The sequence below is a fragment of the Sceloporus occidentalis genome, unplaced genomic scaffold (assembly GCF_023333645.1).
Source record: "Sceloporus occidentalis isolate IW3139 unplaced genomic scaffold, rSceOcc1.0.p SCAF_1, whole genome shotgun sequence".
Lineage (NCBI taxonomy): Eukaryota > Metazoa > Chordata > Lepidosauria > Squamata > Phrynosomatidae > Sceloporus > Sceloporus occidentalis.
In genome coordinates, this window is record NW_028316981.1 from 47,395,378 (window position 1) to 47,539,556 (window position 144,179).

The window sequence follows — 144,179 nt, forward strand, 5'->3', positions numbered from 1 at the left end:
CTTGATCCCCTGGAGAGATCCAACTACCGGCCAGTTTCTCTTCTTCCGTTTTTGGGCAAGGTGTTCAAGAGGGCGCTTGAAAACCAACTCCAAGCAGTAGTAGATGAAATTGATTATCTTAATCCATTTCAAACTGGCTTCAGGTCAAGATACGGAGTGGAAACTGCCTTGGTTGCCTTGGTCAATGATCTCAGTCTGAGCATCAACAGGGGAAGTGTAACCCTGTTGGTGCTCTTGGACCTCTCAGCAGCCTTCGATACCATCAACCATGGTATCCTTCTAGAACTCCTGAGAGAGTTAGAAATCAGCAGTCCTGCATTGCAACGGTTCCAGTCCTACTTCTCGGGCAGATTCCAGATGGTGTCACTTGGGGACAGTTATTCGTCCAAGAGGGAGCTCAAGTCGGGCGTCCCTCAGGGTGCAATTCTGTCCCCAATGCTATTTAACATTTACATGAAGCCGTTGGGTGAGATCATCCAGAGACATGGGGCAGGGTGTTATCAATATGCTGATGACACTCAAATTTGTTTCTCTATGTCTCTGACTGCTTTAGTGGCAAAGGAAGGCATCTCCCCTCTGAATGATTGTCTGAGGTCAGTAATGGATTGGATGAGGGAAAATAGACTTAAATTGAATCCAAATAAAACGGAGGTACTCGCTATAGGAAACCCTGCACTAGGTATGGAGATTTGTTCACCAGTCCTGGACTTCCCCTAAAGGACTGTGTCTGCAGCTTGGGGGTACTTCTGGATTCCTCGCTTCAGCTGTCTTCCCAGGTTGATGCGATGGCTAAGAGTGCCTGTTGTACATTCACTGGTAACCTCTCATTTTGATTTCTGTAATGGGGCAATTTCTACATGGGGCAACCCTTGTGCCATGTTCGGAAGCTGCAACTGATTCAGAATATGGCAGCCAGGTTGATCGTAGGTAAAGCTAAATTTGACCCTATTACACCTATATTGAAATCTCTTCATTGGTTGCCTATTAGCTTCCGGGCTCAGTACAAGGTGTTCGTTATTACCTATAAAGCCCTACATGGCTTGGGTCCACCATACTTGAGCATACTTGAGGGAATGTCTCCTCCCACACAATCCTTCCCATGTACTCAGATCCTCTGGGAGGAACCTACTCCAGCCAAAGAAAACCAGGCTGGTGGTGACTTCTCAGAGGACCTTTTCAGCTGCTGCTCCTAAAATATGGAATGACCTGCCAGAAGAGATCCACCATATTACATCTTTGGAGGCGATAAAGACAGATCTCTTTCCTGACTAAACTCCAGCTGAATTTACCAAATTGATCCTGTCACTTTTTCACCACCTCCCCTGATGGTCTCTTGGAATAATTCAACCTGTCTCGATCATTACTTACAAAATGTGTAACTAAGCACACTGTACTGGGGATATTGTATTGTGTCTTGATCTTTATGTGTAATTTTAGCAGAAGGAGGGAGAGTTAAGGGAATTAGCGAAATTTTATTATTGTCTGTAGATCTGTTTTATTGGACTGTTGTTACTCACCTAGATCCTGGAAGGGAGAGGCAGGATATAAATAATAAATATTGTATCATCATCATCATCATCATCATCATCATCATCATCTTGTCCTTTGTTTCAGCTAGCAGTTTTGGGCATTGTAACAGAGCAGTGGTTTAAGTGTTGAACTAAGACTCCAGGAAACCAGGCTTCGAATCCCCATTACCTAAAGGAACACACTGAGTCACCTTGGTCACACTCTCTCAGCCTAAGAGGAACACAGTGGCAAACCTACTCTGAAAAAATCTTGCCAAGTGAGCCAGTGTAATGTAGTAGTTTGAGCACTGGACTGACTCTGGAGACGAGGGTTCAAATTCCTGCTTGGCCATGGAAACCCACTTGGTCACCTTGGGCAAGTCACACTTTCAGCCTCAGAAGAAGGCAAAAGGTAAACCCACCTTTGAACACTTCTTGCCAAGAAAAACCTGTGATAGTTTCACCTCAGGGTCACCATACATTGAAAATGACTTGAAGGCCCACAACAACAACAAACCCTGTGATAGGTTCACCATAGGGTTGTGTTAAGTTGGATGTAACTTAAAAGCATGCAACAACAGCAAGCAATGAAAACTGAAACTACTTTCCCTTTCTGATTGCAAGGAATTTGTATATAACTAAACCTAATGGATTCAAATCATGCATTGGAATTTTTTCCTAAAGAGCTCATGTCTCCCTAAGAATAAGCTTGTTGAACCCTAGGGGATTATAGACCTGATTGATATGAGACTTTACCTCGTTCTACTCATGATACTGTTCTCAAAAGGAGAACAAGGTGATGGTACTGTAGAGGGGGAGGCAACCAGGTGTCAGCCCTCTTCTGGGTGTGACCCAGTATGGTCCATACACCCTGCACCTCCCTAGCAACGTCACTGGGATAGAAAGAAAATGTGGTGTAGTTGTTTGAGTGCTGGACTATGACTTTGTGAGACCAGGTTCAAATACTCCCTCAGCCATGGAAACCCTACTGGGTGATCTTGGGCAGGTTACATTCTCTTAGCCTCAGAGAAAGACAAAGGCAAATCCCCTCTGAACAAATACTGCCAAGAGACACCCAAGATAGTTTCACTTCAGTGTTGCCATAAGTTGGAAATGTCTTGAGGGCACACAACAATCGAAAAAGAAATGGGCAAAACCACTTCTGAGTATTCCTTGCCTTTAAAAACCCTATGGATCACATGGGGTCTCCACAAGTCAGTGGGTCACTTGAAGAGACATACACACACAGCTGTATATTAGAATGCTAATGTAACTCCTCCTAGTTTCTATGGGGCCAACTGACTATATCAAACACAATCACATTTTAAGTCTTAATACATTTTTAGCAACAATGTACCACTAATATATTAAACTTAACACAAGTATCCTATCCCTAAGGTTCTATGTATCCACTGAGGTGCCAGTGTGGGACCTGATTGTGGGACTCTTCTGCCTGTATTGCTCAAAAGTGTTGCAACATTGAAATGCAATCTTAAAGCCCTAATTTAAAAAAAAAACATGCACACACAAAGGAGGTACAACGGCAAAATAGAAATTACACTGCAAAAAATGTGTCCTTTTGTTCCCTCATAAATTCACAAAATTAAAATCCTACTACTTTATGTAATGGCCTACTCTTGAGCCCCAGCAACTGTAGCTCTTCTCTGTCTCTCCATTCGAATGCTCTCAGGCAAGTACAAGGGTTTGATGAAAAGTTGTCAGCCTGACCAAGAAGGGAATGACCTAGAGTCATGAAAATTACATGCTCTTCCACATATTCACCTTGAAGTGCAATGCACTTGGCACATAATTTCTCAAGCTCTTAAAAAAAAATTCTCATGTCTGGTCACTGAAATACTGCTCTGTGGCTACTGTCATCTCTGAATCGTTAAAAATTGCCTTCCTTTCAAACTCTCTTTAAGGTTTGGAAACAGATGGAGCAAGATCTGAACATGAACTTATACACTATCTGAAATTTCACAATAGGTTTGGGAAGATACCTGGGCCCCTGACCCTATGCACTTAGGAATAGTATTGAAGTGGGGAAGCATGGCAAGATTAAGTGAGTAGAAGACTTCTGTGGAGATGAAGTAAAAGTAACCTTAGGCCTGAAAGAAGGTCCCGCCACACTGACCTTTGAGTCTTGAATTTCTGCAGCCATGGAGAACCTATGTTCAAGGATGGTTCCTTGGCCTGTGGATCATATTGATACAATCGTGGGCTGGAACAGACAGCTCTAAAGGGGCAGCTTGATGCCTCCCCTTTGAGCACCAGATTGGGGCTGCAGCAACTGCATACCATGCCCCCATGTTTGAATGTTTGAAAGAGGGTGGCTTTTCTGTTGCAGCACCACTTTTTTGGCGCTCCTGCAGTGTGTGGCACATAAACACCGCACTGCGGGAGTGCTGCAATACTGCCTGCCATCTGGTCAGGTGGGCAGCATGATGCTGGCTTGGAGAGGGCATCAGGGCATGCATCATCTAAACACCACGCCCATACACCACCCCCAAGCCAGTGTATTGTGCTGGTCTATTTTGCCCCTATGTTTCATCAACAGTGATGAATCATTCAAAAAATGGTCTCTAGATTGCTCAAAATGCTGCAAAATCAGCTTGGAGGTATCCACTTCATTTCCTTTCTGGTCAGCATTCAAACATTTTGGCACTCACTCAGCTGACAGCTTTTGTACAGCCAAATACTTATGAATTATGAGTCCAATGCATTCTTATGATTTTTCTAGTGTCTCAGCAGTTATTTTAGCTGAGATGTGCTGGCCTGTCAAAATCAGGTCATGAACATGTTGAACAATTTTAGGAGTTGCCACTGTTGAGACCTCGGTGCATGTTCGATCTCAAAATCTCCATGATGGAAATTGGCCCACCACTTCTTCACAGATGGGTATCACATGTGCTTGTCACTCAATGTTTGCTCCATATACTCACAGATTTCCTTTTGTAGTTTTCTTCTGAAGGAACAGGAGCATGTGGAAATTTTTCAAACAGCATTTGAAAATTTCCACACTTTTCACTGACATAGTTCTATCGATGATCTGAAAACATTTAGAAATTAGAGCAAATTGACAGTTTACACTCTTTCAAGCTACAGTAACAAAAATATGCTCAGATTTTGGGAAATGTCCAAACACTTTCCAGCATCCCCTCATGCATTAACGGAGCAGATAGAAATATTCAGTCCCAGGAAAGAAAGGGATGGACTTTCTTTGTGGTGTATTGTTATTCTATACACATAGAAATTTGTTTTGTTTTTCTTTTCTTTTTTAATTTTTTTCTGTTATTATTTATTTTGTTTTTCAAGGGGGGAATTCAAAAAAGGTATCCCTAGCTACCCATAGTTTGAAGAAGTACAATTATTATACTACAGCATTCACACTTTGTTAATCCATCTCACTCGTGCTCTTGCTGTCTCCCTCATTCTTCTTTTGATTAACAGCTACACTGGAAATATGTGATCATTTCAGTGCTAAAGAGAAAACCTGCACTTTTCCATTGTACAAGTGTTGATGCAAAGGTATTTATTGGCCACTGTAATCCACTCTGTAATTCTCCTACCTAAATGCTATATATTGTTACTATGGGATTTCACAAAGACCAAGTCATGAAGGATGCTGATAAAACAAAGGGATTCAGGTTCAGGTTAAGAAGAACATCAGTTCTTGCTAGAATTCTATTCTATGGTGAAATTAAATATTTTTTGTCTCTGAATTGTTTTACAAAAAGACACAGGAAGGGTCTTACACAGTGCCCTTGGGACAGCAGGCCAATGTGTAGTACTTCACTTACTTCAACTTGTGGTAAGCTTGTGCCACATTTAAGTACTCATCTAGATATTTTGCTGAATGGAGCTTTCCTTAAAAGTCCTGCTTCGATGTACTGATTCCATGCCTCTGATTCCAATTTAGTGCATGATCAGTGTGATTTCACATCCTGCATAAGATCCCTTGATTTGTCGTATACAGTCAATTAATTATAAGTTGATCTCATGTATAAGTCAATGGCAGGTTTTGGTACCAGAATTAAGGGGTTTGATATGACCCATGAGTAAGTTAAAGGTAACACTTACAGGAATGCAACAGAGGCTGTAAAGGATGAAGCAAAGGAAAATGATGTCAAAGAACTTACAAAATTTAATCAGATATAACTGTTTGTGCACAACCTAAAAGCTGGATGGATGAGGAAGGGAACTATGGTAAATTGTGGCTGTGCAATGTGTGGGGGAGGTGACCAGGCACAGGAAGGGCTAACAAAATGCATACATGTGAAAAAGGATGAAAAGATAAAGCAAAGGAAATGGTGGGTGCATTAGCAATGAGTATAGCCTTTAATGTTGTGCTAATTTTGCCCAGGAAAGCTGATAAATATGCATAAATGCCTTATGCAAAACTTGTAATACCCGATTCTTCTTGTTACTCCTTTGAAGGAAAGTGCCAAAAGAGCTGCCAATATGCTCATTTTCCCACCCAAGTTTCTTGTGGCAAAGAGAGTACAGGGGATTGGTGTTTCTTTTAGCTCCTTCTGGGATGGACTGAGTTCTCATCTTTCACCACTCTTTTCAGAAAAGGGGATGGTTCCTTTTCTGATAAGCATTAAAGTGCAACATCCATGGATAAGTTGACCCAGGTTTTGGGGATCCACTTTTTTTGCTGAAATTTATAGACTTATGCATGACTTATACAATACATACAGTATTTTTTTCCCTTGGAGTTAAAGAGTTTAGCATTTCTCTCCTAACATGTTTGAACTTCCACGAAATGTTGACTGTTGAATTCAGCCTCTAGCAAGCATAAGGCTGTCTACCTAACCTTCAGGCAGCAAAGAAACTTGAGTTTCTATTGTCTCCTTTAGAACAAATGCCAAGTGTAATTATATAGGAAGATCATCAGTAATGGGTATGTTCACTGATTAGCTAAGACTGTCTCCAAAGAAATATATTCTGTACCATGTCAGCATTCCAAAGATTTCATTATAGCATCTCCAGCCACAACACATATTCCCCAGACTCAGAATGCCATGGGTTGCAAGAAAAGCACATTTAATTAAAATTAATGAAATCTGACAGATTGGAATGACCTCAGTTGTAAAGATATTCTTTACTCCATTTAGAAATGGAACATTTGGGATATCATTAATAATGGGGCGGTCTGAACAGCAGCAGCAAAGTAAAATGGAATAATAATTGGTGCAATTTGTAAAGCAGTGACAATTTAATTATTGGCAGTTTTACTCGGACTGAAGGAAGCAGAGAAAAGAAGGCTTCAGTTTAATACCACATTTCGTAGATACATTACTACACCAGAGGAGTCACACTTCCCATGAGTGTGTCAGGGAAGGGCTGCACCTTTGGGGTTTGATTCATCACTCCTTTGGTTTGATTTATTTTCAGATATAAATGTTGGTTATTCTGTTACTGACCCTGCTAGAACAAGAAATAGACAACAAGCATAAATCCAGAGCAAGAAGTTAAATTAACCCGTGGCTTGTATTTATTAATATATTTTAATATAGTAATAAATATTAACTATTCAGCAATTCACTGTTCAGAATGTTGCTTCTGACTGATTAGGTACATTTTCACATGGGGGAAAAGTGTTCAGGAATTGTATTTATACCACCATATCTTGCTCAATTGGGGGAAAGATTTCCACACAACGTCACCCTCCTTTTATTCTTGAAATGTCATTGAAGCATTGTACTAGTGGAATAAGCCATTAACGCTTTAAAAGCATGAATAGCTTGGCGAATGTGATTCGTGTGCACATTTTCAGAACTCCTGAAAACCAAGTATGATCCATGGCGATATAAAGACATTTCACCACTCCATTTGGATATTCCCCTGGAGTGCAGTTTGGCTGAAATGCTTCCTGTGTCACACGGGAAGGTTTAGTAAGCAACTGGTTTTTAACCCCTTCTCTTTTACAACAAAATGTCTTTTGAAAGTCATGAATTCCAGCAAAAAAATTAACATAGGTTAACATTTTGTTTTGTGTGTGTGTGTGTGTGTTTGTTTGTTTTTTCAGAATAGAGGCCATTATTATTATTTATTTAAGTAATTTTTTAAAATGACAAACCTGTTGTTTAGCAAATGCAAAAGGCTGTCAACGTGTGGAAAGCAAATGCACTATTTTCTGTTCTTGAATCATTAATGAGGTGTTATTGTGTTCTGTGTGTGAAAGGTACATTTTTGAAATTGCTTTTATATCATTCTTGCCAATTCTAATATACTAATGCTATAATAACATTTACACACACACCCCACTTGAAAATCTTCTAGGTCAAATCTCACAAGATCAAGAAAACAGGAACATACATCACACCTAGGGTCTTAAGGAAAGGAAAGCCCCCCCTCCATCCCAACTGCCACTGCTCTGGCTGCAGAAGGAGGGAAAAAGAGGCAGTAACCCCCACTGCCACCCCCTTAATTAGGTTGCCTTAATTGGATTTTAAACCTAGGGACAGAAAACTAATTTTTTTGGTTGTTCTTTTACTTGTGAAGTACCAGGTACAGTGATGGTGGCTATTTACATGAATGATACTGAAGATGATAGTGGTGTTCCTGGCAAGAAGAAGTAGTTGTTGCCAAAAATAATCCTAAAACATAATCTGCAGTTTATTCAGCCTCATGTTTTTCCCCAAGGCATTTACAGCGTGGGGCATCCCTTCACCCTGGCTCTCTAAACTCAAGTTTATATCTTTTTCCTTTATCTGTATTTGAATCCTGTTCCAAATTACTGTCCCTAAATATCTTGCCTTTTTCTCCATTTATGCTGTGATTACACCAAGAGAGAGAGAGGTTTCCTTATTAGTGAAGTTCTACACCTCTGTTTTAGTACAGTGGGCCCTTGATATCTGCTGGGGTTTGGTTCCAAGGCCTCCTGTGGATATCAAAAACTGTGGATGCTCAAGTCCCATTGAACACAATGGTTTAGCAAAATTGTGTTCTTTAAGTAGCCCTGGTGGTGCAGTGGTTAAATGCCTGTACTGCAGCCATTCACTCAAAACCACAAGGTTGCGAGTTCAAGACCAGCAAAAGGGCCCAAGCTCGACTCAGGCTTGCATCCTTCCGAGGTCACTAAAATGAGTACCCAGACTGTTGGGGGCAAATTAGCTTACTTGCTAATTAGCTTACTTGCTGTTCACCGCTATGATATTTGGAATAGCGGTATATAAATAAAACAAATTATTAATTATTATTATTAAAATGGCAAAATCAAAGTTTGCTTTTTGGGATAGATAGATAGATAGATAGATAGATAGATAGATAGATAGATAGATAGATATTTCAAGTTCTGGATGGTTGAATCTATAGATAAGGAATCTGTAGATACAGAAAGCCAACTTTTTATTCATTGTGATAGTTCTCAATTAAGAATCTTCTTTTAAAAGTGTTTTTACAACTCCTTGAATGGCCAGAATGGTAAAATAAAATAAAACCAAACTCAAGTGACTCCACCACCTAAGTTCAGAAGGTTTCATAATTAAGGGAAGAACTTTGAATTTAAAAAATGCAGACTTCTAGTGTTTAAATAGCAATTTTTATGTGCATACTGTAGCTGCTGGTATGGACCTTAGTCTACACTACACTATGAGATAGGAACTGATGTTCAGTCTGTTTTTATTATGACAAATTAAGAGGTTACCAGAGACACTAAGGAACAGATACAGGGATGATAAATCCACTCCATTTGGAGGGAAGAAAAATATATGGACCTAAGCAAGCCATTTTATAATTTTTGATCTATCTAACATCAGAACAGTGCAGAGGTCCACCGATTTGAAATGTGTTGAATGAAAGAAGTGAACTTAACAATTTATACATCGCTTGCCAATGGTATATATGGCTATGCCATAATTTGGGATCCTTCCATAATAGGGTCAGAGGCTGGAGGTTTCCATGTCTACGGGGGAGGTGAATCTGTCCTGGATTTTAGTCTGAACTTTAAAGGAGATTTCTAAGGTGACAGGTGAATAGCTCCTTTACCATTCAGTTTAAAGCCCTGAGTGAATTCCTCACCCCACTGACATGGGATCTGCCACCAGCTGCTGCTCAATGCTTCTCCAAAACCATCCTTAAGTCATTTTGAGAAACAATAAAACATTCATCACAAACCAACCATCTGCAATGTCCTTGTCTTGATCAAAATAGGGAATTTCAAATTACATCTTCCATATCTACAGTGACAAATATAACATAGTTTTATAAGATATGTCATTTACAATATAAGTAATATTACCCATTTTAAAGTCTTTTATTGTATTCCAAATATGTGAGTGATGGCTGAGGACTGTGTTATGATTAGAAATAGATGAATCACTCATAACATTTTCTCCCAACATTAGCAAAAAGGGAGGGGGAGAAGAGTAATTCATAATCTCTATGTTCAAAATGTTTTACATTCACTTTCTAGGCAGAGGTGAATTCTTAGATGTGTGAAACTCAGACAAGGGGCTTGGTGGCAAATAAAATTAATTCTGCATTTGTGTTTTATAGTAGAACATTTGAGATTAAAATATTTGATATAGTTTTACCTCTATACATTTAAACAACCATTTAAACCAGAAATGGCAAATCATTTTCTTCCCCCTGCTCAACATGTTTCTGATCATTTTTACAGATATCAGACATTATCACTTTTCAGTCTTTTGATAAAGAGAAAGTCAAGTGATTTTATCATCTGTCAGACATGGATTGCAGTATAGTATCTTTTTTGTCCTTGCAACTTTATTCGTGACACATTCAAAATGAGAATATTGACATTTATCACCAAAGCCACTTGGCTTTCACCTTCTGGAGTATTTAAATGTACTGTATATATACAGTATAATTTGTGTTATCTCCTCACAACCAGATTTACCATTAGTCAGAATAAGGCAGATGCCTCAAGGGAAAGGTTTATTTATTTATATTTATATTTTAAGGATTTATATCCCACCTTTCTCCCAGAATGGGATTCAAGGGGGATTCAAGATGCCAGGGAAAGCTGTGGTAGATCTCCAGTCTTCTTCCTGACCACCATCAGAGCATATTGTCTTTTGCTGAATGCAGAGGTTCATGTGTCACACTTGATCTGCTCCTATAAGCTAGCATGCTTATTAACTAGCACATCCCTATAAAGTAGCATGTGTTAGAATAATATTCATTTATCAATCCAATCATCTTCCATATGTAAAATGGGAGTGGAGGCTATCTTGAAAACCTCAATTAACAAAATATCTGGACTATCCCTATACTATTCTTTCAGATCATCTGTGTTCAGACTCTGGAATGAAAAGCTTAGTCTTTCTGGCCTATCTGGATACAACAAATGTCTGGATTTTTCTCTTTCCTGCCTTCCAGTGAACCCCATATGTTAATCTGTTAGACAGAAGGGGCTCTTTAAACAAATATAGTGGAGCACTATGGTTCCACTTTAATTGTCATAGTTCCATCCCATGGAGCCCTGAGTGGGCCATTTAGAAATCTCAGCCAGTGACCTCTAGCACCTCGCTAGACTATAAACCCCAAGACTGCAAAGGATGTAGCTGTGGAATCATAATGCCATAATACTGCAGTGTGAAAGGATCCCTGGTATCACTAGTTCTACTTCTCATAGAGGAAAGCCTTGATAGAAAGGTTACAGGGTGGGCAGCTTCCTATAACAGCTAGACAGGAGAAGTTGTGAAAGCTGAGTCTGTCAGGAAGATTGTCACTGGGATTCTGGCACTTCTGCGGTTGTACTTGTTCTGCTGAAGAGATGGCCAGAACAGCTAACTGAGAAAAATAACAATGCTCAAATAAAAATTATGAGGTGGACAATCCCCTGGGCAGTGTGTGTGTTGGCTGATGAGGTATTCATATATAACAGATGTACCTCTAGAGAGCCAATGACTAAACATTCACTTCTATGTTGCCACATTGCAAATTCCTGAGTCTGCTATGATTCTTCCAGTAGACAGTAGACAACCACAATAAGACCCACTATGATCTTTAATTCATCTGAAATATGACCTACAAGAAAACTTGATGCAAAATGGGTTGCCATATAAAAGTCCCACCAACATAGTTTTTTTTTTACATATTATTTCTGTATCTCTTCAGTACAGTAACAATCTGCTTGTCTCTCTCTGCTTTGGGTTCTGCTGAGAAGTGTAGGAACTGCATAATTACACTGATTATATAATTTAGCAACATCAACCATTGTCCTTTTTCCTAGGTAACATGGGGATGTGATTTCAGGACAAATGTCTTCATTAGCCAAGCAACAAAGCAGTGTATTTTCTTCCTGTTGCTTAATGTAACAGGAATCTTTTAACCAAATGTGTAGTTCTTCTGGTATTCCATAATGCATTGGCAATAGAAGTCCAATTTTATCATTTCCAAATCAGGCAGTTTCAACTTGTAGCCACTCTGTGCTAACTGGGATGGATTAGATCAAGGCTGATTCTCACAATAGGTACAGAGGCCACTGCCTCACACAGCACATTTTTAGATGTCATCAAAAGGCAGCAAACTGCTAGCTATTTAATATCTTATTATTGTATGCTTACTGCCAAGGAGGTGAGAGGAACTTTGTGATATGTTGCCTCATATGCCAAAATAACTCACTTACTATTTCCCTTGACTCAAGTGGGGAGAAATGTTTTCTTTTGTTTCATTTTGTTTTCAGGCTAGCTGACATTCCCATGGTGCAAGCTTGCCTGATTCATACAGAGCTTTCCAAAGTTACTTGTTCTGACCACAACTCACAGAATCCTCCAGCCAGCATGGCCACTGGCCTTTCCAAGTTCTGATTCAGGACTGTAAGAAAAATGGTCATTACTTTCTCCAAAGATTCATGGTATCATAAAGCAAAGTATGCACCCATTACATGTGCCCTGAGTTCTCAGCAGATGTAAAGATATATAGCATTGAGTACAAAAGGTCAGAACAAAGCACTAAAGTGGGATACATTATAATAACATCAAAGTTCTGAAGCTGGAAACTGATGGGCCATGTATCACTTAAATCTCCCTGATGTTCTAGGACATGTAAGGAACAGATAGATAAAAATCAAAGGCAGTGCAGTCAAAAAGATTTTTCACATCAAACCCTACCAAAGCTGATAGTAATCTGAAAGGTGACCAATTCCTTTGAAGGCAAATTATACTGTTTAAATGCAGACAAGTAGCTATTCATGCTTTGTGGCAATGATATATTTCTTACTAACAACCTGAGCAGTGAATAAAAAAATGCTGCTTCAAAAGATGCTGGTATCAATTTGGAACTGTTCTATATATTGTGGGCAAGGAATCTGCAGTGGCTTAGTGGTTAAGACACCAACTCTGATGATTGGAAAATCAGAAGGTTGGCAGTTTGAGGCCTGAGTGCCGCATGATGAGGTGAGCTCCTGTCACTAGTCCCAGCTCCTGCCAACCAAGCAGTTCAAAATCATGCAAATGCAAGTAGATAAATAGTAACAGATTGGAAGTAACAGTGTTCATTGCAGTCATGCTGGCCACGTGATCACTGAACTTATCTATGGACAATGCTGACTCTTCAGTTTAGTAACAGAGATGCACACCACCCCCTATAGTTGGTTACAACTAGACATTCATGTCAAGGGACTACCCTTACCTTTACCTTTTAAGGAATCTGCACCCACACATTCTTTTATCATGTGTTTCTGCTGAAACTATCCCTGAAGTTAAACTGCTTTGAAATATTTATCAGTGAAAACTTAATTGGTCTTCTCAAGTCCCATAAATTCATTGGGTCTTGCTAATAAGGAAATATATATAGGATTGCAAATCAATAATGGCCATGTATACAATTGAAAAAGGGTACTGAAAAGGCATTTGAACAAAATAATCAAGGGCAGCCTCTTCCAATCTGGTTTGCTTCTGGTGAACCAGAGTACAACTTCTGTAATTGCTCAGATGGAGGAAATAGCACTTGTAGTCCAACAGCCCTAGAAAAACCTCAGGTTGGCAAAGCCTGATCAAATTTGGGTTTGGAGCATTTTCTCAACAAAGAAAGGCTGCAGCATCAGGGGCTGCTGAGTTTAGAAAAATTATGATGTGATAGTGAAGAATCACAAAAGCATAGCAATATATAACGCTATGAATGGTGATGAATGATGAACTTTCCCCCCTGTTTTCATTATAGTTTTTGGACTCAGGTTTATCTAATGAAGGTTATAAATCATAGTTTCAAGACTGACATAGTGAAACATATCTTAACTGAATATATAACTAATATTAAATTCATTGTCACAAAATTTATAATGGCCAGTAACATATTTGGCTCTTTGTTTGTTTGACATTTATTTATTTAATCTTGGTGGACCACACAGACAATATCTATAGTTGTATTTTAATGCAAAGTTTCTCCTTAGATTCGTGCAGTATTCCTGGGCAATTACATGTAAACCTCTTTTCTGTGCAAAATACACACAATCTTCATTAATTAAGAAATAACAATTTTTCTGTTCCGATCAAATAATCGTCAAAATATTTTAAAATGAAATAGCCTAGCCCTTGTAAATGTGATATTTGTGCAAGGAACAAGAACAACAATGTGTGTATGTGCCCTCAAGCTGTTTGTCAAATTATGGTCACACCATAAATATCATAGTTTTCTTAGGCAAGAAATACTCAGAGATGGTTTTGCCAGTTTCTTCCTCTGAAATATAGCTTTCTCCGTCAATGATCTCCGTCTGGGCATTGACAGGGGAGAAGTGACCCTGTTAGTGCTGTTAGACATCTCAGCGGCCTTCAATACCATCGACCATGGTATCCTTCTGGAACTCCTGGGAGAGTTGGGTATCGGGGGCACTGCGCTCCAGTGGTTCTGATCCTACCTCTCAGGAAGGTTCCAGTCGGTGTAGGCTGGGGGGTAGTTGCTCCCGTAAAAGGGAGATGACATCTGGCGTCCCTCAAGGCGCCATTCTATCCCCCATGCTATTTAACATTTACATGAAGCCGCTGGGACAGATCATCCGGAAGCATGGAGCACGGTGTTATCAGTACGCTGATGACACCCAGATCTAGCTCTCCATGTCTCCGACTGATACAGTGACTAAGGATGGCACCTCCCCTCTGGATGCCTGCCTAAGGTCAGTAATGGGCTGGGTGAGGGAAAACAAACTCAAGCTTAATCCAGAGAAAACAGAGGTACTTGTGATAGGTACCCCAAGCCCAGGCAGGGAAGTTTGCCATCCTATCCTGGACGGGGTTACTCTTCCCCTAAAGGATAAAGTTCGCAGTTTGGGGGTACTCCTGGACTCATCACTACAATTATCACCTCAAGTAGATGCAATGGCCAGGAGTGCCTGGTACCAGCTTCGGCTGATACGCCAACTTGTCTGGACAGAAAGGACCTTGAAACTATAGCACACGCACTGGTAACTTCTCGCTTGGATTTCTGCAATGCGCTCTACATGGGGCTACCTTTGTACCAAGTTCGGAAGCTACAACTAGTACAGAATGCCGCAGCCAGATTGATCACAGGCACCCCTAGACAGGACCATATAACACCCATTCTAAAATCTCTCCACTGGCTACCTATCAGCTTCTGGGTGCAATACAAAGTGTTGGTCGTTACCTATAAAGCCTTACATGGCTTGGGCCCGAGTTACTTAAGGGAGTGCCTCTCCCTACACAATCCGCCCCGCACCCTCAGAACAACGGGGAAACTTTTGCTTGATTGCCCCAGTGTAAAATTAACAACAACTCACCGGAGGGCTTACTCCTTGACAGCCCCTACTCTCTGGAATGCACTTCCAGAGACGATCCGACGCAGCCCCATGAAAGAAACTTTTAAGAGGGTATTAAAAATTCACCTCTTTCAAGCAGCCTTCCCTTCTGATTCAGTTTAGAGGATGTAGCCTCTCACACATAATCTGTAGGTTTTAACCATACGTATCCGCCCTAGGTTTTTAACCGATGTGCTTGTATGTGTCTAATTTTGATTGTAATATTTTATTATTCTGTACTGTGACAGGTGTCACACAACTTTGCCTAACTGTAAACCACTTTGATCTGTAAGGAAAGGCGGTATATAAATTAAACTTTTATATATTTATTATTATTATTATTATTATTATTATTATTCATCTTGTTGCTGTTGTCTGCCTTCAAGTCATTTCTGACTTATGGCAACCTTAAGATAAACCTATTATGGGGTTTTCCTGACAAGATTTGTTCAGATGAGGTTTGCCATGGCCTTCCCCTGAGCCTGAGAGCATGTGACACTGGGGAATTTGGCCTGGTCTCCAGAGTTGCAGTCCAACACTCAAACTACTATGCCATTCCATAGCCTGTAGCACTTGGTACGCGTCAGCCTTCCAAGTACTAACCAAGGCTGACCCTGCTTAGCATCTAAGATCAGATGGATCTGGTGCCTTTAGGGTATTTAGGCCTTAACCCTTAGTTACACTTGAATTATTGCTACCATCAGTCTGGTACACTTTGATATACAAACCAACCATTAGTTACTGGTTAGAAATTTAATTTTTTTATATAAATCCAGGTCATTTAATATCACATATAGTGAAATGAAACTTAATTGACAGAGGAACTTTGTAAACTTTACTTGGGCGCGTTACAGACCGCCCCTTTGGGGCGGCCTGTAGGCGCTCCTCTCCCTGCCGGATCGGGGCCTCAGCTGCCAGAACGGCAGCTTCTGTAGCTCTGATTTGCTGCTTTCCAGGCCACTTCCCCGCGGCCTGGAAAGGGGTGTCCTTCGGGCTTCATACCCCAAGGACACCCAGTGGCAGCGGGGAGGAGGAGAAAGGGGCTGCTCGGCCCCTTTCTCCCTTGTGTCGCTGGTGCAGCCGTCTAAAGGCTGCGCCAGTGACGCAAATCGCAGAAGGAGCTCCCTTTCGGTGCTCTAAGTGCCCTTGCGTGACGAAAGACATCACATCCGTGCTGCCCCATTTGGAGGCGGAACATTTGTGGCATCGTAATGGTGCCCCCGTGTGGAATGGGCACCGCCATTTTGGATGCGCCGAGTGCGTATTAGGGTTGGGAGGTGTCCGGAAAGGACACCCCTTTCTAACCCTAGTACGCGCTCCTCGTGTACTAGGATGCCTGTCTGTAACGGGCCTTGGTAACCTTGGATTTTCAGAACAAGATGAAGAAATCTTAGGTCCTGTACACACTGGCCATTAAGGATGGCATGGGGGTGGAGTCGGAGCCTAGCGTCCTCACAACGCAAGCCCAGCCCTGCCCCTGAGGGTGCTCTGATGCTGCACGTCGCTCCACACAGCGCATGGTGTCATGGCACTTCTCTGGTGCTGGTCCATACAACGCAGTTCCGAATGAGTGCCATATAGCTGCACCAGTGCAGCTATGACACCCTTTCAAGAGAGCAAAAAGGAGTTGCTTTTTTGTGGCTCCTTTTGGCGCCCTCAAAAGGCTGGATTGGGGCTGTGGCATGAGGTTGCCGTGGCCCTGATCTGGCTAGGAAATGGGCAGCATCCTGTCCATTTCATGTGGCCAGACTCTCAGTTTAAACAAACACTGTGAGATCTGATTGGTCAAACAGATATAGGATTCATGAAATCAGCTAACCTTTTAGAATTCAATTAGCCTTTTCTGTGACCTTCCTTTCCTGTTTTACTTCTCTCAAACTTGGACTTCAAAAAGACCTTCATGTAGGCTTATCTGAACACACTGCCTCTTGCTGATGCCTCTTGCTGACTAGAAGCACATTATAATGGAATTCCTTCTAATGAAAGAGGTCTTTGTGACCTCAGATCCATTGAAGATTTGGCACTCGTGATGCTTTGGTGTTCTTTATTTTTGGTCAAACAAAAATACCGAACAAATATATTGCGACCATTGTGGAGGTCATGTACCTCATGCATGGCCTTTGGCAATTTTTGCTATTCGCTCTAGGTGGCAGCAGTTTTTTGGGTATAGTTCTGCATCAGGAAATATCTTGCTTTCTGGAGATAAATAGTATGGAAATTTGTATGTCACAGATATGTAATAGCAATTAACCTAAACTGGAAGGTGCCCCAAAAGGCAGGATTTAATCACAACAAATACATACAAAGAAATGTATGGTTGCCAACTCATTTCACTAGGAAAGTCCATGGCCTGTTACAGACTGCCAAAATAAAGCTGCTTCGGGTTTCTTTGGAGGTATGCTATTTAAATGATGCATGGGTCCTAAGAATCCAGAAGCTGCACCAAAAGCTTCACTCCGATGCTTAAGAATGGAGTGTGGCTTTGGTGTGACCTCCGGACTCTTAGGACCCATGCATCATTTAAATAGCATACCTCCAAAGAGACCCAAAGCAGCTTTATTTTGGCAGTCTGTAACAGGCCAAAATTAAACTGCATTTTTGTCCTGAGTGTCCCACCATACAAATTAATGCATCCAAGAAATGGTAGACATAGAGAGAATTGCCTTGTTGCACTTTCTCAACTACCATGTGTGAAAAAGAGCTGGAATGTGTTCCCTAGCAGTGCCATCTTTATTGTCATCCCTACCAGGAGACGTATCTGCAGCAGTAATATATGAATACATCAACTATACACATTTTAGAAAAGGGCATAATTAGCCCTATGTGCTTTCGTTACTTAGCCATGTTACAGACAGGCCCCTTGAGGTGCCTTCATTACGCGCGAGGGGCGGCGCTTCCTGACGTGCCTTGCCCCTCGCGCGTAATGAGTGCGTCAAAATGGCAGCACCCTATACAGATGGGCACTGCCATTTTGACGTCGCGGACGTGCAGCGTCTGGACGTCACGCACCGGAAGTGGTGCTGCGAGTGCGCGCCTCGCACTTTGCGGCGGCTCTTCTGGGGCCCAGGAAGAAGTGCCATTTTGGCGCTTCTTTGTTGCTGCACCCGGGAACCACACGATTTGGCTGCTGCGGTTCCCGGATGCAGCAAATGGCAGCGGTGCGAGACCGCCCATTTTGGGAGGTCTGTAATGTGCCATAGTCTCTGGATTGTTCCAACATTACATGAAGCACACTCTGAAAGGCATCCATCGGTATCAAATGGTACAAAATGCAGTGGCAGATATTCTGACTGAAGCCAATATTCAGGTGGCACATGTGATTCTATCTTCAGTGATTTCCAGACCCTTTCTGGGTTGAAATCAAAGGACAAGTCATAACGTTTGAATCCATAAATGGCTTTGGATCAGAAGAGTTAAGGGAACATTTCCTCTTACATGATCCTATAAGTGTTTTAAGGATACCTGATATGGCTAGAATTACTTCTGTCTGGGATTTAAAAAAGGGGGAAAAAACCACTAAGTAGCAGCTGTACTGATCCCAGGCACTTTCCCAACAGTGCTCTCATGAAAGAAAAATGGTCTAGGAAAATGCTGTTGTTAGAGATACTCCCATCCTGACACCCAGAATGGATTCTGAACAAGAGAACTTTGACACTGTGAAATAAATATTCCAAAAAAGGAAGTTAATAATACCACAAGCTGTTACAGATGAAGCTTTTGTCACAATGTAGCCCTACTCCATTTTTTAAATTTTGCAGGGACATCTCTCGTCTTTTTATACCATTTCCCCCATCTTTTTGCAGAAAAATTCTTAAAGAAGAATGAGTGAAAAACAGAAGCAAAGTACCATCTGCTTGCTAGATTAAGAAGCATATTTTCCAGCATTTCACAAATGAAAGTAGGGACACCTTCATAAATTTGTCAGGCATGTGGTTGAGCAATGTGAGGGTGTGACTGAAGAGCTGTGGTCAAGTGCAGAAGTTACTAATGAGGAAGTACACATAAAAATGTTGTATTTCAAACAGGGAACCCTCTGGATTTGTGTACTAAATTTATGAAGAGGAACTCTAAACCAATAAATATTATGTCTGTGTGTACACACTATGATGATACATATTATATTATATACTAATATAAAAAAAAGCAACCACAACCTGCTCAGAAGGCACTTAGCAGTGTCAAACTGGATTATTTCTGCAGTGTGGACGCAGCCTCAGACTCATGATCACTCCATGTGTTCTATGTCCACACCCACCCTAACTGTTCAACATATATATCTGTTTCTCCAGAAAGATCTTTTGATCACCTGGACAGCCTTTCATTCCAGCCTATATCACCAAACAGGTGACATGATAGGCACGTTTCAGTATTTGAAGGGATGTCAGACTGAGGATGGAACAAGCTTGTTTTCTGCTGGCCCAGAGACTAGGACTTACCAAATGTCTGAACTGTTACTCCTGCTACTGTGTCACTGCCTCCCCTTTCCTCATAGTTCAGTCAGCTTTTAGGATAAGGCAACAGGACATAGAGAGACTGCCAGCCTCACCCACTTCTAACTGGATGTTAGAACATGCTCTCAGAGACTGTGTCTCATTGATTGATTGATTGATTGACTACTCACCCTAAGGAAAACATCCAGTAGTTTTAATATTTCTATTGGGGAGAACTCACACTGGAATTCTAAATCTGTGATTTTGGCAGGACAGGCAGGTGACCTAGAACAAATTTGCAATTCTAGGACACTTGCAGGACATGGAGAAGGCATGTGTTTGGAGATACCCTTCAAGTAGCACTCACTACATTTGACAAAATACATTTTAGCTGCTGCTCAATGATCTTTTGTGGAAGAGAAGAGAAGTGAATAGCAATGAAGAGAAAGAAAGAAGGGGCATCATAGATTCTGATAGTTAATAACTAGAATAGCCTCCATTTTCCATCATCTCATTACAGAATATCTCTCAGCCTAGGGCCCTGACTGACTGTCAATGTAAAGGTCATCACCCAATCTGCTCACTACAGAATTACAGGTCAATTGCTAAGTAAACATTACAGGCTTGCAGAAAAATGTGCAGGGTTTAGATTGTCTATTGCCGAACAGATTTCCAAATAAAGGAAAAGCTGTCAATGAAAATTACTGCCTAGAGAATCTTCATACTACAAATACTGAGGGGCAAATGAGCAAAGAGTGGGTGCTATTTTGAATACTGCCTTCCCTGAGCAAGATGTTAAGTAGATAAATTCTCCATGATGTTACCCAAAAAGGTGTGGGGATTTGGGGCTCCCACCAACTGTGTCAGTGTCTCCTTAAATGTTGGAGAAATTACTTGGCTCATGGAGGATTTGCAAGAGGCCGGGTAACTTGAGGATTATTTTTACCTTTTTATGCCAGTACTAACTGTGAGAAGACTCCAGGTTTGGTGAATAAAAGAAGGTTTTTTATTTTAGGAAATATGCAAGAATGCTGCCAAACATATAATAGCAATTCAGACATACACACCATTCAGAGCTAACCAAAACAGAGGTATGGAAACTGGATAGCAGAGGGTACGGTTGTAGAGGTGAAATATTTACTTGTCCTGGAGACCATGGAAAGCAGATTGTGGTTCAAGCAGCATCTAAGAGCAACACAGTGAGTGGAAGAGGCTCTCCATGCACATTATAATAAAATAATAATAATAAAAATTTTATTTATGTTTCCCTGCCTCTCCCATTGGATCGAAGCGGGGTTACAGACCAGATAAAATCCAACATATGCATAGAAATCTTTAAACAAGTTACTAACATTAAAATCTCAACATATCAATAACAATTATCAGTTAAATTACCAGTTAACAATATAATCAGGGAATAGAGCAACATCTCTTTCAGGGAACATGTCAGTCAGTATTTTATATCATATTGTGGTAAGCTTTGTGGAAAAGCTCAGTTTTAATTGCTTTCTTGAATGCCTGTAGTGAGGTTGCCAGGCGGATGTCCTCAGGAAGGCTATTCCACAAACTCGGAGCCCTTATAGAAAAGGCTCTTTGCGAAGTGGAGGCATATTTGGGATTCCTTGTTTCCAATAAATTTGTACCCGATGATCTAAGGGTGCGGGGCAGATTATAAAGGGAGAGGCGGTCCCTTAAGTAACTCGGGCCCAAGCCATGTAGGGCTTTATAGGTAATAACCAACACCTTGTATTGTGCTCGGAAGCTAATAGGGAGCCAGTGAAGATCTTTCAATATAGGTGTTATATGGTCAAACTTTGAAGAGCCGGTGACCAGTTTGGCTGCCATATTCTGTACTAATTGAAGCTTCCGAACTTGGTATAAGGGTAGCCCCATGTAGAGCGCATTACAGAAGTCTAGACGAGAGGTTACCAGAGCATGTATCACTGTTTCAAGATCCCTTGTCCACTTCATCGGTATTTACAAACTCAAAGTGATCCAGTTTAATAGGGGCCACGGAAGCTCTGAATGCTTCTCCTATTGCTTCTGTTATAATACTGGATTCGAGATCATCCCTTTTCCAAGAGATTTTGTCTGCGAAGAAGTTGTTAAAATCGTCACAGCAGGCTTTAGTTGGTAATAGTATAGGGTTCAGGGCATTAGGTAGCTGGGTCAGCTCTCTGACCACCCTGAACAGTTCTGCTGGATAAGACTCTGCAGACACAATGCGTGCAGCATAGAATGAATTCTTAGCTGCACCCACTGCCACTCCATAGGCCTTCAAGAGGCTCTGATGAAGTGACTTGTTGGATTTGAGGAGGCTAGGTTTGAGATTAATATTTATATCTGATTTCTAGCCTCAAAGGGTACTTGATGATATCTTGCAGTGTAACAAAGACCTGATGGTGTTCTTGGGGAATCAACAATGGGATTCTGGAATGACTGATGGTTTTATTTCAGATTAACAAAAACATTGATTGGATTTAGGACAACTCCAAAATGAGTGGATAGGAAAGTTGGCTGGGAACATGGCTGGGGTAGGTAGGAAGTGTTGTCTTATTCACCTTTATCTTTTGCTTTATTGCTACAGAATATGCAGAAACTTGGAGAGAGGACAGAGTGATTAGCACATCTACTTAAACTTTACATACATACTACCTAGGTCCTCCACATGTCTTTTGGTCAACATTCTTTGCCCATGGGACACTTCTTAATGTTTCAAACATCATTGCAGCTTCTTAAGAACATGTTTGACCCTAGATATTAAAATATGAAGATCCCATGTCCAGAGTAAGATGTGCTAACAGGAAAGGGCTGTTTTTTCTACATTCTAAGGGGCTATACAGATGGGCAGCACACAACCACCCCTTTTTGCCCCAGATCGGTGCCACAGCAACAGCACGCAGTGGCACTGGTCTACTCCCTGGAGAGAGAAAAAAGTAGCCACCCCAAGTGTCTCCCTGGAAGGGGCAACATAGGCTCGCTGGCATGCCATAATAATGCCCCTTCCACACTGTGCCACAGTGGTGTTATCATGGCATGCACCGTGTAAATGAGCATATGCCAAAATGGCACCCTGATGGTGGGGTCACAGCGTTGAGCGTCCAGATGCTATGCCATGACTCCACTCACAGGATGGTGCTTTTCACCAGTCAGTACAGGGCCTCCGTCCTATGGGGTAAAATACCCAGGTGACTATTTTGTATCTACTGGAGGGTAAAGGACAAACTTCCTTCCACATCTAATCAAGTATATAGAAATTAAAAACACAGATGGGTAAGAAGTCAGAAAGGAGGGCTGACTGAATCACTTTCCATACTGAAATCTGTTTTACTAATTAAAGCATAAATCGCCCTCAGCAAAGCCCTTGATAATTATACTTTGTGTTCCTTTTGTCAAGAGCCTACTTTGATTAAAGCTCTGGAATCAGCTCTGCTCTAAACAAAGACATGCCTTCCACAGTTCACTGAGCTGCTGTTTCCTTCTTGTCAGCAAACAAGAGCATGACTATGCCAATGATTTATCGGAAGTTGGGATTAGACTCTTACTGGATCACTGAGTACATCTGGAATGGACTAATGAGCCCAGGCTTCACAAGCTGAGAAATTGTGGAGGGTTCAAAAATATTTTAGACATGATTCACAGACCCAAAAAGCTTTATTTACTGATATGCTAGTTATAAAGAGCTCAATTAAATCACCTAGAAAGAGGAGGTAACAAAAATCTCACACAGTTAGGAATACCAATGTTGTCTGAAGCCAGTATCTCCTCCACATTACAGAGGTTGGAAATAACCATTCATAATTTTGGTTGCTTCTCTCAGGCATATTTATGTTGCAGGCTCTGTTAAACAGCACTGAGTATCTTTTATCCCTTCCTTCTGGCAGCTGAGGGAATCAATTTGGGTTTAACCATTCCCTGTATAAACTAAGTTTACAGCTATGGAGTACTTAAGACTTTATTTGCAACACTTAAATGAGCAATGTTCCTGAATGAAGGGAAGATCACTCACTAAACTGAAAGGCTTCAGTTTACCCTGGCAAAGGTACATTTTAAATGTTGGTACTTTTTTTTCCCTGAGGGTGAAAAACACCAACATATGAAGAATACTTAAGTGATTTCTGCCCAGCAGAGTGAGCTCAATGCACCTACCTAGTCTTTCTGCCTCTGATGAGAAGTATTTCAATTTCAAATATAATAATTTTAGGCGTAGATAGATAGATAGATAGATAGATAGATAGATAGATATAGTGGTGGCTCGAGTGGTTGAGACACTGACTCTGTTGATTGCAAGATCGGCAGGTTGGCAGTTCAAGGCCGGGTGCCGCATCGTGGGGTGAGCTCCTATCACTAGTTCCAGCTTCTGCCACCCTATCAGTTCAAAAGTATACAAATGCAAGTAGATAAATAGGTACCACTCTGGTGGAAAGTGTTCTGTGCAATCATATGGTCACATGATCACAGAGTAGTCTCTGAGAACGCTGGCTCTTTGGCTCAGTAACGGAGATGAGTGGCATCATGGTTTGAGCATTGGACTCTGGAGACCAGGGTGTGCATCTCCACTTGTCCATGGAAACCCACTGGGTGAGCTTGGGGAAGTCACATGCTCTCAGCCTCAGGGGAAGGCTAGGGCAAATCTCCTCTGAACAGATCTTGCCAAGAAAACCCCATGATAGCTTCGGATCACCATAAGCTAGAAACAACTTGAAGGCTCACAACAATATATGAGCATAATCATGTTTTGTGCAATTCATTGCTAAGGATGGAAACAACTTTTACATGTATTCATTCCCAGAATAAAAAATGGATTTACTAAGAGTTAGAAATCCCCATCAGGAGAATAATAGACCGGTAAGAAGTGTTTACAATTTTCTTCTGATATTCAAAGTGCTGCAAATGAATTATTCTGTGGAGAAAATCTCTTGCCTTTTGGGCAAGAAATTGTTTTTTCCACACAGAAAATAGTTTTTTGTACACCAAAACACTCTTCCCCCCCCCCCACGGTTTTTGAATATGCAGATATACTGTGGAGGAATACAGCGTGCCCGCGTCATACGCGGGCGCGCTTTACGTGGACTTGAGCTTACGCGCTCAAGCCACAGGGCACGCGTGGGGCAGAAGGGGTGGCGCGTCCCATTCAATTGAATGGGCGCGCGCACTCGTTGCGCCCTGCACGCCGCCACACTGCTGCGCCGCCGTGCATGAGCCCCATTGTTTCCAATGGGGCTTGAGCATAGGCGGAATTCGCCTTACGCAGAGGGATCCGGAACGGATCCCCGCGTAAGGCAAGGGCCGACTGTATTTGGTTTCTCTCACAGCAGTAAAAAAAAACAAACCTACATTAATTACTTGTTCCTGCTCATGAGTATGAAATAGTTGAGGATATAAATTCCCATTTTTGGCCCTCTCTGTGATTATGTATCTCCTGCTTGTACATGCATTTAAACAGGGACACTGGTGGTTTTTGTATCATTTGGCAATGAATCCACCCTGATGTTTGAACTTTAAAGGAGCTATCCATGGTTGTGAACATCTTTGGAAGTTAGGGTTCAGAACTTTCCATAGCTCCTTGAAGTATGGTTAAACCTGATATGGATTCACTGCCCCATAAAACAAAAGTCACTAACCATCTTTTCTCTCCCTTTCCCACTTGCCCACAGAGCAAGGTAGGCCAGATGACATCAAGGATATGGTTTCATCTACTGACATCCTGGCTTGAGTAGAAGGTAAAACTTGGATTGGTTGTGCTTTATGGTCCTTTCAAACTCTATGATTCTATCATTCTTCTACCTAGTGCTTGAAAAAGAGACCCATCTTCATCATATTATCCCATTAGAAGAAGGCAGGGAAATCAAAGCACTGTCAGTTCACACTTCCAAATGTTGGCTTATAGCAAAGCTGGCTTCACCACTCTACCTCTGCCTCCATCTCTGCCTCCTTCACCACCACTACATTGAAGTGGGAGGAAAAGCAACATCAGGAGACCCCACTGTATCTATGAGGGAATTTTAAGAGTAGAGAGACACTACCTTAAATGGAGTAGAAATTAGTCCTTTACCTCATCTACAGTGCTTTTAGAGGAGCCCATGAAACCCATCCCATAGTATAAGGACAACCTGTAATTCTAACTGGTACTTTGCTAGCTGTACAAGAATAACATGTTCTAATATCCAGGCTTCTGGTTTTCTGAACAGATTGGCTATTGAGGGATTGTTGGGCAAGGCAAGGGGAGTAGTTTACTTAGAAACTGTATTTCTGGTGCTGATCCAATAAGGAGAGAGAAAGAAAGAAAACAGAGGTTTATGCTCTGATGTTCTTCTTGCAAGAGCATGAAATGTCATAATGCCACATAGCACTATGAATTAGTGGGTGAGAGGTCTATAGTCTTGGTATGACAGTTTAGCCAATGTACACATCAAAGGACTGAATCATTAAATTGGTATGTTCCTAAACTTTGCATCGTATTTTTGAAGCAAATATCGTTCAATTGGAAAGCAGTCTAGTGTGGGTTTACACAGTACTATTAATTTTAAAAATAGCTTTTCAAAACATTCACAACATACCATATGATAGAGATGGCTGCATTTTAATACATCATTCAGATTACTGTGTTTCACAGCAATGAGTTATGCAGACACACAGAAAGTTGTTTGCTCAATACAGGATGTTCCATGGAGCCACTGAAAGAAAAGCAAGGCTTTGAGCTCTTAGTGGCTCAGGATTATCATCGCACCAGAACTGTGGGGACAGCAGTTTCGGCAAAGCCAAAGAAACACCAGAGTCGACATGTCTTGAAATTCCCCAGGGGTTTAGCTATGGGGGAGGTGCAATATGAGGGCAAATAAGCATTTTCTAACTTTTAGTTTGTTCAGTGAACTTTTCCCCCCCTTCAGTCCCCAAATTTCAAGTATCACTGTAACTTAAAACTTCAATGGATCATTTGGAAATAGAGTTCAGGCATCCAAAGGAGAGGGTAGGTTATGTTACCAAAGGAATGCAAAACAAAAACAAACAAACAAAAAAGCTTGAACAAAAGTAAGTGTTCTAGGTGATGCTAGCAACAAAAGGAAAATGTCATTGTGGGGGAAGAATTCATATTTGAGGGGCAATGATTTCATTTTCCCCTTCTTCAGCAGAGACGCTGAGATTAGCAACAATGCTAAGGACCCTTCCCACAGTGGAGACAAAAGGCTGAGGCATGTTTAATTTGGCACATTTGAGAAATGAACCTAGTAGGGTTTTGTGGAGAAAGAGGAAGGTCCAAAATACAGTCCAGAGCAGAACCAGTGCTAATGGTAGAGCATGAAGTTTACATGCAGCCAATTCCAGGATAAATCCCTGGCTTCTCCAGATTTTTTAAAAAGTGCCAAGGAGCAATCAGTGTGAAATACCCTTCTCTGGAATGTGGAGAAATCCTAACAATCAGAATAGAAAACATAGAGCTTGATAGTTACATATTCTGATGTGGCATAAGAAATTTCTGATTTTATTTAACTATTTATTTGAAAAATTGTATCTGACCCTTTGAGGTGTTTATGAAACAGTCAGGACAGCTACCAACAATTGAAATCATGAAATACCATAACATTTCACCTGAGCTTGTATTTTTTTTAAAGATATACCAGTAAGTGCAATATTATGAAGCAGAATAATAACACCAGATGGACCAGTAGCCTATGCACATTTTCTTCCATTTGATGTGTTTACTTCATGCATATAGCTTTTTCAAAAAAGGTTAGGAGAGAGTACTAGCATCCCCCCCCCCTTTTCTCCCCTGGCAAGTAGCCTACAGTAACAAATCTAGAAAGGGATATTTTTAAAACGATCAGTTGGCAAATTTAAGGCAGAAAAGGATTTGTCATTTGGACACTCTTATTCCATAAAGTACCACAATGGCATACAGTACCAGACAAAAAACAAACAAAGAAAGAGAGAGAGAGAGAGACTAAGAATGAAGCTGATAACAACGGGAAGGCTCAATCTCCTGTTCAATCCTGTAGTGATGTTAGTTCAAAACATGCTAATCATTTATTCCTTTTTCAGTTCCAGAGCTACAACTACTGTAAATAGTATTGCAACAGTAACTTGGGTCGAGGCCACATGGGACAGAATACTCCAGTAGCAGCCCAGAGCATTCTGGTCCTGCAGTTACTTTAATACCACCCCCCCCCCATTACCTGGGGTCCTCCATTGTGATGGTGGGTACCTTTCACACACATGTCCCAATGTGCCACTGCTGCCTCCATTGGGGGTTGCTCATTCTGAGATCAGAATGAGGCACCCAGCATCAATCATATGACTGGATGCCTATTCTGAGCAAAGAGCAAATGACTTACCATGGTGGTGGCAGCACAGTGGGATGTCTTGTAAATCACCCCCAGTGTCACAACAAAAATGGTGAGTTTTCAAAAAACATTTTAAGGGGGAAATATGGTGGGTTTGGTGCTGAACTGGCTGGATGTCATCCATACAGTTCACACTAGAACCTGGATTAGACAATGCATTGTCCACGCTCTTTGCCTTGGGGACCAAGAGAGGGACATTTTATTTGGTCTGTGCAGACAGGGCCATAATAAAAGATAGCTTCACTCATTTCCAAACGGAACTATAACTTGTATTTAATATCTCATCTTATTAAATGGAAAAGTATCAAATGCTGATTAATGCCGCATATCTCTCAAGTGCACCAGAGATAAGAAAAATATCCCAGGGAAATGCAGGGCTCCCAATAAACTGCCTTCCCCAACACAATAATCAGTTCAGAACTCTAACATGAGTTCTTACCACCAACAGCATTAAAACTACTGGTTGTTTTCCCCAGGGTGATTTATCAATCAGAAGTGTGTGGTAGCAAAATCTTTCTTTCAGGGAGATGCATCTCAACACTTGGAGGGCCATACAATTTTTACCTATAAATTTTATTTAAATAAAATAAGTAAGTAAGAGCAAAGAGGAAGGGCAGACATCTAATGTTGCTATGCATAGAAGTGAGGGAGAACAAGTCCTATCACATTCTGTAAATCCAGGGTCTTGTCTTTATTAGAAACCTGAGCAAGAGATGTCTCGTGAAATAAGGTGTTTTTGTTTTTACAAAAAACACAACTCTAATTGGCAATAGTGTCTATAAAATTGAGTATTATGTCTCAGTAAGTAATGAAGAGGCAGTTTCCGTAGGAACTGCTGTTTTTTATTGACTGCTTGGAGGAAATGGGCCCATAAAACTGCAGACCACAATCCCTAGGCAGTTCTAACTTAACACACAGCATGTATTTGTTTCACTTGTCTACTCATAAAACAACAACTACAAATATTGGCTGCAACCCCCACACATGGGGTGCTTAAATCCCATCATGTTCAATGGAAGCTTTTTGATTGGGTTGCATGCATTACTTCTCTTTGATAATGACACTGATTCAATGTTGACCTTTAATAGATCATTCAGGGCCTCACCAATACAGTGCCGGTACTTTGTTAGTACAGTACTAGTATTTTTGTTAGCCGCCTTGGCAGTCTTTGGGAAAGCTGGAGTATAAATATTTTGAAACAATAACACTTTCAATAATTTTTTTAAAGATCAGCCTAAAACCTGAAACTTATTTAGTGTCCCTGAGCGAAAACAGGTATCTGGACAGTGAGAAAGGGGGGGGGGGGGAGGATTTGCCCCCCCTTTCTTGTCTCCTGAAACTTTCCAAAATATTGCAAGGAAAGGGGGCATTTTAATTTCATGACACGCCTTTCTCTGAGCCTCATGTCTATATTAGACATTAGACAAAAACCATTATTATACCAAAATATGACCTGAATAATATTTCAGATGAATTCAATGATAATGTAAGAAACAGATTTGAACTATTGACTATAATCAACCAGGAACCTAATGAACTGTGGATAGAAGTCAAAGACATAATTAAGGACAAATGCAAGAAAACTCTAACAGTGGTCAAAAAGAAAGATAAGAAACAATGGATAACAGAAGAAACAATTTATTCAATAAAAGAAAGAAGAAAAGCAAAAGCAAAGGGAGATAGGAACAAAACCAGAAGTATGAACACAACTGTGCAAGTTCTGATGCACAGGAATAAGGAAAATTACTACAATGACGAATGCAGAAAAATAGAGCACAACAATAAAAAGGGAAGAACAAGTGATCTCTACCAAAAAAATCTGAGAAATTAAAGCCAAGTTCAAACCAAGGGCAGGGATGCTCTATGGGGGGAAAAAGAACATATCCTATCACCTTACTGCATCCTGTCACCTTACTTGTTTAACTTGTATGCTGAAAACATCATAAGAAAAGCAGAATTAGAATCAGAAAAAGGAGGAGTGAAGATAGGAGGAAGCAACATTAACAACCTAAGATATGCAGATGACACCATAATTAGCAGAAGACATTCAGGAATTGAAACAGTTAATAAGGAAGGTCAACGATGAAAGTGCAAAAGCTGGTCTGATGCTGAACATAAAGAAAACAAAAATAATGACCACAGAAGAAATACAGAAATTCAATCTAGACAACGAGGAAATTGAAATAGTTAAAGAATTCCCATATCTAGCATCAAACATTGACCAGAATGGAGACTGCAAGAAATAAGAAGAAGACTAGGAATGGGAAGAACAGCTATGAAAGAACTGGACAAGATACTTAAAACAAAGATATATAACTAAGCACTAAAGACAGAATAGTTCAGGTCATTGTATACCCAGTTACCATGTACATATGTGAGAATAGACACTAAAGGAAGCAGACAGAAAGAAAATCAGCTCATTTGAGGTGTGGTGCTGGAGAAGAGTATTTAGGATATTGTGGACAGCCAAGAAGACAAAGAAGCTTATCGCAGGGGGCTTCAGGAACGCAAATGGCACGGGATGAAAGGGGACATGATGAGAACAGAATGGGGAAAGGACACATTTTACCACACACTGGAACACTGCCGATACCGCCAGAAGTCCCCGTTCCATTCCCCATCTGTGCCAGAGAGGCTGATTTTCAGGAACTGTTCTAAACATGAGTCAACAGTGTGATGTGGTAGCTAAAAAGGCAAATGTGATTCTAGGCTGCATCAATAGAAGTATAGTGTCTAGATCAAGGGAAGTAATAGAGCCACTCTATTCTGCCTTGGTCAAGCCGCAACTTGAATACTGTGTCCAGTTCTGGGCACCACAATTTAAAAAAGATGCTGAGAAGCTGAAGCATGTCCAGAGAAGGGTCACCAAAATGGTGAAGCATCTGGAAAACATGCCCTACGAGAAGAGACTTCGGGACCTAGGTATGTTTAGCCTGGAAAAGAGAAGAGTAATAGGTGATATGATAGCCCTGTTTAAATATTTGAAAGAATGTCATATTGAAGATGGAGCAGACTTGTTTTCTGCTGCTCCATAGATCAGGACCAGGAACAGTGGATCCAAGCTGCAAAAAAAGAGATTCCACCTCAACATTAGGAGGAACTTTCTGAAAGTAAGAGCTGTTTGACAGTGGAACAAACTCCCTCGGAGTGTAGTGGAGTCTCCTTCTTTGGAGGTCTTTAAACAAAGGTTGGATGGTCATTTGTTGGGGGTGCTTTGATGAGTTCCTGCATGGCAGGTGGTTGGACTGGATGGCCTTTGTGGTCTCTTCCAAATCTATGATTCTATGATTCTATGATAACCTGAAGGACATGGTAAGGAGGTCACATCCTATCAGGCCCAAACAGATCCTTTGGAAGACTGATCCTTGTAAAAGTCATTAATTTTATTTTTAGTATAAGACTTTTTTTTCTTTTTACTTCCAGGAATTGTACCATACAAATACCACCTGCTATTTGTTTCTTTTTAAACTAATCATGTAATTGCTTATTCCATGAATTGCTAATTGTATGAATAATGTTGCATCTTATTTGGCCTGAAGCCACTCTATCAGATCCTTCCTTTATCCTCCCCCCCCCCCCAAATGTCTTCAAGGTCAGTTCCATGGGTCCTAAAACCACTGAGCACTGTTTAAAACTGTTTTGTTTTTAAATTTTATTTTAATACTGTAATCCTAGATATATCTACTCAAAAGAAATTAACCCTAATTTCAGTAGAGTTCATTTCTGAGTAAACAGACATAGAATTATAATCTAAAACTTGTATTTGCTTTAATTGACCTCACTGATGTTTAATGAGTAACTCTCCAGGGTTGTTGGAATGCAGCTCCCATCATTCTTAGCCAACACAGCTAATGAGGAGAGACAATAAGAGCAGCATACATTTTCCAGCTCTGATTTACACATTGATATACTTCTCCATACAAGACTGTTCACCCATCTTCCTGAAATGTGTAAAATATAGTCTTCTTTTTGGATTGCCTCATTTTGTTGACAACGTGCTATGTACCAAATCACTCAAGGCCTCAGTATTATGAGGCATGATGTTATAGCCAAGGAAGGGATCACTCATTTTGTAGATATTTTTATGGGAAGTGTGACATGTGCCCTGGCTTGAGTGTCATTTCTGAAAGTACCCTTAGGAAATCAGGGAAGCTTATTATATCCCCTGGGATCAGACATTGGTTGGAGAAAGGATAATGAGATACATTGGCTCCTCTGGCCCAGTAAAACTGCCTACATGTTGTTAACAGTTTCACAGAGTCCCTCCAGTACTTCAGTCTTGGAGTACAGGGGCACCCTGGAGGCTCAGTTGCCCTAAGAATGTGTCACAGAATAGCATCTTGTGCCTGTCCTCTGAGTACCTCCACACTAAAATTGGTTAAATCTTAACACTGATACCTGTATTATTCAACAAGATCAGCAACAACCTCTACAAGAAAAAAACCCTTATACTGGCAAGAACAGTGTGAGTTCCAAATGCTGCCCAGCCAGCCTTTTCTTTCAGAAGGATGTGATGCAATAATCCCTCCAACCTCTTGCCAGTTCAGATTGAGTGCTTCTCTAAGCATTGCTGAACTAAGAGGGGATATTTTTTTACAGTGACAGGACTAAAGAGTTATGGTGTCCTAAATCAAATTAGCAGACAGTCTCTGAGTGGGAGCCTCTGTAAGATTAATGGGCTGCCATTTTCCCCGGTATTTTTTTACAAGACTAACAACAAGGTAATGAACAAGTTCAACATTAAGCTAAAGGGATGAACAGAGATAAATCTTGAAGGTGAAATGCAGGGCTCACTGAAGTCTATAAGAATCTTGTTACTGATACCACTAGAACTAGGATTTCACTCCAACCATTTCCACAGGTTTTTTTTAAAAAAGCAGACTTCAGGCAAAACCCTTGGCACAGGAAACAGTATGACAAACCCAGGATTAAATCATTAACAGTAAATCCTAGACAGCAATGGAAAAACTAAGAAAGATCTTGCTTCCAGTCACAAATATTCAAGTCAATAAAATGATGGGAATGCATGTTTGATCAGATTTGGGTTGTTTCTCACTTTGAAATACCTCCTGCAAATGAGATTTACATTTAGGTATTTTTACTTATCCTAAATTCATGACATCCAAGCTGATATTGGATGCTAAGGAGGGTTAGCCCTGTTTTTTACTTTGATAGGAGACCATCAACTCATACCAGGTGCTGTAGACTATATCTCAGAGGAAGGAAATGGCAAACCCATTTCCTTCCTCTGTATTCCTTGCCTAAGAAAACCTTATGAAGGTCATGGATTTGTCATATGCTGACAGATGACTTGAAGGCAGACACACATGGATGGCGTGGGGTAGAGTGCCAAGTTTTTCCCCCCAGACTGGTGCCCTCCCAAATTGCAGGACATGCTCCATGCTGGAAGTTAAAACAAATTCAAAACACCTGTGTTGGATTACTAAAATATTTACACAGCACCAAGGAAAAAGAGCCCAGTCTATGATGTCTCCATAGGAGCATATGCCCCATAACTATATAGGTCCTGAAATATGGAAGATGATAATAAAAGTACAGATGTTTCTGCCGCTACAGGTTCTCACCCACGATCTCACACACTCCAAATCCCTGTTAGTTAATGCAGCTTTACATTTTTGAGCTGATCACTGTAATTATAGCTGTGTAAAAGCATGAATCAGTTTTAACATGATTATAGTGGTGTCATTCCCACTTGACCAGCTCTGTCAATGCTCCTATTATAGACACTGTTTTTCTTACAACTTGTGGTTTTTAATGGTCGCTCAGATCTGGCAGCTAGAAATGTAGTTTTAATTCTACATCCCTTTAAACTTCATTACTCTATCTCTTTTTTCCCTTTCTTTTGTATGGAGAACAGGAGAAAAATTATACATTTGTGCTCTTATTGGGCCTTCAACATAAATGAACTTCAGAGCATTATGTCCAGTGCTTATGGTTTTAAGGGGAAAGTGTTTTATTCTTAACATAGATTAGTTTAGTAACCACTGCAAAACTTAGAGGATGAAGCCACTTTCTTCTAAACCTGTAATTGTTCTCTTGATCTTACAAGCAAGCACTTAAGCAAGAAAGATTTAGTGAGAGACTGGAATATTTGTCTTCTGAAATACCACAGCATGTAAACACCATTTGTTCTTATGTCTGAAGAAGCAAAGAAGCTCTAGGTAACACCGAATCTGCTTACATTTCCAACAGTGGTGCTTTTCTTTTCAGAGATGCTGATTAATATTTATTGCCAGAGCAAATAGCAGTTTAAGTAGTGATACTTATGTAATGCATCATCATCATCATTATTTTTTAAAAAAAGAATTCCTGCCATCAGCTAACAATAAGCTGGAACATATGAATAATTGAAGCAATATGACAAAGTTTAGAAGGGAATGGTTGGAACATTATAATACCAATTTAAGTATAACATCTTTATCACTAAGGAGAAAAGCTGGTCAAGCAAAAAATAGGTCCATGCATTTTATCATTTTTTATTTTTGTTTTTCCTTTTTACTGGGTGAGGAAATGACCAGGTCCTTGCAAGTCAGTCTGATTGCAACATTTGATTATAGGTGGAGTTCCTTTAGTCAGATTGGGCCTATTTATGGGTTCTGACTTGTTTGTATCTCAGTTGTTGAAATTTCTAATGTCTCCTCAAAGGCATTTTTTGGTGAATCACTGTTATTTGTTCCTGGAAAAGCTATGCATGATGGGGAAACCCATCTAGTTCAAATGTAAATTTATTTTTGTTTTCCCTTACAGAACTATGACGTTCCCCTTATGCCTCTGGAATGAACCAGATTAGAATTTCCCCATGACTTGACTATGATCAGTTCAGGTTGCCATGTATTTAAAACATGTTTCCACATGAGGTTTGTAGCTGAACATGTCACAGTTACTTTGATGATGGTGGCCTAGGAAATATGCTGAGATTTGAGTGGGGATGCACTGTCTATTTCGGTCAATAACTTGATACCACTGTTCAGACCTGTGACTTGTGTGCAGTGAGTGTTCATTTTGCCCTGTTTAAATATTTGAAGGGATGTCATATTGAGGAGGGAGCAAGCTTGTTTTCTGCTGCTCCAGAGACTAGGACCTGGAGCAATGGATGCAAGCTGCAGGAAAAGAGATTCCACCTCAACATTAGGAGGAACTTCCTGACAGTAAGGGCTGTTCGACAGTGGAACAAACTCCCTCGGAGTGTTGTGGAGTCTCCCTCCTTGGAGGTCTTCAAACGGAGGCTGGATGGCTATCTGTCGGGGATGCTTTGATTGTGATTTCCTGCATGGCAGGGGGTTGGACTGGATGGCCCTTGCGGTCTCTTCCAACTCTATGATTCTATGATTCTATGCCCAAAAGGGCTTCCCATTTATTACTGTTGATGGTCCCTGTGTCAGTGGAGCCATGAATCCACTCAAGGTTTTAATCTAGCCTTTGTCCAGCACCATGGATAGTTCCTTCAAAACTATTCAAAGCCTAGAATGCATTCACTGCCTCACTGACACAGTAGCCACAAGCCTCCATGGCATCTGAGATTTAAGCCATTAATAATTAGATAGTCAGGGCTGGAAATTTTTGTATTGAAGCCAGTGTGGTGTAGTAGTTGGAGCATTGGATTATGACTCTGGAGACCATGGCTTGAATCTCGGCTTAGCCATGTAAACCCACTGGGTGACCTTGGACAAGTGACACTCTCCCAGACTCATAGGATGGCAATGACAAACTCCCTCTGAAGAAACTTGCCAAGGAACCCCCATGATAAATTCAATTTAAGGTCTCCATATGTTGGAAATGACTTGAAGGCACACAACAACAACGTTTTGTGACCACTGTGCATTTGAAATCTTTACATGTAAATAGTGTATAAATACAAACAAATAGATAATGTACTTCAGTTGGCCACTCCTGTGGGCAAAATTCTGGGCACATCAACATCACAGGCTACTCTACTGATATTATTTGTTATTATATATCATTATTCAAATATTAGTAAACTTTTCAAATATTAGTAAATCAGCATGAGCATAACCATGAAACATCCTAAGATAAAAACCTGAAAATGTTATTTTTTTAGGGCCACAGTTGTTTGGGAGATGCTGAGAATTGTAGTCCAAAACATTAACAGTTCTGTGTAATGTATTTGAGTTCTTACTGTATATAATAACTGTCCCTTCAGATACAAAATGCATCGGGGGGCAGAAACATGTATACGGTGGTAGCACAGGAGAAATGGTGGTGGAGGAAGTTAATAAGGCTGAAGAGGAACTGAAGATCCATCCACACTGCATAATTATAGTGTTACTATTCCACTTTAACTGTCATCTTCCATCTTAAAGAATGCTGGTTTGGCGGTTTATGGAGGCGCTGGAGAACTCTGGCTAAAAATTCTAAATGCTCCTCCCTAAACTGCAAATCTCATGATTCCATAGTATAGAAGTTAAAGTAGAATATTAGTCCTATAAATCTGTAGTGTGAATGGGCCCCAGGACATGATCATTTGACAGGCAATGTATAAAGGCCGTGATGAGTCTAGAAACAGCAACCAGAAGCATACGACATTAGTCCCTTCCCAGCCTCAACCCATATTCCCATACACAGCTCTAAAATCTACAGATAAATGTGTTTTCCAGTTTGACCTTGTTTCTTGAGTAAGACCTGCCAGTGTAGATAGAGATAATGTTCCAGTTCCCTTATAAGTAAGGAAACCAAATATGGACTTTTAAAAGATGAATTATCTTCACAACCACCACATACATATTTAATGCTGAAATTACAGAATCTATTTTTTACTCAGTGGCTTAGGAGTTTCTAATGGAGGAGGGAGAAAAATGCCAGGTTGCATTTTCACAAAATCTCTCTCTAACATATCGCTTTTCTACCAAGAGTATAATTATCAATTAGTAACCAGAGCTAAACTGACATATGAAAGAGTCACCCTTTGCTTTATTGGCAATCAATGCAGGAACTGATATCTAGATTTAATTGTGAGCTTTTTCATTTCATAGCCTTCTTCCAGCCATGACTCAAATACATTTTAATTTATTTTAGAGATTGCAAGATTAGATTATCTCTACAGAATATTGACTGCTGTCAACACTTCATGGTATTTCTATTGCTTTTTCCAAAAGAGTAGATGGAGGAAGATGCAGCAAGAAAAAAACAACCCACAGTTTCCTTTGGGCCCTAGTGACTTGTCACAGTTACTTTGATGATGGTGGCCAAGAAAATATACTGAGATTTGAATGGCTGGGGATGCACTGTCTATTTCAGGCAATAAAATCACCCAATGTGAAACACACATACTGTAGTTTTATATTGTTTTAATAGGCCGTGGGGGGGGGGGGGGGATAGCAAAGCCCTTCTTCTTCTCCCAGATAAAATTCTCTGTTCCCCACTATGAATTTTCCTGTCATCCCCAAATTTCTTGCATTGCAAAGAATGAGACATTGAAAATTGTTTAAACCTGGAATTCTTTTATTTCCTGTGCTCACAATCCCTTGGTAACTCTGTAGTCCACTTTTCTATGAAGGCCTAAAATGTATAGTCAGACCTTTGTATCTGCAGGGAATCTGTTCTGTCCCCTCCCATGGATATGGAAAAAAAATGGGACCTCAAATCCTATTGTCCCTAATGGCGGTGTTATGTGTGCACAGCGGCTAACAAGGCTGCATGCAAGAACTGCCATTGGAGACGAGTCTTGCTGTCCACAGATTCTTAAATCTGCAGTTGGCAAGCCCATGGATAGTGAGACCCCACTGTATTTCTAAGCACTCCACCAAACGTCTTCAGTTAACTTCAATTCTAGAAGTTTGGCTGAAGTAACCTATAGCAACGTTTACCATGGCAATTCATTTTAAGCAACTATAAAAGGATGTGAAGGAGACACAAAGTCTCGCCTTTTTCTTGTCAGAATAAAAACAAATTTCTGTTTAGTTAAAACAACACTGCTAATTCCAGGTTTTTACTACCGATTTACCAGCTTGCACTCTTTTCTTTACTGTCCTTTTCCATCATGGCAAGTTTCTGTAAACTTCTACTAACCTATGAATCCTTCAGGAAGCAACAGATTTGCAAAACACACAGGAAATAGGTGATCTCCCTGCTGCACACTTTCCAATAATTAAGTCTGCTTTTTCCCTTCATCAGCCTGTCATGTTCATTCCTACACTATGACCACTACAGAGATTTAATCTGTGTTTAGTCAGAAAAGTGACTTGCTCTCTTCATAGCAAGCAGACAGGCATGACATAGGCTTATTAATCAGAGGCAGACAGAGAAAATGTTTTTTGGATTTTTGCCCAGCTTGAACATCTCAGTGTCTTCTGTGACAATGTTCTTTTTCAAACTTGGGTTTACTTTACCCTCATTTTTAGTACAAATGATTTCATTACCAAGCTTGTTTGCTGCTCAAATCCCATTTCAAAGTATAATTCAGTCACCTCTGACTACTCCTCGTTGTTTCCCAACTTTGTTAATTTTCCAGGCATCTCCTTTTATTTTTAGACAAGAATTTTAAATTTACTCAGAGACAGTAATATGTCTCAGAAGGAGACATTGTTTACTCACCAAACTATAATGTGGGGCAGGATGAGTTTAGAGAAACTTTAGCAGATGCACATCCTGCAAAATCCTATCAATTTAAATCTGCAAAATATGCAACAGTTCCTTAGACTATTTTGAACGGTCCAAAAAATTTACAAAACAACTGAAGGTACCTTTTGAGAGTCTGCCCTGAAACGCATCATAAAACACAATTGTAATCTTCCATTATCCACAGGGTACTGAAATTAATACCAGGTGTAGATATCTATAAATGTGCATGAACACAACTAGGATGTGAATAAACATGTCACAGAGATATATCCATCAGACAATGAACTTGCCTGGCCTGTATTTGTACACAAAGTAGTAAATCAATTCAGAAAATATTTCTAAGGATATAACTGTTCTGTATGTGGTAATCGGTTATTCCCAAACATTTGAAATATAGTTTGTTGGATCATAGAATTGTCCCTATTTGGATGGATCCAAAGGTTGTCATGTTTGCATGGAAACTGTGGATATCATATGAAAACCTTTGACATTGACATCACATGATGAGCCATAGATGTAGTCCACAAAGTGAAAAGAAGCACTGGTGCCACATTGCAGAAGTAAAGCAGTTTGACATTGCTTTAACTGACATTGCTCAATGCTATGGAATTCTGGGATCTGCAATTTGATAGGGCTCAGAGCTCTGTCAGGGAAGGCTAAATACTTCACAAAACTACAAATCTTAGAATTCCATAGCATTGAAAGTGGATTTCAAACCACTTTATTTATGATGTATGGAAACATCCATGGTTGCCTCTGTTGCCACCATCACCATGTGCAATTCAATTTACAAAGAAAAACTTTGGACTTTATCACATGGGGAAACACAGGGGTTTAAACAGCGATTTTCCATTAAAAATTGGGCAACCACAATTAACATTCCCGTGAATGATTTGCTGCTGTTTATTGCCTGTTTATTCCTGGGATAATGGCTCTTTAATTGCGATATGTGTGAAAACGTTAATCGCGACTGTGTGATTTTCAGGGGGAAATCGCTGTTTAAACCCCCAATTTTCCCCATGTGATAAAGTCCTTTGTTTTCCCACATCACATGCCTGACAGGCATATGAAGCCAGAAATTGAACTTGGGAGTAACTTGGAAAACTGACTGATGACTGACTTGTTTTAAATAGCTTTGCATTACTTTTCAGTCATGTTATCATGGCAATTTACAAAAATGAAACACCTGGTAAAAACTGAAATAGGCTTCTATATCACAGGTTGACATTTGGGCAAAGCATGCTGGGACAAGAAGACAAATATTCCAAACAGAAGAAATCACACAGATTTTTCTTGATTTGGCTATGAAATGTGCACAACTTAGTTTTATTTGCAACAACAATTGCATTTAACAAGAAATACACACAACATGATTATAAACAATCATTTAATGGTTTGTATCATGTTCACTGTATATCACTGACATTCAGTCCATAGTCTTGTGGATGTGGGACCACAAAAACAGGTTGCAGCAACTATCTGATGATTGTGTGTGGCTCCAGGCACCACCTAAATCTCAGACTTGGTTTTGGCACAGGCACTGCTTTGAGTGATTGGATTGTTTAACCTATGCTGGGGAAAAGACAATGGGAATGTGATTTTATTCATTTTAATGGATGTATATTTGTCTATATTTGATACAACCCCCTACGATATCTTTCTCGATAGGTTTTCTGGGTTGGAGATTATAGGTGTTGATTTCAGGGGGTCCACTCTGACTTGGAGAGCCAGTTCTGGGCAGTGCTGGATTCTGCTATTGCTCTGTCCCATTTTATTTCTGCTGTGATGGTCCTATCCCTATGTCCTTCAATATTTAAATGATGCCTCAGAATGAAGTCTTTTGGAGATTTGAAGTGAGATATTGTAAGTATGCTGATACAGCTCTGTCTCTCATTTAGCAATATCTCTCCATCATAGCTGATTCAGAGGAAGTAATGGCTGTGCTGAATGCGACTGGATGACAGCCAATGAAACAAAGTATAATCCAAACAAAATGGTTATGTATAGGGTAATTCATCCAACTGGAAAGAGGTTTAATCTATTCTAGAAGGGATTGGATTCTCCAAATATCCTCTATTTTTCAAAACTATAGCTGACTAGATGTTCACTTCTGGTTTTGAAAGAAGAACACCAGAACTCTGCATCAAGATGCATGGCCCTAAGTCATGCTTTAGAGAAGAATCACCACTCCTTATTCTTCTAGGAAAAAAGTTTAGTGGAGATGGTGGTCATGGAGGGAACCATTGGCTGTAGGTGGAAGTGCATGTGGCTAATAGGTGATCTGATATCCACCCCTACTTTAAAGGACCAGGGCTATGATTTGCAGATTCTGCATAACTTTGGCCTGGTACAGACCACCAGTTTGCGGGGCATGGAGCCAATTCTAGGGTTCTGGAGCGCAACAGCATCTGCATGCTCTGAAACCCTAGAACATATGGACAGTGCCATCTTTACGTGGCACCTTCCATACTGGGCGTGCATGCATGAGCTCTGGGTGCCGTGCTTTCATCCTGGTTCTGTATTCTTTTTGGTCCAGAGGGATGCCACGCAGTTTGAGTGCTGTGGCATTCTTCCGGAGGAAAACTGGGCGCCTCCAGCCCACCCCTTTGAGGTGGTTTGGAGAGCCCCATAGAATCCTTTCCAGTACTTAATCTGATGCTCCACAGGCAGGGCTTGTTTGGTTTTATCATGGATTCTCCAGTGTAAGGGGAATTCCACGTATGCTTGCACCCCATTGAAAACAATGTGGAGTGTGCTTGCAGTGCTCATGCTATATGTTTTATTGATGTATGGCTTCAGCGTAAGCTGGAAGCCACATATAGTGCACCCATGTAAATATCCATACCCTGCTAACCTGCAAGCTAAGACTATCATGAAACATTACATGTTTGGCTCCTGGGAGCTGCAGTCCAACAACATCTGGAGAGCCACACAGTTTCCACTCTTTAGTATAGTTTATGCCACTTCTACTACATTCAGTGGGATGTATTCCCAGGTAAGAGAGTTTGGAATAGCAGCCTAACTGAAATCAGTAAGGTTTTATTTTCAGTGCAATACATAGCACAGTCTGCTTTATTTTTACTTGAAAGTAAGTCCAACAACATTCAGCTGGAATTAATTCAGCGTAAATGCACTGAAGATTGCAGCCTGAAAAACAAACATGCACCTTTCAAGAAGTGACAACTTATTTTTACATTTTTGAATGAAAAAACTACCAAAACCACAAAATTATTTTCTTTTCCCCACCCCCACATCGCCATGTGAACGGTTTTTGAGTAAGACATAGCTATATTAAATGGAACTCTGTTAAAAAGGGAAATGGCAGATTTGGTTTGGAGTCTTCTCATACAAACAGAAATAATATGCAGGCTACAGATGGAGAAAATAAGTTCTGTATTGGACTCTGGCCCACTTTTAAAACTCCTCAAAAACCATGTTTTGACTCCTGGTTGAACAGAGAGCCTTCTTTGGACTGAATTTCCCATTTCCTTAATGTATGTGTAAGATTTCTTGCTGGGTTCAAGGCTATTGCAGAAAGTGAGAACATAAAACAAACTTGAGACCCACTTAGACATTTCCTGTCTTACAAGAGTCATTGCAGAAAATCTTTTAACAGAAAAGGTGGGGGGGTTTTGTATGTGTGTGTGTGTGTGGGGGTATTATTGAAGAAAAAGGAATTCTTAATTATCGTGAAAGTTTACAAAAAAAGCCCAATTAAAAATTATCTGGTGCGTGGGAATCATGCAGACTTCCAGATGTATTTGGACTACAATTCCCAGTATTTCTCTCTCTATTGGCTATGCTGGCTATGGCAGCTGGAAGCTGCAGTTCAACAATATCTCAAGGGCTACACAGTTCCCACCCTTGTTTTATAGCCTGATGCTTCTTAATACTCCTGACCTATATTGGCTATTCACCTTTGACTATTGCCTTAGCTACTTATGACTCCTCAGATTATGAATGTGTATCCTCACTAACCTTGAGTGGTAATTCATGATCCATGTATCCAAGACACTCCAAAAGAAGGAGTACATCATCTCATCTCTTGTGTGTTTCCATAGTTCGTGTCCTGAAGAGGAGACATAGGTTGCCTCTACAGTCTCTGAAATTCCCAGATTTTGCTCTTGTAATTTCTGGATTTATTTTGGAGCTCCATATGACCTTCTCTTTAACCTCAAATATTTTGTGTGAGCTCTTGCAGTGCCAGAGACTTTTTGTTCTCACTCCCCAGGTCACCATATTTTTAACCCAGTAGTATGCAAAATGTAACAGAGTGGTTATTGGCTGTCCCTTTCTGCTGCTACTTTGTTAAGAGCAGAGTTTCCTTTGTTTGTAGAGATTCTCTCTATGTCCCCAAACAATGGTTTTCAGGCATTCTGGATTCTTGCAGTGTTAACACAGATGAAGAAGGTTCTCCTCTTTAAACCACTGCCATCCATGTGCAGAGGACATTGGAAATATGCTAGCAAACTTCCCCTACTTGTATATTTAGTCTATTTGGATAGTATAACACTGAACAGAGCTACTGTATACATACTTTCATTCAGATTCAGTTACAACTCCCGCCAACCCTGACTAAATTTACAGTGCCTACACTTGATTGCCAAAAGTTAGTATATAAAATTAAAAACACAAGTGCAGTACAGGAAATGATTATCCCAAGAATATCTGTTTCAGCGGTAGAGAGAGAACCATTGCACAGTGGTTTGAGAATATAACTCTTCAGCACTGGGTTTAAATCCCCGCTGGGCCATGGAAACCCACTGATGACTTTGGGCAAGTCACACTCTCTCAGCCTCAGGAGGGCAAATGCAAACCCCTCTGAACACATCTTGCCTACAAAACCCCATGATAGGGTTGCCATAAGTCAGAACCTATTTACACACCATCAATATCTGAGGGTCTCAGTGAAGCATACAATTTGGAAGTATTTAAAACAAAAATAATAATTTTAAAAGAATAAATAATTAAACCACTAAACAATTAAAAAAAGCAGTTTAAACAATTTAAAATTGTTGAAGACTGTTTTTAAGTGGCATTCCTCCCTTTCCCACCTATGTATATGTATTTGCTAATAGAAAAGTAAAACTTTATCCTATGGAATCCTGGGATATGTAATTTGGCGTGGTATGCCAGAAAGCTTTGGTGTCTCACAAAATTACAAATCCCAGGATTCTGTACGATAGTCTCATGGTAGATAAAGTGGGGCCAAACTAGTTTATTTCCGCCATGTAGATACACCCTGAGTGTGTGTGACTTGCCCAAGATCACCAGGTGGGTTTCCATGTCTGAGTAGAGATTTAAACACTGGTCTCCGTGGTCTTAGTCCAGTGCTTAAACCACAACATCATGCTGGCTTTTGGCATTATTATTATTATTATTATTATGCTCTGACCCCCAAAGTTCCTCTGAACCAACCTTGGCCACAAAGAAGTTAAGATCTAGGCCTCAAAATTATTTCTATGAATTCCACAGAGGTGGCAAAGATACATGTTAGCGATTGAGGGGGGTGTTTAATTCAGTGCATATTAATGGTGATTTTATATTTTTGCATTTGTACATTTTTGGATCACTTGCTTGTTACCTGTATCCTGTCTTAAATGTATTAGACCCCTAGAGTGGGAAGAGACCACAACGGCCATCCAGTCCAACCCCCTGCCAGGAAGGAAGATAATAATGTTATTGCATTGTATTCTCTGAAGATGCCAGCCACAGCTGCTGGCAAAACATCAGGAATAAACTCTTCCAGAACATGGCCACATAGTCCAAAAAAAATGACAAAAACACTATGGATGCCAGCTGTGAAAACCTTCAACTTCATTCTGCTATTTCAGTTGATCACTTTGTATTTTGACTTCATTAGACTGAATCATGATGGCTAATAGTTTTTACCTGTAAACAAACGGGTGTGTGTGGGGGGGGGAACATGCCAAGAAAAACCCAGGATAGGGTTGCCTTAGGGGTGTGTGTGTGTGTGTGTGTGTGTGTGTGTGTGTGTGTGTGTGACTTAATGCATGTGTGTGCACATATACAACACCAATCTCTAGGATGGCATTAAGTGCTGGTGAGAGAATTGAATTGTTTCATTGAGTGATCCCAGTGACCCTTTCAGTCCAGCCCTGACAGAGGGACTGAGATCAGACTTTATTTTGTAGTTTCAAGAGCTAAGAATAACTTTGGGTTCCCCCCCCTCCCATCTCACTCATTTCCTCTTTGTGTGAATGAACTGTCTGCCTCCCTGGAGCTCCTTTCCCTGCCATCCTTTAAAAGGGGTGGAAAAAACTGATGCACAAGGAGTCAGAGCAGCAGAGAGCCCAGCCTCTGCCTGGCTCCTGCATTAGGAAGCAGATGTGCCACAGCTGGAAGGAGGCGTGCCCTCCATTCACACCCCTCCGACCTTGAAGAGAATGCCTCGCTTCCTATTGGCTGTAAAAGTTTGACTCTATCGCCTGATTGGCCGGAGGGCTTTGAGAGGGAGTCCTGGACTCTGATTAAAGGGACTTCATTTGCAAGGCTGGCATTCAAAGAGGAGAAGGAGGCGTTGTTTGCAGATACTGTCATCCCTTTGCCAACAGAGAAGCCTCTCTGCCAGCCTTGCCCCAAGTGGCAGCCGTCACCAGGCCACTTTTAAACCCCTGGCAGGCTGGAAAAAGACCAGCTGGAGAATGGATCTGAGTTCAGGCATTCAAAAGGTGAGCCTCCCCCTTCCTTTTCCCCTTCCTTTTCTTTCTTTTTGAGAAGCAATGTTGCAGGTAGGTCCAAAACACACTTTAACTGGCCTGGCTCAGTGCTAAGCAATGCTGGGAACTGGACTTTGTGGTGGCACCAGAGCTCTCTGATAGAGAAGGCTGAATAATGTCCCACAAAACTGCCACTTTCCATGAGTCCCTAGCACTGAGCCAGGGCAGTTCAAGAGGTCTCCAACTGAGTTATTTCTGGAGTGTGTTTTGGACCTGTCCCTTGTGTCTTTGTGCCTTCCAGTTCCTCTGGAAAATGAAGATTGCAGTCCCTTGTCTCAGAGGTGTGGGTCACTGTTGTTATTATTATTAGCCCTCCTTATCCACAGGTTTTTTTAATCCACGGATTCAAGCATCCACAGATTGAAAGTATTCCCCAAAAAATTATGAATTCCAAATAGCAAACCTTGGTTTTCCATTTCATATAAGGGACACCCTTTTGCTCTGCCATTATATTTAATGGGACTTGAGCACCCATGGGTTTTGTTGTCCATGGAGGATCCTGGAACCAAACCCCAGTGGATAATAACGACTTGCTGTACTCAGAAAAAGCATAAATTCCAAATAGCAAACCTTGATTTTCCATTTTATATGAAACACCATTTTGTTATGCCTTTGGATTGAATGACGGGACTTGAGCATCCACGGATTTTGTTATCCGCAGAAGATCCTGGAACCAGACCCCAGCAGATAACAAGGACCCACTGTATTATTATTATTATGCATCAGTACAGCTGGGAGAGAGGCAGAACAGGGGCTAAAATATTATTTTATTGCATTTCCCAACATTTTTCATCATTGGCTTTGTTGGACAGGGCTGCTGAGAACTGTAGTTTAGCAACATCTGGAGGGCCACACAAGTCCTGCCTCAATATGGATATATGCTCATAACTCTGGGGTAAAACTAATTGTGCTCAGTGAGAATTATTTCTGAGTAATGCATCCACAGGATGACATTTTTAAGTGCTGGTGGGATAGATGAATGGCTTCATTGATCGAGCCTTTCAGTTAGCAAATGTTTGCTTGTCGCTGATGGGATATGGAGAACTCTGTTGGAACTTGTTGTACTACTGGCTTGGTTTTTAATCTTGGAAATGAATGGCACACATTATACAGGCCGAGTCTCCCTTATCCAGAATTCCAAAAACTGAAATAGTAAAAAAACAAAACCCTTGGACAAAATTGCTGAAAATGTTGTATGAAATTACATTCATTCTATGTGTATAAGGTGTATGTGAAGTGCAATTTTGTGTGTTTAGAATTGGTTCCCATCTCCAAGATGTCTCATTATGTATGTATAGGAAAAATACAAGTATTCCAAAATAAAATAAAAAATCCCAAAGACCTCTATTCCCAGGCATTTCAGATCAGGGAAACTCAACCTGTAGTACCTTGGCTTTAACTGCCATACTTCTCTTTAGCTTGTGTATATTTCTCTTTCTTTTCCTGCTAGCCCACGTGTGCTTAAATTGCATCCTATACCAGAAAGCAGTAGACACAAAACATAAAGTTGTAAAACTTGACCATTTATTCTGTAGATTAATGGCCTGGCCTGGTGCCCAGCCTCTCAGTGTATGTATAGAATGAGCTCAATGTTACAGGTCATACTAGTAAAAAGGAGAGGCATTTCAATTGCTCTAGCCGCTTGAACATAGAACAAACCATGTGGAAAGTAGCTTTATAATCCTTCAAGTAGTAACATTGAGAATCATACCCAAAAGAGAGAAAAAAGCCCACCCATGCAAAACAAGCTCATTTCAGCTCCCACTGGAGCTCAGCTTTTTGAATCTTTTGAACCATATTTCTGAAAATAAATTCATATACTACCATCTTCAACACAGTAATATTGCAGTGTTTATTGGGCCTTACTCCCAGTGAAGGGAGAAAGTTAGCCACATAAAGCTAGTCTTATAAAAAGAATGAGAGCCAGTGTGGTAAAGTGGTTTGAACATTTGACTATGGAGTTGGGGGTTCAAATCTCCACTGAGCCAGTCACACTCAGCCTCAGAGGAAGGTAATAACAAATCCATTATGACCAAAGCTTGCCAAGAAGATCCTGTGATAGGTTTCCCTATGATAGGGTCACCAGAAGTTTGAAAAGAATTGAAGGTGCGCAGCAACAATAAAGGGAGTGTAGAATATCAGTACAATGTGTACTAATTCAGCATTGCTTCCCACAGAAATTGGTTGGCCTAATTTCTAAGTAAACACTATAGAGTTCAAGGTATAGATCTGAAGCTTTCTTTGTGTAAGCTTTGTTTGTATAAGGGCATGCTGTAGAAGCGTTGAGCAAATGTAGGTTGGTCACTGAAATGCTACTGCTGGGTGTTCAGACACCAGTGTGGAACTGAAGATTGGGGGCCGGAACAGACTGCCACAAAAGGGTGGATTGGGGCTGCCCCAGAGCTGTTTGCTTCAAAGCCATGGCGACATATGCCATGGCCCAAATCTGTCCCAGAGCCAGCCCAAATAGGAGCTGAAAAAATCTGCTCCTGTTTGAGCTGGTAAAGGGCCATCTTAGGCAGCCTCAATGCAGCCTGAAACCAGTTTTCATACAGGCCCATAACTAGGTCTTTATTGGCTCTGGGGTAGAAAGTAGGGCTCGGTAGGGTGGAGCGTTTGCATGTTCCCGAGTCCTACTATGTGCTGTGGGTGCCATCTTAGCACACTGCCATTTGTGGCCTCCTTTGGCTGGGGGCCCTGGGGCAGTGCCCCAGCCTAGCTATGCACAGCCCTGCTTCCATATGCTTCAGTGGTTTGTGGTGTGTAAATACCATGCCCCCAGTGTGTCTTACTATGCCTGGTTAGCCAGGGCAGCTTCTGGCTTTCTTGGTGGTGTGTGGCATCTAAATGCCATGTGGAAGCCAGCTTTTGAAGCCAGTCTGTTCTGGCCCATGATCATGGTAGTACTAGTTCAAAAGACAGTCAGTGTGGTGTAGTGGTTTTGAGTGCTGGACTACAACTCTAGAGATCAGGGTTCAATTCCCCATTCAGCCATGAAACCCACTGGATGACCTTGGGTGAATCACAAGCTCTCAGCCTCATGTGAAGGCAATGACAAACCTCTGAACAAATCTTGCCAAGAAATGAAGAAATTCTGGGAGCCTTCCTTGAAACAGGGCCTAGACAGAAAAGTCTGAATACTTTCTTTTTAGGTGCCAGGTGTGGGCTAACACATTGACAGTTTCTTAGCTACTATGATAAAAGTATTGGTTATTATTCAGCTGTGACAGGGTAGAGAACAGTGTTCTCTCTGTCTTGCAATACTATCTGTGGTTCATTTGTCTATAGTGTGAAGACTGAACACATCAGCTCCCTACTCCCATCCTCAGAAATCAAATAGAGTGGGCCCCTCTTTTCATGGGGATTCTGTTCTAGAGCACCACCATCTCACAGATGCAAAAACCATGGGACTTCAAGTCCCATGGTATTCAATGGCAACGCCTGTGTGCCCGCATGGCCATTGAAGTCAATGGGGCTTGCCATCCATGGATGCTCAGATCTGCAGGTGGCAAGCCCACAGTTGTGATTGGCACACTGTAGTTTCAGTTACTGGACTGTGCTCTCTTACTCATTTTCAGTGCCCAAAGATGCAGGTTGTTGCTTCTCACTTACATTTTAAAGTATGCATTGGTCTTACAACTAGGTAACTGGGAATTGGGGGATAGATTCTACCCAAACATCACTTGTTGTTCTTTTTAACAAAGGGTAATTGGAAAAGAGTGTAGTAAGGAAGCTATTTATGTAGGCTGATAATAACTCGAACTGTATCACAATGGAATGAGGAGCATGAGACATTCAGGCCCATAAACAAGGCATGTAGAATTCTAAACCTGATCTTGTATCAACCAGCATCAACATATTTATGTTGCAACATCCATTCCACAATTGCATCCACCAATCTAGCAACAAATGTGTATAATGGAGCCCAGGTAGCACAGTGGTTAAATGCCGGTACTTCAGCCACAGGTTTGTGAGTTTGAACCCAGGGCTCCAAGGTTGACTCAGCCTTCCATCCTTTCATAGGTTGGTAAAATGAGTATCCTCCTTGTTGAGGGCAATTGGCTTACAGATTGTGAACTACTTAGAGAGTGCTGAGTTTACTATTAAGCTGTGTAGAAATATAAATTCTATTGCTATTGTGTAAATTCAGAACAGTGGGTTCATTACAGCTCCTTTCCCCTCTCTCATCAAATATATTTTCTTCCATTTGTTTTCAGCTTAGTTTAATATGGTATCTGTTTTACTCCAGCAGACATCACAAGGAAACTTGGCCAAAGGTGGCTGGCTCTTTCATCAAAATATTCCACTTGACCTCAGCAGTATTTGTAACACCTGAACATCTCTTAACTTGGCAACTCTTGAAATTTTTAAGACTTTTTTTTCACTGGCTCATATAGTTCTTTCTGTGAAGACTCTATTCATTTGCAGCTGGTCCTCCATATCCATGGATTCTGCATCCATGGGTCCAACAATCCATGGTTTTAAATTAAAAAAAAATACCCAAAAGGCATACCTTGATTCTTCCCCTTTATATAAAGCAGGGGTAGGCAACCCTTTTGACCCGGGGGCCGGGTTGCTGTCCCTCAGACAACTGGGGGGCCGAAGCCAATAAATAAATAAATAAATAATCCGGGACAAATGTAGGAGAAAATTTTCAAATGGAGGGTACACGAAAAAATTGCTGATTTTTTTTTTAATGTTAAGATAAATGCATGCTTCTGAGGCTTCTATAGACAATTGCCCCACCATGCCCCTCGCACGAGACGCCAAAAGCCCCGGCGGCAATCGGCAGCAGGACCGGGCTGGGGCCGGTCCCAAGGCCTCGCCGGGCCGCATCCGGCCCACGGGCCGCAGGTTGCCTACCCCTGATATAAAGGAACCATTTTACTATGCCATTGTATATAATGGGACTTGAGCATCCACAGATTTTGGTATCCAGTGGGGGGAGGGGGTCCTGGAATTCCAGGGGATACCAAAGACCCACAGTATTTTTCTCTCCCATGTTTTCCTTGACTACAGCTCAGAATATATTCTTGAATTCTTTGCTTCCTCCATGGCTGTGTTCATCACTTAAATCAGGATGATCTTTATCAGGTATCAACCCACTTTAACATGCAACCTGTGTCGTTCAATCCACATGCTTCACACTCTAAAATTCTCCAACAGGAATGTCTTCTCACTAGCTTTAACTTGCGGTCCATTATAGCAGTGCAAGAATAATATAATTTACGTAGGGCTCCATTCCAAAGTATGAGCTAATGATTTGTTTTCATCCTGTGCCAGCATAACTTCATAGGTGCATACAACTTATTTTATTTATTTATTTATTTCCAGATTTCTATCCCACCTTTCTCCCACAATGGGATTCAAGTTTCCCTGTGCAACTCTGTAGCCTGCTTATCTAGCTAACTATTAGTTCTTCTTTTGTCTAGTTCTCTGTGGAAATTAAACTAAGGGATTAGGAAACCTAACTTTTCTCTGGGGAAGACATAGTCCACAAATTTCCTCCCAGTCTCCTGAAGAATTCAAGATTTGAAGACAGTTGGAGGATGAGCCCATACCCAAAAGGGCCTGAAAGCTGCATATAGTGGGCCTGTGGTATCTGCTGGGATTTGGTTCCAGGACCCCTGTGGATACCAAAATCTGTGGATGCTCAAGTCCCTTTAAATACAATAGCTCAGTAAAATGGTGTCTCTTATGTCAAATGGTAAATTCAAGGTTTGCTTTTTGGAATTTATATTTCTTTTAGATGTTTTCAAGCCATGGGAGGTTGAATGTGTGAATACAGAGGACCAATTGTCCACCACACACACAAATGTCTTTGAATAAGGAATGCAAGCACCATAGATGGCTTTTACTGCATTGGCATGACATTCCAAGTCACCTGAACAGGAGCTTGGAGCAGCACTCACAAAGAACCAAGCAGCCTTTAATGTCAGAAAAGAAATATTGTCGCTTAATGAAAATGAAGACCTAGAATTATCCAGTTTCTTGGAATAGCACCATAATGCTGAACACATGCCTAGGCCAAGCATCAGTGTGGTAGATGACTACTTAATTTCTTGGGTGGGGGAAGAACTCTTTTCTTTTCTGGGAGTGGGGTGAACTATTGTCAACTTGGCAATGTCACCAAGCCAATTTTAGCAAGTGTATGAAAAGAGTCTGGAATCCATTATGGTTTGTCGTGGAGTCATAGAACTTTGAACGTTCACTCACTTTAATTGCTGTTGATGCCTTAAGCAGCATATTATGAATAAAGAAGAAGCCATGGGTAGGGCAGACATTTCAAAGCTGGAAGAACTTGAATTAAATGTGAAATGAAGAACCTTATGTTCAAACTAAGAAAATTTAATAGCTTCCATCTCCGAACATTATTGGAAACACACCGGTGCTAAAAACAGATGTAAACTAACAGCATATGATCCTGTCCCATTGAATTTAAATCATGGTTTTTTCAAGAAAAGTGTATGTGTTTTTTTCTTTTTGAATCCTCCAAGCATCAAATGTCAAAATTGAATCTGAAGGGATTCAGCTATCTAGAAACATTGATGGCTACCCAGTATGGGTATACATTTATTTATTTATTTACTTTAGTTCTGTATATGGTTTGGTTTCTGAAGGAGAGCACAGGTAAATGTTGCAACCTAACGGTTGGCCATAGAACATTTTCAACATAAAATATTAACTTGTGTCCTATAGGCAATGATGGGGCAACAGTACCTCTTAGTCAATGGAAAGCTACCATTTGCATAGCCTACAACTCAGAAGACATGGGTTTCTGAGCCAATGTCAAGCAGGGATGTAGCCAAAGGGGGGTTCTTGGGGTCCGGAACCCCCCCCCCCTTCCATTAGAAAAATGAATGGTGTGTGCTGCTGCACCGCCGCTCCCAAGCCCCATTATAATGGTGGCACTTAGTCTGGACCCCCCCCCCCCCCTTCCTAAAATCCTGGCTACATCCCTGTGTCAAGGTTCCCCCTGCCCTGTGAGAAGTACTGCTTGATTTTAACTAAAGGTGACGAATATGTGAAGCAAAACATTTGTGATAAAAGGAACTTGCTGCTGTATTGTTTCAGTGGAAATGATGAGACCTTCTTCATTCCTTTCTCAAATTATTTCTTCAAGTAAATTAGTTGCTTTGTTTTTCAATTTGAACAGTTGTTGTTTTGAGCAGAACAACTGAAAACATTAAAAATGGTGAAATCATGGACACCAAGGTGCTAAACCTGTCCTTTAGCAGCACCTATAGTTGAGCAGGGCTGGATCTGAGAAGCAAGCCGTTAATGTAGGACTTATGAAGAAAAAAACAACAACCACTTGTGTGTGTCAGGGTGTGTTTTGCTTAAAATGCTCCCCTATTTCTCTCTCACAGAGAAACATACGCTATTACTGCAGAAAGAATAGCACATGGCATTAATATGGGTATTCATTTATTTATTGCATTTATATTGCACCTTTCTCCCAAAATGTTACGCTATGAAATTATTGTTCTGTATGTGTACTTCTGTGCTCCTGTCTCTAAATTTGTGTATGGAGTATTGTGATATGGATACTGTAGCTTGACATGGTCTTTGTGCCAGGTCTGAAAGAGGCCTTGGAAACTGTAGAACCAGGGGAGGGGTGCTTTTAAATTTGTCTTGCTAATTTTGCATAACTTCTCTCTCCCTCTCCCCTGGTCTCCATAGTCATTCTGAATAGAATTCTTCCTATACCTTCCTTTGCTATACCTCTAAAGTGAAATAATCTACCCTCCTGTAAGGTACTGGAATAGTTTTTCATCAATGCCCTGCTATTTTTCTGGGAAAGCAAATATATGTGTACTCAGTTAATGTACCAGAACATTGTCTCGGCTCATGGCAATGTGAACATTCCAGTGTTGCAAGAAAATATAAGTAAACACTTTGATAAATGCAGCGAGGAACAGCAAGCAGATACACTGCTTGATGCTCTTGTTCAGAGCCAAAGTGGTGATGCCAGATCAAATGGTAAACCAGATGTGGTGCATGAAGGTTTCCCATCAGACCAGCAGTGCGCTGCTGCTGCTGCTGCAGTCATTGTTGAGGGATTGGAGGCAAGAGATAAGAGGGAATATAAACCCAAGCAGGATATTATGTGGAGTTATGTTTCATTGTCAGCAAAGCTACTCCAGAGTAGACATGAATAGAATTAAATTGTGCTGTGCATGCTTGATGGGTAGGAAGAAAGAACAGATATGATAGAAGACAGGGTTTTGGCAGTAGGACCCATTGCAATCATCTGAAAGTCTGAGGAGAGATTGCACATGCACAGGTGTGGACATATTGATAGGGATCTCTCCATGTCACTGGGAACCAATATATCAGCAATGGAGAAAGTGTGAATAATGGGTCCTGTGCAACTCCCCAAGGCTGTTTTTATGGCTTCTGTGCCCTCTGCTATCCTTCAATTTTCTAAGAAGTCAGCTTTCCTTTTTCCACAGGCAGAATTGTCACAAGTAGGTGTTGTTCTCCAGAAAAAAAGGTACAAGTCTCTTTCTTGGAGCAGAGTTGCCACTTTTCAACAGGAATGTTGGCTACTTATTGCTTGTAGTGTTAAGTTTCAGCAAAACAGCTAAATATTCAAAGTATTCCATCCCAAACTGGAGTTGCACAGAAAAGCTGAGTCATTCGAAAGAGCACACTTCATTCACCCCCACAGAACAGGATGTATGTGTCAGAGAGAGTCAGCAAGTGAGCATTGCTCTTTTTTATTTCACATGTATGCAGGTTCTCTTTGTGTTAACACGTATTTATCGATCGTCTCAATAGGTGTTTGTAGCCATTTGGTACAGTGTCTCATAATTGCTCTTACTTGATGTAGAAAATAATTCTTGTGCTATGACCTCCTCGTAGTTCTAGACAGAGATCAGAAAACATCCCAACAGAGATGAAAGCATAGTATTCTGCTCTATTATTGGTTATTGGCTAGGAACTGAGAGATATTCCAGGACAGAGGTAGAATAATAACCAAATGGGAGGGGGGGGGGGGAGCACGAGTTCACTACCCAATCTCTGTGAACTCAATACGGGTATTAAAAGAACTGGCAAATGTAATATCGGAGCCATTGGCAATAATCTTTGAGAAGTCCTGGAGAACAGGAGAAGTCCCAGCAGACTGGAGGAGGGCAAATGTTGTCCCCATCTTCAAAAAGGGGAAAAGAGAGGATCCCAACAATTATCGTCCAGTTAGTCTGACATCAATACCAGGAAAGATTCTAGAGCAGATAATTAAACAAAGAGTCTGTGAACATCTAGAAAGCAATGCCATAATCACAAAAAGTCAACATGGGTTTCAGAGAAAGAAGTCAAGCCAGACAAACCTGATCTCTTTTTTTGATAAAATTACCAGCTTGTTAGATGAAGGGAATGCTGTGGATATAGTATATCTTGATTTCAGTAAGGCCTTTGACAAAGTTCCCCATGATATTCTTGCAAACAAGCTTGTAAAATGTGGGCTAGACAAGGCAACTGTTACATGGATTTGTAACTGGTTGACTGGCCGAAACCAAAGAGTGCTCAACAATGGCTCCTTTTCGTCCTGGAGAGAAGTGACCAGTGGGGTCCCACAGGGCTCTGTCCTGGGCCCAGTGCTATTCAACATTTTTATCTATGACTTGGAGGACAAAATTGGGGGCATACTTATCAAATTTGCAGATGACACCAAATCAGGGGGAGTAGCTAATACTCCAGGGGACAGGATCAAGATTCAAAATGACCTGAACAGACTAGAAAACTGGGCCATAGCTAACAAAATGAAATTCAACACGGAGAAATATAAGGTACTGCACTTAGGGCGGAAAAACAAAAAGCACAGATATAGCATGGAGGACACCTGGCTGAATGAAACTATGTGTGAAAGGGATCTAGGAGTCCAAGTAGACCATAAGTTGAACATGAGTCAACAGTGCTATGCGGCAGCTAACAAGGCCAATGCGATTTTAGGCTGCATCAATAGAAGTATAGTGTCTAGATCAAGGGAAGTCATAGTGCCACTATATTCTGCTCTGGTCAGGCCCCACCTGGAATATTGTGTCCAGTTCTGGGCACCACAATTCAAAAAGGACATTGAGAAACTGGAGCGTGTCCAAAGGAGGGTGACTAAAATGGTGAAAGTTCTGGAAACCTTGCCCTATGAGGAATGACTCAGGGAGCTGGGGATGTTTAGCCTGGAGAAAAGAAGGTTAAGAGGTTATATGATAGCCCTGTTCAAATATTTAAAGGGATGTCATATTGAGGAGGGAGCAAGCTTGTTTTCTGCTGCTCCAGAGACTAGGACCCAGAGCAATGGATGCAAACTGCAGGAAAAAAGATTCCACCTCAACATTAGGAGGAACTTCCTGACAGTAAGGGCTGTTCGACAGTGGAACACACTTCCTCGGAGTGTAGTGGAGTCTCCCTCCTTGGAGGTCTTCAAGCAGAGGCTGGATGGCCATCTGTCGAGGATGCTTTGATTGTGATTTCCTGCATGGCAGGGGGTTGGACTGGATGGCCCTTTTGGTCTCTTCCAATTCTACGATTCTATGATTCTTGTAATAATTAAGCTTAGACATATTCTGATGAAAGAAGAATCAGCTTTTAATGCAGTGGCTGTTTACCTTTTCAGCTACTGCAGTCACAATGGTAACTCCCTTTTCCACTTTCTCACTCCCCAGCAGTGCACACCTGGAAGTTCTGATGGGATGTATGAGAGTCATTGGTCCTAATTAGATCTTGATATGGGTTGGAATTCCATTACTGGTGTCTTTGGTGTATGTGTGCAACAAAACCTCACCGATGGCTTTCTCAGGGTAAAAGCTGGAGATGTGGCTAAATTCTGAGTGTGAAGCAAAAGCAGCAGGAAGGGAGTGCTTGATTCTTTTTAATGGTCTTTGTTGTTATGTGCCTTCAATTTGACTCTGGTGATCATGTCAAACTGTTTTCTTAGCAAGATTTATTGAGAAGAAGCTTACCTTTTCCTTTGTCTTAGGCTGAGATGCTGTGACATGGCCATGGGCACCCAGCTTTTCAGAGAGAATGGTTTTATTCTTGCATATGTTTTTGTCTATGTGGCTGGAAAATTACTTCTTAGGAAACACCTGGTGGCTTGTTATATGTGAATGTTCACTAAATGTTTATGGAACCTTCAACTACTGATGAAGCAAATCAGTGAATTGACCTTATAATATTTATTTATATGTTTAGGTTGTCCATAAACAAAGTTCTCTAGGTAGTTTAAAATGTGAGATTTGAAATAGTACAAGAAAAAGCAGGAGGAGATAAACAACTTGCACCCCAACAAAAACAAAGTAAATCCACTAGCAAAAGGAAATGAGTACAGAAGAGTAAATGCTAAACTGCTTACCAACATCTTGAAATTCCCAGGAACTTAAAAATCCCCACTTGGCACTCAAAGACCATAACACAGGAGCTAGATATGGCACAAGAACGTGATGCCATTCTGCTCAAATCTTGGAGTATGTTTTCCTATTGGTTGTGGAAGAAGTAAGTGCCTGTAGCCTAATGTCTTGACATGCATGGAGTCGAAAAGATACTCATCAAGAGTAGCCAAAAGAAATCCAAGGAATCCTAATTTATGGAACCTCAAGTGAACAGTAAATCCACAGAAGTAAGCAATTGCCTCAACCATGATCATGAATTAGGGGTAGCTTGAGTAGGAGTGGTTGAAATGGACTACACCCTGATAGGGCACCCTACTGTTAAGTCTGAGCAGTCTCCACTTGGAAGAAGCAGGAGTGAGAAAAACAGACCTGATAAGTCTCCATCTTTGTGTACAGCTATTAAAGGCAGAAGAAACCTGTGTAGAATGGGGCAATGGAACTGTAAGTTGGACTTGACATTGTGAATCCATGTTTGAGCCAGGAACATGATTACATGTATCTTTCAAAATACCTATCTGCTTGAGTTGTTAACCAGATGTTTAGGTGTGGCTGATCTTTTCCCTTCCTCAACCTTCCTACCTTGAGCAGAACAGCTTCTGGTGAATAATGGTAGATCTCATATTTCCAGTTGGGTAGTTTTCACCATTCTATCTGTATCTTTTCAGCAATGTTTTGTGAGGTTACAAGAAAGCCAAGCAAACGTGAGATCTTAATTTGATTTGTCTCAGTGTTCTCCTACCAGGATCTACTGTGTCTCACTTCAGGGAAATGCTGACCTACATACTGTCTAGCACATCTCTATAAAGTCAAATCCCTCTTACTAATACAGGGGATGTGTACCAGCGGAACTTCTTTATTTCATCAATGTTTAACATAGCCATAAGCTTTTATTACATAAAATATTAGTTTAGAATAACCTAATTGGATTTAATGATGCCTAATTAAAAGCAAGGTTCTACATGCTGGTAGTATGGAATATTTATGACAGATAATAAAATACTAATGTGGTTGAGACATCAGCTATTTTGAAAAAGCCTAAACTACCCCCTTCTCCCTAGCACAATGCTGTAAAGATGTTAGCAGATGGGGTTTTGTGTGAAGACAGAAAATGGTGCCCTGCCACTGTGAGAGAAGCAGCTAGTGAAGGCAGCTAGTGAAGGCAGCAACGGAGTATGTAGTACAGTTCTGTAGCAGATTTTAGCTTGGTGAAAGAGCCAGCATTGTGTAGTGGTTTGAATGTTGGACTATGACCCTGGAGACTAGGGTTTGAATCCAGACTCAGCCATTTAAACCCACTGGGTGACCTTGGGCAAGTCATACTTTCTCAGCCTCAGAGGATGGCAATGGAAAACTCCCTCCGAACAAATCTTGCCAAAAAAACCTCATGATAGGGTCACCATAAATTGGAAAAACTTGAAGGTACACAACAACAAAACAAAACAGCTGCTACTGGGAGCTGTGGTGTCAAGAGAATTTAACCCATCCCTTTTTTACACTGTCTGATTTCTTTGTTTAGTGAGCCCATGTACCAATAATCCTGCAGCCATCTGCTCAGTCATAAATTTACTTTGGTTTATTTCAAGTCCTCTGTATTCTTGAAGATGGAAAGGTTTGGTATTAAGTGAAAAGCATTCAAAGCAATATCTCTGCTGTTTCTTACACTTGATAGAAAATAACATGTGAAGGAAGCACTGGAGGTACATTGAATACACTTCCATTACATGGTGCATTGTTTGGCCACATTCTTGTATTAACATCTCAGGAGCCAGGACCTGTCTTGATTACATGTAGAACTCTGTTAATTGCTCTTTGCCAATGTGGATGTGGATAGTGATCTTAGGTTTTGGCTTTTCTCTAACAAAGGCCTCAGAGTTGTATATGACAACTGTTAACAAAGCTTTTGACAAATTTCTTTTTGCAAAGTCTTTTATACATTTGTCCAATCACTTGTCTAAGTGTTCCATGTAAAAGTGTTTTATACACTTGTCCAAGTGTTCCGTGTAAAAGTTTGCTATCACAGGACTTAGAGGGCTTCCCACTGTTATCCCATCTCTCTGTTCATAGAATCACAGCCCTGTTCGAACATTGCCTCACCACAAGCTATTTCCAGTGGGACAATGGATTCTACGAACAGAGAGATGGGATAGCAATGGGAAGCCCTCTAAGCCCTGTGATAGCAAACTTTTACATGGAACGCTTTGAAAAGCAAGCCCTGGAAACAGCACCGAAAAAGCCCACAACTTGGTTCCGATACGTGGATGACACTTTCACCATCTGGAGCCATGGAGAAGAAGACCTGGCTGTGTTCCTGAACCATCTGAACAACATCCACACTAACATCGAATTCACTATGGAAGAAGAAAAGGAAGGAACACTGCCATTCTTGAATGTTCTAGTCATCCGCAAACTGAACCAACGTTTGGGTCACACGATATACAGAAAACCTACACATACAGACAGATACCTGCACAAGAACTCCAACCATCACCCAGGACAAAAAAGATGCACAATCAAAACACTGGTAGATCAGGCAAAATGCATCTGTGAACCCCGTTTCTTGGAAGATGAATTGAAGCACCTAGACTGGGCTCTACAGGCAAATGGTTATTCCAGCTCAGACATCAGAAGGGCTGCCAGACTCAGAAAAACCCAGAGGAGTGATGGCAAGCAACCACCCAAAGGGAAGGTATTTCTACCATACAACAAAGGAGTCACAGACAGAATAGGCAAAGTGTTGAGGAAGCACAATCTTCAGATGGTTTACAAACCGATGAAGAAAATCCAGCAAATGCTTCGCTCAGCCAAGGACCAGAGAGACCCTCTCACAGCTGCAGGAGTTTACAGCATACCATGCAGCTGCAGACAAGTCTACATAGGGACTACCAAACACAGTGTCCAAACATGAATCAAGAGACATGAGAGACACTGCAGACTGGGTCAGCCAGAAAAATCAGCAGTAGCAGAACACATTACAAACCATCCTGGGCACAAGATGCTGTTTGAAAATACAGTGTGTGTGTGTGTGTGTGTGTGTGTGTGTGTACACACACACACACACACACACACACACACATATATATATATATACACACACCCACTCTCTTCCAGGTCAGCATTCTCTGAAGATGCCAGCCACAGATGCCAGCAAAACATCAGGAATAAACTCTTCTAGATCATGGCCACATAGCCTGAAAAACCCACAGAAAACTATGGATGCTAGGCATGAAAGCCTTCGACTTCACTTTCGGTGTTGGGTTGAAATTGCATGTCTGCAGTAAACAAAGCAACAAAGCTTGAGCTGGGAAAGAGTGGATTCTGCTCCAGCTCTCCACGTATAGCCATGTGTGCCTTTCTGCAACAGGCAAAGTAATCAGCGCGTGCCTCAAAAATCTCTTACTCAGCCTGTGTGAACCTGAAACAGGGAACAGCATATTAAACAGAATAGATCTATAGTTTTAGCCACCCAGATAGAAATAAGGAAAGTAGAAGCTGTGAAAAGAAAGCATATATTTAATCCCTGAATGCTTTTTGGAAGAAGTTTTCAAATGGTCTCAAGGAAGTTCAAAATGACTTTATTTATGCAAGGCTTACCCGACCAAGGTGTTTCATTTCACTCTGAGCATATTTTGAATGTTAAAAATTGCTAAAACATGTTGTTTGTTGTATAGGAATGTATCCCTTTTCTTTCTATGTTATTTCTGCCTCAGATGCCAGATTTTCTATTAAAGAAGAAATGCCCAGGACCACAAATGTTTCATTAATTAGCTTCACATCTACCCTTTTACAAAGATTAGGCCAGGGGCGAGAAAAAAGTAGATCTGATCTATTAGTGCATCTCTGAAAAGTTTGCTGTAGACTGGCAGGGTTCTCTGGTTTCTAATTAATTTAACAATTGTGACAACTAAATGACTCCTAGATCTCTGAATTTCTACTGTTGAATTGAAGAATGATCAGGGGTAACTACAGTTAGGTTTGTGTGGAGGTATTGTGAAATATATTTCTTTTGAGTTACAGTACTCAAATCTAATATAGTCCATACCCCTTCCACCACAAAGGATGGACTTCGTTAGATCTAAGTGCATGCCTTCATACTCAGCAAAAGTAGATCTTGAGTCTCACCAAAAAAGTGGTCAAAATCTTATTTGGAGCTTTTAGGTTTCACCAGCATACTTATGTGTTAAGTTCCATGAGCATGCTGACATGGGAGTACATGAGGGTGAAGGTATCCAGTTGGTCAACAGCAAGTAGAAGTATCTGACACTTGTTACAGATACTTCTTTACACAGTGTTGGAAAAAGTACTTATGCTAGGATTCAAGCCAGTAGATCCCATAAGCCTTAGGTTTCCTCACCACTGGGTAAGACTGTTAAAAATATTAAGCAGTCCAAGATGCCCAATAAATCAGTATTGGTAAGAAGATTATGAACTCTCTGATCCATAATGTGCCCTGCAGACGGTTAGCCCTCATCTTTTAGCCTTCCAGATATTTTGGACTCAGTCTCCCAGCATACTTGATCATGGGCTTGCTGGTTAGGACTTGTGGGATTTGGTCCAAAATATCTGGAATTGCAGAGGTTGAAAATTATTCCTGTAGACCGCCTTGGTTTCTTATTTCTTAAAATGAAAGAGAGGAAGTACAGATTCCTGTTGTTAGTTCCAACTAGAGGACACCTATAAAATCAGTGAGATTTACCTATGTCTTGATATGTCAGCCAACAGTGGGTCTATTTTAGTTGGGATTGATGAATAGGTTCCACGTCATAAGGCGATAATACTGGTACTTGCTTTGTTATGTATATTACTATATTTGGAATATGTTTGGATTCTTGCTGCAAGCAAATCACCACCTACCCTGTGTTACTATCTTGTTTTCTTTTTAGAGTCTGGGCCCAGTTTTTGAAATACCAGCTTTAAATCCAGTTGCTGGAAAAATCTTGCAGCTCTATTTTTAAAACCTGGAAGGGTGTTTTTTTTCTTTCTCTTATCAAGCATTCACACACTGTTGCTGAATAAAGGAATCCTGCCAAGCTTTTGCACTTGGAAGTGCATGATATTTGCTGAGATGCTTTACACTGTGATATCTTGGTCCCATTGGATGGAGGCAGAAATTTGGCAGCTATTTCCTTAGATATTAGGGTGTGCTATATGTAGTTGAAATAAAGTGTTTCTTTTCCAAACTTTTCTAGAATTTTTTTTCTACCTCAGCCCAAAAAAGTCTTCATTTTTTTCCCAACAAATAATTCTGATTGCATTGGATCATTGAGTTTGTTTCTCAGTGCCTGATCAAATGTGTTACTTGCCCAGTTTTCAAGTAGTGTCCTGCTGGTAGCTATAAATCATAAGTGAGCAGTAATCTGTATTTTCTATGAATTCAAAAATCAGTTCACCTCTCATTTGTGGACATTCCTTAGCTTTTAAAGCCTCTGACAAAGACGTTCCTTTTTACAAAGTGTCTTTACATCCACCTGGTCCTCCCATTTTTCTTCCTCATTCTAGTGGAACCTTCTAGCAGCAATGGGAAGATGACAGAAAATTCCTAGAAGAAGAAAGTGTCAGATTACTGCTGCATATTTGCAGTAGACAATGTAAGAAAGCTTGATCTGGGAAAGACTAGGATTCTGCTCTAGCCAATCCTACTGTGGCTGTGTGTGTCCGCCTACAGCAGGCAAGGTAAAGAGAAGTTGCCTCCAAAATCCTTTACTGAGCATACCTGAACAGCAAAACAGATAAAAGGAGAGAGCGGATAAGGCTGCCTTGCCAGCTAGTTACCCCAGCATATTGAAAAGGGATAGTTCTGTAAAGTTTGACCAAATGGAATTCTTAAGAAAATAGGGGCTTGTGAAAGAAAAAGTCATTCTTGGATACATTTTGGAAGAAGTCTTCAGGTGATCTGTAGAAGGTTTTTACTACAGTGCACCTGTGTTATACATGGCTTTGAGCTTACACGCAAAGCCGTGCAGGAGCGCCTGTGGTGCGTGTGCACTGCCGTGCCACCACATGCACAAGCCCATTCACTTGAATGGGACTTGAGCATGCACGGTATTTGGCTTATGCGCGGCGGGGGGGGGGGGTCCGGAACAGATCCCCTGCGTAAGCCAAGGGCGCACTGTACCTATGAAAACTACTGCTTATGAAAGCCTTACCAGATCTAGTTGTTTCATTTTTCATAGTGTTTCAGATTTCATAGTGTTAGTTTTGAATAAAAGGTTTGCTGAAACATGTTGAACTACTTTTCTTTTCTTTTTTTGTACAGGAATCTATCTCTGTTCTTTCCATATGCTTTCTGCCTCTTGTACCAAATTTTCTGTTAAAGATGTAATGTCTAGGAATCTATCTGCTTAGTTAACTGAAGTTTACCTGTATATGTCATAAGGAAGATGTGATGAATACAGAATTGATAGTATATTTTTGATATCTGATCCATACAAGAAACCATATGAATCTACTAAGATTTCCTTTTCTATTCCCTTTAGAATTATGAGAAGAGTCCATGAAAATGTTGTGTTTAGCATTTCTGTACTCATGTGCATAGCCTTCTGTGTTTGTGAAACAATAAGGAATGAGTTGTGGTTGTATGTGATTTTGAACTCTTACAGAGCATAATCCCATTTTCAAGAGCCCTGTCTGTAAGATTAGACAAACAATATATCATGTTGCCACCTAAAGTGAACTTTACAATTATAACATCTGAGATACATTTTCTCTTTGAAAAATAATAAATCTGAGATTTTAACCCGTGGAATTTAATTGTCCTGTCAGAGCACCCTTAGAAGGCTTCTGGCTCATCACTTAATTTGCAAAGGAATTCTGGGAACTAAGGCTTCTGCTGTAGATTAATTAACCCAGTTATTACAGTCAGCCCTCCAAAGTTGTGGAGTTGCGGATTAATATTTTTTATTGGAATCGCTGAAGAACACAATGCTGCTGGAGGTTGAACATAGAGTTGTGCTGGAGGACCTGGAGAAAACGCTTATGTTGGCATTCATAGTTCCTCCAGTGTGATTCTATTGTCATTTGTCAACTTCTGGCAAATGCTGACCATAGAGTTGTGCTGGAGGACCTAAAGATTTCTAGAAGTGTTTTCTCAGGTAAAACAAATACTGTTTTTTTTCTCTTTTAATTTCCATTTTTTTCTGCTGTGCCCTAACCCCAGGAAATGTGGAACGACCACTGTTGTTGTGGGATTTTTTTGGTAGTTCAGATGTGTGAAAATAATTGGGCTCTGTAAATAAGATGTTTCTATAAGGGACTGAGATTTTGACATCTAGTTCTGAATACACATACACAAGGTTGAACTTTATGAAAAACACCCTTGAAGCTTGGAAAGAATGTGAAATCACCCTACATAGCAAGAGGCAAAATATTTATTGACATTATTTCCCCCCCCCCCCCATCTCTTAGGCAGAACAAACACACCTGCCGTACTATACATTGTAAACAGCTCAAGGCGCGCATCTATCTTCTTGAATAGAAAGGACAACTGTGGGAAGCCCAGAACACCTTGGAGGGCCACATGCACCACCAAAGACTAAAAAAACGAAAATAGTATCCAAATGCCACCCAATGCCTTCTGGAGGTATTGAGGGGCATTCCTTTAGGCTCTCTTGGGCCATTTTGGTTCCAGGAGAGGCCTTTAAAAAAATATTCTGGAATTTGGGTGCAATCTGTGGACCCCTGTGGACTACATGCAATCTACACTTTGCATCTGCATCGTATGGAAAACAAAGATTCTAAGGTCCCTCTTTAACAAACTATACCTGATTATCTCCTGGCAATTTTATCCCCTGTGTGTATGTTTGGAAAATTTATTTCAGAAGTAGTGATTCATTGTTCTTGTTCTGCTTTTCAAATTTCACACACCAGAACCCCTTCACAGTACCCGTTATAGCACCATGATTACTTTTTAAATGTCAGGGCTCCATCCAGTGGAATTCTGGGATTTGCAGTTTAGGCAGGGAGTATCTAGACTTCTCAGCCAGAGAGCTCTAGTGCATCACCAAATTACAAAGCTCAGGATTTCTCTGGATACAGTCATGGCAGTTAAAGTGGAACCATGGGGCTATAACTCTATATTGTGAAAGGGTTCCAAGATGGTGTGTGTATGTTTTCCCCCCAGTATAATTTTTTTAGCTGATAGTGGGAGAGAATTTTGTGTGGTTTGCATATTGATATGCAATCAATCCCTCAATGTTCAAATTTCTCCATAAATCTGATTTTTTTTAAAAAAAGTGTATGTGAGGAAAAAGTAGAATTGGCCTGTTTGTCCATCCCTGTTTTCTGTTATTTCTACAGAATCCTCACAGTCTGGGCTAAAAGGAGGAAATCAGGAGTGAATGATATTATTATATGTTGAAACTATTTTCCTGGCAGTGGGTGAAGCTTTGAGCTGGTTATTTTACCAAGACTGTTTTGCCATCCTTTTCACTTTGGACTCAGAGTAAACTTGAGAGCACTCTTACTACGTGCATCCATTTAACACAGAAGTTCAAACAAGGATAGAAAACTGTAGACAAGGGTCTCCTTTGCTCACATAAAGCACCAGACACAGCCTTTACAGGAATGTCCGGACTTGCTTTGGAGGAAGGGCAAGTCTGATCACATTGGGCTGGTTTGTGGGGAGCTTTTGTTTTGCTCAGTAGATTTCATTTGGCAAGTGTCCTAATCCAGTGTCTTCATTGCTGTTTTTATGAATGTAACTGAACCACTTAAATATCCTTAGTGAAGCAGCCCAGAGAAAAACAGATGACTGCCAAATCCAGTTTAATGTAGCTTTTTACAATCAGAATGCAGCTTGGTTTACATTTGATGTGTAAACACTGATCAGCTATCTGCAGAAAGACCCTTTCCTCTTCCCTGTTTTCCCAGTTTGCAGGCATCCTTATCCCACAGTGTCAAGCTAGGCTGGAAAGTAAGGCTTTGTTTATTATTTGACTATTATTTGATTTGAGTACTTCTGTAATTTGCAATCTTCTTGAAATATACCAGGCTACTTGTTTACATAAGACAATGATTGTTAAAAAGATGATGATGATAGTAACTCTCATTTATAGGTGGTCAAAAAGGGTCATGAGTAAACAAATAAGCTACTGTTGCCCTGGCAATACAATGACTACCATATTTTCCAGAGTATAAGTCGACTGGGCATATAAGACGACCTCCAACTTTACCAATTAAAATACAGAGTTTGGGATATACTCACCATATAAGACTACCCCTCTTCCAATGCACACCAAGAAATTTTTTTAAAAACATCAGATTTGATTTCAATATGGTAATTTTAATTCAAATGTTTATAACATGCAGGTACTTAGCAGGAAAACTTGTTGTATACAAAGCCTGCTTGGATTGGTCAGCTCTCCCTGCCTGCCCAGCCCTCCCTGTCTCCAAAATTATCATAGCAGTAGTGCAAACACGGCTCTTTTTTCATACCCCGGGCATCCTGGATGCCTGCAGCTTGCTTGGGCCTTCACTTGCACCTTCCCGGTGAGGTGCCCCCTCACCTCGTCATCAGGACCGCATTCAGTCACTTCTTTCCACAAATCCTGGTGAGTGGATTTTCTTCTACTGTACTTGTACAGTGCTGCCCTTGCTGCTTTCATACAGTCGCCGCATATGGCGAGGATGTGATAGTGGCCGTTTTTGAGCTCCCCCCACCATATGCCGCAACCACAGATTCTCTGGTCCAGTTCGGAAGTTTTAGCACCCTGCCCTATAAGATGACACCCGGTGTATAAGACAACCCCCAACTTTTGAGAAGATTTTCCTGGGTTAAAAGGTAGTCTTATACACCAGAAAATACAGTAGCTGGATGATTCATAACTCTTGAGGTTACTGAGCATCTGCAGGTGGCATCTGAAGCTGAATCAGTACCATGTAGATGGCTGCTAGATAGCAACTGTCTGCTACAGAGTGCTGGTAAGTTGCACAGCCCATTGCTGTCACAAATGGGCAAGGCTACCTCCACCCCCTCTGTTCCCCTACCATGCTGGGGACAAGACATAACTCGTGAGATGTTCGTGGGTTGCAACACCCAGCATTAGCTATACTGCCTAGGACTACTGGGAGCTGTAGTCTTGCAACGTCTGGAAGGTTGCACTTTATCTTGTCCTATAGTTATATGTAGGCCTACAGCTATACATAAGCTTACAATTGTATGTCCAAAGCTAAGTTATAAAGAGGTGAAACAACCTTGCATTAAATGACAGTTTCTCAGATTTACTGGCTGAGTATTATCTCTTTTCCCACCCCTTTGGCCACACCTGCAGAATTAAATCAGATCCTTGATGCATTTTTGCTAGCAGCATAATTGACAAAGTGGCAATTGTACTGTATGTACTTTGAACATGTGCTCTATTTGACTCCCTCTCAAGTTATTAAGCCTAACAATGCTTGGATGGTTGATGGTTCTATCCATCAATTGTGCTTGCAGTTGCCTCTGCCAGAGCTTTTCATGCTGATCTTTCCTCTTCTTTGAAATGTAATGCATTTTGTACAGAAAGTAAATACAAAAGTACTTTCCTCCCTCCCTTGCTTTCTCTGTGGAATCGTCCAGTGATGGAAGATTAAGGAGAAGAAAGAGAAACTCTGACTTTGAGCACGTGGTGAAAGTATTGAATTCACTGCCACAAAATGTAGTGATAGCTGCCTACTTGGATGGCTATAAAAGGAAATTAGCAAAGTATATGAAGGTTAAGGCCATTAATAGTTACTAGTCAGAATGGCCATATGTAATCTCCAGTAGGGATGTAGCCGGGGTGAGGGATCCGTGGGGTCTGGACCCCCCTTCCATTAGATACAGTGAATGGCATGTGCTGCTACGCCGCCACGCCCAAGCCCCATTATAATGGTGGCACTTGGTCTGGACCCCCCCCCCCCATTCCCAAAATCCTGACTATGTGCCTGTCTCCAGGAGCTCTCTGTGTATCAGATGCGTATCACAGGGAGGATGCAGCTGCACACTTGTCCTGCTAGTGTCCCTTTCACAGGCATGTTGCGGCCACCAGGTGAAGCAAACGTTGGACTAGACAAGCCTGATTCTGCTAGATCTGATCCAGCTTCAGTCTTCTTACAACTTATATTCTTAACTTTCTCTGCTAGTGAGACAATTTGATGCATGCATGATACAACCTAAGTAATCTGATTTATAAACTCTTACAGATGAGTGGTGATGTGCACAACCATAGCATGATTTCAGGAATCCTCTTATGTTTCAGGGATTTATATTGTCTAAAATGCTTTACAGTTGAAAGTACCTCACCCCAATTCATGCTTCTGCTGTCTTTAGCAACATTAGAAACCCATAGTTTCAGCTGCACTAATGACTGCCAGAAAAAATATTTCTGGCCATTGTGGGATTGCTGTGATGTGGTGAGAATTTTATGCTGAAGGACCAAACCTATCCAACTTGTAGAAACTTAGCAGAATTGAGCACAATTAAATAACTACCTCAAAGAAATAGTAAATGTATATGCTAGGAATACTAGCTAGCTAGCTAGCATTGTTGTGTCTTCAAGCTGTTTCTGACTTATGACAACTTGAAGGAGAATCTATTATTGTGTTTTCTTGGTAGTATTTGTTCAAAGGAGATTTGCCTTGCCTTTCCCTGAGGTTAAGAATGTGTGACCTCCCCAAGGTAACCCAGTGGGGTACTGGAATGATTGTAGAATGGATAGTGTTTCTTAGAATAAACAGGATGGTAATATAGAGATTTAAAGTGCTGTCACAGGTTGGTGGTCTGGGAAATGTGTTCCTAAAACTTCTTTTGTACTCTCATAGTTGATACATACACAACTTCTACCCAGGAATGATCTTGTACAGAACAGATGGAAGAGAGAAAATGACAGCACCCCACTAGTGGTCACATAACTGGGACCTCTCAGGCACATCATCAACAAACTACAACCCATTATGGACAATGATGCCACTTTTTCAGGGGCTCTTGGTGGCAGATCTTTACTCAGCTACAAACAGCTTCCAAAACTCAAACAGGTACTCATACACAGGAAGACACATGACACAGATGGGGACACAGGAACTAAGCCTTGCCACAAACCAAGATGCTAACTCAGCCTGCACATTTATCCAGGAAATGTCATCACAAGACCTAATGGCATCGCCCACAATAATAGGGGGACCGTCACGTGTTCATCCTCCAATGTGATTTATGCCATACTATATTATCAGTGCCTGTCAGCACTCTACATTAAATAAACAGCCAGTCCCTGCACCAGAGGATAAATGGACATAAATTAGACATTAGGAATGGGAATGCACAAAAACTGGTGTCTCCCGGGACATTCCATTGCAGATTTCAGAACAGTGGTCCTTGAACAAAGGAACCACAAAGGTAGACTGGAAAGAGAAACAGCAGAATTGGAATTCATCCATAAACTGCAGTCCCTCAGCAATGGATTGAACAGGGATAATGGCTTCCTGACTCATTACACACATTTCAGCACTATCTCACCCCATCCTCAGAGGGGCATCCTACACTCACCTATTCTCTTTACCTACAGGCTAGTTTCCAATGCCAAACTGGTCTTGCCTCTTCATTTCCATACACATTGGCCAGTACATAATGTATTTGTTCACTAACGACTAAAATTAAAACTGGGCTTGCTACTTGGTTTCCATAAACAAAGGATTTTGTATTTGAATTGACATTCTCACATACCAATGACATATATAAGTCTGTCCCTTGTTTCCAATCCACTATATGCATCTGAGGAAGTAGACTGAAGTCTACAAAAGCTTATGCTGTCAACTTCTTTATTTCAGTTAGTTGCAAAGGTGCTGCAAGATCCCTCTACGTACTGATTTTATAGACTAACCCAGCTATATCTTTGAATACATACACAACTGGACATTATGCAACACTTTAAATTACTCCACTGTACATTCAAATTAAAAAATTATCTAGGCCCCCATGCTATATCTGTAGGATGTTTGTAGGGCAAAGAGAAAAGGGATCAGTCTATAATATTGACATTATATAATAGTGAATGCTGGAATAAATGTTTGCTTTATGATGCAATCTGTGGAGCTCACTAGCCATCATCTGCATGTGGTATGTACCGTGGAGACTGTAGAGTCTGCAGGATTAGTGATTGTATCTGGCAATGTTTTTAAGCCATTTGTCAATGTATAGTAGATTTAAACATACTACAATAGCATGGCTAATAAAACGTTTTAAATTTATTTGAAGCCAACTGCCTAATACTTGGAAGAATGTATCTGTTCATTCAGATTACCCATAAGGGTGGAGTGACTTTAAGGGGTCTTTATTGGCTCCATTTAATACATGTGTTTAGCAGTGGGAGATACCAGAGTACAGACCACTTAGAAAACCTACACTGTAACGCTACCTGGTAGGCCCCTTTTTCATTAATGTTATTATTTTAAAGATAAATATCTTTGTTCTCCAGAGATTTCTATTAATGTTCTTTTTAAAACTATCTAACAATTCTGAATTTGCAATGCTAGCAACAATGAACCAGAGGTTGGAAATACTAACAGCTGCACCACAACACACCATCACATACTGAGAAACTTATATCAGTGGATCAAAAACTTTGCCAAGAAGCATGTTAAGTTTGGCCCCATTCACTCTGAGCCCATTTGGACAAGCAGTACTTCAGTCAAATTTTTCTCTCTTGTGTTTCCCACATGCAAATGAAAAACATATGTGGACAGGACTATAATTAAATTTAACAATTAACATAAGAACCGTAGGATCAGACTGCATGCCTATTTGTTCCAGCATTCTGTTCCCTCAGTGGTCAACCAGATGTCTTTAGGAATCCCATAAGCAAGGCAAGAGGAGCCACAACCTGCATATATTCTCCCAGCAACTGATATTCAAGATGTGTGGCATCAGGTACTCTAGGTCAAGGATGAACAAAGTTGCTCTTCTAATGGTACTGCCCACAACTCCTGTCAGCCCTAGACAGCATAGCCAACGGTGAGGTTTTTTTTTTTTAGTTTTCTTACATCTTAAAGGCTACATGTTGCCCAAGCCTACTTTGGGTAGTACAGTATATAGCTATCATGACTAGTAGCCATGGAGAGCTCCATGAATATAGCTGATCAAGGTGTGTGTATCATGCAGTCATTGCTTGACTGCAAGCACTGTCATACCTAACCAGTGCTTCTTGTTGTTGTGTGCGTTCAAATCATTTCTGAGTAATGGGTGCCCTAAGGCAAACCTATCATGTGCTTTTCTTGACATGTTTTGTTCAGAGAAGATTTGCCATTGCCTTCCCCTGAGGCTGAGAGCATGTAACTTTGCAAAGTTCGCCCAGTGGCTTTCATGTCCAAGCAGGTAATCGAAGTACATAATCTAACTTTGAACTACCTTTCTTTTCTTTCAGCTCTCAGTTGAGTCCAGATTTAGCTTTGTGCTTCCCACTCATCAAAGGCTTGAAGCTTCATGTGTCAAAAAAATTGTCTTGGCCACTTTCTATTATACATCCAACCACTGTCAAATAAACCAGCTTTAAATATGATTTTAAAAGATTTGGCCATTAAAATATGTGATACATTTTATTCCAATAAACAGGAATTATTTTTCTTCCTTTTATCCTCCAGACACCCAGCCATCTATATTTATCTAGAGAGATTAAGAATTACTTCAGACATCTATCATTTTCAATCTGCATGAAATAGCACTTCATAATTCATTGCACTCATCCTGCATGTAACATTTTTACCTAGATGGCAGTGGATAAATTCGAAGGTAGAGAGTATCCTGGTTTCTTCCTTATATCTCTTCTGAAATATGTATTCGTTGTGCCTAATTCATCTTCAGTTACTCCCTCATTTTGCCAAAGCTTCCCAGCAACATTTATGAGCCTTTGGAACACACCCTAAAGAAATTCATATTTCCAGACATAAGGTTTTTATAAAATGCCCTAAATACAGGCAAAGTCTCTTGTAGTGAGAATGAGTTTTTGGCAGCTATCACTGAATGCATGAGATGTTCTTTTATCTAGGACTTGGAATAGTTTCCAACTTTTTCTTTAGCCAACATCTCTAGTTATGGTTGATGGGAAGATGCTAGATGAGATAAATATTATCTCCATCTGTGACAAGCTGCTTCTGATTTCAGCAGATAAAGCTGCCATTAAAAAGCAAACCGGAAGGTTTTTTTCTCTCTTTGGCAGACCAAAGCTGGCAAGCCATGAAGTAATGTTCACAGAAACATGGCAATCATTGTTGTTAACTTCCCTCGAGTTGGCCTTGACTCATGACAACTCTGTAAATGATACACCTCCAAGCTACCCTGTCCTCAACTGCACTGCTTAGGTCCTGCAGGCTAAGGGTTATGATCTCCTTTGAGCCTAATGATCTGATACAGTCTTCCTTTCTTTCCTCTGCCTTCCACCTTTCCAAGCATTATTGTCTTTTCTAGTCTTTTCTTAAACCCACTCCTTTTTTATCCAAGTTCCAGGTGGATTGGGCCTGCGGCGTGTGGTTGCCACATCCCCAATCCATCTTCGAAAGGAGTGGTTTCAAGTCCCCTCTGTTTCACCCCCAAGAATTCATGGAGTTGCCATACATCAACAGGCAAAGACATGTGCACACACACACTATGCAAAGGGATCTTGTAGCACCTTTGAGATTAACTGAAAGAAAGAAGTTGGTAGCATGAACTTTTGTAGACTTCAGCCTACCTCCTCAGATGCAATAAGTAGGCTGAAGTCTACAAAGGTTCCTGCTACCAACTTCTTTTTTTCTGTTAATGGTGCTACAAGAACCCTTTCCATACTGATTTTCAAGACTAGCATGGCTATACATTTTAATTCTACACATATACATATCACTGAATATAATAAAAACTGATAAGATTAGCCTGTCTTTTGCTCAAGCACTAAAAAGCTGTTGGGCCCATGAAGATTATAGGAACTTGTCATTCCCAAACAGTTTGATTATTGGGAAATCATGTACTGAACATCAGTGCTGCGGCACCTCTTAGACATGCTGGCTTCCAATGACATAGGACTCTACCTACTTTATATAGCTGGGTAGTGTTCTGAAGCATGAGATGAGAACTACAGATGTTTCACAGGAACACAGAGCTTGAATACAGTAGGTTGCAGCATTAGAACAGAAACTGTAAAATTGAATAGCCTGGCACCCATTGGGGAAATTCCTCAGTAGCCCTGTTCAGGCATTATTAGGATATAATCAATTCAAATGTGGGGTGCAATGGTGATGTTAGACTACCAGTCCACCCCTGGCAATGCATGGGAGAAGAATGAGAAGTGGGAACCCTGATGTTCAAAGATAGACTTGTAAGACTTAGAACGCTAAACAACCAGGTTCTTGACCAGGAGGAGAAAATGAGTGGACACTGTTGGACTTGAACTCTCGGCACCCTTAGCCAGCATAGATAATGAGGGATTGCATCTTGGCTTGTTTTAATTGATTATTTTATGTAGTGTGGGTTGTGTAATTGTATCGTTTGATTTTATCAGTTGTAATCCCGCCTCAATCCGCAGGGAGAGGCGGGATATATAAATAAATTTTATTATTATTATTAATATTATTATTATTATTATAACTGCAGTTCAACAGCTAGAGAGCTACACAATTTTCCAATGCTGTTTTAAGCCATTGGTATGTAACTGAGGCTATGAACATAGAATCGTAGAGTTGGAAGAGACCAAAAGGGCCACCCAACTCCCTGCTGTGCAGGAACTCACATTCAAAGCATCCCCACAGATGGCCATCTAGCATCCTGTTTAAAGACCTCCAAAGAAGGAGACTCCATCACACTCCAAGGGAGTGTGTTCCACTGTCAAACAGCTCTTACTGTCAACTTGTCAACTTGCTCCCCAATACAAGGCAATTGAGCATGGACTCACTCTTTCCCTAACTCACACCCAACATAGTGCTAATTGTGTGAGCTGATAATGCCTAAACAGGGCCAGGATTTGGGATGTGTTTACAGGAATGCTGTGCACAATTCCTGCTGATCAGAATTGCTGCCACGTCTGAAGACATCATAGCTTTTTAGGATTTAGAGTCTGGGAAAATTCCTTGGGGATGGGAGAGAAAGTCAGTGACAAGGCCATAATTGAGACAACATTCTATCGTATCCATTTCTCTAGAATATTTCCTTTTTGGACAAATGCATTCTGGCTCTTCCAGTACATATTTTTCCTTGTTTGAATACAGAGGCATGCTTAATCATTTTCTAAAGATTTGAAAGCTGGAATTTACTACATTTGAAGGCCAATTGTCAAAATATTTTCCCCATTTAAACTCAAAAGCATTCTTCACTTGAATTTTGACATAATTTTTAATCTGTCCTTTTTCAGTTTTGATTTTTCTAGCCTACCATCTCATGAATGAACAGCTGAGCAATACTGCAAGCCTTTCATGCACACCCTCCCTTCCCCTGCTCCAGCCCTTGCTTTCCTTCTAGGGCACATTTTATTTTATTTTCTTCAGCCATGTTTCCCATTCACCATGGAAACCATCTACAAAGCATAATTGAAAAGATATGGAAACTCGCCACATTCTCAAAATAACTCTTTGAGTCTCTATGAGGTGTACAAGTGTGCATAGGCCAATAAAATGGAATCAAATAATCAGGGCACTGCATTCTTTCACTTGTGTTTCCTGGGTTATCTTGTAGAAGAATAAATCCTTGAGTAACCACAACTAATACAGTCATGTTTTGTTTTTGGTCTTGCTTCCTCCAAGGCCACTGTAACTTTGAATATGTCTTGAAGCTGGATCTCTATGTGTGTTATATGAGCATCTCCCTATAGCTGCCCCACTACCTTACTACCTTTTTTGTATTTTTATCCCACCTTTTTATCATGAGATCTCAGGACACAAGCCAGATATAACAATATGGATTTCCTAAACAATTCTAAATTAAAATCAATAAATGAGATAAATATCCAAGAGGAAGGCATTTCATGACTGGAGTGCCACAGCTGATAAATACCTTTCGTATGCCCCCCTGCATTATATTACCCCACGTGTTGGACACAGAGGTGGGACCATATATGTGTGTATAAAATTTACATATAAAGTCAGCATTTGGTTCAATTTACAAATTTCATCTCTACATTTTGCACATCGCCTTAGTAAGGATGCTTTGGGAGTTGGCACATATGCATTTCAATCTGGGGATATGCCCAAAACACTATCTGGCTTGATTCTCAGAATCCAATCCATTTCCTCCAGCCTGTAGATGTTAATGGGGTGCTCATGACTGGTGGACCCTAGCCCTTTATGGACCAGATGCCTCCACTAGAAGGAAATTGACTGACTTCATGCTGTTCCTTCTACTCTTTGGTTTCTTTGTTGCTTGACACACTGTATTTGTACACTGCTCTGGATAGATTCCATGATGAAGGGTGGTACAGACCATTTTTAAATAATATTTACCTCTCTCTCTCTCTCTCTCTTCAGGTTTCAATTAGCCAGCAACCATCAGGAAGAGGTGTGCCTTGTTTAAGATGCAGAGGAATGTGCACTGGATTTGAGCCACATTCTTGGAGGTACTGCATTTACAGCTACAGGAATCCTATTTTGCCCCCTAAATAACCCTTTCTGTTTTAATTTCATGTTCTGACTTGGCTTGTGTCCAATGCAACTGTGAATTCACAAATGTCAGTGGCCCTGTAGAATAAATTGTCATTTTTGTAGGAAGTATATACTTCTTGGTGCATTCACTCATTTCAGGTGTTTAAAATTATTTTATTCTACTGTTAAGTTCACCTTGCAATTGAAAAGAATAATTTACACCTATCTTACAATACAGTAGGCCCTTGATATCCACTGGGGTTTGATTCCAGGAGTGCCTGTGGATACTAAAATCCGTGGATGCTCAAGTCCCATTATATACATTGGTGTCAAAAAATGGTGCCCCTCATGTAAAATAACAAAATCAAGATGTGCTTTTTTGGGGATGTATATATTTTTTAAAATATTTTCAAGCTGTGAATGGTTGAATCCATGGGTAAAGAATGTATAACTGTGAAGGGCTGCTGTACTTTTTCTAAGTGTTCAAAGACCTTTGCTTACATTAGCTCAATTGGATGGCTTTACTTCTACATAGGCAACCACCAGAATGATCATAACCAGCCACTAAACTTGTGTTCTCTATCACTGATACAGATTAGAGTTCCAAGATTAAGTTTGCATGGAAAAATCTTCTTTTCTTGAATCAGTCTGACAAATCAGAAAAAAATACTTTATTCACTATAGATAAACCGGATTAAAACTCATATAGCCACTCATAAAATAAGAAAAGCTATGAGGCTTGTGTGTGAACATCACCTGCTGATGAAATGAATTACTACTCTTCTTCCTCCTCTCTCTTCCACTGTTCAGTTTGCTTCTGTCTGTTGTTCAAATGTTCAAGACTTGACATTTGAGCTGGTCAGTCTTTCATTTGAAGCTTTTTGTATTTTTAATGCATTTCTTTTGTCCAAAGTGCAGAGTTGTGTATCCTTTCTGAAAGTGGGTGGCAGTTAAAGGCATTCCAGTCCAAGTACATTCGTCTTTTGGCATTGATTGCATCTTTTAAAATGTCACATTCCTCAAAGCCTCCACTCTCAAGGGAACAGTTTAGAAAGACTCAAGTGACCCATTTGAATGAAAATATTTGGGCTTTCTGATGTATCTATTCAACCAGCATCACATAAACTATCAGACATGTAGTGAATTCAGTCTGTTTTGATTTTAGTGGGAAAACATTTTCAGACCCAAGAATGTAAGACACACATAAAAAATGCAGCACCATCCCTGCATGTTTAATCTTATACAATCACAAATGCTTTTTTCTTCCATAATCAAGACATCTTTCCAGAATGCAGTGATTAGTCAAAGCTGGCATTTCTTAAAAAGACTCCATCATCTGCCTATGCCTTATGTTGCCTTGCTTACATGTGGTTCTTGCTGGTTTCTACCACATTCCCCTCCAAAATCTTACTCCTTCCAAAACTATGTGTAGCTTTGGACCTCCTCAAGGGTTCTTTCGGTGCTGAACACAAACACATATTACCACAATAGCATAAACTTTATTGACAGTAAATGATGTAGCACATATTAAACAGCAGTGAAGCATTCAATCTCTTTCACTGATTAGGTCCTGTCACAGCCAATGATAAAATTGCTTCCCCCCCCCCAAAAAAAAAAAAAAAACCCACAAATTTACTCAACTTGGCTGACAACCATATTCCCAATTGCTGGATATATGGGGAGACCATGGGCTGGGGTGCATCTCCCTTATCAGGTGAGGCCATTGGACGATGGTCTCCCAAGGTTTGTATAGTGCAGATCCAAAGTATGCAAGCATGACCCTTTTCCCCCCAGAAGCTATGAGAACTGCACAAGCAGGTTACCAAGAGAGGAAAAATGAACTCCCCTAATTGGCTTCCAGCCTTCATATCCTTTCCCAGTCTCAAACTGCAAAGGGAATGGAAATTGCATCCATCAAGGTCATTACTACAACTTAACTCTTTCACACCACAGTTGTTAACATTTGGCCATGATGCTAACAAGGACTTTAAATACCATCTGCCTGGTAGCAGAAGCCTAGCTCACTACACCATTCTTCAGCACAGACAATACGAAAGACCTCAGGTATCATTAAATATGGTCCATGTAGTACTGTAAAGCCTCAGAATGCAGGCGGCAGCCACCTGTTTTGTTTTCACATTCAGGATCTTTCTGATTGGAGAATCACCTGAGGTTGGCAAATGCTAGTCCTTTATATATGGAGAGTTGGGGTTTTTTTAACAGTAGGGAAGATTCAACTGCATACTTTCAAGTGATACAGTCCTTGGGCTCTACAAAGATTTATTCTTAGTGGGAGCTACATTGAAGCTATTACAGGTAAGGGAGATGTGCAAAGGCGCTACATCTTTTTTGTGATGGGCTTCTAATGTGATTTCCTCTGAGAATACAGACTGATCTCCCTAATGATATTCAAAGCTATATAGTTCTTCTAGCTTTCAGAGTGCAAAACACATACAACAGCTAGCAGTAATTGTCTGTAGACAGTCTGAAATGGCTTTATGTATCATGTCACTGGAAGCTGGCAGAAGCCATAAAGAAATGGGAGACAAATGCTTTAAACCACTCATCACTCCTTGCTGCTTATTCTCAAGACAAATGAGGGGGTGGTATTAAAGCATGAGACATGGCATTCCAAATGCTGGAAACATGCATGAGCCTATGATCACCATTTTGTGTACTACACAGCTGAAGGAAAGGGTTTTTTCATGGGTGCATAAGTAGCTCCAAAGTGGGTGGGGTTAGGAGTGGCCACTTCTGCTTTATGTGATAGCATCTTCAAATACAAAACCTTTCTCTCCCTTTTTACTTTAAAATAAACCTTGCATCATACTTATACCTTTTCTAAGTGGCCATTAGCACTCCCGGCACAACACTGCTACCTAAAAACAAGATGCAAGGATGTACCTTGTTTGCAACGTTGCCAGTGTTCCAGCAGCACTATTAGTCTCAGAGGCTGTGCATACTGGCCATAAAAGCCAAGTTGGGGGTAGAGTTGGGCCAGAGTGTCCATATGACGCATGCCCCGACTCTGCTCCCAGTGCAGTGTGACACCATGTGCTGCTCCACATGACACACAGCATAACAGGGCTCCTCTGGCACTCTAAAGCTGCGCCACCACGGCTATCATGCCCTTTGCAGAATGCAAAATGAGCCGCTTTTTGCAGCTCATTTTTGCACCCTGCAAAGGCCAGATAGGGGCCGCAGCATGCGGTTGCCGTGGTCCTGATCTGGCTGTAAAAGGGACGGCTGCAGTCCGACCGTTAGGGGCAGTCTGCACAGCCCCTCACAGAAAGTCTTTATGCATAGTATGTGTGGCTTTTATAGTCAAAACAAGGAAAGAGATTGATTTTTTGACTGCTGCCACAGAGGTCACAGTAAAAGAGGATAATGGACTCAAAAATGGGGCTGCATCACCCAGCAGCCTGCTGTTCACCACCACTGGTGAAAAGCTGTACATTGCAATTTGGCCTGCACACAGGGGCTTGGTTGTTAACACCAAGCAACAGGCAAGAGCAACAAAGGAATAGATGCAAGCAACTTCTGTAATTCAGTTGTCTTTCTTCAGATGTGTAAACCCAATGGGATATTTGCAATATATTTTAATGAGGTTTAAGCCTTGGCTTGTCTCTGGGTGTTGCTTTGTAGCATCTTCTGAAAATCATCATTGTGCAGCTTTCTCTCCTTCCAGCTCTGATGAGGAAGAAACCATAAAAATCTAGTTTCCTAATAATTGTATTGCCTACATCATGGGGTGGTGGAGGAAGAGATATAGGCTTCATTTCAGTTCAAATCATTTTTACAGTCTTTACCACTTTGAGATGCAGTTTCAGAAGAGCTTTTAAAAGGAACTATTTGGATTAGAGTCATTGGGATATTGATTCCATTTGCTATAAGCAATAGTGCCAATACATCACACTCCCAACATAAAAGCACATTCTCAGCCTCACCTATATTATGGCTACTCTGCAGCCTGGGAATGCTTTTTAATAACCATGGTGGTATTACTTGCAGTTAATGCAAAGGGCTGCCATATATAACAGCGGAAAGGATATATATTCTCTGGCTTATGATCTGCAAAGGAAAAGAATATAAAATGCATACTGTTTAGATCCAAGTTCTCCAAACCCAAACCAAGCATGCTATAAATCTTCTGCTGTCTGGGATATCTCTTTTCTTCTCAGACACTTTTAGATTACTGTTGAGACTGAAAGTACCAATTTCAATACCTGGCTTCTCAAAATAAAAAGGTAATGTATTAGCAAGTTGGCAAAGTATACTAAGCAAGATTTCTCATACCCACTGCCAAATTAGGATCAGTTTCACACAACATAATTATAGCATTAAGATTGCACAGTAACTGCCAGCCTGATTTCCCTTTGGAGGAAGTTCCACATCTGAGGAGTTGCTATACAATAATCCCTATCTCGTGTATTGACTAACCAACCTAGCATTTTGTGGTGTAGGAACATACATCTGGCTCCATCCTGGCCTCTGAGGGAAGAGAAGGGAGGCCAATCCCACCAGGCCTCCCCAATGCCACCGGACATACCCTTAAGAAACAGAGCCCTCCCTCCAATCCATCTGCCTTGGTCCAGGCCTCAGAGGGAGAGATAAACTCCAGGACCTCATCCCCTTCCCCACCACCATTCCCTTCTCCTTTTGTGTCGTGTCTTCTTAGATTGTAAGCCTGAGGGCAGGGAACCGTCTAATTAAAAGATTGTGTGTACAGTGCTGTGTAAATTTACAGCGCTACATAAATAAAGCTTAATAATAATAATAATAATAATAATAGTAATAGTAATAATACAATGGTCCTCTCACATGGATTCCAAGTGGCATCAAATGATAGGAAGTAGTGTTTATATTATCCCAGTCCCAAATCCAAAACAGAACTTTGAATTGAACTCAGAAACAAATTGGAAGCCTGTGTAGTTGGTATGCAGTCTCTAAAGTACCAGACAACAGTTTGACTGCCATGTCTTGTGCTAGCTGTCTTTTCTGTACAAGGGCAGCCCCACACAGAATGCAATACAGTAGTCTAATCAGGAGCTGATTGAGTCATGAATCATTGTGACCAAGTCCACAGCACAGTAGCCAAAGTGAAGCAGAAGTGGATCAGCCACATGGCTTCTAAGAGCATTCCCAGACCATGACTTTGGTATTTCAGGGGAAATGCAACTCTCTTCAGAATACTTTGCATTCCCAATTCCAGATTGTTTTTCTGATGGCCATCAGAACTTCTGCCTTGTCTAGATTGAGTCTGTTTATTTACCCACATTCCATCCTTTGCTGCCTTGAGACAATAATGCAGGAGGTCCACAGCCTCCTTGGCTTTGGTTAAGAAAAAAAAAGTTGGGAATCATCAGCATAATGGGGCAACCTCTGGGCTTCAGACTATTCCCACCCCCCCACCCCCCGAAATTTCATGTATATGTTTAAAAGCATTAAGGATGATACTGAGCCCTGTGAAGGCCTCATAAGCTAGTGACCATGTGATTTGTTCCACTGTCTGGGAATGTTCAGCCAAATAAGATCAGAACCACTGCAAAATGGTATCATGTGGTGCCATATCCAACAGACAGCCTAGACAAATTATTATTATTATTATTATTATTATTATTATTATTATTATTATTATTCCCTGCCTCTCCCAAGGATCGAAGCAGTATTACATGATTAAAATAACACAGTATAATTCTACGATTAATGGCATCAAATACTGTAGATGGCTCTGTCAAAACCAGTATGGCCCCATTCCCCTGTCAAGTTCCCTACATAGGTCAGTTGCAAGTGTTCAGATGGTCTCCTTTTTCTGCCAATATGCATGCAGTGTGGAGGCGGTATATGCTGTATAGCCTGCCTGCTGTTCACAGACTGCTTTTCTTGCTATGATGTTGTTGTTATACAAACTTTTAAGTTGTGCCCATAACAGCCTAAATTAAGACGATTTTAGTACTGAAATAAATAGATGTATATAGCCAAATTAGACGCTGTATAAAGATACTTTGAAAAGAAACGTAATGCAAAGGGGGAAAAAAGTACAAATGCAAGTCATAAAATAAATAATGATCCAGCAACATAAACTAAAATCTGTAATAGAAAATAAGAGGGGTAAGGAGCTCATCCATTAGGACACTAAGGTCCAAAACACACTCCAGAAATAATCAATTCTAAGACTTCTCTAACTGCCCTGGCTCAGGGCTAGAGAATCCTGGGAATTGTAGTTTATTGTGGCACCAGAACTCTGACAGAGAAGGTTAAATGTCTCACAAAACTACATTCCCAGGATTCCCTAGCCTTGAGCCAGGGCAGTTAAAGTGGTCTCAAACTGGATTATTTCTGCAGTGTGTTTTGGACCTGACAGTTTTCAGTCTTCAAGAAAATCTGGAATCCAAAAGGTGAAAATAGTGACCTTCAATATATATATATATATATATATATATATATATATGTGTGTGTGTGTGTGTGTGTGTGTGTGTGTGTGTGTAACAGGTGATCTAGATTAGTCTCACTAGTAGAGGAATGAACACTGGCCAATGCAATACCAGTTTTTAAAAAGGGATTGAAGAAATTTCAAACTGGTTAATTGAATTTCTATTCTAGGTAAATTTGTTGGGAAAATATTATTAAAAATATAATTATGGAGCCTATAGAAAAGCAAAGCCTGTTGTTTTCTGGGAGGAAATCCTGTCCTACTAAACTGAGTTATTTGACAGCATTGATACACATTGTCAGATGTGATTCAGTAAACATTATTTACGTGGGCTTTTAAAAGGCTCTTGAGAAAGCCCTGCACCCAAGACACCTGAGAAATTGTAATTGTAATAGAAATACAGCCCCCCTCTTCTCATAAGGAGGCATAAATGGGCATTTCCTGCAGTACAGCAATCTAAATAGTGGGGTCCCCCAATGAGCCATGTTGAAACTATTACTTCTTCAACTGCTCATAAAACTGGAAGTGAGCAATGGAATTAATAGATTCATTGATGATACTAGATTATTTGAGGCAAACTGAAGTGTGTTTCAGAAAAGGCCAACTCAAAAATTTGAAAAACTGGAGTAATTTACTTGTGAGGAAAGCTTAGCTGTGTATACAGTTGTGTATTGTATTATTACCTTAATTTTGCAATGGCCATTGGCCAAAAGCAATAAAGTATGTATGTACAGTTGTGAATGCTGCAGAGCAAGTGGATAAATTTTCATCCTCTCTCAGTATATTAGAAAGTGCAGGGACAGGACAATTAAACAGAAACAAATCTTCACATAGCCTACAGTTAAACTGCAGAATTCACTACTACAAGATTAAGTCATGGTTTTCAGCCTGGACCACTTCAGAAGGAATTAAAGCAATTCATTTCTATCAGTGGCTACCAGCAGATGGATGGATGGATGGGTGGGTGGATGGATGGATGGACGGACGGACGGACGGACGGACGGACGGACGGACGGGTATGTGTGAGAGGGAGAGGTTACTTCCAGCAATGTAGACGGCATTCTCTTGTGTTCTAGATGATTAGGAGCATGATTGGGGAATATATTTGCACTCTTATTACTGGGCTTCCCAACGGCATCAGGTTGGCTACTGTGTGAACAGAATACTGGCTTATCTTGGGAGACAATGGAAATTATCACACACAGATGGGATACGGACAGAATCACTCCCCCAGCCTTATCTTGTCTTTGAGTGCAATCCTGCAAAAGGCTTTCAGATCGCAGCACTATTGTCCTGTCATTGGAGCAGCATTGCATTAGTTAATGCAAAATGCCAGGCAATGCTGCTTCAATGACAGGACATGACATCATTTCAAAGTTTTTCATTCGATAGCGATCAATCATACTTTATGGATGGGATAATGATGGGGTAAGCGCAACATTGTATGAACATCTTCTCACAATCATGCTATAAGGACAGGAAAAGGATGTTTCATCCCCCTTCTGATAATCTCCATAGCCAGTTGGAGCTGCCTCTCTGGCAATCTTTTGTGAGACATTTTGTCAGAGTAATAACCCAGGATTTGCTTTAAGGTTAACTCTCTGGGGATTTTAACAAAAATGGATAGTGAGGAGTTTCAAAATGATTTTCCAAAACTGGGTCAGGCATTACAATGGCCTTAACTTAACTCCCTTTGTCAGGTTTGCAAACTGCAAAAACAAACTATGGACAAAAATTGCCTCACTTTTTTGTCCACTCCCATTGCAAGTGATGAGTGATCAGCTGCAACTGTGACTTAACTGTGATACGTAGACATGTGTCATTTGCTGTCAAAGGTTCAAAATGATTCTCACCACTACTTGATATGGCAGATTGTCTACTAGTTGGTGCCTTAATATCTAAGTGTGTGTTAAGTCTTCAACTTAGATCAGTCTTGGTCAGGAAATAAAACTCTAGAAGAAAAGGTAACCCTAATAACCTGAGCTAGAAATTATTTCTAAGAGGCAAACTACAGAGAGTCATTAGCAGGCAGCTGATTTGGGGTGCCATGAATGGCAGAAAACTGTTCAATGTTTGTTTTGCTTATGATAAAGAAGGGAAGAAGGGTATATGACATTATCAGCCTTAACTGAAAAATTGCAAAATAAATTGGCCAAGCTGGGGTACAACATACCTTGACTTGTTAGGGAAGGGAGGGAGGGACCACATTTGCTGTTCCATCTGAGGTTTAAAAAAAAAGGTCTTAGGACTCTAATTTACCAGGGAGCAATTACAGAAAGAAAGGACACACACACTAATCCTACAGAGTAAATAGTGTTATATATCCAATTGTCTCCATTTTCATGCCATTTTCTTGACGAACCTATTTAGGACAAAGAATTGCTTTGTAGAATGGAATGTGTGGACAAACGTTGACATGGTTTCTTGGTTCTCTACAAGATTTTTTTTCTTCTTGGAGCTTCAACATGCTATTTTTGCTTCAGAAAATGAAATGTAATCACACAGAATTGGTGTACCTTGGAAGCGGAAACATCCAAGAATCCTAAGGGAAGGCATTTGCCCGTCTTCTGCAACACTAGTATTCTCTCTAAATTGAACTTTGGCAAGGCCAACAGAAAACAAACATTCTTCTGTGGCACTGGCTAATTGGAAATGGACTGACACATGACTTGCTTTTATTTGCACAACAGGGAGAAGAGGGCAGGCAGCCAAAGTAACCATACTCAACACACTGTCCTAATTCATTGCTTGTGGGTTTATAAAGTGTAAAACCTTTGTCCATGTCTGTGGGGGATGCTGACTTCAGACCCATTGCTACTTGAGGTAAAGAATACCACTAAATATTGGTTTCTGGGGTCAGTAACAGGAGATATCTCTTCAGATTGGATGTAGTTTTTCACAATGTATCAGTCAGCCTTCATGCAGAAGAGGTTATTTAGTTAGATGGGCCAGTGATTCACATAGTCTCTTGTTTAGATCCCCTCTTTATGTATGTGGCTTAATAATAATTGGATACCCACTCAAGCCATGCTAGTTTAGGCATTAGGGAGTGGTCGTGTTGCCATTGATGAATGAATGCTGATTTTTGTTTAATTCCCATAGTATAGCGTATAATGCTTACAAACATGTATACTGTGTTAATGCTTTATAGATGCATACTTTTATTTCTCTATGGGGAAGCAACATAGCTCAGTTATGTAGCCAATAGTTTTGTATGCAGATTATATTGGATTAAATCCCTAGCATCTCCAGATATGCCTGAACATCTCCTGTTTGAATATATTTCCAGTGGATATAACCTTGGCTCCTGCTTGTCCAGAGTTATTGGATACTTTTAATTTGTGAAGCTTGAGGATGTGGACAGGGTCCTCTGAGAGGTGAAAGCTACCATAGGTATACTTTATTAAACAGGCCAAAGGGGGCTGGCTGTGTGGGTAAAGGGGTAGTCAATGTCTCCTTACAACAAGGCAGAACTGCAACATGTCTAAAGGAGGCAGTTGGGAGATCTTTGTTAAAAAGGGCATCTCTGAATCCTTCTATGATGGATCATTATGGACCAATGTCCAACCTGCCATTTTTGAGCAAGGTACTGGAGCACATGGTAGCCTCCCAGCTCCAGGAATTTCTGGATGGAACACATTATCTGGATCCATGTCAGTCTGGTTTCAGGCCTGGGTATGGGACAGAGACAGCTTTGGTCACATTGGTGGATGGACCTGCATAGGGAACTGGACAGGGGGAGTATATCCTTTTTGGTTCTGCTGGCTATCTCAATGGCTTTCAGTACCATCAACCATGGTATTCATCTGGGCTGCCTTGCTAGAATGAGACTTGGAGGCACTGTTTTACAATGGCTGTGTTTGTTCCTGGAGGGGCAATCCCAGAAGGCAGTATTGGCGGACTCCTCTTTGATTCTCTTACTGTTAGCCTGTGAGATCCCTTGTAGTTCAGTTTTGTCCCCCATGCTGTTTAATTTATACATACCCAAAGAGTTGGGGTTTCATGGCATCTATATGCAAATGACACCTAACACTACTAGTCCTTTCTACTGCAAACCAAGGAAGCTGTCTTGTTTCTAAATTAATGTCTGTCATCACTAAGGAACTGTATGAAGGTAAATAAATTGAAAGTTAATCCAGAGAAGATAGAGGTACTCTTGATCAGTCAAAAGACACATCAGGTAATAGGTATTCAACCTGTGTTAGATAAGGTTACACTCCTTCTGAAGATCAAGGTTCACAGTTTAGAAGTATTCATGGACTCAGCTTTGAACCCAGAGGCCCAGATTTCTACAGTGGCCAAGTTTGCTTTTGCAAATTTAAAGCCTGTGTGCCAGCTGTGTCTATTCCTTGAGATATCAGATCGATCTGTGGTGACACATCCTGTTTGGACTATTGTAACATGTTCTACTTTGTGCTGCCTTTGTAGAGTGTTCAGAAACTTCAGCTGGTCAAAGAGCTGCAGTTCCTGTTAAAACAGCTCCACTGGCTTCCAGTTTATTTCCTGGCACAATTCACAGTGCTGATTATGACCTTTAAAGCCCTATATGGCTCATGTCCAGGCTGTCTGGCATACTTTATCTCCCATATGAGCCTGCCTGGACTCTCAGATCACCAGGAGAGGCCTTTTTCTCAGTGCCACCTCAATTGCAAGCATGATTGGTGAGGACACAAGAGAGGCCCTTCTCAATGGCTGCTTAGACTCTGGAATGCCTTTCCCAGGAAGGCTGTAATGGCTCCATCCTTAATGTCCTGCCATCAGCAGGGCTAAAACCCCTTTATTCCAACAGGCTTTTAAAACAAGTTTTTAAAGAATGGAGTAGGGGTGATGTGCTGTTTTAAGTTGAAATTCTTTTAATAGCTTTTGATCTTTTTAATTGCTTTTTATTCTTTTAACTTGATACCATGTTTTAATATTATGCTTTAATGCTGTGATTAGTTTGGTTCTATTTTAATGCTCACTTTTTATATTTCTTTGTAAGTGGGCCTGCTGTATTGGTAGGCAAACAATCTGCAGATTCAACAGCCTGCAGATTTCCACATATCATATTATTCTTTGTAAGTGCTTGCATGAAGACACACTGATGTGGATGTGCACACATCATTGCCTATTAAATAATATGGAGTGCAACTGTCCACATTTTTACCCATCCATAAGGTGGACAGAACCAAACCCCCATGGATGAAAAGGGTCTGCTGTATTGTTCTTTCTAAATTGTAAGCCACTTTGAGTCCCAATTTTTAGAGAAAAGTGGGATCATCATCATCAACAACCATAATTAGGTTATGTATATAATGTTATAGCTAAATAATATTAGGTAAACAGATACATTGTGTAAAGACTCAAGACATGTTTGGATAACAGAACAGGAATCCTTTGGGTGAAATAATTAATTGTAGGTATTTCATTGCATACTAGGATTTGACATGTTAGTCCAGTAATGACAAAGTCATACATGCTACTGAGCACTAAACTGGCAGATAATAACCAGTACATACCATCATAAATATTTAGGATCAGTGTACTGCCATTCTCCTCCTTCTGACCACCACCACTTAGTAACTAGATAGGGGAAATTGGCAGCAGCTTGATTGCACTATGTTCTGCTCATCCCCCCCCCCCCCCAATATCAAACAAAGTACAGTTTATCTGCCATCTTTTACAGACTGTGGTCTACATCCAATTGCTGATCCCAGTTGGAGTAGAGCCATTTAGTCAACAAGATTTATGTAAGTCTCAACTTGCCATTCACCAGTTAATTCAGTGGGTCTCTACAGATGTCCATCCCAATCCAGGAATGATTTAAATTTATCTTTGTATTCTAATTATAACTAAAATATTGAGACATTATGCACCTAATTTATGCAGCTGTGGATAGTGATGTTTCAAACACTGGATGTTTTCATTGTAGCAATGAGATTATTTTTCACATGTGTCTTTACAAATTCATGTAAACACAAGTTCTTCTTACTGGATATCTGTGTTCATAGCATCTTAAAAGGAATACTTGGATATTATGTACTGTGATATTTCTTCCAGGGCCTCTGCAGTGCAGATTTTGTCAGTTTTATATTCTACACCATTACAAATCCTGTAAATCCATAGCTTACAAATTTTTATCTCCAGAGAGAGTTCTTGCCAACAAAGGTTTTTTGTCCCCTGTCAGGTTGATCCGATTTGATACTCAACATTCTGGGTTCCCCTTCTCTAAAGTTCACCCTTGAGCCTTCAAAAGAATGCATGCCTTTTGGGTTCCAATTTATATTGAAAGATGACCTCATTTGTCTCCCACAGGAAAATATGCAAGTCATGTAAATGCAGCCAGGAAGATCACAGCCTGAGTTCTGATGCAGAGGATGATCGGAAAATTGGCCGCCTGCTCTCTGATTCAAAATATTCCTCACTCACTGCCCGGGTGAAAGGAGGTGATGGAGTTCGCATCTATAAAAGGAACCGCATGATTATCACTAATCCTATAGTTTCTCGGAAAGATCCAACTTTTGATACTGTTACGTATGAATGGGCTCCACCTGGATTGACTCAGAAGTTGGTAAGATCATGTATTCTCAAAATATACATAAGTCTCCTTGAAACATATGTCACTGAAACATTCCAGATCTAATATAGAACAGAGCAAATTTGTGCTACTCTAGGTGTTGCTGAAAGATATCTCTCATTACCTATGTTTCATATTTAGGAATACAGGCTCCAGCAACATCTGCAAGTTATACTTGCCACCCCTAGTCTAAGGAGCGGCTTGTTGAAAGTCTGTCTCTTCCCTCACTTACTTGAACATTCTTAACTGACATGATCATGGACCTCACTTAAATGAAGCTGAGATCAGAAAGCAGACACAGTAACCATGGACAAGGGCTATTGTCTGTCCTTGACTTACACCAACGGTTGTAATGCCAAGATGTGGAGACAGGAGCAGTCAATAAAAGACACCTTACATAAGAAAGTATAATCCTAGAATTTAGATGACCTTCTAAAGTTACAGCTTGGCTTAAATCTACATGTTCATATAAGTTCATTGTCACTTGAAAATATTTCAGCTTAGATTCTTTGGACATCTGTCAATCTTTTGTGGCATGCTCTGATCCCAAATAAGTTGCTTACTCTTGAAAAGAAGGCAGGGTTACTTGCCAAATCAGTCCAGGATTGGCCAAGTACTCTTGGGAAACAGTATGGTGTTCTGAGACTGCCTAATATGTAAAATCATTTGATCTGAGAGCTAAGTATTGAGTAAGCCAAGAATCTGAAACACTCAATTATAAATGTTCCAGCACCTGGTTGTTATGTTGATCTACTTACTCATGTTGCATGTATCAAAATATCTCTGTATCTCCATTTTAGGGTAATTGATGGTTTGTTTCATGAGATGGAAAGCAACAGATTATTTTGAAGTATGGAGAACAGCAAACCCCATCAGTGTTTAATACACTGTGTTTAAATTATTCAGATTCAGTGGACCCTCCCCTTATGCGGGGATCCATTCCAGATCCCTCTGCGTAAGGAGAAATCTGCTCATGTTGGAGCCCCATTAGAAGTAATGGGGCTTGTGCCTGTGGTACACAGTGGTGGGGTGGTGCACAGTGGTGAGGCAGTGCACATGCACCACAGACACACACCCCATTACTTCTTCCGGGGCGCATGAGGGGCTTCAGCATATGTTGAAAGCCATGTATGCCGCACCCATGTAAAACACGGATGCACTGTACATCGGTATTGAGATTAGGATTACTCACAGTACAATTGAGTAAGATTAAGAATCCGAATTCTTACGTTTGAATACTTGGAATATGGTTAGATAATAGCAGTGGCTTGCATCTTCACATGAGGTGACCATTTAATCCAGTGGTTGTCATTCTTCAGTCCTCCAGATGTTTTGGAGTTCAGCTCCCAGGATCACTGATCATTGACCAAATTGGCTGGGATTTCTGGAATTTGCAGTCCAAAAGCAAGACAAAGGTTTGAGAACCACTGATTTAAAATGTGGCCTTATCTGTCACTATAGCTTAACTGCACCACAGTTCTTGTCACTCATCCTGTTTCACAGTACAGATGTTCAGATTCTTGTTCGGCTCTTATAAAGAGAGAATTGAAAATTCATTAAGCAATGGTCTGTATATGTAAAAGATAAATAGGTTATAGATACATGACTTGCTTTTGGACTACAAATCTCAGCATCCCTGTGCTGGCTGGGAAATTGGGAGATTTTGTCAAAAAGTAACTTTTATAAGTTCTTAAAGCAGCCTGCTCTACTTCAGGGTGCCGGATAGAAGAGAAGGATTTCCCATTGTGTGCTTTCTACAGGGTTTCTTGTTATCATATCTTGAATTAATCCAGAGCACTCAAGCGTTGTCAATCAATTGTTACTCCATATTTAGAATCATAGAGTCATAGATTCTAGGAAGAGACTTCAGGGGCCATCAAGTCAAACCCCCTGCAATACAGGAATACCCAGTCAAAGGAACCCCCCCTCCCAATAGATGGCCATCCAGCCTCTGTTTAAAGACTTCCAAGGAAGGAGACTTCACCACTCTCCAATGCAATGTGTTCTACTATCAAACATCTCTTACCATCAGGAAGTTCTTCCTGATGTTGAGCTGGAATCTCTCTTTCTGTAGCTTGCATCCATTGCTCCTGATCCTAGTTTCTGGAGCAGCAGAAAACAAGCTTGCTTCATTCTCAATGTGACATTCTTTCAAATATTTAAACAGGGCTTATCTTTACATTTTCTAGGTTTACCTTGGGTAGTCCCAAGGGAGTTGCACATAGTTTCATGTGCTGCAGAGCTGAAGTTTGTTTTCCTCTTTTTAAGCATAGATCATTGACCAAATTGGCTGGGGCTTCTGGAACTTGCAATCCAAAAGCAGTGGAAAAGATTACAAGGGTTTTTCTTGATACTGACAACAAATTATTGCCAGCACTTAGTCTTTGTGAAGAATGAGGTATTTATGTTTTCAGACATAAAGTTTCTTAATGGCCCAGCCTTTATAATATATATTCTATATGTAAACCTTGGAATTTCTGAAAGGACGAACAAAAAAGAAAAGTAGCCATGTTGGTCCATGAGAAAAAAAAAACAAAAACCACAGTTGGACAATACTGTCAACAAATCAAAATGCTACAAGCATTTGTTAAAAGCAGCCTTTCAACTCACATACCCACATAATGCATATAGTTTTATTTAGAATTCTGACTGAGGTGTGATCAACCAGTGCATCCCCCCTCTTTTTTTTTTAAATCTCTTATAGCCTTTAACACTTGGGATCATATTGGATTTGTCTAATCTTGGCAATTCTCATGGGAAGGAATACTTACTGACACAAAATACATACCTCATTTATTCAGTCAAGTCCTCATACAGAGTGATGGAACCTTTCATACCCAGCATTTCAGGCTGATTAGCTCATGTAATTCAAAATATAATACTTCATAAGCAGAGTAGAAGACCTAGCCAAGTATCCAATGCTAGTGATATTAGTTGGGCCAATAAAGACTGTGACTTTGGAAAAGAAAGTCTAAACCATTGTCTGTCTCCTTGCCATCAGCTTGGAGTATAATAGGTTCCCAAATCAGGTCAAGCATTCACATCTTTGCCTAGTATCTGGACTTGACTAACACAGTAACGAGAACACATGGAAATGCATTCAAGATATCTGGAATACATTTAGCTGACAAAGGGGGGGAAATTCAATGACTTGAATTGATTTAGTTATGTGCTCTGATATCTACGTTAACATATGTATTTTTAATATGATAATCCTTCCACCTTCAAGCTGTGTTAAGATGACTTCTAAGCTGGTTCCCAGACATGCCAAAAAAGATTTGGAAATCAAAATCATTATTGAACAATCTGTAGCCAGATATGAGTATTCAAAACTATATAGTCTTTCATGACTTAGGCAAGGAAGATGTGCTTGCATTTGTAAAACTCTAGATAATTACCTTAATTAAGCCATAGGGCTGAAAAGTGTAGTTTGAAATTTTCTTATTCTTAATGAAAAAGGAGATCACCCCTTAAAAAAATGCTTAATGGCTTTGAGATTTTTCTCATATTGGGAACTTTTGTGAAAATTCAATTTTGTACAAAACCCAGAATTTTTGTAAAAATTTCAAGATTCTTTTAAAAAAAAAAAATCATAGTGTCCAAAAACTCTCATAATCTCATCCAGCAGGGAGAAACTTTTCTCTCTTGGGAAAAAATCTTTCTTGTGTGAAGAAATGAAAAAAATAGATCAACTTCTCTAGTCTAGAAAGAGCCTCAGATGCTGATATTTCTGCCTATAGTACCCTGAAGCTAGAAGATATAGTAATTTCATGTTTACTATTTTTCTTTCATAAGCATTACAGCAAGTGAGGCATAAGTTCCTATCTGACCATGAATGCTAAGCAGGTCCAGCCCTTGTTAGTACTTGGATGGGAGATTGCCAATTAATATCAGTTGATGGAGGCTATATTACAGAAACAAAACCATCTCTGAGTATTCCTTGCCTAAGAAAATCCTATGGCATGTGCACATACACATATAAGTGCACACACATACACACACACAATGCAAGTGATAAATTCATGTAAAACTCCTACAGTTGGGCCCATGGTATCTGCTGGGGTTTGGTTTCAGGTCCCCCCAACGGTGGATATCAAAATCTGCAGATATTCAAGTCCCATTAAAATACAATGGCACAGTAAAATTGTGTGCCTTATATAAACTGGCAAAATCAAGGTTTGCTTTTTGGAATGTGTATATATTTAAAAATATTTTCAAGATGTGGATGCTTGAATCTGTGGATAAAGCAACCAGAGGGCCAGCTGTATTTGTCTTTCAAGATACTTACAGAGGAAGGTAACATGTTGCAGGTATAATAACTATACTGCTCACAGTAATGGATTAAACAGTACCAGAGTCATTTACCAGAATGATTACAAAAAACAAGCAAGCAAACAAGCAAACAGGGATACTTGCAGTGCCCTAGATCAGTGGTCAGCAGAGTGAGGCCCCTTCTGATGTTGTTTGTCTCCCATCTATTCCAGTCAGCATAGTCAGTGGTGAAGAATGCTGGAAGCTGAAGTCAATGTCATCATAAGGAGTGCATTTTGCCCAAGCTTGCCTTAGGTAATGGCTCTAAATAAGGAGAGACAAATTAATCAAGAGTAATTTAATGGGTTGCAAGATGCTAGTACTGAAGATACTAAGAGCACTGACAAAAATTTTCAATGCAGGCAGGGCTAGATGACAGAAAGACAGAATGTAATGTGTGAATTTGATATCAAGATCATACAACAGTGGTATGGGAAACAAGGAGAAGCAGGATGGTGTAATGGTTTGATTGTTGGACTAGGAATCTGGGTTTGAATCGTCATTTGTCCAGCTAATCCCCATTCAGCAAGGTCACTGGGTGGGTCACATATACTCCCCTTTAGAGGAAGACAGTTGCAATGCTCCTCTGAACAAATCTTGCCAAGAAAACTCTATGCTGTGTTTGCCTTAGGGTTACCATTAGCCAGATATTGAAGACACACAATAACAATAACAACAACAATTTAGGAAACTAGTCACAAAAGCAAACCATTCAGCAAAACAATTTGTCTTAATCTCAGAACTACTTCCTTCTAATTAATGGAAGTTCTGGGCTTCCATTAGACATTCCATATATATTCCATATAGTTTTTTTTTCTTCCTGTAGAATATTTAGTAGCTTTCAACTTGAACATCTCCATAAAATAGGTTGAAACATAATCCTTCAGATTTGATGGTAGGAGCTATGTTTGCAGGTGTTGAATCTGAGTGAGATGAATTACCACACTATACAGAAAGAGAAAAGATAGCAATTGATGCATATTGTTGATCTAAAGTGGAAGAGAAGAGAGTGAAAGAAATGCTATAATGCAAGTTATAGGAGTATAAATATTCAATTGTTTCAGATTGCATGTAAAGATAAATAATTTCCACAGCTTTCTCCCCATGATGGGAATATTTGTACAACCTGAAGCATTTCAGAAAAATTGGCGGGTTACAAACCACCACTTGGGACGTCCTCAGGACATCCCAGTTTTAAAAAGGGGCGTCTCTTGCAGACGCCCCTATTCCTGTTATGGACTCTGTCCGTAACAAATGGCGGTGGCCGTTCCACATGGCTGCCGCCATCTTGACGTAACGGACGCTGTGCGTCCGCACGTCGTGCAGCGCTAATGACGTCATGAGTGCGCCATTGGCGCCTTGCGGCGTCATGAGCACACCGCCAGAAGAAGCTCCATTTTGGAGCTTCTTTTTTGCTCCGTAAGGGAGCCACGCGGTTTGGCTGCGGCGGCTCCCTTGTGGAGCAAACAGCAGCGCCGGGAGACCGCCGAAAAGCAGCGGTTTGTAATGCCTCTTTGAACCTTTTCACGCAAATCCCACAGTTTTCATGTAAAAAAATCTCAATTCCAGATTGTCATAATTGTGGAAAATGGATGTTTTGGATGCAAAAGCCATGAATGTTGCAAAATAAATAAATAAATAGGTTTCTTGAAAATGTACATTGTTTGTGAAAAATGTAATTTTTTTGTGAAAAGCATATTTCTGTACAAAATCCACTTTTTTTTTCAAAAACCCACTTTTGTTTGGCTCCTGTGTAAGGCAATTTCCTTTGAAAACAAAAGCAGTGTCTTCTTCTTCCTCCTCCTTCTCCTTCTCCTCCTCCTCCTCCTCATCTTGTTATGTGCCTTTCAAGTGATGGCAACTCTAAGGTGAACCTATCATGGGTTTGGGTTTTTTTGGCAAGTTTCTTCAGAGATTGTTTGCCACTGCGATCCTCTGAGAGTGGGTGTGACTTGCCCAAAGTCACCCAATGGTTTTCTGTGACTGAGCTGGGATGTGAACCCTGGTCATAGTCCAATGCTCAAACGACTACACCATGCTGGCTCTCACAAGTATGCCTTAGCATACTTAAAACTAATGAGATAACAAGCATGTACTTAGTTTCTCCTGCATTCCTTCTTATATCTCTATCTTTTCAAAGAGATGTGTATCAGTGTCATGGCAGGCAATGAGTAGCACCTGTTGCTTGCCAGATAGACACCATCTTAGAAATCATCCCTCTTGTCTGATAGAGAGAAATGCCTGTCTGAAATTAGCACTGCTTGATGATGCATCAAACACTGATATCTTCCATATTTTTATTGTTGGCATGAATTTAAAGAAATTATCTAACTCAGCTGTCCTGACTCTGGCTGCTGCCTTGAGCTCTCCCTTCCTCTGTAAACAAAATAACAGATTACTATGCTTCCTCTCCAGATCTCTGTCAGGCTTGCCCACTGTTTGAGAATTGCATGTATGAGTATCTCTTTTAGACTTGGCAGTGGCATGTCTCAGCAAATTTGTCCTAATGTAATAGACACACTATTTCTATTACAAAACATGTAGAGGCAGTAAATGTATCAGTTGTTGTTGTGTGACTTGAAGTCGTTTCTAACTTATGATAGCCCAAAGATGAACCCATCAAGGGTTTTTTCAGCAAGATTTGTTCGGAGAGGATTTTGTCTTGACTTGCCAAAAGTGTTTTCCATGGACAATGAGGGATTCAAACTCAGTTTTCAGAGTCGTAACCCCAGCTCTCAAACCATTATACCATGCTGGCTATTGCACCAAAATCAAAAGTGTACATAATGATTCATTTTAGGCTAGGGCATGAGCCACCTCTAGGGATGTTGGCCACTGACAATCCATTACCTTGTACAACACCTTGGACTACACCACCTTGGGGCACACATAAGTCTCACCCTTGTTCTGCCACATAATCACCCTCCGTGGCTCCAAGAAAAAGCAGAAAGAGTGGAGTATCAAAAGATACAGGGTGCAGAAATGTCTAATTTATATGTTAAGTTGTTGGGTTAGGTGCCTCTCCAGAAAGAATAACAAAAGGCATTTCAGAGATCATTGAACCCAGAGTAATTTTTTTTCTGCACTTTCCCTTGAGCACTAAATGACCATCATTAACATCTCACCCGAGTGCTGTTTGTGCGCTGCATGGGGGTTTATAAGGCATAGCTGCCAGAGGTTAAGTGCTATAGCAAGCTTGCTGTTTAATGGCTTTTAGCCAGCTAAATGTTGGCAACCATTTGAATGCAATCTTTCATAAATAGGAAGCATGTCTCCAGACACACACTTAATATTTGCTAGACACTAGGTGATGCCAAAAAGGTAAAGGGAAATTGCAGTTGTGATTTGAAAGTTTGGGTTTTGCAGTACCTGAAGTAAACTGTATGTTGCTGTTGTTTTTTAACTTACCATATTTCTGGAATACCAAGCACCTATCTTGGAAGTAGTGAATAGGAATAACATGGTCACATGTAACTCATTTTTCTTTGGTTCTTCCTGGGGGGACTGTAACAAGAATAACAAAGTTACTTTTCAAAAGCACCAGACAAGTGAGGACAGTATCGTCTGTCTCATTTTTTTTCATGTAATAACTCTTGTTTCCTGGATTACTTGTAAAGTCACTTTTTAAAGATGTTATGGGCATTTATAGGGGCATTTTGAGCTGAACATCCCAGCATTTAATACTTTAGGTTTTTTAAAAATGGGTTAAACAAAATTATTTTCCAATCTCCAGTCAAGCAGACTGGACTGGGGGATGGGGTGGAGCCAGGTTGTTGACATATCCTGCACCTAGAAGAAATGAGGTCTGTTGTCACCAGATCAAAAGTAACTGAAGAAACTATTTTTAGTGATCATACTTCTGTTTCATTTGAAAAAAAAATATTATTACTTGTACATGTTTCAAAGGTGCATCGGTGCTTAGTTCCCCTTGAAAGGATGTTAATAAAGGAGGGGGAGACAACAACAAAACTTGGATCTGCAAGTCCTATAAGTCCTAGCTATATGCAGTGGGATCCTATAGAACCTTGGAGATTAACTCAAAAAAAGAAGCTGTTAGCATGAGCTTTTGTAGACCTCAACCAACTTCCTCAGTTCCCCATGCCTCTGAGGGAATAGTCTCTCAAGCCGCTGAAAACTCATGCTACCAACCTCTTTCTTTCAGTTAGTCTCCAAGGTGCTACAAGATCCCTTTGGACACTGATTTCCCAGTCTAACATGACCATGTCTATGAATCCTAGCTTTAATTGGTGTTTAGGAGTCCTGGAAGCTGCAGTCCAGCAATATTTAAAAGGCTGGACTTTATGCATAAGTCCCTGCACTTGTTGATTGCCTTAATTGTACTTATTTATAAATGAACTAGTAATAGGGTGTTATCTCCCTACACCCCATCCCTGTATCTCCACAACATAGTTACACTTATGTCATGGCTTCAACTGACAGAATACTGAGGTTTGTAATAGGTGAAGAACCTAAATTATTTACCAGAGAGCTCTGGCACATTCCCCTGAACTACACCAGACTACAAATCTTGGCATTCTGAAGTTTAGAGCCATAGCAACTAAAATGGTGTCATCCTACTATAACTATGTAGTATGAAGGAACTCATAAAATTCTTAGTGTTATTTCTTGGAACTGGAATGCTGAGGAACCATCCCAAACACTGAGGATGCTGGAGGAGTTTTACAAAAGTGTGCCTTATTCATCAAAATGATTAATTAAACTACTAAGGTTCATGTTCTATTCAAGCAAGGATGAAGAACTGCAAAGGGTGGGGACAACTTTTGGCCCTGCAGGCAATATCAGAGATGGGGAGGTTGTGATGGTTGGAAAAAGGAAAACCACCACATTTGGACGTGGGAACTTGCACTGACATTTTATTGGGGGGGTTTTAGTGGATGAGGTGGCAGGGGACTGTTAGTGATTGCTGAAGTCTGGTTTTAGGGGGCCACATACAGACCACCAACCTCAGGGTTGGCATGTTTTTCTAATTCTGATTAACAACAGTGTGCTGTTTCATACATGGTTATTTTTTGTTTCTTCTCCATAAATCAGGCTACCCAGTATATGCGACTAATTTCAAAAGAAATGCAACCAGTGGCTGGCACAGAAGGTGCTTATTATCGTCGCAGGAGGTTGATGAAACAACTTCCCATATATGACCAGGATCCTTCCTGCTGTCGGGGTCTTGCAGAGAGTGAAATAAAGTTGATGGAAGATTTTGTGAAGAAATATAAAGATGATGCTCTTGGTGTTGGAGAAGTTGCACTACCAGGCCAAGGGGGGACCACCAAAGATGATGGAAAGCAACCTAACAAAAGCATTCCTGTCCAGAAGGAAGCTGTTTCAACCAATGGAACCCTGAGTGATGTGCCTAAAAGACAAGAACTGGTAAGTACTTGGTCACATTCCTGAGACATGGAATTTCAACACATTTGTTCATTTTGGTTTGTTTCTTTATGCTATGTCTTTCAACCAAAAATGTTGAATGTAATGATGACAGTTCCAGGAGTGGATGACTGAGACTTGAACACTTTGTTTTATTGCATCATTGCTATGTTTGACCAAGTCTGACTGAGTGAAGAAGTAAATTAGCATTGGTGCAATATATATATATATATATCATTGCGAACTCCTGAGCAGTTGTAGAAATTGTGCCTTGAATGCTTAAGGCAGACACATTTGAATGCAATCTTGCCATTCTGCTCAGAAATTCATTGTTCTCACGATTACATTTTCTCTTTCTTTTTCTGAAGAAAACTTTTAACAAACTAGCCATAGATTTAATATGGCTATGTGAACTGAGTAAGAGGCTGTTAAATAGCAGAACACAGGCCAAAAGTGAGGAATAAGAAAAGGTGGACTTCAAATATGGGGATGACAGAGAGGTATAAGCTCAGAGTCCAATGCCACATAATTTTAACAGGATCCTCTTTCCTTGTATTTTATTCATTCATTCATTTATTAAAATATTTATATCTCACCCTGTATCTGAGGAACTCAAGGCAGCATGTAATAAAATAAATCCAAACAGTTCAAAAGGTTAAAACACTAAAAATAACTGAAAGGCTAGAAGTAAATCAAACCAATTAACACTTAAAACAGGACCTTATAAAAATATTCAACACTGTTTAAAGCCACTTACATGTGTAAATTTGGGTGAAATTAATCATGCCCCCAAATCTTAGGAAATGGCTGTGTTTTATTTGGCATCTAATCACAAAAAAGAAACAACAAAAAGACATATTTCTGAGGACCAAGACACTAGAAATAGCATGCCTAAAACCAAAAACAAGAGGAAATAATACTTATAGATGCAAACAGTACTAATAGATGCAAATTATAAGAACATAATAATGTATTCAAAATGAATACATAGAATAATATATCCAAGAGAGGAAGAGAGATTTGCAGATAACATTATTATTTATAATATTGATTTTGAAGGAACAGGGTGGTTCAGCAGCTGACTCTGATGATTGCAAGATTGCCTGGTTGTCAGTTTGAGGTGCAAGTGCTGCATGACAGAGTGAGCTCTCATTACTAATCCCATCTTCTGTCAACCTAGCAGTTCAAAAGCAATTCCATTCCACACACAGATACCAAAATTTTAGGATGCTCATGTCCCATTGTCTTCAGTGGTGGCATGGCCACAAGGCTGCGCCACCATTAGGGACAATGGGAATTTGCTACCCCAATCTGCCTGAATCCTACCTTGCTGCTGTCACTGCGGCAGGTGGCAATGGGCTGTCCCCTCTCCCCCTAGTGCCTCCTCATCCTTCCTCATCTCCTCTTCATCCCACCGCCTCTTGCCCTTCCTCCTCTTCACTCCACCATCACTTGCCTTCCGCTTCCTCCTCCTCTTCCTACCTCCGCCTCCTTCCTCATCCTTCTCGTCCTGTTCAGCCCTGCTGCCTCTTGCTGCTTCTTCCTCCTCCTATTCCCTCTTCCTCCTCCTCTTTTTTGCCCCACCGTCTCCACTCCCTCCCTCTTCCTCCTCCTCCTCCCACCAACTTCTGCCTCCTCCTCCTCCACTTCCTCCTCCTCCACTTCCTTCCTCATCTTCTTCATCCTCTTTGCCTCACCACCTCCATATCCTTCTTCATCCTCCTCATCCTCTTCACCTCCCTATTTCTTGCCTTCTCGTCTTCCCTGTCTCCTCCTCCTCCTCCTCCTCCTTCTCCTCTGCTGCCTCCCCCCAGGCTTGCCATTCATGGATGCTCAAATCCATGGATGGCAAGTCTGCTGATGGCAAGTCTGCAGACTGCAGATAAATAGGTACCACTTCAGTGGGAAGGTAACAGTGTTCGGTGCAGTCATGCAGGCCACATGATCACAGAGTTGTCTTTTTGACAACGCTGGCTCTTTGGCTTAGTAATGGAGATGAGCAGCAACCACTACAGTTGGACACAAGGGAAAACCTTTAATTTTGCCTTTATAATTGATATTATAATTAATTATAATAATATAATTATAGTTTTATAATTATACAGTTATTGAAATAAAGGTTTGCTCTCAGAACTGGTTGCTGTAAATATTTTATGTAATTTGAAGAATAACTTTTAGTTAAATAAAGTATTATCCAGAAATTTGTCTGCATTTATAGTTTGAATATATTATCCTATATATTGAACTGTATATAGTATATAGTATTGTAACTTAATAACTGAAGGCAAAGGCTTACTCAAAAAAAAAATTTGTGAAAACCATAATGGCATTAATGGTTTATTTTGATTACAAGTTCATCCTTCTAAGTAAATACATATTTATGGTGTTTATTTTCCAGAAATAAATAAACCTTTGTTTTTAATTTAGTGTATCTTCAAAAAATTATTACACAAGCTCTGTTTGTGCAAATGTGTTACACAAAAATAACACCAAGTTTGCTCTGCAAAGTTCCACAGAAGGCTTTGGAATTCCAAAAATCGGACTGTTGGGTTTTTTTGAGGGTTTTTCAGACTATGTGGGCGTGCATTCTCTGAAGATGCCAGCCACAGATGCTGGTGAAACGTCAGGAATAAACTCTTCCAGAACATGGCCACATAGCCCAAAAAGCCCTAAAAAAACTATGGATGCTGGCCATGAAAGCCCTCGACTTCAGACTGTTGGGTGTTTTTTTTTTGGGTGTGCGGGGTTTTTGTTGTTTTGTTTTGTGTTTTTTGCAGACCAGGAAAATGGCATCGATGTAAATGTATTTTATGTAGTAGCAGATACAGTACTGTAGGGACAGTTTCACAAGTATGTATTAATACCAACTTCATAAATGCTCCCACTGAGTTAAATATTGAAAAGTAGCAAAGGAACTATGTTCTCTAAGTGAATTTCAGTTCTTAATTCCTAATTGCCTAGTTCTGTAGGACAGATTGCTTTTTTATATTATTTAGAAAATAACAAATCAAGCCTGGACATATAACTGTTATATACACTGCAATATATAACATAGTTACTGTCTGAATGTTGGTGCCTATGAAAAGTCTGTCCTATTAAAAATACATAGTCTATCTCTACATAGTAACACAAAAAATATATATAGTATACTCCAGATTTATTTATTTTAGAAATAGTTGTTTCGGCTGTCTGATAAGGAGAGAGAACACTGTGTTTAAATGCATAGGATCAATATTACCTTAGCAAATTTCCCTGATCTGAGATCTTTTCTGGTGGAGCTTTCTATTCCCTAGCCAAAAAAAAAAAAAAATCACTTCTGTTCTGCTTTTTTTTAATCTTGGCTCTGTTGAAAGGAAAATTAGTTGCATGAAGAGGAAGCGGAGTCATAAAAACTTACTGCTTTCCATCCACTGGAAAGCAGCTAATCAGAATTAGCTTCTGTTCCACAGCGTTCCTTTAAGGCAACTGCAGTTCAATAAATTTCATATGTAAAGTACCAACACTTGTCCAACCACAGCGACTTCAGTATTCAGAGCCTAGAAAAGAGAACACTGATCGTAGTACCAAATCATGATCCTAGTTTTGTTGAGGGTAAAAATATCCAAAGTGCAATCCTATACATATCTTAATTATAAGCAAGCTCCTTCAGCAAGTAAGTGTGTACTGAGAGCCAGTGTGGAGTAGTGGCTTGACCATTGAACTACAACTCTGGGAGGAAAAAAGCTGGGAGGTGAATCCCTAAACAAACACAAGCAGGTGAATGAGCAAAAAGTTTAGGGGAGACGAACACTCGGCAATTTTATTTAAACAGTGTGTTGCACTCAAATGCAATGAATGTATTTAAAAAATGTTAAAATACAAAGCATGCGATCTTTAAAAGGTAATTCAAGCCTGTGGGCCACGCCCTACAGACATAAACATAAAATGAACAATCAGTACTGGGCCAGAAAACTGCAAATCCCATGGGAACATATACAGTACATGAAATATCAATTCATTTGTGCCTCACAGAATGAGATTAAAGGGTATACAACAGGTTAGAGAGTGCACAATGACTAATAAATTAAAACGGATAATGCAGTATGCCCATTACAAAATAATAAATGTTGACCAAACGCGTTTCGACATATGTGTCTTCCTCAGTGGTCATGCACAACTAATGAAACAATCTTGGAAAGATACTCATAAGATGTATGGGGACATCCCGTCTCTATGGGTAAGTAGTAGCTCCAAATGAACCAAATATCCTGCCTAGGACTGGGATGTCCCACACACAGTAGCAAGCTCTAAAGATTGTTTCAGTATACTTTATAATTCTAAAGGAGAATTCACAAAGCTAAGGTTATTCAGCACATGGGTTGCCTCAAAAGACTACAGTCTTTAGCAAATTTAAACCCATGTGCTGAATAACCTTAGCTTTGTGAATTCTCCTTTAGATTCTCTGGGAGGAATGGCTTTAGCAAAAACATTCCATCATTGCCCAAGTTTTGCTTCAGAGCAAAAGGGTGGTGTGTGCTTGCGGTAGGGAGGGATGGCTGTGGGAAACCTATTTATTTTCCTTTTCACTGAAATAAAAATTTTCTTGTAAATATTATCTAAGGAAGGATTCATTGGCATGTGATAAACCACATATTAGAAAAAATGTTTCCATAGTGGATACAGACAGTCTAAGCACAGACTTTTTTTCTGTACAGCTGGGAAAGCAAGTATTCGCCTTTGACAGAGTCTGTCTGAAAACCCGTATCACCCCATATGGGCCTGCCTAATACCTTGGATGGAGAGCTTTCTTTACTTCCCACCAGCTTCACAGGCATATTACAGAAGAGGACCTTCTCAGTACCCTCTCCTATGCTACAAAACTCTCTCCCAAGGGCAGTTTTTTAGCCAATGTAAAGTCGAAGGCTTTCATGGCTAGCATCCATAGTTCTTTGTGGGTTTTTCAGGCTATGTGGTCATGTTCTAGCAGAGTTTCTTTCTGATGTTTCACCAGCATCTGTGGCTTGCATCTTTAGAGAATGCTTTACCTGGAAAAATTGAGTGTGTATATACCGTGTGAGCCTGGGAATGCAGGAGTGATTTGCATGTGTATTGTTCTGTGTTGATGACTGGCCTCAGGCTGGGAGGCTAATGCAAAAGAGGATTAATGTCTGCTAATTGGTGGTCATTATCTGCTGGGAAAGCCCCTGACTCTGAATGGTTTCCCATTTGCATTTGCTGAGTCCTAATTTTGCTATTCCTCAGGACTGGCAGCCAAATTTTGTTCACTTTGATTTCTTCTTTCCGGTTGAAATTGTCCAGGTGTTTGTGGATTTCAATGGCTTCCCTGTGCATCCTGACATGGTAGTGGTTGGCATGGTCCAGAACCATTAGCCTGTAGAGGCCTGTTCAAATGCTTCAGTTCATCTTCCAAGAAGTGGGGTTTGCAGATGCATTGATGTTAACCCCACTTCTTGGAAGATGAATGGTTATTCCAGCTCAGACATCAGAAGGGCTGCCAGGCCCAGGAAAACCCAGAGAACTGAAGACAAGCAGCCACCCAAAGGGAAGGTATTTTTACCATACATCAAAGGAGTCACAGACAGAATAGGCAAAGTGGTGAGGAAGCACAACCTTCAAATGGTTTACAAACCAACAAAGAAAATCCAGCAAATGCTTCGCTCAGCCAAGGACCAGAGAGACCCTCTCACAGCCGCAGGAGTTTTCCGCATACCATGCAGCTGTGGACAAGTCTACATAGGGACCACCAAACACAGTGTGCAAACAAGAATCAAGGAACATGAGAGACACTGCAGACTGGACCAGAAAGAAAAATCAGCAGTAGCAGAACATGCCACAAACCATCCTCGGCATAAAATACTGTTTGAAAACATCGAAGTTCTGGAAATCATTCAGAGTCAGGGGCTTTCCCAGCAAATATTGATCACCAATTAGCAGACATTAAACCTCATTTGCATTAGCCTCCCAGGCTGAGGCCAGCCATCAACACAGAACAATACATATGCAAATCACTCCTGCATTCCCAGGCTCACACAGTATATATACACTCAGTTTTTTCCAGGCAAAGCATTCTCTGAAGATGCCAGCCACAGATGCTGGCGAAATGTCAGAAAGAAACGCTGCTAGAACATGGCCACATAGCCCGAAAAACCCACAAAAAACTATAGTTTTTAGCCTCTTTTCTTCTCTCTTCTTGTCAGCTAGCAAATAATTTCCTATGTAAACAACCTTCAGCCTTTAATTGGTTGGGGTAAAAAGAAGTACAGTGAATGTGCTGCTCAGTTGTTTTTTGAATATGGAACTTTTGCATAATGTGTTTTTAATTGTTTTAAATTGATGTTTTCATTGTATTGCTTGTAAAATGCTTTTGAAATTTCAGTATCATTACTGTTTAAGCTATTTTGTTTCAACATACATTGTAAGCTGCTCTGAATTGTACCCAGAAACAGACCAGTATACAGCCAAGTTGTTGTATCGAGGAGTTTTCATTCTCTCGGTGCATAAATGTTGACTTGCCAAGGTCCCATTGTCTCAGTGAGTCTAATCTTGTTGGGACTAGAGGTGGATTTAGGTTAGGGAATTTGTTGCTAATCTTGCAAAGGGATGAAGTTAATATTCATAACTCCTCTAGCTGTTCTGCATAATAATAATCAAATGTTGTTATCAAGAGGTCACTCTATATTTGATCCTTTATACTCATGCTTTCAACATAAACATGACTGTATCTGAAAACAACCACTGGTGCAAAGTTGGGGTGCACTTTTGAACAAAGTCCAGTGGCTCAACACACTTGTTCATCCCTGTTGAAATGAACAGAACCATTTACTAAATGATGCATGTGGACTTCATGCTAGCTGCCCAGTCCTTTCTCTTAGGTTTCTTTACAGTTTATTTCTTTATGCTTTAATAAATGCAAATAACCAAGAGATACCCTGGAAAGAATTAGCTGTTTTCAAAAAGCAATATGGAATAATATTCTTCATGGAGTATACTATGAACACTTTCCCCCCAGAATCCATTTTATTGTCCTTTCAACACCAGCCATTATGATGTTCTGGGTGCTTGTTCATACGTCAGTGTTGCTCACAAGTAGGGTAGTTTAAAGTAAGCAGCCATTTACATTCCCTTATGGGGCATGATTTCACAGGTAATGCTTTTAACTGAAGTGCCTTATTTCTGAAGATAGCTAATGCAATACAGAAATGCATTTCTAGACTAATGCATTCACAAGAGCGTAGAAGAGAGAAATACCTATACTGTGCATTCTGTTCAGTTTTTGTATACTTTTCCATTTGGGTCTCTGGCTTATGGAAATAGAGTGCTTTTAACCATCAGTTGTTAAAGCATCTTTAAAGCAGGTCACCATCCCTTGGAAGTAACTGAAATGGTTCCTACCATTTGGACTGCTATGGACTAAATGAGTACCTTTATTGCACCATCCCTGATCATTAGCATGGTGGTTGGGGTTAATGGGAGAGGCAGTTTCCTCCACCCTGCATTGTCTCATTTTGATTTTTATACCTGTGCTCAGTATTCCTGGAAGCTGCTGATAAAGACATTGAAATTCTCTGTGTAGGTGTGCTTATTTACATATTAAGCTACTGCGCACTGCATAGTTACATACTGAGCATGTTGTAAGTGCTTCTTCTTGAAAATATAACTTTTTTAAATTTAGGCAGACATTAATGTGAATGAAGGGAGACAGACATGGAGGAAATGGTTGTGAGCTGGATGGGAGGGTTTTGTTTTGTTTTTTCATTACTGATGTAATTTTTTCTCTAGCTCTGTGACCTCTGCAAGCAACAATTACCCATGGAATGTCCTGTGGTGTATGCAGATAGAGCAGGCTACAATTGCCAGTGGCACCCTGCCTGCTTTGTATGTTCCAAATGTTCTGAACCACTCGTTGACCTGATTTACTTCTGGAACAATGGGTCCATCTGGTGTGGGCGCCATTACTGTGAGACCATAAGGCCACGCTGTGCTGCCTGTGATGAGGTAAAACCAACAGAGAAGTGGGAGGATCTCTTGTCTGGGATAGTTTGCATAAATGTGGTATGTAGCTAAAAGTATTGCTAGGATTGTTTTGCAGGATATAAAATAGGCTTGTTTAGAAAACACGTTAATCACTACCCAAATTACAGTTTGCACTTTGCTGATAGGCAAGTCTGCTATAAAATCCAAAATGATATGTGTCCAAAGTTGAGTTGGGGTGGGCAACAGTTGTAACAGTCCACACAGTTTGCCCCCACCCATTTTGCCATGGCACATACTGGGCTGTCTCAAATAATAATAATAATAATAATAATAATAAACAATTTATTTTTAGCCCACCTCTCCCAGAGGATCAAGGTGGGTTACAATCACAAAATGGATTAATAACAATAACAATATAAAATATATATAAGATAAAACACAATCCCCTTAAACTCCCATTTCAACTAAACAACAGTTATAAAATACAATTAAATTAATAGATTATAAATTGTTTTTTGTGGGGTTTTCGGGCTCTGTGGCCATGTTCTAGAAGAGTTTCTTCTTGATGTTTTGCCAGCATCTGTGGCTGGATTCTCTGAAGATGCCAGCCACAGATGCTGGTGAAATGTCAGGAAGAAACTCTTCTAGAACATGGAACATGGCCACAGAGCCCGAAAACCCAACAAAAAACTATGGATGCCGGCCATGAAAGCCTTCAACTCCAGATTATAGTTTTTTAAAAAAACAAACCCACATTTTAAAAATGAGGCGTAATGAAGCAAACACAGGCAAGCCATGCAGGTGTTACGGGATGGTCAGTCAGGGAAGGGCTGCCAGAAGAGATCTACCATGACAGCCTTCTTAAAGGCGTCAAAAGTTGTAATAAGACAGATATCCTGTGGCAGGTCATTCCAAAGTTTTGAAGCAACAGATGAGAAGGTCTTCTGGGTGACCGCAGCCAGCCTGGTTCCTAGGCTGCAGTAGATTTTTCCCAGAGAACATGAGTTTGTCAAGTGGATTGTATGGAGGAAGGCACTCCTGCAAGAAGACTGGACCCAAAACATGAAGGGCTTTAAAGGTTATTACCAACAGCTTGTACTGTGCCCAGAAACTGATTGGCTGTTAATGTAGAGATTTTAAGATTAGTGTTATGTGGTCGCTTCTAGATTTACCTGCGACCAGTCTGGCTACCATGTTTTGAACCAATTGAAGTTTCTGAACTTGGCACAAAGGTTGCCTCATGTAGAGTGCACTGCAGTCGAGTTGAGAGGTTACCAGTGCATGTACCATGGTTTCCAGGTCCTCTGGCTCCAGGTGGGGTCACAGCTTGTGTATGAGCCGAAGCTGATAACAAGCACTCCTGGCCGTCGCATCTATCTGGGCTGATAACTTGAGTGACGAGTCCAGGAGTACTCCCAAGCTGCGAACACAGTCCTTTAGGGGAAGTCGAGGACTGGTGAACATATATCCATACCCGGTTTGGGGGTCCCTACAGCGAGTACCTCCATCTTATCTGGATTCAATTTTAGTCTGTTTTTCCTCATCCAGTCCATTACCACCTTAGGACATTCATTTAGAGGAGAGATGGCATCCTTAGTCACTGTAACAGTCCAAAACATGGAGAAACATATTTGGGTGTCATAAGCGTACTGATAACACCCCGCCCCATGTCTCTGAATGATCTCACCCAGCGGCTTCATGTAAATATTAAATAGCACCGGAGACAAAATAGCATCCTGAAGTACCCCAGATTTCAACTCCCTTTTAGAGGAGTAATTGTCTCCGAGCATCACCATCTGGCATCTGCCTGCAAGATAGGCATGGAACCACAGCCTGGCCGCAAGTATTGATTCCTTACTAAATGTAAGGTTTTGACAAATCCAAAATGTCCAACAGTTTTGATGTCATGGCACAATTGTAATATTTTACCCCTCAATCCCTCAGGTGCAAACACCTTGTCCCCCTTAGAGAACACTCTGTTTTATAGCTGCAGTTTATTTGGGTGCTGTTTTGCTCACTCACCTTGCTTAACTCCTTCCAACAAACCTTTCTGAAGGGGTTCTTCCACCAGAACAGGCAATTCAGCTCTCACTGCCTGTCTGCAAGTCATCACTTCCAGCCCCCACTGTGTTTGGATGTCCACAGTCCACAATCCCCACAGTCTCTTCCTTTTGACTCTCATATTGTGGCAAACTGAACAAAGTGTCCACCAGCATATTCCTAGCCCTGGAAGATACCTCAATGTGAACCTAAATTTATAAAAGAATTCTGCCAATCAAATTAGTTTAGGACATAAGTGCCATGATCAGTGCTTTGATCAGTCCACATCTTGAAAGGGAATTTACTTTGTTCCAGCATGTGGTGCCACATCTCCAGAGTCCTTTTAATGGCAGATGCCTCCTTCTCCCACACTGCCCAATTTTTAACAACCCTTGCTCATTTTTTGTAAAAGAACAGCCCTTAAAGCAGTATCATTCACATCAACTTGCCCCACAAAAGGCTGACAAGGATTTCAGTGTTTGCGGATAGGTTAGACAACCGTTTCAGCTCCTTGCATGCCTGTTGACACTCAGTACTCCACTTTATTTTGGCACTGAGTTTACTTTTGACTTGACTTACTTTTTTTGCTTTCTTTTTGGTCTTTAGCAGATTGGTCAGCAGTAGTACCACCTATGCAAAATTTGGAACGAACTGTCTATAAAAAATGTGCAAACTCTAAGGAAATCTGCAGCTGCCACCATGTTCTTGGGGGGGGGGGGGGCAGCTCCCAAATTTTAATGGTGGGTCTTAGTCCTGACAATCTTAGTTCTGACCATCTGTCATGTACAGAAACAATTCCATTCAGAAAACCAAGCTTTCCATAATAAAAGCAGAAAAACTTTATTTGAATTTCTAAGATGTTCACCACAGACTTATGTGTCCCATTATTCACAATGATAGCACATAATATGTTATAAGCAAGCAAAGCAATGGTAATAAACCTAACCCTATTTGTCATGGCAGACAAGCTGAAAGACTCAGCTCCTGACCAAATCTGGATCTAACAAGTCCCAGTCCGACATTCTAAAGATTACTCCACACAGGCCTTTGATGGAGTATGCCTCTATAGTGTGGTTACCAAGCCCAAAGGCAGTTATCCTTAGTTTCAGTTTTATTCTAACAAATGGATGCTTGATGGCAAACTGTTAACTTGTTGTACATCTTAATAAGGCCACAATACTCCCACAGTCTATGTTTACACATTCCCAGAAGAATAGCCTTTCTATGCAATGCTTGAATAGTCATGATGAGTTCATTACTCTTATTTTATATGTGGCTTGGCTTGTCATGTCAACCACTATGTGTGTATTTTCATAATGAAAGAGTTATAGGACTTGGCTGACTTTAGGGAGAGGATGACATGATTAATGGAGTTGTTTACCTCCACAGATAATATTTTCTGAGGACTACCAACAAGTTGAAGGCCTCACCTGGCACAAACAACACTTCACCTGCCTGGAGTGTGAGACCTCACTGTTTGGCAAACCATTCATCCTGGATGGAGCTAACCTTCTGTGTGCAACTTGCAGTAAAAACAAGCAAGCTTGAACAGCATATAGTTTCAAAACCCAACTGAATTGTTTTCTCAAAACAGATTGGAATCAGTGGGGTAGAAATGGTGCAGTGGAAGATTTAAGCAAAGAAATTTACATCATTTGGATGTAGACTACTTTGGCTATTTACAATAAAATAATTATAAGAAACAAGATGAAAGATGTAACATGGTAGTGAATGCATTAAAGTAAAATTAAAGAGTGGAATGTTTTAGCTTTTTCCAGATAGACATTAATTATAGCCAAACTTACTAGAAGCCAGGTCTCGTGATGTTCAGTTCTTCAACAACATGTTACCAAGCAGCTAATCCAGCATATCCAGAAGCACTGAAAATTCTTCATTTTGCTGTCATGTCCTACTTTTCTTGTTAAAGTACTAAATTGGTAAATTAAACTGTGACACCTGGTAACACCAGCTCAGTTAGTGGCTTCAAAGATTGATTGACAAGGGTGAGAGTTGTAATGACTCACTTTTCAGAAGTAAGTTATCTTTGATTAATACATCATTGCAATTTGAATACAGGTTGCTATCCTGTTTGATGTGCTAGAGAACATGAAGGCAGAATGATTGAATGAAGCAGGATAAATACAATAAACATATACTGCAAGTAATGTTCAAAATCTCTAGATGCAGTTATAGGCAAAACACAGTGTGTGGGTGGAGTGTTAGTTTTATGTTTTCTTGGGATGGATAAATAGTTCGAATGTATGTTTTTTTTCCCTCTCCTAACTTAACTGTTTAATTTCTGGCACCAAATAGGTCTTAAGGTTGCAATTTCATACACTTTAAAATCTCACCTGCACACCAGCATCAAGCGATGGAGAGTAATCAATAAGAGATCAAACCATATTGAGTCTTGATTCTCCATATTCTCCACTATTTCAATTTAGCACATCCAGAAACAGGAGAAAGAAACAATCTAAGGTCAAGGGCCAACATAGAGTTTGTCTGCACTTGCTAGAATATTCCAGGCTGCCCCTGGAGTATTCTGGCCTCAAATTCCCCCTAAATGTATCCCTTACCTTGTAGGTTTTTGGCTCTTTCCTCTCTTCTCTAGTGTTTGTTGCCTAATGCTGCTGCTGAAGTCAGAACAAGGAACCCAGCCATGCTATCAATGCTGGGCACCTCTGAAAATCCACCAAAAACCCACAGCAAATAGTGAATTATTTAAATGTGGGTGGAAGGGGAATGCCCTGGATCAGGTGTGGGCATCATGAAGACAGTTCAGGCCTGAATCAGAGTTTTGGCCCTCTGTCATGTAAGTAGGATGAAGTGAGCCCAGAGGAAAACTCAAGTTAAACCACCCATGTAGACAAAGCTTTTAATACTTTGCTTAAGATTGCACCTCCCACATCCACCTAATGTAGGTAGCTGTAGGAATGGGGTCAAATCATATGGGTTGGTTTACAGTATATGAACCAGGTGGCTTTCCACATGTTGTTGTTGTCCAAGTGCCATCATCACCAGCTCTCATGGGATGATGGAAATTGCAACCCAACAGTGCCTACAGGTAACCACAGATTCCCCACCTATTTCAACTAGTGCACTATTATTAGAGATATGGAGACCTTTAAGTCCATCTGATGTATTTATTTATTTTAATGTACAACATCCTGCTTAGTATTTGCGATGAAGCTCTTGTCTCCTTAAATCAGTGGTGGAAATGGTGTGACCCTCCAAATGTTGTTGGACTACAACTCCTCTCAGTATCAGTCAACGTCTTGGTCTAACAACACCTAGAGCAAGATGCGCTTCCCCCTAGCCTAAACTATAGAAAAATCAGTAATAGTTATAAGGAACAATGTTAACTGCATAAGAGGTGTATCCATGGCATAACTAACAAGACAGCACTAACTGCCATGCCATGGAAAAAATTAAAGTCTATTAAGTTCCTGGGTTGTTTTTTTCTACCATTAGGATAAGCAGTAAGGCTTGCATTGTATGTGTTGTAAAGGTGCTATTTTAATTAACACAAAATGAGATCTATTTGTAGCAGATAGCCTATGACTACTTAAGGTGAGAGTAAATATTTCATTACTTGGTCTCTGAACAATATTTGGTTTGATCAGCTAACAACCTTAGGTGCTTTTTATGATATAGTAGGAGCAAAAATCATTTGAGGCAAAGAACTGGAAAATTGCAATCCTGTGTTTGTTTGTTTGTTTGTTTAAAAAAATAGTCCTATCACCACATAGATACTAGCGTTTTATTTTCAAGTATATTAACAGTATGATTGTTTTGAGAATTTATGGAGGCTTGTTTAATGTAGGTACTCCACGTACAAACAGAAATATTCATCTAGCACAAGCATTTCCTATAAATTTAGTGTTGGGGAACAACTTTTTGTAGATATGGTAGAACTGGCATATATATTTTAACATGAAGAAGTTCTTATTCACAGTGAAACTCCATAGGCATAAGCACATATTCTTTGAATTTCTGGAAAATAAAAAGCTGCATTCCAGCTATGTGGGCTTCATGACATCAGGGATTATTACGTTTATATTTGATACTCCCAGTAATGGCTAGAAAAGATATGACAGTCAATACAACATAATATCTCAACTTCATTCAGACCCATTCATTGTAGTAGTGCTTACACCTGGGTGGATTTAGCTGTGAGGCTATTATGAATTTTCAGTTACAAATCTGTTTTATTACACACACACACACACACACACACACGCATGCACACAAAACCTATTCACAATTATGTATTAAAAGACTGGAGCAGAAACAGGTAGTGACTGTTGAGTTGTATGTTGAGTTGTATATAAAATGTGTTTTATTATAATAAACTGCTTTCATTGTGTGAAAATGATAATTACTGTAAAATCAATGCAGCACTCTGGTATTTCCAAAATGTTTAAAAATCTGTTAATGAAACAATATCAATACAACTTTTATGCCAGAATCTCTATATAGCTTCTTCCCCAATAAAATGTTTTTTGATATTTTTTACTATTATGTTTGGAACAGTAGCTTGTATCCAGTTTCATTTGCTCGTTTTTCAGAGAAGGAGCAAGAAGTGCTCAAAATCTATACTCTCCTACTTTAGACATGTGAAAGTAATATGGCTCAGAATTCTGTCACCATAGTCTACTTAGTGTGTTGAGACCAACTCTGTAACCAGAAAGGGACACTGGGCCCTTCCCATCTGTGAGGATTTGCCCCCCCACACACACACACACACACAGATGGAAAAAAACATGAGAGCTCAAGCCCTTATTAGTCAATGGAAGACAACGTGTGTGCCCACATCAGTGCACTTGCAGGCACATGCCACCATTCTCTAAGGGATGGGACTACCCGCAAGAGCTCCAATCCAGGGATGGCTAGCCTATTATTATTATTAACTTTTATTTATAAAGCGCTGTAAATTTACACAGTGCTGTACATAAATCTTTTAGTTAGACGGTTCCCTGCCCTAGCCTACTGATACGTTAGATTATTGTGATAGCAAATTGATAGGTAAGCCTAAGAATTGTTAGACAGCCTTACCTATAAGAAGTGAGTGCCATAGGTGTAGTACGAGTGTGAGGAAAAAGATTAGAGTGCCTCTCATGCTTTGTTCCCAGCATTTTCTTGAATGGAATAGTTTTCCATTTCAAAATGACAGGGTGGGGGGAGAGGGAGATTCATGGCTGCATCTCTTTCAGTGTGTTTGTGTGTTGACAGTGTGATAACAGACATGAGCCTCCTTTGACCCCTTGCATAGCAGGAAATTACAGAAAAACCTTTTCCTTGCAGGTAAATTTGAAACCAGGCTTCCATCCAAATATTTTTTGGGGCAGGCCACCAATGGTTGGGAAGCATACCAAGCTTATCCCATTTCTAGGGTCTGGAAACCATGCCCTATGAGGAACGACTTAGGGAGCTGGGGAAGTTTAGCCTGGAGAAAAGAAGATTAAGAGGTGATATGATAGCCCTGTTTAAATATTTGAAGGGATGTCCTATTGAGGAGGGAGCAAGCTTGTTTTCTGCTGCTCCAGAGAACAGGACCCGGAACAATGGATGCAAGCTGCAGGAAAAGAGATTCCACATCAACATTGAGGAACTTCATGAAAGTAAGGGCTGTTCGACAGTGGAACACATTCCCTGGGAGTGTAGTGGAGCCTCCTTCCTTGGAGGTCTTTAAGCAGAGGCTGGATGGCCATCTGTCGGGGATGCTTTGATTTGGATTTCCTGCATGACAGGGGGTTGGACTGGATGGTCCTTGTGGTCTCTTCCAACTCTATGATTATATGATTCTATCAAATTATGGCCATTTTGCCAATATCCCCTTTAGAATCTGCTTTAAGCTAGCAAAAAGAGAGTGATTAATTTGAATTCATGCAGCTTTATCTTATGCTATTTTAGCTGGAGCAAAATTTTCAAGTTCAGTGGGGCTTACTACTATGCAAATGCATGTGAGACTATGGCTTTAAAATTATGTGTTTCAAGAGATTTATTGTTGAATCATTTTTCTTCATGGTAGTGATGGAAATGACCATAGGATAAACAGTAATGTGCACTGAACAAGGATGTGCCTGTGTGGGAACAGATATGAGTAAAGACCTCCTTTCTGTATGATCATTTCAGGTGCAGTATAAAAATATGTTACACATTCATTGTATACAATCCACCCAGCTCTTCTCAATATGCCCTTTCACACTCCACAAATAATAGAATCATATAATTGGAAGAGACCACAAGGGCCATCCAATCCAAACCCCTGCAAATTAGAGCTGACTAAAGCTTGAGCAGTTGGCCCTTGCCAACCTCTGGCTCTGAATGTGGTGTGAACACCCATGGCCTACACCACACCTTAAATACTCTAAAGGCACCAGATCCCATCTGATCTTGAAAGCTAAGCAGAGACATCCCTGGGAGACCACCAGTGAATACCAGGTGCTGTAAGCTATATTTCAGAGGAAGGAACTGGCAAAACCACCTCTGAGTATTCCTTGCCTATGAAAATACTATGAAATTTATGGCATCGCCATATGTGGAAAAATGGGGAAATCAACAAAGAGGAATTCAAACAAATAGCGAGCCTGTGTAGGGGTAAAGTCAGAAAAGCCGAAGCACAGAATGAACTCAGGCTTGCTAGAAAGGTTAAGAACAACAAAAAAGGCTTTTTTGGATATGTCCACAGCAAAAGGAAGAAGGAAATGGTAGGGTCACTGCGTGCAGAAGATGGCAAAATGCTAACAGGGGACAGAGAAAAGGCAGAATTACTCAACACCCTTTTTGTTACAGTATTCGCAGAAAAGGCAAAGGGTGCTCAACCTGAGGATAATGGACCAGAGGACAGAAAAGAGGAATTTCAGCACAGAATAAGTAAAGAGATAGTACAGGAATACCTGTTTAACCTAAGCAAATATAAGTCTCCAGGACCAGATGAACTACATCCAAGGGTATTAAAATAACTGGCAAATGTAATATCAGAGCCATTGGCAATAATCTTTGAGAACTCCTGGAGAACAGGAGAAGTCCCAACAGACTGGAGGAGGGCAAACGTTGTCCCCATCTTCAAAAAGGGGAAAAAAGAGGATCCCAACAATTATCGTCCAGTTAGTCTGACATCTATACCAGGAAGGATTCTGGAGCAGATCATTAAACAGAGAGTCTGTGAACATCTAGAAGGCAATGCCATGATCACAAAAAGTCAACATGGGTTTCAGAGAAACAAGTCATGCCAGACAAACCTGATCTCTTTTTTTGATAAAATTACCAGCTTGTTAGATTAAAGGAATGCTGTGGTTATAGTATATCTTGATTTCAGTAAGGCCTTTGACAAAGTCCCCCATGACATTCTTGCAAACAAGCTTGTAAAATGTGGACTAGACAAGGCAACTGTTACATGGATTTGTAACTGGTTGACTGGCCGAACCCAAAGAGTGCTCAACAATGGCTCCTTTTCATCCTGGAGAGAAGTGACCAGTGGGGTCCCACAGGGCTCTGTCCTGGGCCCAGTGCTATTCAACTTCTTTATCAATGACTTGGAGGACAAAATTGGGAGCATACATATCAAATTTGCAGATGACACCAAATTAGGAGGAGTAACTAATACCCCAGAGGACAGGATCAACATTCAAAATGACCTGAACAGACTAGAAAACTGGGCCAAAGCTAACAAAATGAAATTCAACACGGAGAAATGTAAAGTACTTAGGGTGGAAAAATGAAATGCACAGATATAGGATGAGGGACACCTGGGTGAATGAAACTATGTGTGAAAGGGATCTAGGAGTCCAAGTAGACCATAAGTTGAACATGAGTCAACAGTGCGATGCGGCAGCTAAAAAGGCCAATGCCATTTTAGGATGCATCAATAGAAATATAGTGTCTAGATCAAGGGAAGTAATAGTGCCACTCTATTCTGCCTTGGTCAGGCCCCACCTGGAATACTGTGTCTAGTTCTAGGCACCACAATTAAAAAACGACATTGAGAAACTGGAGCGTGTCCAAAGGAGGGTGACTAAAATGGTGAAAGGTCTGGAAACCATGCCCTATGAGGAACGACTCAGGGAGCTGGGGCTGTTTAGCCTGGAGAAGAGAAGGTTAAGAGGTGATATAATAATAAATAATAATAAATAAGTAAAATTTTATTTATATACCGCCCTGTGGCGAACCAATCCGGGCAGTTTACAACATTAAAATAACATACAGCATAAAAACAATATATTTCCCTCCCCCCTTAAAAAGTTATTAAACTGCATATCTAAATTAAAACCACAATAACTAGTTAGAACAACAATAAATTAAACAAAATAATACCAACTGATAAACAATAAATAAAATTTTATTTAATTGAGTGCCATGTTTAAATATTTGAAGGGATGTCATGTTGAGGAGGGAGCAAGCTTGTTTTCTGCTGCTCCAGAGACTAAGACCCGGAGCAATGGATGCAAGCTCCTGGAAAAGAGATTCCACCTCAACATTAGGAGGAACGTCCTGACGGTGAGGGCTGTTCGACAGTGGAACAAACTCACTCAGAGTATAGTGGAGTCTCCTTCCTTAGAGGTCTTTAAACAGAGGCTAGATGGCCATCTGTCAGGGATGCTTTGATTTAGATTTCCTGCATGGCAGGGGGTTGGATTGGATGGCCCTTGCGGTTTCTTCCAACTCTATGATTCTATGATTCTATGTCAGCAGATGACTTGAAGATGCCTGCGCGTGTGCGCACACACACACGCGCGTATTGTAGCTACAGGGAAGTTGCAAAATGAGGACGTTGTCTCCACCATAAGGTTTCTGTCCCATGAAATTTTCCTTCACTCCCCAAATTTCTAGCATTGTAGTAATTTAAAACATCAACTGAGCATTTAGAAATATTGTTTAGACAACAAAATAAAGAGCAGTCAAAGTCACCATAGGAATGTGAACACAGCAAATATGTGAGTTTTAGGAGTAAGTAATTTTCTATGGAAATCACACTAGCAAAATCCCATTCAGAAATGGGATTTAAACTAGATTTAAATTTAAAAAAACATGCAAATGCAGGAAGTTTATTACACAACAAGATTGTGAACTGAAGGATAATGTCATGGGTGGAGGGGCAGAATATCCACATTTCTCCCTTTCCTATGGCTACACCCCTGAATCACACCAGTCTGTGTAATGGCGAGCATACTCCACACATGTTCATGCATAAATGTTTAGAAAAGATGGCTCTTTCCAACATATCACAGTTTCCAAAATAAGTAAATACCCTTCATCTAATACATGATGTACATCTCTACAGTGGCACAAGGGGGGTTAAAGAGTGACATGGCATAAAGTTACAAAAAGTATTGGGAAGGTGGGATTTAAGATAGGATTGTATCAGGTTAAGTATGAAGTGCAGAACTGAATCTCATGAAATTATGCTTTTATACATTTGAGTGTTACCATGATGTCAAAAGAAGCACCCATTGCATACCTTTGACATGGTGGTATTAAGACAAATGGATTCACTGGACATTCCAGTACTTTAGAAAATGATAACCATTGAATTTTAATCATCAGTTTGCTAGGGCACAATTTATCAGGACCCATTCTGCTGCCATACAACTCCTTCATCTTTTCTTCCAATGGAAACTGCAGATGAAATTGGACTTGAAAGATTTTGTCCATCACTTGCACATGTATGTATAGGTGTGTTTACACACACACAGTTTGAACAATAAATGAATAGTTTTGTTCAAGTCTTGGTGCTTTCCCCCTAAAAGCTGACTGAATGACAAGACACTAAAATGGTTTCCATGTTGAACATTTTCAGTACATGAAATATTAAAAATGAAAACCTTCTGAAATGTATTCATCACTGTTATATCTTTCCAATTAATCAGGAGTTGTAAAATGGAAGCCATTATCTATAAATTTATCCTGAAAAAGAATCCAGCAGGGGAGAGAGTTGGAGCAGATGTTTATATTTCTCAGGTGAAATCACTTTGAAATGGTAATAGGATATGGAAAACACATTTTAATCTGGTTCTAAATGGATGGAATGATCAATTGATTGATAGACATCTTATTTTGAGAAAATGTGACTGTAAAGGCTATTTTCTTCATACTTACTATGACTTTGTGCAAACATTGTACAGATAAACAATTGCAGATAAGATGCATTGTTTCATTGCATCTTATGTGTCAGGAGTAGTTCATGGACTATTACTGAACCCTGGAGATTTTTCATGGGGAAAAAAAAGAAAACATTGTAGCAAATGGCACAAATATAATACCAGTGCCTGGGATGTGTGTGGAAATATGCCTCACGTCGCTTTGGTCTTAGGAAGAAGCTTTGGTCTTAGGAAGACTAGCACTAAACACGTTTTTCCACTGTAAAAGTTCACATGCCCTTGTCAAAAGGGGGACAAGAATATTACACAAACTAAATGTTTGTATCCTCTTAGTCATTTCTGAGGGAGAGGAAAGGGCGTTGGAGTTTTCTTTGATTTTTGCTTTTTTCTAAGACGGGAAGGTAAGATCAATTGAAAAAAGATGGGGAGATATAGTCCAAGAACCAATTATTTACGCAACACCAGTGACATCTGGCCTTTTTTTCTTATTCCCCTTCCAGCCACATCCCTTTGTAGGATGCACAACCTCCTCCAAAAGTTTTCCAAGGCCTATAGGAGTTTTTTGGTCCATAGTGGGCTTCAGGAAGGCAAGTGGAATTGCTACACTTGGCAGAAGCAGTAGGAGGTTCAGCAGAAGTACACTGTTGGATCCTAACCAATATCTAAGCAGTACTTTTGTTCCAGCTGGAGCTCTTTTTCACTGCACAAGTATAGCATTATGATCCCACTTGCTATGACATGGCAACGTCCTATAGAATCCTGGGACTTATAGTACAGAGAAGAGTATTTAGAATTCACAACTAGAAAGCACCTGTAGTCCCTCAGCAGACTACAAATTCCACGGGATGTTGCCATGGCACATAAAGTGAAATCATAGTGTTACAATTCTATGGTGTGGAAAAGCCTCTGGGAACAAATCAGACAAGGATTGAGGGTAGTTGGGTTTGGGTTTTTCCCCCCACTACAATAGTTTGTTGACTACTTATGTAATACACAAATGAGTTCTGGGTAGTGATGTTTTAGACCAACTAACAACAGATTTGTAGATTAGCTACCTCTTTTGGGGCACCATTACAGGAGCTGTAACAAAGAAGCTTTTTTTTTGGGGGGGGGGGGAATACCATGCATATATGTCTGCAGCAAAAACCGTAGCAGACCTGTCTTGAGCTCAGCTTCAACTGAATGAATAAAGCTCCTTATAAGAGACATCTTTTATAAAATTGCCAACTATGTCTCAAGAGCAAGGCAGAACAAATTTTCTTTAAACTTGACAAGGTAGGCAAAGGCACTCAGTGTGGTTTCGAAATAATGTTCAACTTCTTCTAAGCTGACAAATCTGTGTTTTTTTTCCTCTCCTCAGGGGTGAAACTAGACAATTTTTCTATTCTTTTGTCACTGGAAATTCTACTTGGCTTGAAATTGCATGTATTCTTAAGCCTGAAATCATTGACCACTGCCAGCAAAGCTTAGTTGATTATGGGCTACAGTTCCATGGTGATAGAAACTGTGCTTTCTTTTCCACATAATCATTCCTGTGCAGGGATTCCAATGGATACTCCCCACAGTACCAGTGACACAAAAGATTCATGCATATGCTGTGTTTACATATTAACTTGGCTAAACCCTGACCACACAAGAATTTGTTTTTCAAGGCAGCCACACTGCCAATGACTTGCTAATTTAATTTAATTTCTATCTGAATTCAAAAATTTACTTTGGGATGACTCTTGGTTAAAACAGGAACCAGAACACTAGAGGAAGACTCATTGATGTACATCTCAGCCAGGTCTACTGCATGAAGTGCCCCAAACTAGGGATAGGAAAATATGTCAATTTCTCTCCCTCTGCCCCACATTCATTTTTCTTTAAATGGAGGAAACACAAACTTTCTGAGCTTTACTCCAAACTATTGGATGCACATCAGCCACAGAAAAGATGTGCATACTTTCCTTTCCTTCTATCACTGTTGCTGAATGTACATCTGCTTCAGGAAATCTGTGCTGACAGATTCCTGTTTAAAAGCAGGAATGCTTTCTGTTTGGACTCTATTTGACTCTTTGATCTGAGGCAACAATTAAAATTTAATCTTCATCATTACTTATATAAACATGTATGTTTTGCTTGAGGCAAGTGGCAGATGTCTGAGGTCCTACCACCCTTGTATTTCCAGAGAAAATGTCCAGCATATTCTCTTCATCAGAGCAGGCAATGCTATGTGTCATGCAATACCTGCACACTTGTCATCTAGTCAAAACTCTCCATCTTGAGACTGAGTTTAACTTCATGAGTCATGGCTTAGAACATTTAGCTATTTTTTTGGACTTTCATGTGTCACTCTTCTCTCCAAACCTCTAATTTCTGTGACACCTAGAATGGTAAAGAATTTTGGAGAATTCAAAAGCTTGCACAGATACAAACACCTTTCGTGCTAACCCACTGAGCCCAGGTGCTACCTGGGAACAGATGTACAGACTTTAAAATTACCTGCCAAAAAAACCCAAACTTTCTACTCCTCTACTGCTTCTCATCCTGGGATGTATCTGCATACCTAGACATCAATGGAACCATAGCAAGTCCCAGAGAATTCAACTGGTGCCCAAAGACCTGCCAACTGTGAACACTAGTGATGGTTGCCACGCAGCCCATCTCATTCTCAAGGTTGTCACTGATGATGGCTGTCACACAGTCCACATCAAGGATCAGAGCATTTCAATGAATGCAACTTGCTGAAGAAGAACATCACAACATTGTATTGTACCTAATGTCCTATTTGTGGCCTTTTTGCAAATATCAGATTGGCCACATTGCTGAACAAGATAGGTCTCTTTGATCCAATAGAACAGGGGTATAATGTTTCTCTCTGATGTCCCATTCAGTTTCTAGTTTCTGAAGACCATCTAATCTAGACAAAGAATTCTTCCAATAAATACATGTCCTCCATACTTCTGTGTACCAGTATCTAGGCATTTAAAAAAGGTAAAGGTAGTAGCCACAGGAAAAGAGATTCCATCTCAACATTAGGAGGAACTTCCTGACAGGGGAGCTGTTGGACAGTGGAACACACTCCCTCGGAGAGTGGTGGAGTCTCCTTCTTGAGAGGTCTTTAAACAGAGGCTGGATGGCCATCTGTCAGGGATGCTTTGATTGTGATTTCCTGCATGGCAGGGAGATTGGACTGGATGGCCCTTGTGGTATTTTCCAAGTCTATGATTCTATGAATCTATGACTGTAGGGGGTGGTGCTCCTCTCCATTACTAAGTCATAGAGCCAGCATTGTCAGTAGGTACTCCAGTGGTCATGTGGCCAGTGTGACTGCACTGTTACCTTCCCACCAAAGTGGTACCTATCTAGCTACTTATATTTGCATGCTTTTGAACTGCTAGGTTGGCTGAAGTTGAGAGTAGTGACAGGAGCTCCCACCATCATACAGCACTCAGGCCTCGAACTATCAACCTTCCGATTGTCAGATTTGGCATCTTAACCACTAAGCTACTGCATCCCTTGGTCTAAGCACTTTCCAGGCCTTACAGTCCAGATTATGCTTGGTTTTGCATTTCAGAAATCACACAGTGACTGCTATTGCATACTGGGGTTGCTTTTGTTGAATTTTAATTGTCATATTAGTTCAGTTCATTTTTCCATGCTGTCAGAGGAGAGCTAACACTGTGACCCATACAACAAATTTGTTCAGCAGTATAGTAGCCCTCCAGGGCAAATTGTGCTTTGGCAAAAACTATTTTAAAAAAATAAACCAATGGGCACAGCTAAATTAATCAAAGGAAAGAAATGTAATACCCTCATCTGTTTCATATTGGCCACAGCAGATGGGAATTATAACCAGATCTTTATTCTTTTTTTAGTGTGCTACGAGACAGATTCATGGCATAGTGAGAAGAATTGACTGATTCAGAAAAGGCTGCTTTAGGTCTCACAGCAAGTAATTAAAATGTGGGGAAACAAGGAGGTATTAACAGGAAAACCAGAAGTTTTTTTTAAAGTATATTATTTTATTAAGCAGTAGAATAGTGTTTGTCTCCTACCCTCCATCCGCATGGTTTTACGAGGAATGATTTATTGCACCGGGCTATGATTAACAGCGTATCTTGGAGACCTAGTTTTAAAGGGGTACTTCATAATCTCTCCATTCAGAGTAGATCTGTAAAACATCATTGACTTGAAATATCTGCAGTGGACCTCGGTGTCATAAATAATACTGTCTGGAAAAAAATAAAGCAAAAGTACTAGAAAGTGAGCTAAGAAAAGCATACAGTAGGAAATGGAGGGTTTAAATGGCTTTGTTTTGCTTTTGTAAGACCTACTGGTTAACACAGGAGAACAGGATATATTAGAGATGAGTGTGCTCTCAAGCTGCTCTGAGATACCTCCAAGAGAAAATAGGCTAGTCTGAGAAAAGTTTGGAGAATCATTGACACCATCTACGCAAATGTCCTATCCTCCTTGGATACTACATATTGCATGACTTTTGTTTGATCCTTTGACAGGGAGGCCAGCTTGCTTGTGGCCATTATAGCTCTGGCACAGCATTTACAACAAAGAGTGGGCACAGCAATATTTTGTATCATGACTGCTTTAGCACTTCTGTCAGAGGTGAAAACATTCTCATGACACAACACAAATTGTGCAACAGCTACACTTACTGACAACTTGTGTCTGGGATGAAATTTGAAGGACTTAAAATAAAAGCCATTAATGTAAGGGTAAGAATTCTGTGGATCTCCAGATGTGATTTCAAGCAACCCACAAAACCATTTGCATGCTTTTGAACTGCTAGGAGTTGTGGTTCATCAACATCTGGAGGACGTCACAATTTGCCCCATTTAATTATTTGATGTCCAGTTAATTAAAGGATTGCCTATGCCCTTATGCACCTGTGATGTGAAATCATGTTCATCTCTGGAGGCTCATAACTGACCAGGAAAGAATGCTAGAATTGTGGGCCTCTTTTAGTGGTAGCACTGTATATAATGGAACTCCATTGTTTGAAAAATATTATGATTTTCCACACTATTGTCTTTTAGGCAGACCCTAAAAATGTTGCTATATGTTAACCTAAAGAGCAAATTATAGTTGCATTTGCTTTTAGTGGTGCAGTTTTGGATGTAGATTAGCTGAACAAAATGGCTTGACTTTGTTTTTGTCGCTCATGTTTGCTGTTTTGCTATTAATTGCAATTTTGTCCTGTTTTATAGTGATTCTATATACTATTCTATGCCTCCATGGAAAAATATCACATTTTGAAAGGTGTTTAATAATCTTCAATAAAAAAACATATGAGCCGTGACTGCTATTGTTTCAAAATAGGCAGCTTTTTCTGTTTATGCCGCATCAATGAGCAAGTCTATCCTATCTTTCCAGTGCCTAATTTCTTAGAATTCAAGCTAAGTATTTCCAGATTTCTCTGAAGTTATACTAAAGCTGTGGATGCTAACAAAGCCAACATGTTTTGCAGAAAGCAAGGTAGATATTATTTAGTCTAATCTACTGGTGTCCAATGAATGAAAAAAAAATACTCTAAAACTGTTCCTTTTGCAACAATAAATATGCTATGATTATCTGCCTCAAAATACACATAGTTCCACTAATTGATTGGAGCAACATTGTTTGCCACCTTTTGCCCATGTGGCTCTATTTTACCCATCTCCTCTACAAGTTGCTTTTTTCAGGGTGCAATGTATCACCAAGTGAGTTTTTTCCATTCTTATTTTTCCATATCCCATAACTTAAAACCAGCTCTCTATGGAGATTTCCAAGAACCAAACTGAAAATCCTTGCTTAAACAGATTCTTAACTTGGGAAGGGAAAATGTGCTTTCTATTAACAACTTAGAGTAAAAATTGGGTCAGTGAGGTGTGCTCGCTTGTAGCTTTGTGACAGGTTCAATTCATCAGCAGAACTAATTGGATGCTTTAAATTTGTACAGCCCAAGGATGTGGAGAGGTGAGAGCCACCAAGCACATGCCACATCCTTGTCCTTTTTTGGGTCATAAAAAAAGTCAGAAGAATGACTGGCCAAGTGAATAAAGGAAGTGGTCAATATCTTATTACTGCAAGACAAGGTTCCAAAAAGCCTAAAGGGGTCAGTTGTAAAACGTCTGAAAAAGCCCTCCCTGAATGCCTTAAATCCCACTCTACAGAATAATTACTGGCCAGATTTCAATGTTCCATTTCTGGGCAAAGTATTAACGTGTGTGGTGGCATCCTGGCTCCAAAATTACTGGATGGGAACAGTGCTTGGAAACTCTAACAGACACAAAGAACTGCATTATATGGACCCCACTGCTTTTTGTACCATGCCTCACTGGCAGGAGAGGGCTGGATGCATCATTGTTCAACTCTTCACTGTCCCAATCCTTAGAATTCCTTCAATCGGTGAGGCTCCCTGGCTTATAAAATTGGTTGGGGGGGGGGGTAATTTGTGGTGTTGCAATGGCCCCACAACTGTAATGGACTTCTTCACCACATTGGTAAAAATACTCACCCGAATTCCTCTGGTTTACAACGTCATAAGTACTGAACAGTTTGGGGTTGTTGTTTTTTTTTTGGGGGGGGGGGAGTTATGCCATTTTCAGAAGTACTCAAGAAATGCCCCCAGCAAAAAAAAAACAAAAAAAAAAAAAACACCACAACCCACCAAAATGCACACAGTTCTATGAATCTCACTGAGTAGGTTAAAAAAACCTGATTTTTGTTGTTACATGCAAGATTGAAATAAACACAGAAAGACTACCAAGATTACTAAGGATCCTGATGCATCCAGTCTGAACAATGACAGCATCACAACTGGAGCTGAGGTGAATATTCTTTTGAATTCTCAAGGATTATGAAACAAAGGAACTAGCTTTATATCTGAGGCCCTTTCACATTCTGCAATTATAGCACACTAATACCACTTTTACTGCTATGGCTTCATCGTATGGAATTCTAGGGCTTGTCGTTTGGTGAGGCATTCGAGGGCTTTGCCGAGAATTCTTAGCACCCCTTCCTAAACTTCAAATCTCAGCTTTTCTTAAAATGTAGCCATGCCAGTTCAGTTAGAGTCATAGTTCTGTAATTGTGTAATGTGAATGGGACTCTGGTTAGACTATTTAGCTGATATTCTCTATTTTGTATAACTTAATCCAGATAAAACAGTGGTGCTCCTGGTCAGTCGGAAGGCAAATCAGGGAACAGGGATTCAGCCTGAGTTAGATGGGGTCACACTCCCCCTGAAGACACAGGTTCACAATTTGGGGATACCCCTGGGCTCAGCTTTGAACCTGGAGGCCCAGGTCTCTGCAGTGACCAGGAGTGTTTTTGCACATTTAAAACATGTGTGCCAACTGTGCCCATTCCTTGAGACACCGGATCTGGCCTCAGTGGTACATGCTTTGGTTACATCCCATTTGGACTACTGTAATGCACTCTACTTGGGGCTGCCTTTGAAGAGGGTTCTGAAACTTCAGCTGGTCCAAAAATCTGCAGCCTGGCTGCCAGTCTGTTTCCGAGCACAATTCAAATTGACAATGATGACCTATAAAGCCCTATATGGCTCAGGTCCAAGCTATTTGTCTCCCTATATGAGCCGGCCCAGGCTCTGAGATCCTCAGGGGAGGGAGGCCCTTCTCTCTGTTCCCACCGCTATCACAAGCACAGTTGGTGGGGACATGAGAGAGGGCCTTTTCTGTGGCTGCCCCAAGACTCTGGAACTCCCTTTCCAGGGAGACCAGAATGGCCCCTTCCTTGGTGGCCTTCCGCTGACAGATGGCATTCAAAACAGAAAATATATAAAGAATGGCTTGGGGTGCTATATTGTTTTAATGTATTTTAAACATTTTTATCTTTTAAAAGTATTTGACATTTTAGCATGTAATCCGTTTTGATTATTGCACTAATTTAATTCTGTTTTAATGTATTATTTTTGTATGTTTTTAATTCTTCTTTTTTTAATATTGTAAGTCTCCCTGGGAAATAATAATAATAATAATAATAATAATAATAATAATAATAGCTGTCTCAAGAAGAGGTCCTTTCCTTCATTTATCATTTGACATAATGGGGTACCTTCACAGTACACTGCCATTATGTAAGTTGTTTTTGTGTGCCTTCAAGTCATTTCTAAATGATAGACAACCTATCACTTGATTTCCTTAGCAAGACTTTTTTTTTGGGGGGATGTCTTTTTCTTTGAGGCTGAGTATGTGTCACTGTTAAGGAAAAAGCAACATGGGACATACAGTGAAAGAAATAAAACATGTATGTGAGAATCAGGGTGACTCAGCAGAAGCAATTAAGAGCCACACAGGTGTAATAGGTAATGTAATTAACAAGTCCTAAATGCCAAGGACAGAAATGCAAAGTGGATAATTGAACACACCTGAGAATTGTTAAGTGGTCAAGGCTGAGATGATGAAATCATTAATTCTGGGTAGAAACAAGAGAACCAATGAGAGTGGATGTACACGCCCACTGGGTGGATACTGACAAGAGTGGGTGGTATGATCCAAGGACTATAATAATGACTATGAATCCTAATGTATTTTGTGGGTAGTAGCAGTGGGTAGTAGTGTTGTGTTGGATAGTTTTGGAGCTGTATATAGTAGAATAAAGTAGATCTTTTATATAAGACTACTGAGTTGTCTGGTGTCTTGGGTGAAGATACAAGAACCAGCTGGATCCTGAAGAAGTGGGAAGACTTCTGTGGAAGCAAGAGTGAGAAGGCTTGGAGAGTTTGTCAGGGTCTTCAGCCTATTCTCTGTAACTCTGCTGCTTTAGAGCAAAGCTTTAACCACTGGCCAAAACTGGTCAGCGCCGGTGCGTAACAAGGTGATGAGTTCGAGCCTGAGGTGAAGAGTTACAACTCCCATCATCCCTGACAGTCACTTGTCCAAGATCACCCAGAGCGTTCCCATGGCTGAGCAAGAATTCGAACCCTGGTCTATGGCTGGAGTCATAGTCCAGTGCCCAAACCATTACACCATGGCGGTTCTCATTATGCAATTGCCTTCCCACATTATTGGGATTTTACAGAAGGTTTAGATGCCTCCGTCAATTGTTGCACATGTATGTTGTATGCCTTCAGGTCATTTCTGACTTATGGTAAATCTAAGACCAACCTATCACAAGGTTTTCTTGGCAGATGTTCAGAGGGAGTTTGCCCTTACCTCTCTCTGAGGTTGAGAGTATGACTTGCCAAAATTTTTCATCAATTGTTACCTTGCTTCTATTTGCTCACTCCTTTTTCTATCTTCTTTCTGGAAGTGCTGCCAGATTAAAGGACAGATTGGCAAAGTGATTATGTATCATGGGGCTTGTTTGTGCAGTAGGCACTTCCAGCATCAAATAGTAGTTTCAGGTGGGGTTTTCAAAGGAGAGAGAAGAATACATGAGAATTGCACTGGATTACAGGAACACCCTTGTCCTCCCTATTCCCAATTTCAGTTGAATTCTCTCAGGACTCCCGGAGAGCCATATCTCTTGCCCCAAAATGCAGAATTTAGAAAAATTACTTTTTGGATTACAGCTCTTAGACTGCCATGTTAATCATGCTGGCTGGGGAATTTTGGGAAGGGTGATATTTCCAAGCTCTACTAATAACCCTTATGTTACCCAATATATGTGAGATCCTATCTTCCCAATATCTGTGTAATTTGTCCTGCTTCCTAGTGTCTTTTTGAAAGAAAATGCCACCAAATATGTGACCTCTCAGAGCCAAACTAGAGGATACAATAAGTGTATATACTGTGATTGCATGATTAAAACCTTTGCTTGTGCAGAGCAAGAAAAACTATGGACCACAGTAAAAGAAAAGTGAATACCATAACAGTTAAAATGTAACCAACACTCAAGACAAGAGGCTACTGTCAGGACACTATTTGGTGAAACACAATGGTTTCCCATTGGCAAGAGAAGGGGGAGACAAGGGCCCATTTTATCACTCAGTCTTTTAAACTTATATACAGAACACCTACTAGACAAAGAAGGAATAGACTCAAAGGAAGGAAGTGTGAAAATTTGCAGAATAAGCAACAAACATTTAAGATGCGCAGATGACACCATCATGCTAGCACAAATAGCAAAGACTTGGATTATTACTGATAAAAAATGAAGATAGAAGGTGCAAAATCAGAGTTACAGTTGAAAATTAAGATGATTTACATAACTTTAAAGTGGGTGGACTAGACTCTGGGACTTGTGGTTAATGGAGAAAATGGCAGATAATAACAACAGAGTGAGAGGCTTACACTCTGGATTGACCTTTCATAAGATTTGGCACCCATTTATTGAATACATCCAGCAAGATTTAGTCTCTAGACATCCCCCAATTTTAGCTAAATTTTAATGTAAAGATGTCTTTCAGGATCCCTGAACACACCTTTTATCTATAACTTTCAGGGCCTTACCTGGGTTATTGCCGGTATTTATTGTTGATTTGGTGTATTGTTTGTTGTCATGTTTTGTTTTAGAATGTATTAATAAAATTTTAATTTAAAAAAACCCATCAAAATAGTTAATGACAGCTTGGCTCAGTCATAAATCAAAATGTAGACTATAGCTGAGAAATCAGAAGTCTAAGACTAATAAGGGTAGCAATGAAGGAACTTGGTAAGATCCTTAAGTGTAGATATATATATTTGAATACTAAAGTCTGCATCATCTGCACCATAATATTTCAAAATTTTGTGTATGCTTTTGAAAGCCGGAAAGTGAGAAAAGTGACATGGGAGAAACTCAACTCATTTTAAAGGTGAGTTGGGAGAAAGTTGTACACTTAGTATGAAGTGGCAAAAAGACAAATAAATAAGTGAGCTGGGAGAAAGTTGTACACTTACTATGGAGTGGCAAAAAGACAAATAAATACGTCCAAGAGCAAATGAAGCATGAAATCTCCCTGGAAGCCAAAAAGACTAAACTGGGGCTATCATATTTCAGGCATATCGAGACAGAATGACTTAGTGGAAAGGATTATAATGTTTGGTAAAATGGAAGTCAGTAAGAAAAGAGGAAGACCACATTACAGGTGGGTTGACTCAGTCAAGGAAACCATGGTCCTGACTTTGTGCTGAAACAGATGGTCCTGAAAGTCCAGCTCCATGCCAGCTTGGAGGTGTGGGGTTGCCCCCAAGCCGGACAGAAGCTGTACCAGTGAATACGTCAGCTGTGCTGACTAGGGCTGATGGAAATCTCTAGAGTGCCACAACAGCCTACCTTGACCTAATATGCCAGCTAACTAGTCTTCATCCTTTACTGATGAACTAAACCCACAAATGAAGCATAATAGGAATATGTAATCCTCCTTGAGACCATGTATGTTAGTACAACTAGAGACCTACAAATACATGTTGGTATTTACTTTAAAGAAAAGATTTCAAGGAAATGATGCAGCCAATTATTTACAAATTGCTGTACTCTTCCTTGTAAGCCCAATCTTCTGTATCAAATCTAAAATGTAAATAAATGCTGCTGTTTTCCATCTTCTACATAATATGGTGCATATGGTTGGCAATTGTTCAAGTAGCTTGGAAAATTTGTCCTTGTTTGTATTTTATTTACCTCAGTCTAGTTTATAAAAGTCCTTTTCTGGACTTGCTCGTATTGCTATACCATCTTTGGGACAAACAAGTTCAGATACTAAAGTTTACTTTACTACAAATTTCCCTTAATGTCCAAAAGCAAGTTATACTTCTTAAAATTGTTAGGAAACCATGCTGCTTCTAGCCTTATAAAAAATATGCATTGGCACAAATTGGAACTTTTATCCAAAGACTAATAACAACCTGGGTGGGACAATTTTCTTTGGAATTATGTCTGTGGAGGAAAAGATTATACCTCCCCTTTCTCTTATTTAATGATCCACGTAATTAAAGGCAATCCTGTTTTGTTCTGTTCTACTCCAAGCCAAAAACCACTGAATTAAATGGGCATTTCATTCTCTCTTTCTTTAGACATATACATATATTCTGCCTTCATTGTGATTCTTTCTTTTTTTACACTAGGTTAGTTGTGATAGGTTTTATTAGAGTTAGCAAACTTTGCATGCCTAATTGCTACTCACTAATTGCTAGTTGACGTGCAAGTAAACTAGAAACCATATCCTATGTGGAGTCACTTAGGGAGCTGGATATGTTTAGCATGGAGAAGAGAAAGTTAAGAGATAAGATATATAGTCCTGTTTAAATATTGGAAGGGATGTCATACTGAGAATAGAGTAAGCTTTTTTCCCCCTGCTGCTTCAGAGACTAGGACATGGAGCAATGGATGCAAACTATAGGAAAAGTGATTCCACCCCAACGTTAGGAAGATCTTCCTGAATGTAAGAGCTCTTTGACAATGGAACACCCTCCCTCGGAGTGTAGTAGAGTCTCCTTCTTCGGAAGTTTTTAAGCAAAGGATGGATGGCCATCTGTCAGGGGGTGCTTTGATTGTGTCTTCCTGCAATGAAGGGGGTAGGACTGGAAGGTCCTTGTGGTCTCTTCCAACTCTGTGATTCTATAAGTCTAAAAATTGAAGTCTCTAGCAGTGGTGTCACTAGGGGGTGCAGGGAGTGCAGACCACACCGGGTGACACACCAGAGGGGGTATCACCCATTGGGGTGATTCACCTGGAGTGGCTGCTCAACAAGCAAGGAAGGGCGTTGCATCCATTTCCTGTGTGCCCATCGGCTGCAGCCATGACCAAACCCATCTGGATATCTGGGGGGCTGGCATTGCCCCTTCCAACAGTGGTGACTGCTGGGGGGGTAGTATCTTCTGTTTGGGCTTTGACATGGTTGTAGCCACACTGGAGCCCAAACAGACCACAGGCGGTTGAGGCAGTCTGCCCCCCCACACACACACACACACCGGGTGACACCAACCCCCAGTACACCACTAGTCTCTAGTCATGGCATATATTTATGATGACTTCCAGTTAGTTTTTGTTCCATGCTCTCTCTCTTCCTGCATCAAGGTAACCCATGCCTTGTCATCCATTAGACCAAGTATTTGATTATTCACAAGTAATTTGTAAGCAAAGCTATTTGCATATAGTTTTTTGTGGGTTTTTGTGGCCATGTTCTAGAAGAGTTTGGTGTTCCCTATGCAGCGTGCAAACAAGAATCAAGGAACATGAGAGACACTGAAAACTGGGTCAGCCAGAAAAATCAGCAGTAGCAGAACATGTTACAAACCATCTTGGGCATAAAATAATGTTTGGAAACACTGAAGTTCTGGATCAGGCCAACCACTACCATGTCAGGATGCACAGGGAAGCCATTGAAATCCACAAACACCCAAACAATTTCAACAGGAAAGAGGAAACCCGTAAAGTAAACAAGGTTTGGCTACCAGTCCTGAAAAATAGCAAGATAAAGACTCAACAAATACAAATGAGAAATCTCCCAGGGTCAGGGGTTTCCCAGCAGACAATGAGCACTAATCAGGCAGACACTAATCCTCCTTTGCATACCCTCCCACCCTGAGGCCTGCCATTAGCAACAGAATAATACACTTGCAAATCACTCCTGCCTTTCCAGGTCACACAGTATATATACCCAACTTCTTTCCAGGCAAGCATTCTCTGAAGATGTCAGTAACAAATGCTGGCGAAACAAGAGGAAGAAACTCTTCTAGAACATGGCCACATAGCTCAAAAAACCCACCAAAAACTATGGACGCCGGCCATGAAAGCCTTCGACTTCTATTTGCATATGTTTTACAAAGAATATCAGTCTGTTCCTTTTCTCTGCTAGACCCTCTTCGGGCAGGGGGCAGGCATACAACTGGTTATTGTTCAGCTTCTGCCTTGTCACTGGATTATGCTGCTTGAGAGAGCCATTAACGTGAAGTCGAAGACTTTCATGGCCAGCATCCATAGTTTTTTGTAGGTTTTTCGGGCTATGTGGCCATGTTCTGTAAGAGTTTATTCCTGGCTTTTCACCAGCATCTCTCTTCCAGGTTAGCATTCTCTGAAAATACCAGCCACAGATGCTGGTGAAACATCAGGAATAAACTCTTATAGAACATGGCCACATAGCCCGAAAACCCCACAAAAAACTATAGAGCCAATGCTGTTGCTCACATTTAATTACAGTTATGTTTCAGTGGCATTTGTTGCAATGATCTTTAGAATTGGATTCCTTAATGTAAAAAAAAATGGGGTTGAGCAGTTTCTACAAACCAGTCAACCCTAGCAGAAGACAGTTTAGCCTAGAAGTGACTAGGCCTGCTAACATGCAACTTGCCTGTCTCAAGACTCAGGGATGCCTCTGCATATACTATTTCCCTTCCTTTCACCCATTAGAGAATTGAGGAAAAGATGTGGCCTTGGTCTGTAAAGGGAGAAGGCTGCTAGTTGACATACTGGTTGTGATGCTGATTTAAAAGAGCAGCAGCTTTCCTATTTTTCATGGTTATGTGGAGGTGAAAATGCAGGAGCTGTAAGCTTTACCTGCTGGAAGTCACTCACCCACATCACTATTGAAGGCAGAGGAATCTGGTCCCTTTTCTACCTGCCCATCATACCTGATTCACAAATTGGCAAACAATTTACAGTTTGCAGAACTATAATTGTCACCTTTTTACCAGCTGGAGGGAAATGGTTTTCTCCCCAGCTATAGCAACTAAAAGAAAATTCAGGAATCCATCTGTTGGCTCACCCCAGAATTGCCCTAAAAACTATCTGTAGTCTGTCATAGCAGTGCTGGCTCTAAGAGCAGCATTACTTGTGCTTTAAAACTCTAGCTGAAATTTCAGCATTACCTTGAACTCATTAGGTGACTTTAGCTTCCCTTCCTTATGTGCAAGAAGGCAATAACAATACTGACCTTCCCAGAAGAATTGCTGTCAAGGTTATTGAAATCATATAGAGATGTACTCTCAGCACAAGAAAATGCCAATATAAATTATATTTTTCTTCTACTATTTTTTTTAAAAAAAACTGGTATTATACAAGCCTAATGGTAGTGCATTAACAAATTACATAGGGACGTAACAGACAACTATCCCTCTCCAGCCAGACAATTAATATACCATAAAAATGAGTTTGCATCAGTCACATCTTATGGCAATTACCTATCTCTTATCATCTGCAAAACCCTTTTGGTCCCAGGCTCTTAAAGCTACAGTCAGCCTTCATGACACCACAAGAGGTATTGTACTAACTTTTGCTCACTCCCATTGGGATATTTCCATTAATTCGTTCAAGCACAGGGTGGAGCACATGGAATGACCTGGTGCGCTTGCCTTCATCAAAACATCTGGATATAATTATTGTGCAGTTCTTGAATCAAAAAGAAAGAAATGGAAACATCATGCATATTTTTTATTGTTTTAATCAGAGATGTGGTGGTCCCAGCCATTCAAAATGGAGCACATCCAAATAATGGGATGTGTAATGGTATAAACATGAAGTCATACAGTCATAAGAAAGAGACCACTGGCGCATATGCCTTACCGTGGCATGCAAGCTGTTCCTGCTCACATAGAGATGGAGGGATGAGTAAGAACTTTCTCCCACTTCCTTGAAATACTATGTTTAGCACTTGCCTTTTTAGTGAACTAATCTCACATTTAACTGTCATGCACTAGGATTTAAAGAAAAACTCATACTGAATTAGTTAAGGGGAATATTCAACTCCAAAGAGCATTTCATTGTATTGAGGACTAGTCAGCCTTTTGCTTTCAACTCATTGTTATTTTAATGGAGTGTGCCATGCTTTTATAATAATAATAATAAATTGTTTATTTATAGCCCGCCTTTCCCTGAGATCAAGGCGGGTTACAACATCTTGGTAACAACAACGATAAATGTAAACACTATAAAATACAACAATTCAAACATTAAAAACAAGAATTTAAAAAACAATTTAAAAACCATACAAAAACTAGCCAAAGTGAAGGTGGAAAGGAGAGGGGAGAAGAAGCGTTACAACAACTGGGGGAAAGCTTGTTCGAAGAGAAAGGTTTTGAGTCTCTTCCTAAAAAGGTTGAGGGAGGGGGTCGAGCGGAGCTCTTTGGGAAGCAAGTTCCATAGCTGCGGGGCTGAGATTGAAAATGCCCTCTGTGCAGTCACAGAATGTTTCGAGGGTGGAACCATCAAAAGTTGCTTCCCAGCTGACCTGAGTGTGCGGTGCGGATTATATGGGGAGAGGCAGTCCTCCAAGTACCCTGGGCCCAAGCCATTTAGGGCTTTATAGGTTATAACCAACACCTTGTATTGCGCCCGGAAGCGAATAGGCAGCCAATGGAGATCTTGCAGAACAGGTGTTATATGGCTGGTCCTGGAACATCCAGTGACCAGCCTGGCTGCCATGTTCTGCACTAATTGAAGCTTCCGGGTTTGGTACAAGGGTTGCCCCATGTAGAGCACATTACAGAAAGCCAACCGAGAGGTTACCAGAGCATGTACCACTGTTTCAAGGTTCCCCCGGCCCAGGTAGGGTCGCAGCTGGCGTATCAACCGAAGCTGGTAGCAGGTACTCCTGACTGTCGCGTCCACCTGAGATGTAAGATGGAGCGACAAGTCCAGGAGCACCCCCAAGCTGCGAACAGAGTCCTTCAGGGGAAGCGTGACCCCATTCAGGACAAGTGGAAAAATCTCCATCCCCGGGCCCGGGGAACCTGTCACGAGCACTTCCGTTTTCTCTGGATTCAGTCTGAGTCTGTTTTCCCTCATCCAGCCCATTACTGACTCCAGACAGGCATCTAGAGGAGAGATGCCATCCCTGGTCACTGCATCAGTCGGAGACACAGAAAAACATATTTGGGTGTCATCAGCGTACTGATAACACCGCGTCCCGTGTCTCCGGATGATCTCTCCCAGCGGTTTCATGTAAATGTTAAATAGCATGGGGGACAGAATGGCTCCTTGAGGGACACCAGATGTAAGGGCCCTCTTATGGGAGCACACGTCACCCAGCTGCACCATCTAGAATCTACCCGAGGGTAGGAACGGAACCACTGGAGTGCAGTGCCCCCGATACCCAACTCTCTCAGGCGTTCCAGAAGGATACCATGGTCAATGGTATTGAAAGCCGCTGAGATGCCTAAGAGCACTAACAGGGACACGCTACCCCTGTCCATGCCCAGACAGAGATCATCGACCAAGGTGACCATGGCAGTCTCAACTCCATAGCCCGCCCGGAAGCCAGTTTGAAATGGGTCTAGAAAATCGGTATCATCCAAGATCGATTGAAGCTGAATGGCAACCGCCCTCTCGATCACCTTCCCCAAAAAAGGCAGCAGTGAAATAGGCCGATAATTATTATGAATCAGGGGGTCTAGGGAGGGCTTTTTTATCAGCGGTTTTACGATGGCCAATTTTAAGCTGGATGGAAAGCGCCCTTCCCTGAAAGATGAATTGATTATGCGACACAACATATCAGTTACGATCGCACCCCCCTGAGCTGCTAGCCAAGAGGGACAGGGATCACGAGAGCAGGTTGTCTTCCTAACACTTCTAAGGATCTTGTCCACTTCCTCAGTACTCACAGACTCAAACTGATCCAGTGCAATAGAGTCCACGGGAGCTCTGGAGACCTCTATTCTGGATCCTGTAGAAATACTGGCGTCGAGATCAGCCCTTATCCGAGAGGTTTTATCCACGAAGAAGTTGTTAAATTCGTCACAGCAGGCTTTAGATGGTTCCAAAATAGAGTTCAGGGAGGGGGGTAGCTGAGTAAACTCCCTCACTACCCTGAACAGCTCTGCCGGACGCTACTCCGCTGATGCAATACGCGCAGAAAAGAACAAGTTCTTTGCTGTGCTTATCGCCACTCCATAGGCCTCCAAAAGAGAGTCTAGGAGTGCCTTGTCGGCTAAGTCCTGATGTCTCTGCCATTTGCGCTCTAGTCGTCGCAGAACCCGCTTCCGTGCCCAGAGATCTTCCGAGTACCAGGGCTGTTTTTTGGAAGCAGGCCTGAGAGGACACTTGGGAGCGATACTGTGTATAACCTGGAGAGATCAGTGTCCCAGGTGTTTGTCAGGGCGTCAACAGAATTGCCGTCAGTGCCAACCATATACCCCTCTAGGGCTTCTTGGAACCTTTTGGGTTCAATTAGCCTTCGAGGGTGGACCATTCTAATAGGTCCACCACCCCCGGGGGGGGGGGAGGGAGCTGGGTAGATGCCTTGAATTTAGCCTCAACCAGGAAATGGTCCGTCCATGACAGGGCGGAGATATTGGTTACCTCCGCCCACGGAATCTCCATGTCCGTGCAAAAGACCATATCAAGTGTATTACCAGCGGAATGCGTGGGCCCTGAGACCAATTGAGATAGGCCCATGGCAGTCATGGTAGTCCTGAACTCCCGAGCCGCACCAGTTAGACTATGGCTGGCCTCGAAGGGGATGTTGAGGTCCCCCAGGACAAGAAGCCTAGGGGACTCCAACACCAGCTCCGAAACCAGCTGTGTCAGCTCGGCTAGGGAGTCTGTTAGTGCACGGGGTGGCCAGTATACCAACAGAGTCCCTAAACTATCTCTGGCCTTCAGGGTCAGGTAAATACACTCGATATGAGTAGTTTGCCGGACATGGTTCCTGGTTAAGGCAAGGGTGTTCTTATATATCAAGGCAACACCCCCCCTGCCGCCCACCTAACCTGGTCTGGTCCTTAACTGAGTACCCGGCAGGGAGGGCCTAAGCCCACACAGCTTCGCTTTCTGGCCCAAGCCAGGTCTCAGTAATGCAAGCCAGGTCACAGCTCTTATCTTCCAATAGATCATAAATTATGTGGGTCTTGTTTTTTACAGACCTGGCATTGCACAGGAGCAGAGACAGGGTTTGTGGTATGGTTGGGCTGACCCTCAGATCTCTTTGGTTAGGAGAGTGGATGGAAGGAGAGATAGATATTAAGCATCAATCTCGCCTTCCCTTCTAAACTGACTCCACTCTCCTACCGCTATATCTCCCCCTGCCCCACACAACTCCAATTGGAGCCCCGCTCACCTCAGAACCATCACCCAACATCTCCCCCAACTGCAAGATTTCCACACCCATAGACTGCCCCCCCCCCCCCCCCGAGCAACCCAGCAGCAGGGAATAGATACTGCTCAATCATTCCTCTGCTGCACTAATCATTCCTAATATGTTTTAAATTTTTTGTAAACTGAGAGCCAGTGTGGTGAGGTGGTTTGAGCATTGTACTAGTACTGTAGGAGTGTGTATTTGTGTGCCTAAGTCACCTATTGACTTATGGAGACCCCATGAATTTCATAGGGTTTCCTTAGGCAAGGAATACTCAGAGGTAGTTTTGCCAGTTCCTTCCTCTGACATATAGCCTATAGTGCCTGGTATTCATTGGTACTCGCTTATCCTCACTTACCTTTCAAGATCAAATGGTATGGTGCCTTTAGGGTATTTAGACCCTGGAGTAGTTGTTGCTGTGTGCCTTCAAGTCACTTCCAGTTTATGGCAATCCTAAAGCAAACCTATCACAGGGTTTTCTTGGTCACGTTTGTTCACAGTAGGTTTGCTTTTGCCTTCCTTTGAAACTGAGAGCATGTGACTTGCCCAAGGTCTTCCAGTTGGCCATGGAAAACCAATGGGTGGCTCTGGGCAAGACACACTCTCTCAGCCTTGGTATCCCCTCATTGGGGCAATCAGTGGGAGAGAACATGGGAGATGCCTTCTCAGCTGTGACACTCCAACTCTGGAATGACCTTCCCTTGAAGGCCCAATTGGAACCAGCATTGGTTTCTTTTTGGCACAAGATGGAGACATGGCTTTTAATTAATGTCTTTAAGTCTATTTTACTTTAAACCACATCTTTAGTCTTTGAATTTTTTGATATTTTTTCTGTTGTTTAAATTATTCATTGATTTTAATTTGTTTAATTTGTTTATATTGCTTTCTTTGCCATTCTGAGAACTCATGAAAAAAAGGGGGGATAAAAATATTTTAATTAATAAATAAGTGTTTTTTGTCTCCTGGAGCCAGTCAGTGTTTCACAAATAGGGTGAATTGGAAGTATATCATTTGTATTTCATTGCATTATAATTCACAAATCATCATCATCATCATCATCATCATCATCATCATCATCATCTACTACTACTACTACTATTACTACTACTGCCACCTGTACTATTACTTTTTAGTCCCAATACATTTCTTCAGAACATTGGGGGAGGAGAAAAATGCCACAATGGTAAGATGCAATTTTAAAAAAACTGCTAAAGAAACCTGTGCATGGCAAGTAACTGAAACTTCAGAATGCCAGTGAAAATATTGTGGCCTGATGCATAACAGCTCACACAGGCAACCCAAAGGGGGCAACACAGTGAGGTAAAAGTAATAAGTTGTTTTGGGTTTCGTTGAACTCAGCATTCTGTAGCCCTTTCCAAGAACAATTTCTAGTCTCAGCTATAGATATCTGACTATCCAAAACATACCTGTCTGGCATTTCACATTCTCTCAAAGGCTTGGGTGCAAGGGAAGAAAAAGGTTTTTGGAGTACAACCCCCAGATTCCCAGTGGCCATGCTCTGGTTATTTTTTTTTCACCTATTTTCCCGGGGAGTGCAGAGCATGAAGGCCTTAATTTAAAGCACCCCTTTCTTTTCTTTTGTTTTTCCTTTCCTTTTCTGTTTTTGTCCCTCTCTCTCACACACACACCCCTTTAGCCCTTTCAGATCTCCAGCTGAACTGTTCAGTTTTTGAAATTTATTACAATCTGGGTAAGTTAAGCCCTATTATCAAAGAAAGACTTAACAGTGTCATTGAGCCCTAAAATTACATAAGATTCCAAATGATATACTGTAAGCAGGTGGCATATTTCTACTTGGAATGCCTCTGCCATGAGTCTGGGTGAAGGAGTTGCCTCAGGCAGCAGTCTACAAGGGTTGGCAATTGAGGTTCCCCCCATTTCTGCTACTACGGGGCTGTTGATGATAGGGTGACCTGGAGTTCTTTCATTCATCAAGATGTCATACATCAAAATCATCTTAACAGCAGTTAAAAACAACAATCATAGCAAGGTCTAACTGAGGCCCTGTACACACCAGCGAAAAGCACCAGCCTGTGGGTGAGACGAGGGCTGGGCGTTTGCATGCTTGAAGCCCTGCTGCTGCCAGCAGGGCATCATTGTGGTGCATGTCAGTCTACATGGTGCACACCATGATGATGCACTTCTGGCGCAGCACTCAAATGGAGCAGCACAGAAGAGGCATCATCATGGCATGCCTGCGTGCCTATGATGCCCCTTCCAGGGAGCACGAAGTAGCCACTTTTCATGGCTTCTTTTTTCTCCCTCCGTAGGCCATGGTGTACAGTTGCCACAGCCTCCATCCAGAACAAAAAGAGGTGGCGCCTGTATGTACAGCCCCAAGGTTAGCTTGTCCAAAAGTCCCCATCCATAAATACATCAAAGTATTGCCATTTTGCCAACTAGCTGAGCCCCACAGTTTTTTCTGTCTCTCTGTGTATGTGTTGTATGCCTTCAAGTCCTTTCTGACTTATGGGTTTCTTGGCAAGATTTGTTCAGAGTAGGTTTGTCATTTCCTTCCCCTGAAGCTGAAAGCATGTGACTTGTCCAAGATCACTGAAGATTTTCACACGACATCGCTATATTGTTCCTTTAACGTCCCAAAGTGTAGTGGAATCGTCATAACAGATAGACGATTCCAAAAGATTTTCACATGAGGCTCTTAGTGTTCTTAAAACGTTGATATATCAGAATTCAGTAATACATGATTACAAAACGATTTCAAAATAGCTGTATTGCTGAATTCTGATATATCAGTGTTTTAAGAACACTAACAGCCTCATGTGAAAATCTTTTGGAATCGTCTATCTGTTATGACAATTCCACTACACTTTGGGATGATAAAGGAACAATATAACGATGTCATGTGAAAATCTTCACTGAGTGGGTTTCATGACCAAGCAGGAATCAAACCCTGGTCTCCAGAGTCATAGTTCAATGCTCAAACCACTACACCATGCTGGGTCTCTACAGTTGCATTTACCCTCCAATATTTCACAGATGAAAACTATGACATGTGTACCTAAGCAACCACAGATGGTGGCCAAGATGGCAAATGTTATTAAAGAAAAAGAGCACACACATTAAGAGAGTCTACAATTTACATTTGCCTAATCCTACTGAGAAAGGCAAGTTTCAGCCTTCTCCTCTTCCTGCTGCTGAGTTGAGTTCAAACTACTTTTGCACTTCACACTCTGTATGCAGCAATTGAAATTAACAGGGAACAAAAGGAGAAAATGGCAGGAGGAGACAGAAACTGGGACATTGTAGCTGAAAATGTGGGACGACAGGGGATTAATCAGGACTGTCCCTGCCAAATCAGGACACTTGTGGGGAATGCAGTTGGACATGTTTTATTGTGGAGGAAATACCATATATGAGTAATGGGAAGCCTGGGCATGAAGTCAAATTTGACATTTAGGTTTCCCAAAACAGTCTTGCTAAAGAAGCAAGAGTCTCGGATTGTTAAAAAGCAGATAAGCAAATGCCAGTAATGGCTAAAAAAAGCTTTCACACTACAGTAGTAAGGGGCCAGTTAGCCTAGGCAACTGAGTCAGAAAATGATGCTTCTATGCTGTTGCAATTCCTACAGTGCCTGGGAACATTTCAAATGCCAGTTCTTAGACAGAATTATAAATATTCTATGAAAATTTTATTACAGCTATGATGTAACAATGCAGTGTATCAAAAATACTACCGATAACGAAATGTACATAGGTACTCTATATGAGAAAGAAAACTCCTCAGCAGATGAAATGTGAGATCTCTGATGCCTCCTTTATTACAAATATTGTATATGATTATGTTCCTTAACACTGAAATGCAGTACAAGTACAATGTGTCTTGTAAGTATGAGATATGTTGCCGTAAGCAAGAACCCGAGAACTATTTTTAAGCTGGAGGAGCACTCAAAATTGGCAGATAGACTGTATTAATTTTTCCTACTTGCAGAAACTTGCATAGAGAGGGCAAAATACTCTTCCTATCCATTGTCACTGAGACATCCTTAAATATGAAGACTCTTTCAAGTACAATGTGTACTTAGAAGTGTCTTATTTGTGTTCAGTATAGCTTATTCCTAAGCAAGTGTACACAGGAGAGGTTGCAGGCAGGCTTATTATTATTATTATTTCTGAGAGGGCTCAACAATAGCTGACTTGTTATTTCTTCATGTCTGATCATTTAGTATATACTGATGGAGGGGGCTCAACTGCACAGGAGTCAGATTCCCTCTTCTCTAATTTGAAAAAAAAAATCAGGTTATACATACATCACATGGCAGTTTCGCTGTATTTATATTGCTATAAATCCATTGTGATCTAACAAGGTTACATGGGGAATTCTTAATCTCTTGACAGCTGTAAATGTCTGGGGAGCGAGTTCTTTTTATGCCTCCCGAAGGCCGCACCATTTAGTTGGTGCGGCCGCCATGTGGGGCAAAAATGGGTGGCTGCAGGCTGCCCTTTTGGGGCAGTCTGTAGAGCCCCAGAGTTAGAAGTGATTGCAATTCTTTTCACTACAGAAAAAAATGTTTTGCTATATTATGGGAAAGGAAAGAAGTGCTATTCAAAATCTGGTTGGAGTAAGTCTGGCATGTCGTTGACTGGATTAAGTTAACATATAGAAGAAAAGAACAATTGCAGCACGAGAAGAGATTTATAGAGCAATGGGCATTCTTTTAAAATTAATGGAATGAAAAAGTCACAGATACAATTTATCCATATAGTTTAATGCATTCAAGTCATTTCCAGTTTATGACAACCCTAAGGAGAACCTTTTCAAAACCTGAAAAAAATAAAAAAGAAAGTTTTGAACAGGTTTTGAAGCAACTGAATCACTTAAATGTAGCTAATAATGGTACCAACTGTTAAGATACTCAGTATTATTTATTATTGCTAAAATAGTGATAGAAATTGGTATAAAAATTAAAATTAAACTGATGGCAAGATAAAAAATTCTTATTATAATAAAATATATATTAATAAGGAAAAATTCTCTAAGCATTAAAAAAAGAATAAAGAACCAATTAAATTGGTATGTGAGAAAGCTGATGGATCTTGTGACCAATGACAAGCTGTGTTTATTACGTTTTGTTTGTTTTTCCACATATGAGCTGCTGGTGAAATAAGATCAGGAATAAACACTTATTTACACACAGATGCATTCAATGAAGAGCCAATTCTTTCTAAAAGTATCTGTAATTTGGGGTGGAGAAATATCAAGAGGAAAAAGAGAAAGACCTTTGGATGACAGAATTGGGGGCATCCGTATCAAATTTGCAGATGACACCAAATTAAGAGGAGTAGCTAATACCCCAGAGGACAGGATCAAAATTCAAAATGACCTTAATAGATTAGAAAGCTGGGCCAAAGCTAACAAAATGCAATTCACTATAGAGAAATGTAAGGTACTGCACTTAGGGCAGAAAAATGAAATGCAGAGATATAGGATGGGGGACACCTGGCTGAACAAGACTACATGTGAAAGGGATCTGGCAGTCCAAGTAGACCACAAATTGAGTCAACAGTGTGATGTGACAGCTAAAAAGGCCAATGCAATTTTAGGCTGCATCAATAGAAGTATAGTGTCTAGATCAAGGGAAGTAATAGTGCCACTATATTCTGCTCTGGTCAGGCCCCACCTGGAATATTGTGTCCGGTTCTGGGCACCACAATTCAAAAAGGACATTAAGAAACTGGAGCATGTCCAAAGGAGGGCGACTAAAATGGTGAAGGGTCTGGAAACCATGCCCTATGAAGAATGACTTAGGGAGCTAGGGATGTTTAGCCTGGAGAAGAGAAGGTTAAGAGGTTACATGATAGCCCTGTTTAAATATTTGAAGGGATGTCATATTGAGGAGGGAGCAAGCTTGTTTTCTGCTGCTTCAGGGTACAGGACCCAGAACAATGAATGCAAGCTACAGGAAAAGAGATTCCACCTCAACATTAGGAGGAACTTCCTGACAGTAAGAGCTGTTCCACAGTGAAACACACTCCCTCGGAGTGTAGTGGAGTCTCCTTCTTCGGAGGTCTTTAAACAGAGGCTGGATGGCCATTTGTGGGGGACACTTTGACTGAGAGTTCCTGCATGGCAGGGGTTGGACTAGATGGCCCTGGAGGCCTCCCCCAACTCTATGATTTTATGATGGCTAGAGCTGTTTGACAGTAGAATAGACTATCTCAGGAAATGCTGGACTGTCCTTCATTTGAGGTTTTTAAACAGAAATGGGTGACTGCCTACCAGGGATGCTTTAGCTGTGGATACCTGCACTGACAAAGGGTTGGGCTGGATGACCTTAGGGTTCCTTTCAAACCCTATGATTCTGTTAGAAGGGGATGCTGAACCCAACCCCCCCCCCCCACACACACACACACATACACACACACACACACACACACCATTCCTACAGATTCTCCCTGACAAGACTGCATGGGAATGATATTCATATTTAGAAACCCCAGGATGGGAAAGCAGTGCAGTGGAGTTGAAGAAAAATGACAGCAGGGAAGAGGACATGATTCCCTCTTCTCTAATTTGGGGGGGAAATCAGGTTATACATACATCACATTGCAATTTAGCTGTCATTATATTGGTATAATCCATTGTGATCTAACAAGGTTACATCAGGAATTCTTAATTTCTTGACAGTTGTAAATGTCTGGAACTTAACTGTTGTGTAAGTTTTATTTTTGCCAGTAGTCCCATTTAAAATAGCATTTTCCTCTGCCTTATAGAAGCATAATTTTGTCTTCTCTTCTTATTGATAGATGACTCTTGCTTTTTTAAAAAAAAATACCTTGGTATGATGTCTGTGACATCAAATTGAGTGTTGGACTACAACTCTGGAGAGCAGGATTTGAATTCTTCCTTGGCCCTGGAAACACATTGGGTGACCTTGGGCTGGTCACACTCGCTCAGCCTCAGAGAGGGCCCTTTGAAAACCCTGTAATAGGTTTCCCTTAGGGGTGCCATAACTCAGAAATGACTTGAAGGCATACCACCACCACCACCACAACAACAACAATGGGAACCAAATTTTCTGTCTTATCAGGTTAAAACTCTTCCAGAACCTGAGATTTTAGCACCAAACCTGAAACCTAGAGATGAGCTCTCATGATTAAGGTGTGCATCCTGGTGATGTTAC

At 40.7% G+C, this 144,179-nt stretch overlaps 1 protein-coding gene across 1 annotated transcript; it reads left to right on the forward strand.

Annotated features, from left to right (window-relative positions):
* Positions 1-44,984: 44,984 nt before the first annotated feature.
* On the forward strand, positions 44,985-112,463 carry LMCD1 (LIM and cysteine rich domains 1). Its single transcript, XM_089520236.1, has 6 exons — positions 44,985-45,297; positions 75,168-75,256; positions 88,009-88,264; positions 97,634-97,969; positions 105,746-105,961; positions 109,370-112,463. The coding sequence occupies exons 1-6, from the start codon at positions 45,271-45,273 to the stop codon at positions 109,526-109,528; spliced, it is 1,083 nt and encodes a 360-aa protein (XP_089376362.1). The 5' UTR covers positions 44,985-45,270; the 3' UTR covers positions 109,529-112,463.
* Positions 112,464-144,179: the final 31,716 nt, after the last annotated feature.

Bases quoted from the DNA above. Each gene is read 5' to 3' on its own strand.
- LMCD1 (XM_089520236.1), top strand. From the start codon at position 45,271: ATGGATCTGAGTTCAGGCATTCAAAAG. The intron at 75,257-88,008 runs GTACTGCATTTA...TGTCTCCCACAG, and splicing joins TTTGAGCCACATTCTTGGAG to GAAAATATGCAAGTCATGTA. The intron at 88,265-97,633 runs GTAAGATCATGT...TCCATAAATCAG, and splicing joins CTGGATTGACTCAGAAGTTG to GCTACCCAGTATATGCGACT.